Source organism: Gymnoscopelus braueri, assembly GCF_963280865.1.
Source record: "Gymnoscopelus braueri genome assembly, chromosome: 15".
NCBI classification, from domain to species: domain Eukaryota; kingdom Metazoa; phylum Chordata; class Actinopteri; order Myctophiformes; family Myctophidae; genus Gymnoscopelus; species Gymnoscopelus braueri.
This window is the reverse complement of record NC_137620.1, coordinates 29757714-29893210: the sequence shown is the minus strand read 5'-3', so window position 1 is coordinate 29893210 and position 135497 is coordinate 29757714. Positions and strand designations below refer to the sequence as shown.

General features: G+C 41.8%; 7 protein-coding genes across 15 annotated transcripts; 4 read left to right on the top strand and 3 right to left on the bottom strand.

Annotated features, from left to right (window-relative positions):
* Window positions 1–36830: 36830 nt before the first annotated feature.
* trmt44 (tRNA methyltransferase 44 homolog) lies at window positions 36831–54332 on the bottom strand. Its single transcript, XM_080451259.1, has 11 exons — window positions 53553–54332; window positions 53236–53353; window positions 51618–51837; window positions 51439–51507; window positions 50179–50286; window positions 49221–49292; window positions 47115–47221; window positions 46438–46621; window positions 43553–43901; window positions 38011–38127; window positions 36831–37621 (listed from the first exon to the last, which is right to left on the bottom strand). Exons 1-11 carry the CDS (start codon window positions 54118–54120, stop codon window positions 37380–37382), a joined length of 2154 nt encoding a protein of 717 aa, XP_080307385.1. The 5' UTR covers window positions 54121–54332; the 3' UTR covers window positions 36831–37379.
* A 16337-nt stretch (window positions 54333–70669) lies between these two features.
* tnk1 (tyrosine kinase, non-receptor, 1) lies at window positions 70670–84514 on the top strand. Of its 2 annotated transcripts, XR_013934640.1 has the most exons (15): window positions 70670–70917; window positions 74344–74532; window positions 75122–75192; window positions 75277–75471; window positions 75919–76071; window positions 77750–78027; window positions 78532–78658; window positions 79288–79434; window positions 80325–80419; window positions 81214–81453; window positions 81730–81797; window positions 82218–82735; window positions 82823–82918; window positions 83090–83851; window positions 83888–84514. XR_013934640.1 is itself a non-coding variant. In XM_080451978.1 (14 exons), exons 2-14 carry the CDS (start codon window positions 74370–74372, stop codon window positions 83246–83248), a joined length of 2310 nt encoding a protein of 769 aa, XP_080308104.1. In that variant the 5' UTR covers window positions 70670–70917; window positions 74344–74369; the 3' UTR covers window positions 83249–84514. The 2 variants fall into 2 exon arrangements, 1 of the variants encoding a protein (XP_080308104.1); XM_080451978.1 differs by having other exon boundaries at window positions 83090–84514.
* A 3697-nt stretch (window positions 84515–88211) lies between these two features.
* Window positions 88212–101529, bottom strand: LOC308101878 (phospholipid scramblase 1-like). Of its 7 annotated transcripts, none has more exons than XM_080451397.1 (9): window positions 101348–101418; window positions 100553–100676; window positions 96528–96733; window positions 96381–96464; window positions 95733–95775; window positions 94019–94239; window positions 90589–90750; window positions 90210–90371; window positions 88212–89991 (listed from the first exon to the last, which is right to left on the bottom strand). In XM_080451397.1, the coding sequence occupies exons 2-9, from the start codon at window positions 100563–100565 to the stop codon at window positions 89932–89934; spliced, it is 951 nt and encodes a 316-aa protein (XP_080307523.1). In that variant the 5' UTR covers window positions 100566–100676; window positions 101348–101418; the 3' UTR covers window positions 88212–89931. The 7 variants fall into 7 exon arrangements, with proteins under 7 accessions (XP_080307523.1, XP_080307524.1, XP_080307526.1 ...); XM_080451398.1 differs by having other exon boundaries at window positions 96381–96594; window positions 96706–96733; XM_080451400.1 differs by having other exon boundaries at window positions 96528–96577.
* Window positions 101530–106736: 5207 nt separating this feature from the next.
* LOC308101876 (uncharacterized protein) lies at window positions 106737–109480 on the top strand. Of its 2 annotated transcripts, none has more exons than XM_080451392.1 (5): window positions 106737–106892; window positions 106996–107094; window positions 107752–107960; window positions 108208–108271; window positions 109207–109480. In XM_080451392.1, exons 2-5 carry the CDS (start codon window positions 106996–106998, stop codon window positions 109243–109245), a joined length of 411 nt encoding a protein of 136 aa, XP_080307518.1. In that variant the 5' UTR covers window positions 106737–106892; the 3' UTR covers window positions 109246–109480. The 2 variants fall into 2 exon arrangements, with proteins under 2 accessions (XP_080307518.1, XP_080307517.1); XM_080451391.1 differs by having other exon boundaries at window positions 106738–106892; window positions 107752–107984.
* A 17-nt stretch (window positions 109481–109497) lies between these two features.
* Window positions 109498–114761, bottom strand: phf23b (PHD finger protein 23b). Its single transcript, XM_080451389.1, has 5 exons — window positions 114163–114761; window positions 112502–112533; window positions 112286–112378; window positions 111542–112172; window positions 109498–111381 (listed from the first exon to the last, which is right to left on the bottom strand). Exons 1-5 carry the CDS (start codon window positions 114188–114190, stop codon window positions 111188–111190), a joined length of 978 nt encoding a protein of 325 aa, XP_080307515.1. The 5' UTR covers window positions 114191–114761; the 3' UTR covers window positions 109498–111187.
* A 190-nt stretch (window positions 114762–114951) lies between these two features.
* On the top strand, window positions 114952–118115 carry elp5 (elongator acetyltransferase complex subunit 5). Its single transcript, XM_080451390.1, has 8 exons — window positions 114952–115254; window positions 115355–115415; window positions 115497–115577; window positions 115676–115887; window positions 116169–116344; window positions 116457–116552; window positions 116647–116747; window positions 116967–118115. Exons 1-8 carry the CDS (start codon window positions 115200–115202, stop codon window positions 117073–117075), a joined length of 891 nt encoding a protein of 296 aa, XP_080307516.1. The 5' UTR covers window positions 114952–115199; the 3' UTR covers window positions 117076–118115.
* Window positions 118116–118959: 844 nt separating this feature from the next.
* ctdnep1a (CTD nuclear envelope phosphatase 1a) lies at window positions 118960–134420 on the top strand. The gene is made up of 8 exons (XM_080451482.1): window positions 118960–119692; window positions 122623–122689; window positions 130117–130235; window positions 130524–130595; window positions 130811–130927; window positions 131453–131564; window positions 131817–131901; window positions 133086–134420. Exons 1-8 carry the CDS (start codon window positions 119588–119590, stop codon window positions 133144–133146), a joined length of 738 nt encoding a protein of 245 aa, XP_080307608.1. The 5' UTR covers window positions 118960–119587; the 3' UTR covers window positions 133147–134420.
* The last annotated feature ends 1077 nt before the right edge of the window (window positions 134421–135497 follow it).

Genomic DNA, 135497 nt, shown 5'->3' with positions numbered 1-135497 from the left:
AAGGAATTGAGATCCAAGTTACCCGAATATTAATAATATACTGTAGGCTATATAGCTTTCCAGATTAGAAATTAATCCATCATGGTTACCCGAATGTTAATAATACTATAGCTTTCCAGATTAGAGAAATTAATCCATCATGGTTACCCAAATATTAATGATATACTGTATAGCTTTCCAGATTAGAGAAATGAACTCCAGATGTCCAGGTCCTGCAGCCTCTTCTCCAAGTTCCTCAGGCGCTGTCCATGGTGCTGAAATGGCAAGGTGCGCGCATCGCACGCCCCGTGCGTGTGCGCCGCGTCCATTTCGCTTCTCAAATGTTATAGAGCAACAGGCAACAGCATTCTATTATAAAGTTAAAACTGGCCGTGTGAGGCACACGTTGGCTGGTGTGGTGCGTATATCTTCTCTCATCGGCTGCCACTGGCATTTAGACACAGTGACACACTGGTAAAACGCTCGAAGACGTCAACGCGTGCGCTGCTGGCTGGGTTGGTATTAGCTGAGCTCCAATCGGAACCTCTCCCTCCACTGTATAGCTCCGAGATGAGGTTCCACAGCGTCGTGTGCCGGAAGAGTGCGAAACAGACGAACGGTTGTTGATGCTTAGGCCTGTTTCCGCACATTGTATTCAAAAAGTAAAGGTCGTCCCCCCTGCTCTCAGATGTTTTACATTTTAGCGGTAAAGAAAATGTTAGTGACGGGTTGAAACAAGCGTTTAAATCGCTTATTTAGTCAGCCTGTGGCCAGTCAACCCCCGTCCGCATGCGCAGTACTGCACCCGTAAGGTTGCGTTGGGGAAACATGGCACAGACTGTCTAAAAAAGCGATTTAAACGCTTGTTTCAACCCGTCGGTTAGATTTTATTTTTATTTATTTTATAGATTTTATTGACCGCTAAAATGTAAAACATCTGAGAGCAGGGGGATACTCTAACTTTTTGGATGCGATATGCGGAAAAATGTAAGAATCAACAATATTGGCCACCGTTTGCCAGTGTCGCACTCTGCCGGCACCCGAGGCAGCGGAACTTCATCTTGGAGCTGTATAGCGGAGGGAGAGGTTCCAAATGGTTGGTATGGGGGGAAAGCGCAAAGACTGGTGAAGGTGAAGCCTCAAAGAGTATCACATGCATTATTAAAATGCATATCGGTGCTGTTGGGCAGAAAGCTTGCCTATCTCCTTATATATTTTTTAAATGTTTTTCATTAAATTGACAACTTCATCATACAAGAGTGTCGCACAAAGTGAAATTCAGTGAGCTTGATCAACTATTTTGGACATACGAAGTTTTCACCATACTAAAATGAGTGTTCATATGCCAGGTGAGGGGGTGGAACGAAGCCACGGTCAGAGACATGCGAGTAACTTGTCCCAAAACATAGAGGTAACCTTCTTTCAATTTCCATTTTTCTCCCGATTGATTGCTTTCTTTTTCACTTAGATTAGCTAAATGCAGTAATGTAAAGTAACTAAGTACATTTACTCAAGTAGGCTACTGTACTTAAATACAATTTTGAGGTATTTTTTTTACTTTACTGGAGTATTTAAAAATGTCAGTAGGCTACTTTTACTTCTACTCCACTACACCTCAATGGCAAGTATATTATACTTTTACTCCACTACAATTATTTGAAAACTTTAGTTACTAGTTACTTTGTAGATTTTGATTATTATTACAAAACATACATTAACCACATTAAGCTTAAGCCCTATACATTTTGGCCATTTGAAAATAGCCAATCTACACACTCACACCTACAGGCTTTTACTTTAGTAGCCTACTTTAAGTATATTTTGATACCAATACTTTTGTACTTTTATTTTACTCAAGTACAATTTTAATTCCGGACTTTTACTTGTAACAGAGTATTTCTACATTGCAGTATTTTACTTCAGTAAAAAATGTGAGTACTTTTTCCACCACTGGCTAAATGTCATAAACCCTATGTGACAATAGAAATTGATCTCCATGGACAAAATATACATGCAATGTCATCATCTCTCATCGATCACACCTGCGCAAATCAATGTAGGCTGGCGGTCTGAGCAGTGAAATCCAGGCATGTTGTGGATAATTGCTCGTCAGGTGCACACACTGGGGACACGTGGGCAAATAGATCCTTTTCCTGAAATGAATTATTCATTGACCCAGGGCAACTGTGTAGCCTATTCTTATAAGCCAGCATAATATTAGATACAACTCCACACTTGCAAATTGAAAATTTGAGCCATTAAAAGGCTAGTCTAAAATTAAATGAATTGCCTATATGACTGTTTTTATTTATTGGGAAGTATCAGTGGTGTAAAGTAACCAGTATACATTTACTCAAGTACTGTATTTAAGTCCAATTTTTAGGTATTTTTTTTACTTTACTGGAGTATTTCCAATTTCAGTACTTTTACTTCTTACTCCACTATCTCAAAGGCAAATGTTGTACTTTTACTCCACTACAATTATTTGAAAACCTTAGTTACAAGTTACTTTGTAGATTTTGATTATTATTACAAAACACACATTAACCACTTCAGCCCTATATACATTTCATCCATTTGAAAATAGCCGAGCTATAAGCTCACTGATGATTCACAATGCGATGCATTGTGAGCTTGTAATGTAGCCATCTGCTATTTTCCAAAAATATATAAATGTTTTTACATTTGAAAACTTTTCTACTTTTGGTACTTTAAGTACATTTTGATAACAATACTTTTGTACTTTTACTCAAGTAAATTTTGAATTCCGAACTTTTACTCTAGGTCCTTACACACCGGGGCGATTTTTTTCATGCGAATAATACGGTTTTTTTTAAAACCTTATAAAGTCAATGCAAGCTTCCACACCAGTTTCGCGGAGCGAAAAAAGCGTCTTTTAATTATTCGGAACGAGTCCGAATTTTCCGGCGAATATGCGAATATACGCAAAATTCGGACTCGTTCCGACCTGCAGGGAAAGTGAAATGCTATATCCTCAGTAAAGGCGGTTACACACCGGCGAATATGCGAATATACGCAAAATTCGGACTCGTTCCGAATAATTAAAAGACGCTTTTTTCGCTCCGCGAAACTGGTGTGGAAGCTTGCATTGACTTTATAAGGTTTAAAAAAAAACGTATTATTCGCATGAAAAAAATCGCCCCGGTGTGTAAGGACCTTAAAGCCGTTTTTCCGTTTTTGTGGTTAACAAGGCAGCACGGCTTGAATGCAATTGCACCCTGCCGAAATAAGATAGCCGGCCATTTGCAAAAAGCAGTGGCGCGGGAAGGGGGGGGGCTATGGGGGCTGCAGCCCCCCTGGTGATGGGAAGAAAATTCTTCTTTTTTTTTTTTATTCTTTTTTTTTAAATAATATATATGTATTTTGGGAAGATCGCATGGCTAATTTGGATCATAGCGGTCTGTTACAGTCATGGATGAACTTCAACCTGGTGTTTGCACTGTCTTTCTGCCTTTTTGTGTGGGGAAAAACACAGAAAAAAACCCAAAAAACGCAAAAAAAATGCTATATATATATATATGTATATATATATATATATATATTACATTACATTACATTACAGTCATTTAGCAGACGCTTTTATCCAAAGCGACTTACACTAAGTGTATTCAACATAGGTAGGGAACGAAAACTACTAATCACCAGAAGTCTTTAGTGCATTTTCTGCAAAAACAAGCAACCAAGAGTATACCTAGCGCTAAGGTAAAAGTGCAATATATCAGCTACCTATTTCCTTAAACAGATGAGACAAAATAGCTAAATCAAATGAGCATGAGCTAAAACAAATAAGTGTATCGACTAAACAAGATCCAATAGACAATCCAATAATCCAATAAACAATACAGCAATAGAAAACAAGCGTTCATACAACTAGTTAACAACAAGTAGGTCAGGCAGAGAGGAAGGGTAGTGTTTCCTGAAGAGGTGGGTTTTCAGCCTGCGGCGAAATATGGGCAGTGACTCTGCTGTCCTAACATCAGTGGGAAGTTCATTCCACCACTGTGGGGCCAGAACAGAAAAGAGTTGTGACCGTGTGGATCGGCCAGAAGGACCCTTGAGTGACGAGGCAATCAGTCGCCCCGAGGTGGCAGACCGAAGTGGTCGGGCAGGGGTGTAGGCATCGACCATAGCCCGGAGGTAGGAAGGAGCTGTTCCTTTCACTGCCCTATAGGCTAGCACCAGGGTTTTGAACTGGATGCGAGCCGCTACGGGGAGCCAGTGTAGAGAGCGGAGAAGGATGGTTGTGTGGGAGAACTTGGGGCGGTTGAACACCAGACGAGCCGCAGCTTATATATATATATATATATATATATATATATATATATTAAATACATTCATTGAAGCCTAATCTGACAGGCCATAAAATTATAGATTACTTAAATATTTAAATTAAATAATTACAATCAATGGAAAGCTTTCCTGTAAAATTCTGAAAATGTTGCTTGTGCCCTTTGTGCTCCAAGCCCTCCAAATGTGGGTTTACAATGGATACCATACTGTTGAGTCATTAATAAGCCAGTGACTGTAGAATAGACAGTGATTCAATGGGGTCAACCTGGAGGGCTTAATTGTCCCTTAGTTAATTATGCACATTGTTTTGGGACAAAGCTTGAATTTCAAGCATTTGCCCAAAACAATGTGCATAATTATATCCAGACCACAGGCCCTGCCATCATGAAATTCTCCAGTAGGCATCTTAAATAAATACATTATTAAATACATAAATAGATTTCCTACCTACCTACCTACCTACCTACCTACCTACCTACCTACCTACCTACCTACCTACCTACCTATCTATCTACCTACCTACCTACCTACCCTACCTACCTACCTACCTACCTACCTACCTACCTACCTACCTACCTACCTACCTACCTAGTATACCTACCTATCTATCTATCTATCTATCTATCTATCTATCTATCTATCTATCTATCTATCTATCTATCTATCTATCTATCTATCTATCTATCTATCTACCTACCTACCTCCCAATACCTACCTACCTATTTATCGATCTATCTATCTACCTACCTACCTACCTACCTACCTTTCTATCTAAATGTATCCATAATCCATCCATCCATCCATCCATCCATCCATCCATCCATCCATCCATCCATCCATCCATCCATCCATCCATCCATCCATGATCCATCCACCGACAAATAGATAGATAGATATACCGACCTATTTATTTATTTATTTATTTATTCATTCATTTATTTACTTATTTATTTAAGATTCCTATACATGATTTCAGGGGCACCTGCTGTGGGGCATACTGTATGTGTGGTGATCTTCCAGACATCATATCCGAAATATCGCGCAAAATGCATGATTAAGTGAAGTCACAATCATTTTCACTTTTTAAAGACCATTAACCAAACAGTGCCGGTTCACTGACGCTGTGTGCGGCTGAGTCAAAGAGTCAGGGAGACAAAGACAAAGCATGCAGGGTGATGTTACCTCCATACAAATGGCTGGGAGCCGGCTGTACAGCTGGGCTCTTGGGGGAGAAATGCAATGCTATTTATAGGCCTGATGGGGTGTCACTTCCAATATAACTCTACTGCCGATGGATACCTAACCCACTGGTTCCCAAACAATATGGGTCGGGACCCATTTTGGTGGGTTGAGAGCAAATATAATGTTTTTCTTTCTTTTCTTAATTTATTATTTCAAAAGATTATTATTATTATTATTATTATTTCAAAACATTAAAACAAAATGTCTTATTTTTTTAAAGAATTTCAGAAATTATTATTATTATTATTTATCCCATAAATTACAAATTCATTTTTGAAGAAATTGTGAAAATAGCAGATCTACAGGCTCGTAGATTAAATATTTTCACATTATCCTTTTATTTTTTAAATAGGGCGGTTAATTCATAATGCATTTTTGGGGAGACACCAAATGTATCATTTGAGTCTTGAGCTAAAAAGGTTTGGGAACCACTGACTTTAATAAACCCTGTGGGGTCCGGTAGGGGATATGTCTGAGTCATAGTCATACGATTGGTTTTCAAAGTAGAGTTTCTTTTTGAGTTGTTTGAAAAACACTTCAATCCCTACTAGGCCTACTCATGGGTTTTTGAGCAATCTGCACAAAACTTTCCACACACAATCTATCAACCACCCTATCCTATATTAAAATTGACTATGGGTGGGCCGGCCGGCCAGGCAAGTCGGCTGGCCGGCGGACCACCCTGTCACCATGACTCAGACATAACCATATAGAGTTCACTGACTCAGACATAACCATATAGAGTTCACTGACTCTACACCCAAATATGGCATGTGTCATGCTGACTATGACAGCATGACATCAGACCCAAACAAACCGTGAACAAACCAAGAAAAAGTATGGCAGAAATACGTCAGGGCGTAACTTCTGTTGTATGTTACTCTCACAGAAGCCATTGTCGCGGTTGTCATCATGCTCGGGGAATGTAAACAGATCTGCACAGACAGATGGCATCAACGCAACATCCTGCGATACTTCCTGTACGCTAATTTCAGTAGCAGTTCTTCCCAAGAGTAAGATATAAGAGGATGCAAAGATATAGGCCTTGTGTGTCAGGTCAGGGGCAGGGCAGCATGTCCATAAACCTCTGGACATCTGTGTCTCCAGATAAAGATGGGTTTCCGGCTAGTTACAGCAGACTTGGACAATGCTCATGGCATTGAATTGGTCCGGTGCTGCCAAGAGTTCTTCTGCTTATCAGAAGTCACTGGCACAGAGTCAGTGTAAGCATATTGGATGATGGGTTGCATCGTAGCTGGAGATACGTCTGTGATGCTGTAGACATGCTTCTCTGAGCTGCTCCAGACGCTCATGAAGAGAGTTCCATCTGGTTGTGATAAATTAACTGATGTTAATTGCATTATCATGCATTAATGTGCATGCACCCAATCACTCTCTGACTCACTCACACACCCACCCCCACACACACACACACACACACACACACACACACACACACACACACACACACACACACACACACACACACACACACACACACACACACACACACACACACACACACACACACACACACACACACACACACACTCTCTCTCTCTCTCTCACACACACACACACACACACACACACACACACACACACACACACACACACACACACACACACACACACACACACACACACACACACACACACACACACACACACACACACACACACACACACACACACACACACACACACACACACACACACACACACACACACACACACACACACACACACACTTGTTATCAGCTTTTTACAGTGTTTGCAAAGAGCTCTACATGAGCTTAATAGCATGCAGGCAAGTAAAATATCACTGCCAAGTAAAAGAAAAAAGCTAAATAATAAAAATAGTTAAATGAAAGGAGACCACGGTTTTTAAATGGTGTTGATGGTTTTCTTGGCAGAGATGGACACAGTACATCTCTGCCAAGAAACATCTCACCTGTAGTTAGGGATGGAACAATATCAACATTTCATGTCATGATTATTGCGGCCAAAATAATTGCAAATAACGATGTTATTGCGATAATCAAAATATGCTTTAAACTCTTAAAATGCTGCTTTTGTTAACCACTTGCACCCAAGAATCCATATTCTAAGGCAGTGGTACTCAACCTTTTCAGACCACGACCCCCCAAAATAATTTGAACTGGGGACCGCCCAAAATAATAGTATTTGAGCTGGGGACCACCCAAAATCATCATATTTGAACTGGGGACCCAACACCCTGACAAGCACTTGGAATCGTATAGTTGAGGCATTACATTTAGTTTGTCTCGGTTCCACAGATAAATATAATGAAAATGGCCGATCTACAAGCTCACAACGACTCGCAACTCAAGGCGTTGTGAGCTTGTAGATGATTCTTGTTCTTGTGATTGATTCTTGTGATTGATGTTCTTGTGGGCATGAACCACATAAACCATAGCACCCCTATTCTTAATGAATAGCAGATCTGCAAGCTCACAGCGTGTCGTGTATGTAGACCAGCTATTTTGGGTGAAGAGATTTTGGTGTATAATACTTCTTTGTTTGACAAATAGTTAAAATTGCCGATCGCAATGCAATTGGCTGTTTTTGCATTGTTTTAATTTAAAACAATGTTGGAAAATGTTTTAATGATTTTTGACACATTTTCCCCAAATTAATGTGGTTAACATAGAATTAAATTAAATTGTGATATTATCAAATAAATGTAAATATCAAACATATCAGATAGTCTACAATTCCCAAAAGGAAGCAAATACTCAAGCAAATGTGCTTTTGACTCTCCAGCACTGGCAATGGGTCTGCCTGCAATGATGAAATCATTAGATAGGATAGGATAGATAGAGTTCTGCTGCCAGTTCTCAGGTTCATAACCACACATTTCCAGACATTCTTATGATCACAGATATACCATTCCCATACTGCATACTGTAGCGTACACATACCGTCCACCACGCTTCACAGTCTGTTTTCCCTCCTGCTGTCTGGGAAGAGGTACAAGAGCTTCTGTGCCATACATACACACAAATAATTATGCCCATGCCCTCCCACCTAGCCTCTAACCCCCCCCCCCCCCCCCCATCACCAGTTCTCATGTAACAGCTGTCATCAACATCAAACGGAAACATTCTCTCTAAATGCCCTGTAATGCACTATGCTGCTACAGTACAATGACTGTTCTTTTCATTTTCTGTTTTTAGAGGTACCGGAATATTTAACAATATGTATTTTTGTATCTTTTCTCGATGCACTACTACAGGCTGAGAGGAACAACATTTCATTTTCTATGTACAGTATGCAAGTGCACAAGAAGATGATAATAAACTAAATCTTGAAATCTTCCCATTTGTCATTGCACAATATTAGCCAACCTCAGCACTGCCTCAGCCAGAGTCCCATGGTACAGATGCAGGGGATAATGAGGGCAATGATTAATGCCATGGTGAAAATGTGTTCATTATGTTAAGTTAACAAATAAGCATTACTATCAAGGAGAGACTGCCCTGCACAAAATAGTAATCCCACTGGGATTCCCTGACAGTGTGGGAAGAGAGTTGGCTCAGATGCTGCAATGGTGACACACTAAACATAGCAGATCTACAAGCTCACAGCGTGTCGCAGTGCAGGACGTTGTGAGCTCAGATTGTCTATTTTCGGCGTAGAACACCGGCGCTTAACTAAGTATTTAAATGAGCTGTCACTTTAGCTATTAGCCTATACGCAGACACTGTGTGAACAGGAAGGTTGTGCTTTTATCCGCTTTGTGTTTTGGTTTGTTTGCACCCAGATAAACTCCTCGATGTCTCCACACCTGTGAATTCTACCAAACCATCCACTGTGCTACCGTGTTTGGCAGCCCATTGATTGTTGCCATAGCTCCATAAGACAAAATGAAATAATCTCGTGTGTGTTTAAGGACCACCCATCTGACCACTGTGGGCCACGTGCATTTTTAGAGGAATTGTCTTATATAGGGTTTTGCCAATTATTTGGGGGACCCACTTGGTCCCCTGGCCCACAGGTTGGGAATCGCTACTATAAGCAGTGAGGTCGCTTGTGGTGTCAGTTCACATGTTTTAGCTTGCACTGATTGGCCAGTTTACACTAGGGGTGGTACATCAGCTGACCAATCAGCACAAGCGTATCACCCCCCCTGTGATAAATATGTATCACATACCGTGGGGCATACTTTCTTTTCTTTTTTTTTGCCCATCCCTGGTACCACAGTGACAGATGGCTAGCCTGCTGCCTCGTGTCACTTCTCATGCACACATGTTGATTTCCATTGGTTTGGAGTTTGGGTGGCAGGGTGACAGCTGATGACAATAAAGTATGCATAAAGTATAAATACGGTAAAGTAAACTTTCACAAGTCCACAAAAACTGCAGTATAGAAAACAAGACTGGCCTTAATGCATGTCTGTGTCTGGATATTTATTTCTTGACTTTGCTAGACCTGTGAACAGAAGCTGGTTGGAACACAAAGCAACACAGAGTACCTTTCATGAGTCGTACACAGCTGCCACAGGTGAAGCGTAAGAGTCTAGTTGTGATGAGTCATGTTCCCATAGCAACGACCCAGTCTGAGAAGTTATCACCCCATCTCTCTGGCACCACACGGATTTGATTTATGTCGAGGTTGTTATTGCTATCTGAGAAGATAAGGTTTGCTTAGTTATCTAATGCTTTTTAAACCCCCATGTCACAAAGTCTCCTTTAAAATCGAGAGATAATCAAATATTGTTTCTATTTTGGGCATTTTCTCAATGCTTTATTAGGTCAGTATAGAGAGACAGGCAGCCAAAGGCAAAGAGAGAGGAGAGACATGCAAGACAAGATTGGGGTCTGACTCGAACCCGGCACCTCGTGCTCACCAGGAGAATATGGCCCGTGCACCAACTGGCCTGTGGTATCTAAGCAACCAGAGAAAATTCTGAGGCACTGAGTACTGTGTGACTAAAGTTATTTTTGTGGGTGATATAATCGCATGACAAAGTATTATGCTTGAACCCCTTATGTGCAGTTGTGCACCTTGTGTTGAATCTTCTCCGTGCCTGACTCTACTGACAACTACTGTAGGAGGCTTGTACTGTACACTATGTCCCCCATATACTTGAATGTTCTGGTGCTGCAGATATAACCGCAGCCTTATTGAACCTAGGTGCACTGAATGGCTTGGTCCACTGCAGGTGTCCAGAGCTTTGTCAGACCTTTTGCTTTGTTCACAATGATCCTGCTTTTATGTGCATGGAGACCAAAAGGAGTGGACAGGATAGGAAGACAGCAGGGGTGAGGATGAGGTATTAATAATCCCTTTGTAGTTTGCTGAAGCAGCATGGACTGCTTCAATCTGCCATGGACAGAGCAGGCACATTTAAAATACCCCTTTCTTGTTTTATTAATGACTGAGTTTACCCTGCCTATTAATCAATGTCTTCGTCGATAATCCCTTCACATATTCACAGATTATTTGATATCAAGCACCTGCAGCGCATTTCAAAGAACCCCGAATGCCATTGCATAGTACAAGCACCAGGTCATAACCTTACTGAATGCATCTCTAAGCCTGATTTCGTCGTACGACACTTCGCTCAACGAAAACAGCCAAATCGTCATATTACAGAGTATAACTGAGAATTTATTATTTACTATTCTGTGCCTATCGGTATGCAACTCGAAACGCTTCGCACCGCTTCGTGCGGCCACTTGCTCAGCTAGCACCTGGCTCGAGGGCGTCTCTCAGGGATCAAGCTGGCTGCTGCCTGCCTTGATTGAGGTGAAACACATCAGTGATTTGAAGAAACGCACTTACAACGGCAGGATGGGTGATTGGATTGCCATTCCTTTGCTTTAGAGTGCAGGGCCACAGAAACATATTTGCCATTCCAAAAGGTCAACAGTCACAGACCTTGAGCCCTTTAGGCGTGTGGACTGCAGATAACGGATGTAGAAAACAGACTTTCTTGTCTGTGATTCCTTTTTGACCACGGGTCAATATGGGAGTAGTGCAGTAATAGACTGTAACCTGAGACTGTTGGGACTGGGACAGGAGGGGGGGTAGATTGACAGTGAACGGCTAGGCACAATCAGCAGGCACGCTGCATTCATTATCATTAGAGGACAGGAGTGCTTTAAAGCTGGCCAAGGCACCAACGACAACAAGCAGAGAGGAGTGCCCAGCGGGCACATGATCACACAACTAACAGCTTGTACAGTGTAGGGCCACTATGAAAAGAGGCTCATAAAACGCAACCCGGTGGATGGCTGATGAAGGTTAAGTATTAGCATTGTTATTTCTATTACATTTACTCAGGTGACAGTGGCATTACTTGTTTGTTTGTTTGTTTGTTTGTTTGTTTGTTTGTTAATTACAAAAACAATGTCGACATGAGTAGACATACAGGTTTATGAAAAAAAAAAAAATAATAGAAAAGTGCGCTCCTCTTGCGCAGATCTCTGCCAGGCCAGGTTGGCTATCCAGGGACAGCAAATGTGGAAGTCAATCATAGACAATCAGAATGGAATATGGTAAGTCTGACTGACACATCTTCATCACATGACTCCAGGGATAATGTGTACCAATTTGTGTGAGTTTTAGGAGTAGCGCAAAAAGCGTGTTTAGAAGAAAATGCTAAATAGCAGAATATCTAGCCTGGCATATGTATTGTACACCATGTACCATGATGTGGCCAATTTGAAGAATTGGGGGCAGAGTTTCTTCCTTGGCCTACTGGGAGTGTGCGTGCAAAGTTTCACGCCGATCGGTCCAGAGGTGCTGGAGATTAGTTATTAACAGGCGGACAAACAGACAGACGGATGGACAGGGGTGATATCATAATCTCCAGTCTGGCGGAGATTTACAAAAAACAGTAAGGTGAAAATAAAAGAATAAAACTACATAAGTAGCCTACACCTAGAATCGAATATTTGTAATGATTTGCGTCATTAGACTGAGTAATTTTACAAAGTGATGTAAAACGTAATGTACAGTACAGTAACAAGCTCCTATCCAATAATGACCCCATCTTTATCATCTACCATACCGTAATCACCCAGTTTAACGACCCTCTGCAATTATCCTGTGCCATTATACCATTACAGTATGACACAGATGGATGTCATAGAATGTTTATGACTTAATGGATGAACGCTTGTTGTTTACTGCTGCTGCCGATAGGAAACCTTGTGTGTAAAAAAAAAATAGACTTTCTATGTAGAACCGTGTGCAGTGTTTACATTTTAGAATTATAGTTTTTAAGGGTCGTCATGACTCTTGGCTGTACTGTATGTATAAATCCGATTGTAAAAAAAATAGATTTATACATGGTTTATACATTACACAGTATAAAACCCACGCAACCTTGCGTGGGTATGGGCAGTGAATGATGTTGAAAGTGAGAATGAACATTTAATTAATTTTTTCACAGCTGAGATGAGCATTAATGTATTAATGTAAGTGTGTTGTGTTTTTTATACTGATTTTTTTAAAGAAAATATAGAGTTGCTGGAACATTAGGTTACATTTAGTTTTCACTTTCTCCACTGACTTGTGAATTACATTATGAGCCCTATAATTTCACCAGCTGTATAACACCCCCTCACCACCGCCTGTCTCTACACACAATACAGAACACACCCTCTCTCTCTCTCTCTCTCTCTCTCTCTCTCTCTCTCTCTCTCTCTCTCTCTCTCTCTCTCTCTCTCTCTCTCTCTCTCTCTCTCTCTCTCTCTCTCTCACACACACACACACACACACACACACTCACTCAACCTCTCGTTCTCTATCTCTCTCTCTTTCTCTCTCTAACACGCACGCACGCACGCACGCACGCACGCACGCTCACACACACACACACACCTATTGCAGGATCCCTTGGGATATCCTTGTGTAAATATAGAGCTTTTGTGAGCTTTTGCAATTGACGCACTCCTCTGTCTCTGTGTCAGCACCCTAACATGCGCATATTTTGTATTTATTTTTTAACATCTGTTTATTGTAGTTTTTTATTTTTATTATGCACTATTTTTCAGTGCATAATAACAGGATTTTAACAAATAAAAGAAATACCACATTACAAAATATAAATGAATTTAGAAAACAAACAGAAAACAAGAAACAAACCAAAGCATACATAACAAACCGACATAATACATGACACAACCAAAAGACATACAGGAAACATTAGGCTGATGACGGCACACACACAGAGGGCAAAACGGACAGCATCGCGTTCTAGCACAGTACAAAGGCATACAACAGGTATGAACCCAAGGGGCAGCACAACACTATGCTTGCTCACTTTATCTTATCAAGCAGCCCAAGAATAGGAGCCCAGATCTTCTGGAATAGGGGCTCCCTGTCAGTCAAGGTGAACCTTATCCTCTCTAGATGCAACACACCTCCCAGCTCCCTTAGCCACATGTTGATTCAAGGCATATTTATAACTGTGCAAAATATCCACTGCAACACTCTTATCACTCTGTAAATGTTTATTAGCTAATGCCAAATGATACATTTAAATATACATATTTTTAGGGTCAGTAGATATAGTCCTATGGTTGTATAATATATATTGCAACCATAACGTTTGGTTGTCCCAAAATCTCAAGGCACACCTGGACTTGCCTCAACACACAGTTTGGGAACCGCTGTGGTAGAGTGTTACAGTAATGCAATATAACACTGCAGTGGTTGGAGGAGGACTCCCTACTCTTCCATTGAGAAATGTAGACTATGGTGTCAGATAGGACCCCTACAGTATACTGGTTGACAAGTAAACCCTGCCTGAAGCTCATAAGCCAAATAGCTCCCCCGGGCCAAGCAGGGATTCCCTCTTGCATGTAGATATCTTGGGTGTTACAGCTGCAATCTGCTATAGGCCTACCTCTCTATGTCAGGATAAAACTCACTGGCTGCAGCTATAACTCATGCTGTAAACTCATATACGTTTAACTTTTTATTTTTATTATTCTGTTTCACACTATGTTTCCGCTGGCGACAGTCTTGGCCGGAATTATGTTTCTGGGTTGTCTGTCCCGTATACATATACATACTACGTACATCCCAACTTCATGAACGCGATATCTCAGGAACACCTTCATGGAATGTCATGATGACATTTGGCACAAATGTCCACTTTACTCCAGGATGAACTGATTAGATGTAGTTGGTCAACAGTCAGTGTCACTAGTCTGTAACTTCATGTCTGTCCCAACTTTGTGAACACAGGTATCTTCAGAACACCTTTAGGGAATGTCATGATATTTGGCACAAACATCCACTTGGACTCAAGGGGTAGGAAAGAGGTAATATTTTTGTGACAGTATTGCACATAATTGTGAAATTTGGCCTCTTTGTTGCACCCATCCTAACTATTAGGAGCAGCGGGCACTATAAATGCAGGATGAACTGATTAGAAGTAGGCCGTCAAAGGTCAAGGTCACTGTGGCCTCATGTCTGTCCCAACCTTGTGAACGCAATATTTAAGGAACGCCTTGCAGCAATTTCATGACATTTGGTAATTGGTACAAATGTCCACTTGGACTAAACTAAGGATGAATAGGTTAGAAATACATGGTCTAAGGTCAAGGCCAATGTGATCTCACAAACACATTCATTCAATTCCTTCAAAGTCTTCATTCACTACATACAGTACAGTATTCTACATGAGGATAGACACAGATGTAAAAGGCAACTAGTTGGCGGAGGGATACAACAGCGATGCAGTATTTCAAATTATCTTCTGTCTGCTGTTTTTATGCACATGCTGTAGGCATCTATATCTGATTAGTGCAGCCGCGCACACACACAGTAGGCATGCTACGGGTCTTCTCGGATCCACTCGGGTATTATACATAATGATGGACAGACCCGAGTCCCGAGCTAATGGCGATTCCGACCCGGTACTGAGTGATTATGATAAAACACGGATCCGACCTGTGCGGGTCTCGGGTTCTGTCGGGTATTTTCGGCATCGGGGGGCCTGTGAAGAGCACTACTACAGATGCAAAAAAAGTTTTTGGGGATCGGGGTAAAAAAAAAACTTGCCGCAAGCTGGTATAATATGACTGTGTCATTTCTTGTTTTTTATTGACTTGACTTGACACCCTAAAACGAAATCTACCACAATGGCTGTGGAACATTGTGAAACCTGTTCATTTAACCCTCAAGCGGTCAAACACTGGTTTGATTTTTCACACAGAGTAAAATTTACACTGAGGATTTGACTGTGTATTTAAACCACCCTTCCAACTATCCATCACAGAGGCTTTCCCAGCTAGGCCACTCTGAGTGTTGGGGCTGGTGCTTGCATAAGTAGCTGAGCCACACTACCACAGTTACATAATGGAACAGGGGCATGAGTCACAAAGGCCCAGATCTCCTGGCCAGGGAGCAGCCACTGTACGTACGCCACAATGCTGGGTCAAGACAGCCACCTTCTGCTATAGCTGATTCCAACTGTTGTCAGATATCCAGAAGCCCTCAAAGAGAGACTGCCAAAGCCTATAAGTCACATACAGTTTGTTTCACTGTAATAGCAGGCTAGACAATGGAAGAATGGAAATAGGAGAAGTTGGGATGCTTTCCACTGACCTGTGTTGACTTATTGGGTCTTACCTGTCTGTGCCAATTGGGGTGGGAGGTGGTGACTATGGCGAATGAACTGTCCACTCACCTTTTTCAAAACAGAATGTTTTCAATGTTTGGCCTTGGTCGTGTCAATAGGGGAACTGAGACAGTACTGTGTACATACATCTCGCACAGGCATTAAAAGTTCCCTTGAACAATGCAAATACATCAAATTCTTTTACCATTGAGCTGGCCAATTCCCAGTGGGGAAAAGTAACTAAGTACATTTACTCAAGTACTGTACTTATCAAAAATGTCAAGGTACTTTTACTTTACTTGAATATTTCTATTTCTTGATACTTTATACTGTATGTCTATTCCACTACATCTCAGAAGCAAATATTGTACTTTCTACTCCACTACATTTATTTGATAGCTTTAGTTAGTTACTTTGCAGGTTATATTATTCATAATTAATTTACTAATCAACAATCTTCAAAATGTTTCACAATTGCAGATCTAGCAAGCCTACAATGCTCACAAAATATGATGATTTTGCATGTGGTTCCCTATAATACTCCCACAGGCTGTGCCTGATAATATTTTTAGTCAGCTTGAAACTGTTAGATGTAGATGCAGATTTATGAATATATGATTGGGTAATCTGTCACTAGAGCCTGTTGGAAGTATTCGGCAGAAGCATATCTGTAAAAGCATGGAGAATCTTTCCCTCTGGTGTGTAGGTGTATTGATGTCATTGGAGAGCGAGTCGGGTGAAGTGTGCAATGGAAGGGTCTGCTACTACCGTCATTAAACCTGTAGCCAAAAAAAACATGAAATCAACACAATAACAGGAATGGAACACTGAAAGTAGAGCACAGAATAACTCCTGACATAAAATCTGTTCAAAAAAGCAGTGACCTATCATCCTATCATCAAAAGTGCACTGGTAGAAGCCACAGAATAATAACTTGCTGGCCAATTTATAAATCTTCCAGCTAACCTGGAAGCAAACAGAAGCTAGCATGTGAAGATAGAGGCACCTTAGTCTTCTAATGATGAAGTATTGTGATACTCTTTCTGTCACTATAAAAGGTGTGCTCTGATTGCATTACTAGAACGTATTAGTGATTATGACTGTAATTATACAGTGTTATAAGCAGATTACAAAGCATTTGCACATGACCTTATAACTCCTTATACAATTATGTATAATGCATTAGGATTATTGTTATAAAGCACATCAATAAATTAAGCAGATTATAATGCATTACAAGTATGTTTATAAGGCATTATAGACATGGGCCTCACAAGAAGTGTTACCATAACCTTTCTCTAATCATACTGTACTTTCGTCTCGTACTTCTTTATATAAATTACTTACAGTGTTAAACCAAACATCTCTAGGCCTAGCTTTAGACCTTCTGAGAAAGCACATCACCCCCCATTTGGACCCTCTTATGGAAGTGGAGGCAGGTAGGGTATCATCATTTATTCAGATACACTGAGTCAAGATGATTAAGCATTTTAGTGTCCACCTACCGCCTAGGTATCCATGTGCCAGCAACACAGCACTGCTCCACAACGTGTAGACTGTCAAGGCAGGAGTGATTCCGCCACACGGGCGGATGTCATTATTTTTTCAACATCATCCATGCAGTATTAACCAGTGTTACGTAACCCTAATCAGAGAAGTAAAGTAAGGCTTAAAGAAACCACCCCGCACCATCACGTCAGTCCTTGTTAATCTTTAATTAAGCACAAGGTGCCACGTTGATTCATTCATTCGCAGTGGGTGCTATTTTCAGCCGACATCGCCCACTCTCACCAGGGAGACAGAGGAACTCTGTCTTAACAAGCAAACAAGAGGCTTCCAAAACATCCCTGGCAAAATACGATTAAATTGAATGCAGGCACATCAAAGCATTGATTGTGGACATGCTGATTGGTTTTAATAGACAATCGTTTGCTGTATGTGTGGCCTTTTTTGTGCCCAGTATGTCATCAGAGGTTTGGAGGTGGGCGGTATTCCGTTAAGCCTATGTGGCTAATATAAGACAGTTGTTTATTTACCACCTGCTATTCTTGTTAGTTTTTGGTGCTTTACTTTGTTTAGATATTGTATTGTATTGTTTACTACATGTAGGGTTTATGTGCCTAGTGCATCAAGCACCCAAACAATATTTTACCATATGAAATCCTGTGTGTTAAATTAACACCATAATTTTACAGCGTACTCTTCATCTGCATGTTCAACTATATAACATGTCTATGTCCATCTCACAGAAGAATGATGGTGACAAAATGTGTTATAGTTCAATTCCATTTCATTCCATTTGTATGAACAAAAAAGAGAGTTAAGAGCCAGTGGGAACATTTGTAATAAGGTAATGCTTGCATTTGTACTTGAAGGCTGCCGATGGTGTAATGGTTCTGAGAGATAAGGGGATTGTAGATCCCCGATGATGCTGTAGTGAATAGTGATCTTGGGCTGGAGCTGTTTTTGAAGCAATCAGTGGTGGAACATGTTGAAGTACGAATTGTTACATAGAGATGATTTGAGATTCTTTTTCATCTACATCATTTTGTAGATGTGTTCAGGATTCAAAGACAGGTGAAGGGGGATATTTTCTTAACCATTTCAGCCTTATACTGTAGCCTACATACTTCTTTGTACAACAAATTGTGAAAATAGCCGACCTACAAGCTCATGTAATACATTGCATGAACTTGTAGATCTGCTATTTACATTATTTTTTAATTAAATTATTTATTTATTGCAAATTTGCTCAAAATACAGACTCCAGGATTAATATGGTTAACATACCATATAATTAAATTGTTGTGTAGTTTTTAGATAATTTAAAACTTTATTTTGTCCAATCTGTATGGTAGAGTATATAGCCTATGTTAATACAAAATCATTTATTCAATTGGGGTGGTTGTATTTGGTCTCCCTGCTCTTCTATTGAGACATTTAGTTCCTGTGTCTATTGGACACGACCTTTGACACGTTCCTGTTTCTGGTTTCCTCAAGGTCAAAATTAAATTTCTCTCCACAGCAAGCCGTTGAAATAAATGTCTGCACTTGCACAGAAGACCAGAAACAAATCCATAACCCACATTACATTAAACATCTCTATGAACTACACAGGTATATTAAGTAAATATCACCTTCTCACACTACAGTTATATAAACAATAACCATATCCTTAGCAGCTTTCAATGTACATCTCAACCCCCACACAAATGGTCCAGCCCAATCACACTGGAAACAGAACAGGTAAATGTTAAATATCCAATCAAACTTAACATTCTATATGTTGCACCTAATCTCTATTGCACTGAAACACTTTGTATTGCACTTACCCTTAAATATATTGCACTTAGGTATTGCACTTGTCCATCATGATTCGACCACCAAACATTTCTTTCCACAGGTGGAACTTGTTGGCTGAGTGGCCATCTCAGCTAAACAGGAAACAACTCCAATGTTCTGTAAAGTGCATTCAATAAACTAAACTAAAATCATGACTGTGCAAATGATGTGTGTGTGAGATGGGTGTTCAAATAATAGTAATGATGATGAGTTATTGTGTGTGCATAGCTGCCTCTACAGTATGTGTGGGTGTGTATTGCAGGAAGACAGGCCACAGGTTTTTTGTGTCATTTGTTCATTGACCTGGTTGCCTGGAGGAAGTATAGCTGTCTTACTGGTCTGGCCCTTGAAGAAGAGGAACTGCTTCCCAGACGGTAGCAGCTGAAACAGTCCATGGCTGGGGTGGCTAGGGTCTTTGATAATCCTACGAGCTTTACTGACACAAATTGAAAACAGATTGAAAGATTCAAGCAGCGATGCAACAGATTAGCATACTATCAGTGGTGCCTCTGTAGAAGACCTGTAGGACCGTGGTGGGCTACATAACTAAGCTGTCTTTAGCGTGCAGGTTTTGGTGCACTTTACATGGATTGATGATTAACCTGGTTCAGAGGCTTTCTTGCACATAGCCAATCACAGTAGTCAGCTAATGAATATGAATAACTAATACCTGAAAGCAGCGCGTGAGTTATTACAGTACTTAAGAAATGTGTAGAAAGTGACATCAGAGAAAATGGAACAAAATAGAAGGATATATTTTTAAGTATAAAACTAAACTATAAAACTTTAAAAATAAATGTGTGAATAAGATATTATTTTGTCCAATCTGTGGTAGAGTATGTTAATACAATAGAACTTGTATAACACTACAATTGGAGTGGTTGTATTTTGTCTCCCTACCATGTTTTGACAAATCTTTCACAGTCAAAATCCAATTTCTCCCCTGAGCAAGCAGGCAGGCTAAAGCTATTAGCTCATTTGCAAGAGATCCGGGTTCAAATCTGTGCTATAACAAGAAAGTTACATAGTGCAGCTTTAAAGGTAGGGTAAGTGATATTTTTGGGTTAAAACAAAAAGTATTTTGTTAAAAGGTTAAAGCACTATATTCTGATAGTAATCATTCCTATAGAGTGTTTGTTCCGTAACCAGAGTCTCCCCGTCTCTCCAGCTCTTTAATAAACAGAAAATACATTTTCCAGTAGGTGTCAAAATCTCAGCCAATCAGGATAAAGTACCCATTTTAAGCTTCATTTTTATAGTGTTCCATTTCCAATTTTGCCTGCTTATTTCTTAGTGTCATCACTTCCAATTTCACTTGTTTAATCTATATCCTGATTGAGTTCTCTATCCCGATTGGATAAAATCTGAAATGAAACTGAAACTGAAACGAAAATGCATTTTCTGTTTTATAAAGAGCTGGAGAGACAAGGAGACTCCTTTTGCTGAACAAGCACATATAGCAATGAGTACTATCAGAATATAGAGCTATTTAACACTTATTTTAACCAAAGAAAATCACTTACCCTACCTTTAAGTACAGTACATGATATGCTTCCAAAGAATATCTTGCTCCAACATGAGCTGGCCTTAAAGCAACTAACTACATGTTTCTCTATTATGTTAGTTTGTTATGATTTAACTGAAAAGTGTTCTGGGGACATTAATCCTGTTTTTCCATTCCTTCTGTTTTGGAAATGCTGCAATTTGAACGATTTGTAGCATCAGGGTTTTTTTGTTTGTTAAATAGATAATTACTAAAGCAATATTTTGTGATGCCAGTTTTGTATTGGTTAAATAGATGGCTTGCTGCTTTGCCTGCAGACTGTCCTATAGGCTAAAGAGTGTCTCATTTAGATTTGGCACGTCTGACCATTTAACATGACACTGTTTACCAGATGCTCTGGTTTTATAGTTACACACACATGCAGCACAAAGCCTTTATGCGTATAAAATCTATATCAAATCTGTGCTTCAGTCAACCGCTTTTATTAAACAAACAGCACAGCGGTAAGCGCCTTTGGCTTGACACTGTTGTTTGCCCTCCCTGAAGGGATGTATGTTTCTGTTTAACTTTTCCATATTGGCTGCCAGGGGCACCTACCTTCAAGCAAACACACATGGTCCCTGTGGCTACAGCCACTCACAGACTGTATTTAGAGACGCTTTGTGTGATGAAAGGATACTGTAAATACAGATATGTTTCTTCTTGTTGCATATACCAGCTTATGAAAAGGATTGTGTCTTTCATTCGTGTACGGCAGTGGTTCTCAACCTTTTCAGGCTGTGACCCCCCAAAAGAATCATATTTGAACTGGGGACCCCCCACCATGATAAGCACATGGAATTGTAGGAGTTGAGGCATTGAGACATTTAAATTTTTGTCTCTTTCTTATATTATTTGACAATTTGGCCAATGTTTGACCAGTTTGTATAGAATAGTTTGTTGATTACCTTTGATGCAGCAATTGATTTTTTTTTTTTTTACTTTTTTTTTTGGGGGGGGGGGGTATTAAAAATGTCTTAAAAGTAAATTGTCACTTTGCTGTCATCTGGGACCGACCAAAATCGGTAGTAAAATATAGTACAGAAACTGGACCGTTTTTACACCAATCACTCAATGACACATCTAGTAGCCTATAATTCCACAAAAGAACTCTGGGTGATGCAGTGTTGGTATCTTATGGGTAATCAGACATACTGAGTGCAATGCTCAAGGTGTGATGGTGTGATGGGCTTTGATTTTTGTGTCGGCTGCTGTGTCAGTGTCACCTTGACCCATATCCCATGGAAACGACACCCCTCAGTCTGCCTCCATGGTAACTCCATTTTCAACCCACATCAAAAGTGTCTTGACGAATGACGAAGAGCCAAATTCTTTTGTTGGTCAGACACATTTTCAGACACCATTAAGTACTCCGCATTGCAAAATCCTCTGTGATAATTACTGTAAAACCTTTAATGTAAAAAATGGACCCACAGGTCCATTTGCAGTCTCCGGAGACTCTGTAGTCATTAATGTACTTATGGTACCAGGTTTTGGAGAGCATTAATGCTCATACTGGTGCATTGAAAGGTTAAGGTTTTTGTAGATTTTAAATCTTATTCCATAAAAACCTATGAGCCAACAGAATGCCTCAAAATATGCTGAAATTAGGTTACAAGGTATAGTAACCTTATATAGTCTAATATACTTACAATATAATAAATGTAGCACAAGAAAGCTCATTGAAACAGATGAAAACATAGATGATTGTGCCTGCTTACAAACAACTGCTTACATATTATGTGTATAAGATTTATTGTTGGCCTACAAGGAATACTACAGATGAAAATGCATCCAACTAATACTTTATACATGCAAGGATGGTGCTGGCCTCATCTAGCCTCCCCCATAATAAGCATACACATAATTAATAAAGATCAAGCTCATTACAGGATTGTTTTTTGGTCGCACTGGTATTTGGCTGGACATTGTGCCACATCATCAAACGATGTATGATTCCAGCTGGGGACCTGTGTTGCATGTTTCCCCTCTCAGCCCTAATTCATCATAACTCATGTTTAATGCCAATTTACATGTAAACTTCATTCACGTTTCATTTAAATAAGTTATATATCTAACAAATGTAGCCATGAGCATTTTTTATACTTCATTGATTAATCATGTTGCATGTCAAAATCATTCTTGTGCATGTTGTATACTGCTGTCAGAGCTTGTTTTATGAGCATCGTTTCTCAGTTTAAGAATGAGAGACGATTTCCTGTCCCCATATTTTGTTATTTTGTGGCCAGATTCCATTCCATTGCTTACCTTTGGATGGAGCACTGGGGAGTAAGAACAGTGTGTGTACAGTACATCTTCAAGCATGAACAATGTTTACCGCTTGCAGCAATCCCATCTCTCACCTGGTTGATGGAGTTGTTTCTATTTCCAGCTTTGCTCTCTATAGGGTGTACTGTACAGACCCCATGCCCTGTCATTATGTTCCCTGACAACACATGTTTCACATGAGATTGAACATTACTCATTGAGGACATACAGTAGCTGTCTCCAATATTTCACCACAGCAAAGACTGTTATTTTAATACTGTACACTAAAAATGAACACTCACGATTTTACTGTGATGGTTGCTGTAATATAATGAGTAGGCCCACCTGGGTTTTTCATAAAGAATAAAAATGGAGAAGAAAAATTTTACAAGCGTAACGTTATAACCCCATGGTTCCAGGTGCCATGGAAACTAAGGTGTTTTAGTAAGATACTTGAGCCCTGCCTGGATCTATCTACATGCACTCTTTTGTATCTTGGCCAACAGTCCTGTAAATCTTGTTAAGCCAGATTTACACTTTGTTGTACAACGGTGTTTGGTGGCGAAAAGAGACGATCTACAAGCTCACGTTGTGAGCTTGTAGATCTATTATTTTGGGCACACGACACCATCCTACCATGGAGCATACATTTTGTATTACCCTTGTGCCTTATCTCTGTCTCCATTTATGTCTCCGTCTGTCTCACTTTGTCTGCTTTCCATTACTGCGCATCTATTAAAAAACCCTGGTCAAGAGAACAATGTGATTGCAACGAGGGATGATGGTATCAACCTGCAAAGAGAGGAATAGAAAAGGAATTAGCCTGGTAATATTCCTGAGATTTGCCTAAAGCCCTGTCCCCAAGGGCATTTACAACAAAACATAGCCATTTTCCAATTACAATTCCTGTACAGTATATCTCTTGAATTCCTTTTGTTGGCTAAATATTACGGCCCATTTGGTAGGATTACAGTGATTAACATTATTAATTTTCAGAACTATTTGAAGTTGAGGGTTAATGAAAACCAATTCTATTCATTGATCTTTCTGTGTACTCTTCCACCATGAAAAAGCAATCCTACAATACAATAGAGGTTTGCAGCAGGTGGACAGCATTTTGTTTCCATTAAAGCTGTCCTCATCTAAAGAAATTCTTAGTTGACTAATAGTCGATTAATACATTAGTTCATTTAATCAACAAATCTGTAAAATTGTGGTTACATACAATCTTACAGAGACCAGCCTTTTCAGGTTGGTGAGGTTTAACAATGGGTAATGTCTATTGAAAGCTACAAATTGGAAGGGTTATAATGTTATATATGTTTCCATATATTTGTTAAAAGAAGCTATAGACTACCCTTTCAGAAGTCATGTGAATGTATAATGTAGGGGAAAAGCATGATATTGAAGGTTGACCGGGGAGATAATGTTCACCGTTGCTTTGTTGTAAGGACCTGGGGATATAATTAAACAGTACTCAATCTTGTTAATGAGTGTTAAAGCTAATAAGTGTGGTTTCAGATAGTGAAGGTTCACTATAGCAGACGTCACCATAGCAAATACTGCCATCTCCATGTTTATATGATCTCCTGAAGGCAGTGACAGATATAACCTTTGATGCTTTCCATGTCAGAGGCTTTTTGACACATAACGTGAAGTCGAATTGATGAAGAAAGCCGCTGAAACACACACGCTTGACCTGAGTTCAACATTCTTGTGTAACGAGTACAGTTTTCTGTGTTGTGCATATCGGTTGCCCTGGTCACAACGTGTTTGTTTGACTTCGCTAGGGAGGAGATTGTTGGATGATGTGACGGTTTGGGTTTGAGAACATTATGAAACTTTTCAACATAGCCTTTGTGTTCACGTTGTAGGCCTGTAATCTTCTCTAGGGTAATGCATCTATTGTGTTGCCGCACAATTTGGCGTTTTTATATTTCTTGGACACAGCTGCTCGTTCTCGGAGATATCAACAGTGATGGTCACACTGTTGGAAGTGTTACTGGGAGAGAATCAACCCTACATTAAGCACTTAAAAACCCATTAGACTTTGTTGACCAGGGTCCCCGATGGGTCTGTCAACACGTTCTACACAAAATCTCATTGGCGAATTTAGCAGATCTACAAGCTCAACTTCTACATCATCATCTGCTATTATTACCCAATAGCCAAAGCTGCATCATGAATTGTTTGAATTCATATTTATATATGAATTCAGCCAGGCCTGGTTGAGCTTCATAATATCAGATAAGATGAAAATAAGGAGGTGATGCATTGCAAACACAGTAAAATATCACTGTAACCAACAGGGAAACAAGCATTGATTATAGCATTCATTACATATTTTTTATTACAGTGCTGCTCATTGCTAGTAGAGTTTTTCCCTCACTTTCTTAGCAACATGAACCATACACACTTGGCAGCTCTACAGACACAGAATGACGTCAAATGCTGAACTGCTACCAGCATGAATTTCAAATTAGACCGTGTTTAAGGGTGAAATGTCAAAAAGTAACACTGCCAACCAGCCCACCCGTCCACCCACACTAACTCACTCGCCTACTCCCGCTGCTTCATTCTGGAGGTAGACGTCCCTTTGGCGTCCCTTTGACGTCCCTTTGACGTCCCTTTGACGTACTGTGGACGTGAATCAGACAGAGGAGGGGAGTTGAGCAGGGCAGGGGCAGAGGGCGGTCCACACACAATCAGTGGTGGACAAAGTAGTCAACCAGTACTTGAGTCAAAGTATAGATCACTCCTGCTCACATATTACTCAACTACAAGCGAAAGTTGCTTTGTCAAATTTGTTGTACAGGAGTAGCCTACTTGCTTTAGAAAAGTACTGACTCAGCCATAACCATATAAGGAGTTCCCAACGCAGCTACTGCAAAATATGGAGTGTGTTGCCAAAAGGGGGTATATGCCCATATATGGGCATATACCGATGACATCAGCGATCTCCATATATGGGTATAAAAGGGACAAAGGACTTCAAACTCAACGCTCGCAGCGGCAAGGACTCGAGGGAGTGCGGTGCCCGCCGTCGAGTAGGTCGGATATCCAGTTGTCCAGAACCGCCGATCCAACCAATATGCCCCTATATGGACATGCCAATATATGGGCATATGCTGATGACATCAGGGATCTCCATGAGCATAAAAGGGACAAAGACTGAAAGATTCAGAGATCTCCATATGGGTGTAAAAATGACACAGTGTAGACAGACAGATACGGATATTTCCATATATGGGCACAAAAGGGACACAGACAGACAGGTACAACCAAACGGCCTTTTTCTTCCATCGATTAGTCACCCCAAAGAGACTTGAATTCATGGAATTTTTTTTGTTTTTTGTAAGCCAATAATTTGATGACCAGCAGCAGTTCCGGTAGGAGACACAAAGAGTCTCCTTTGTGTCTCCTACCAGAACCACTGCCTACCGGTCAGCTGGTCATCAAATAATTGGCTTAGGAATGCGAAAAAAAACAATAAATATCCATGAATTCAAGTCTCTTTGGGGTGACTAATCGATGGAAGAAAAAAGCATTGAGTGAACTATACCTTTAAGTGGTTAATTCATAATGTACTTTTTCCCTTCCTAGAAATGTAGTGGAGTCGATACAATATTTGTGCATGAAATGTAATGGAGTGGAGTGAAATAAGTGCCCCAAAAATACAAATACTCAAGTAAAGTACAGCACTCAAGTCAATGTACTTGTGTCCACCACAGACAATGTTGGTCCACACACACAATGTACTGTAGCCACGTGCAGAGGGGTGACCGGAGGCATGCAGGGGATTAACCCGGTATGACAGCCACCCTGTCTACCCTTATCTCCATGTGTCACCCAGGTCTGTGGAGGGGCGAGGTGGAGGAGAGGCTGGGGACAGTGAGGAGACCGGGGAGGTGGAGGGAAGTGTCAGCTATTAACACCACGCGTGTGAAAAGTGACGCGATCTCAAGGGGAGGCCAGGTTTGTGCTATCAGCCTCAGCCGTCCTCTCCTCTAATACGGCCTATTGATCAGGTGCCTGGTTGAAAATAGCACTCGAGCACTGGCAGCAGCCGGAGCATCAACAGACACGATCAGAGAGGATGGTGAACATGTATTTTTCAGCACAGTTAAATCCTCAGTGTTCATTTAATTCTGACAAATGTAACTAAATGGGCCTGTTGTGGTTACATGGTTGTGAGCTAGTCCTTAGAGGATTTTAGTGTAGTCTATGTTTTTATGTTCTTAGTCCCTATGCTGCCTTATTCTAACCACATGAACCCTCATCTGGTTATGTCATAATAGGTGAACATTTGGCGAGAATAGGAGAACATCCTGTGAAAATTGTCGATCTACAAGCTGTGAGCTTGTAGGGACTATTTTCTGAAAAGAGATTTGATGTAGAGGTAAAAAAAAAAAGGAGGGGGGGAACAAGTGTATACCCCCGGGGGACCCCAGTCAACAAAGTATAATAGGGTTGTTAATGGCTTGTCCAATGACCACAGTGATGATTCTTTTCAGCATTCCCCAGTCTGACAAAGGCTGTAGGGAACCCCTTTACGGAAGCAGGGACAGCAAGATGGTCAACCACAAAGGAACGATCTCAAAGAATTAGATTGCACCCTGGAGATCCCAGCAACCACATCGACCCGCAGGGAGATACCATCAGGAGGCAGTGAAGCAAATGGAAGGTTGTAAGAGACCCCACACACACACACAAACACACACACCTGTCTCTCCTACGCCATTCTGAATGCATGTTCAGGTTCAGCACGCTCCTCTGCTTTCTAATTACCCAGTGACTTAATCACCACATCGATAATTTACATCGTTCAGTCAGTGGGAAGCTGCTCTGCTGTGAGGTGACAGAGTCATGTGTGCGTCACTTTAACATTTACAAGACCAGTGTTGGATAAATCACCAACACAGACAGCATCTCTCTCTGGCGATAATGTGAAACATCACAATCCTATAACATGGGAAGGGGCAAGGCAAGGCAAAATAATGTGTCTGTATAGTACAGAACATTTCAACATTTCAAAGGCAATTCAAAGTGCTTTGCACAGAACGTTAAGCATTAAGACATTAAGACACAAAGACACAGAGCACCAATACAGTGCAAAAGAGATACATAAAAAAGGACATTTGAATGCTATTAAAAAGAATAAAACAGAAAACACAAAGATAAGTGAATAAAATTACAGTGCAGAAATGAAAAACTTCTGTAAGAGTAAACAGCAAACAGTTCTTTAAAAGAACTGAGAGTCGTGGCAGACGTGCAGTTTTATGGGAGTTTGTTCCAGATACTGTATGTGGTCCGTGCATGAAAACTGAACGCTGCTTCTCCACATTTGGGTTCAGAAAGCAGACAGCGCTTGGGTGGCACAGGGGTAAAGTACCTGCCCACCACCACGTAGTCCAGGGGTTCGAATCCACCGTGTAATGCACCCGGCTTGGTCGAGCGTCTATGCGAACACAATTGGCCGATGTTCTGGGGAGGGAAGCCGGGCAGGGAGGATGATATTTGTCACTGCACATACTCCCACAGGCTGGGTTGGCACCGGTCAGCATGGAACGTTGAGCGGGAGGAGTAGGATGGAGGAGGCGCTACATGTCATCCCGGTTGAGGCACCTCACTGGCAGGTGAGCCCAGTAGGATACAACAGAACAGCAGTGGGAGGAATGAATTGCCATAACAGCTCAATGTGGCAGTTGTAATGCAGGACTGAGTCCATGACTACATCAAGAGTTCTTGGGTTGTGCTTTTTAACATTGAAGCTGAACACTGACTTTTAAACATTCTTCCTTGACTCCAATTAGTTCAGTTTTGTCTTTGTTTAATTGGAGACAATTCTGGCTTATCTGGCGTTAAGTAATGTTTGAAAACAATTTGAAGACATACCCCTCGTGTCCACAAAGTAGAAATACAATCTTTATTTTTTCTTCTGATTATTTGCTTTTTGGGGTGTCTATCTTATGTGAGGTAACATAATTATTCATGCCTGACACCTCACTCCCACACACAAGTACAACTCATAAATTCACTGCTGCGCCACATCCAAAGGCAGGGTGGTGAAAACATTCCTCACCAATAACAAGGCTGTTACTCCGTCAGTGGGGAGTTTACCAGTGAGGTCTAATGACCTCAGTCTGACCACATAGTTTGGCCCTATATTCTTCCACAGTCACAGTCGCCCACGGCACCAGGAGTGGCCCCAGGCCCTTTCCAGCTGAATGGTTTCAAACCAGCCTCCTCCTACCCCTCACACACACACACAAACCTTGTCAAATATGTGAGGTCAAAGGCATATAGGCTAAAATGGTTTAAGGTCCTTGAAGGATATAAAATAAGGAGTCAAGTGTCTACCTTCATTTTGGAAAAGAATTCACAACCACCGCAGGGCGCGTGCACGCACGCACACGCACACGCACACACACACACACACACACACACACACACACACACACACACACACACAGTTTTTGTCTTACATATTCAGCCATCCTATCCATATATATATATATAGATATGTATATACACATACATATATATATATATACATATATATACAAATAAAATCACAGTGACAGCTGCCAAGTACAGTAGGTTTGACATGGCTTGTTTCTGTATTTTACTGGGAGGAGAAGTACTTCTGTATGTTCAAAGTGAGTCATAAAAACCCAACATTACACACCGGCTCCCATGGTGTCACAATGAATAACACATGAGAGAACCATGGAGAGTTGATGGCTTCGATGTGAAATGCAGCCACTTCTCTGTGACCCAGATTTCAGGGATGACTTTCTGTCATTCTCTGTGTTTGTGTGTATTTGTGTGTGCATGTGCGTCTCTCTCTCTCTGTGTGTGTGTGTGTGTGTGTGTGTGTGTGTGTGTGTGTGTGTGTGTGTGTGTGTGTGTGTGTGTGTGTGTGTGTGTGTGTGTGTGTGTGTGTGTGTGTGTGTGTGTGTGTGTGTGTGTGTTTTCTATTCTCTCCTCAGATGGGTTGGGGTGGCATTCCTTCAGTACTGGACAGCTTGAGCATGTCCAAACAGATACACATTTTGGTAACAACAATGGCCTAAAAGAAGGTTGCTGTTGTGCAAGCAAGTTGAAGTTGAAGTGGGCAAGATAAGGAGTTTCTTATTTTACCAGACCAGGTAACAAAGCAGACTCTTATGAACAACAAGTAACAGGAAGGGGTGGCAAATACAGACGCAGTGGAACAGTGCTACCACAGTAGTTATTCTAAGCAAGGAACATAATAATAATCAGAGGTTTTGGGTCTTGTTGAAGGGCACTGACGGTAGCTGTTGATGGATGGTAGCGTATTACTCATTAACCTCCCCTCCCCATTGACTGTGAAACCTGTGAATTCATAATTCTTCACGAACCCCACTTCCAAGTGTGAAGTAGGCTAATTACCGTCCAGGCCCAGCTTCACAACAATGTTTACAAGTGTTCACTGTACAATCCACTGAGTGCTCCAGCACTCGATCAACGGTGAAATGCTTTAATTTGACTTCCCTTACGAGCACTTATTTAAACCAGCTCTCATTTTGTTTGGTTTGGCATTCTTTTAGAGGAGGCGAGGCAGGGAACACTTATGATTCCACCCCAGGGGTGGACAGGGGATGGCCGTGTATGGGAGACAATCAATCTTTCTTTGCTCCCGGTCTCTGAGGTCTTTAGGGCAGCGATGCGAGGCGTACATAAAAAGAGTTGTTATGACGGCTTATTGGATGGGGGTATGGAAGGTGAGCAGGAAGGGCTGAGGTCAAGGGTTCAGCTTGTGTGTGTGTGTGGCAAGGGAGTTTTTTTCTCCGCAGCAAAAAAATCTAGGGCAGGAGGTCGATTGGATGTTGGGATCTCCGCAGACGTGGAGCCACATGGGAACATAGTAATCAATGGATTTCTTCCTGGAATCATAACGACACTGCAGGAAGAGGGGGGGAGGTGACATGGCTCAGCTCATTAAAACCTACTGTAATAGGTGTGTATGCTCTATGTAAACCCACTGAAGACTACATGTGTTGACAGGGCCATATTCACTTCAAAGTGCCCTTTGCTGTAACATACTGTATGTATTTCTATCACAAATACGCTAAAACTAATTTCACTGCATGTGCTTAGTTATTCTAAAAGGCATTTAGCCACTACTAGTCAATTATCCTTTGTCCATTATGGCTACTTGGAAAACAGAAGGTTTCCGTGGTGTTGGCTTCCTGTCATTGAGTTGACCCTGTGGTCAGATTGAGTAAATAGTACACAAGTCTTCATCAATATTCAGTGATGGAGCCCATTGAGCTTGTGGGGATATGGGAACATCCTGTGTGCTAATGTCGAACTAACTAACCTCATGTCCCTTTCTACCATGATATTGATTTTTTTAACCCTCTTAACAGACAGGAAAAACAAAGAAGGGAACAAATGTAATGCACAATACACACAGTGACTGCCAGGCACAGTGATCAATGCTGTTGACAGTGATCAACTGATTATAGGTTTGTAAAACATTTTTTCTTACCGAGTGTCGATGTCTCCTGAATAATAATGCCATGCTAGTTATCTAACTGGATGATTAGTTATTACATTAGAAAATAAACTTTATATACTTTAATATTTTGGATTGATCAAATATATTTTTTATTTTGGCCATCTTCCCAAAGAAGAAAGAATGGATGAAGCATAAATAGCACAACAGATGGGTTTTGAGTGCAGTTTGTCCATCACATCAAAGAAAGAAGTCCATCCTCCTCAATTTGTAGCTTATATTTTATTCAATCATTCAATGTCATAATGTGCTCAGCCACAGTACCGACCAACGTTGGTCAAAGTAGCTACTGTAGGTACTTTCACCAAGTAGCTATAAGTAGTGTAGCTAAGTGTAGCTACTTATTTATGAAAGAGAGCTGTTAGTGTAGCTAAGTTACTTTTTATGAAGAGAAATAGCTAAGCTTAGCTTTGAGTACAAAGGACCCCAATGGAAACGAGCCATAGGCTTTCTTGGATTTAAAATCCTCTTAGACCTTGTATTGAACTGTACTTTCCTGTCCTTTTTTTTTGCCAAACTGCTAATAAAGAATTTAATCAATCAAAGCTACATTATTAGAGTAGCTTGCCCAACACGGCTTGTTTGATATAAAGCACTATTATAACCATAGTAAGAGCCAGAGCCATATTGAATGCAAACATGCACTGACCCCTCCAACCCTAACCCTAACCCCCGATGACAGAGTACCGTATATTTATCCTTATTAGCAATGCAGTGCATTATGCATTTTAAACCATTTTCCATTAAAAAAATTATACATTCAGGTATTTATGTTGTTGTTGTTGAATGTTATAGGGCACATATTGTGCAATGTTGTCCTGCACTTTAAAGCTGAGCTTTTAATTTCATTGTCATTATGCCTATTAATTCCTCCCCACACACATTTGTGTGTTCCAACTGACTCATCGGCCAGTGGGGAGCCCCCACCAGGAGGACGTGGAGCCTCCGTCCTACTCCTCCCGCCCAACACTCCCTGCTGACAGGTGCCGTCCCAGCCCGTAGGAGTATGTGCAGTGACAAATATCAGCGGAGCTTCCCTCCCTCGAACACGGGCCAATTGAGTTCGTATAGTCACTCGACAAAGCCGGATGCACCGCGGTGGATTTGAACCCCAAGCCTCCCTGGTTGGTGGGCAGGCACTTTACCGCTGCGCTGTGCCACCCAAACGCCCCATGACAATGACAATAAATTCTGATTCTGTAAAGAAAACAGTTATTGCTACGGTGGCAACAATGTTGCAACCTTGGCCACAGTTGGGCTCAACAAGCGTTCAGTGCATTGCATCTGTAACGTAACAGACAGATAACTATAAAGATGGCTCAGATTGTCCCCCCCCCCCCCAGGACAAGCCACCTATCATCATTCCACTGTGGGCCTTGGGTGGGCCCTGCTGTCTGTGACTGACATTTGAGCCACAGGGTCACTACTACTGTTGGTACTGTAGATAAAGACAGCCGAGGGAAACGGTGCACTGAGTACCACACCCACCCCTCCCTTCAGTTCAGTCCAACAAATAATTCATGCCACTAACATTAACTTCTTTCACTCTCTCCATACAGGTCCCTGCCCTATCTAAAAACCTCAGAGTGCATGTCAGTGGTGAATAGGTAACACTTTCTCTGAATATGCCTCAGATACTTATGCTTTAATAGTCTGCTTATAACACTGTATAGTTGTGCACAATAATCATAACACAGTGTAAAGCATTCTATTATGACTTATAAAGTCAAGTATCATAATACGCATAATTGCAGGTCACTCACACTTACTTTGAAGCCCATGTCTTCTGCTTATAACACTGCATAATAATTGTATCATTACTCATCATGCTTTATAACAATAATCATAGCACATTATTTTATTCTATCATTACTTATAAGGTCAAGTATTATAATACTTCACAATTGCTGGACACTCATGGACTTTTTTCTCATAGTGGAATACATTTTAATTGAATAATGCATTATAATCACTGTTAGAATGCATTATAGTGTGATTACAAGTGAGTATAAGTGGTCATTGGGTGCTTTAAGTAAAGTAATGACGTTTCTGTGTAGGCAGAAACTCTTTGTGTTCTTGCGTAGATTTAATGCTATACTTTTGTTCGACTTAAAGAGTTTGGTGTGGCCTTAGTTATTAAATAACTTGAAATGTAACTAAATTAATGATGCTATCTCACTTTTCTTTGCACCTTGTAGTAACAAAAACAAAAACTGAACACATAGACCGCCGAAGTCTGACGTCATTTACACATCCTTTGTTTGTCTACCTGGTTCGCAGTTTTCCACCCCCGTTCTGAATCCCATAGACGTATTTAATATCGCGTCAAATAAGAACTGTGTTCCAAAAATAAACAAATGACCCCGGCGGGTTGACTCTTATGGATATGAAGCATCAACTGACGGTGAGAAAACGCTAATGTTACTTCCGCCGAATTAGTTACATTTTCGCCAGAAACAGACTGTATCAAATATAAGTGACTGACTATCATAAACGATAAAGAACCTCCTCCCTGACAATAACGCCGACACGCGGTGTTTATTTTTGGACCACAATTCTTATATGAGACGATTCTAAGATGACCCAATGTTATTCTCCATAGAGAAATTACTTCCGCAAACCTGGGGATGAACGAGTCACGTCAGGACTTCGGTGCTCTATTATACCAATTATCAGATCTCTGCACTAGCTTCCAGCGAATCCAGAGTGTACCCTACTGTATGTCCATCACAAGTAGGCTACAACTAATTTCATTTATTCTAAATGCCATTTAGCCAAGGTAAATGTTCTGCAAAGGATAATTGACGGCAAGCCGGTCATTGTTGAGAAATAAACCCAGACAGGGTGATTAAATCCCTACGCCGTCAATTATCCCGCTTATTACATGGCTACTTAATAAATTAATTAATACATTGACCCAAAAGTAACAACAAAACAAAGTATTTCCTTTCTTACGGTAATAAAAGTATTCCATTAATTTATGCCAGGTGTGGCCGTCCGTCCAGTGCAACACGGTCGCCTCGGAAAACAACAGGAAGTGTTGATCAAATAGAACCAATTTTCTGTCTTTTTTTTTGTTAATGGGGGTGGGAGGGGTAACATACACTGTTTTTGTATGCTTTTGTCTTATTGACCTGTACAGTATGTGAAGAAACCTTGAACAAATAGAATCAATTTTTGATTACTGCATTATTGTCTATTTCTCCCTTCAAATGTTTTCAAAAACATTCTTGAGAGCAATGTTTAGCTGTAAATGACATTGTGCGTTTGTTTACATGGCTGCCATGTTGGATAAGGCATAAAATCAAGCAGTGCAGCCAGGTGCTCTGAGCCTTTGATTAGACAGAGGTCTGTTATTGAGCTCAGCGGTCATTCAATTCAGTGATTGACCAATCACAATCAACCGATCCGAGAATCTTGCGTATGTCCAAGACGGTCAAGGTAATTGTCCATTATGGTTACCCAGGAAATGGAGTGCTTTCTGTGATGCTGGATTCTGTAAACTAACCTCATGTCCCTTTACCATGTTATAGAATAGCTGTTTTAACCCACTCAACAGACAGGAAAAACAAAGCTGTGAACAAATGCCATGCACACAAGTGCCTGTCAGGCGCAGGGATCACTGCTGTTAACAGTGATCTACTGATTACTGGTGTCAATCTTTAAAATAAATCCTCACAGAGTGGGTATGTTTATGTCAACTGAATAATCATGCCATGATAGTTTTCTATAGCTGGGTGGTTAGTTATTACAAGTTATTACAATTACATTGAATGGATAAAGTATTTAATTTCCAACGTATTTGATATAAAGTACTATAGCCACATACAGTAGTAGTGCAAACAGTTATTGCTGACTACAGTGGCAACAATGTTGCACACCTTGGCCACAGTTGGGTTCAAACAGCGTTCAGTGCATTGCATCTGTGACATAACTGACAGATACCAAGACAGACAGAAGGCACTGATTGTCCTATCTGGCCCCCCTGGAGAAGCCACCTCTCATCACTCCGCTGTGAGCCTTGAGTGCTATCTGTGACTGACATTTGAGCCACAGGGTTACTCACAGCTACTCTTGGGAGAAAAACACAGCAGAAAGAAAACGGTGCACTTTGTACCACCCCCACCCGTAACAATAATTAATGCCACTAACATTTAGCCTGCTCTTCTCATTCTCTCCATACTCTTTACTTCCCGTCCCATCTATAAACCTCAAAGCGATTGGCAGCGCATGGGGAATTACTGTACGACTAACCATGCAGGTGTGAAATGCAGAACACAGACATTTTGACCTTTTGCTCCATTGGACACAACCAGTGGTAGACAGCATGCTCCACTGCTCCTGAGTGACACTGTACTGTGTGTGTACTGTACTGTAAGGGTAGCACTGAAACAGAGGACAAGTGCAGCAAAAAAATAAGTAACTCTTAAAGTTAAATATTTTTGACAGTTTAACATTTCATATTACACAACTTATAATATAAAATATAAAAAAATGTATTAGTTAATAAATACGTTGAGAAATAAGACCAAATCAATAACTTTTTGTTGCAGCTGATAAGAGTTATAACGCTGAGCACATTACTGGAATCCAGATAGTCCCATGTGTTGTATTTGGTTTAACCACACATACGTACAGTAGTAGTGTATATGTCACAGTACGATTGAAAAACCAGTCAGATTTAAAAAGGTGCACTCAGTTTCACCGACAGAGGGGCGCCGCCTGAAGGTGACCTGAGCCACGAGAGGCACCGCCGAGCGAGCTTAGCGAGTGCCAAGTATTGCGAGTCATTTGCCACAGAATCGTAAATCATCCAAGAGTCTATACATGGTCCACTCCTTTTTTCCCTCTGCACCAAAGCTCTTCGCCGAAAAAGCTACGCATCGCATCGCAACGTGTTGTGAACTTGTATTGATTGTCTATTGTCAGCGAATGTTCACCTATTATGACATGTCCAGAATATGGATGCTAGGGTTCATGTGGTCAATAGGTGGGTTCCTATACTGAATGACAGAGGTTTGTGCCTGGCAAACCTGGAAAAAGGTTCAACAGAAGGATAAATGCTTCTATACACTACAAGACTCCTGATACAAGTTTATTGCTCATAGTGTGAGAAGTCAAAACATAATTGCACTTTGTCCTTTATTATTGCTATACCTCTTATATATTTTACTTGATTATTTTTGTATGCGGCATTATGCCTTCTGAAAAGCCCATTGAATTGCCATTGTTTAAGAAAAAAAAGAAAAAAAAGAAACTTTCTTTGCTTACTCGAATAATTCACATTAACCTCCAGCAGTAATTGAATTTATCTTACAGGTCAAAGATTTAATCTTGAATGTTTCTGTTATAAAAGGCAACACACATAATTCTCCCCAATAATAATCAAGATGTTATTCCATTACTGCAGACTGAAAAACATAGTCCACAGTATGCAGCATTATTTAACCATGAAACTTTAGCTCAGAGGTACACATTGTCCCTGGCTTTCAATAATAAGGGAAATATACTCTAAAGTCCAAAGAAATGCATAAATGAATAAATCAAAGCACTGAGCTTTTCATCTTTTTCAGTGGTTTGGTGGAGGGTCGTAGGTCATCTGGTCCATGGGCGAAGGCACACTCTTGAGCCTGCAGGGGGCATCCCTGAGGGTGGTGGCTGTAGAACCAGCAGTATCGAGTTTTCAGAGCACCGGGATCTGAAGGCTTCCGCTTGGCATCTGCCCTGGCATTCCTTTTCTTTAATGGCGACCTCCAGTCTCGTATATAGACCGTCCCTCCTTCCACTACAAGAAGTACAACACGATAACTGAGGCGGGGAAGCTAGATCTTCCAAGAAACACTCAGGATAAACATTAATAAAATAAAAAGGATAAACATTAATGTAACATTAATCATTAATGTAACATTAATCATTAATGTTACATTAATGTTTATCCCGTTTCTTTTATTAATGTTTATATTATTTTGAACTGGCAAAGGGAAGGAAGAAGTCTATTAAAATCAAAGCTATCAAGCTGACATTGGACTCATTCCATACAAGTGAATTACATTACAGTGCATTAGAGATGGCAAGCAACAATCTCAAAATAGTTTTTAGTGGTCTTCTTGGAAAACAGAAACAAAATATAAATAACTAAACAGTCTATTTGGTGGTGGACTCTGTTGCACCTACCTCTGAAGACCTGGTGGTTGTTCTTCAGGAGGGTCTGGAGACCTCCACATTCCTTCTTCAAGACCTGCAGGGTGTCCTGCTGGAGGAGCTCAGCCACCTCTCTCACAGAGAGACTGCCTGACAAAGTGGAAGAAAAGAGATGAGATGTTCAGTGGAAAGTAGCCAATGGATGGGGGGGAGCTGAGATAAGATACGATAACATGAACCTACACTATACAGCAGTGTAGGTTCAGAAAAATGAAACACAGGAGAGGTACAGGTAATGGTCAAGAACCAAACCAAGACACATAAGAACGATAATGAAGACAACATAAAATAATGTGCTTAAATTCTCTCTGTCATCTATCTAAGGGTCAATCAATAAATATAAATGTACAGTGAATACATGAATTTATATACATCTGTCATACATCTATCGCCAATGAATACATGAATGAACAAGCTGCTTTTCCGGCATTGCCAGGGGATATTGTGCTGACAACACGTCACAAAGCAACGTATGGATCAGCGTGTTCAGGTTTCGATACTCAGCATTGGCCGGGTTATTGCTTGGGTGAAATAGGATCTGAGTCCAGAGGGAAGCACGCACAATCAAATCCCTACAAAAATGTACAGGTGCTGAACTAACATACGTACATTAGAAGAGGAAGGGAAGTCCGCACGCTGTATAATAGCTCCAAGTATAAACTTGTATTTGATTAAGTACAACGTTTCGACCGTAGCAGTTCTTCATTAGGTCTGAAATAGGATCTCTCACGGTCTCCATCTCTCTCCTTCTCTTCCCCCTACCGCTGATCGAGCTCTGGTCTGACATCACAAACAACGACACCCGTAGCCTAGCCTAACATGTCCAGTCCATATATGGGCATATTTGTGACAAATTGTGAACTTGTAGTTCAGCTGTTTTCAAAAATAATTTGACAATGGTTGACAAATATTCTCTCATCCCTGGCACAAAAATCTTTTCAAATGGGGGTCTGCGGTCAAAGGCATAAATTTGGGGGTCCTTGACGGGAAAATGTTTTAGAACCACTGCCATAGCCCATTCATCTGGAGGGTTTAGGAGGGCATGAGGTCAGTAACAATCCAGGTGAGAAAAGGAAACATATTTAGTACGAGTCAGTTCAATGCCAGTCAGTGTGCTCCATTAGACTCGCTGTCATAACAACAGGAGAATTTCGCCCCTCGCGCTCCAATCGGCCATTTGAGCGTATGAGTCATTGTTGTCACTACTGTAAGTGCTGCCTCCCACCGGCACAGTAATTTTAGATACCAAGGAGAGCGAGGAAGAGAAAAGACACATACTGCGATGTGTATTGCACCTCACTACAGTAAACACACACAGCTTAACGCCTCTACATTTCCAGAATTAACCTGTTAGTGCACCGTTTCCCAAACAGTGGGTCGGGACCCATTTTTGGGTCAGGAACCAATTTTTATGGGTAAATACCCGCTCTATTATTGTATTTATTTATTTATTCTCAAAAGATTAAAATAAATCAAAATTTCTTTTTTTTTTTCTTAAAAAAAATCTAAGATTTTTCAAAGAATTACAGCAATTAAAAACAAAAACAAAAAATAATCCAATAGGTGAAAATAGCAGATCTACAAGCTCGGCTATTTTCACTATTTTGAAACACAGTAGGGTGGTAAATTCATTACGTATTTTTGTCAGTTTGGGTCCCGGGGAGAAAGCAAATTTCTCTTTTGGGTCTGAAGTTAAAAGGTTTGGGAACCACTGCGTTAGAGACCCTTTTAAGCAGAGGAATATGGTACAGTTTCATCCATACAGTAGCAGCCAGCCTCCCCCCCCCCCCCCCCCCGTTTGCTTCAGGTGGGGTTTTGTATTTCTGGCACGCCCTTTTTTCTCCCAGAAGGGAATTCGATCTCTGTTGACCTTTGGTTTGTATAAATGACAAACTCCCCTTCCTTATCGGACATGTTGAGAGAGCAGAGCATCATTTCTGGCTTTTTAAGCGTCATAAACAAAGCTTTCACAGGGCAGATATGACAAATAACTTAAATAATACAAAGTAATCACTTTATACTTTCAAAATACATTTAAAAAATTGAAATAGACGATCTACAAGCTCACAAGAGCTTGTAGATCGTCTATTTCCGCTATCTTTTGAAAATGTATGAACCTTTTTCAACATGGAAATTGATTATGATGATTATGAAAATTATTCAAAAATAAGTGTGATTATCTCAGAAAATTGCGATCAGGCGATTATGTAATAATTGTGACAGGCTTAACCATATGGTTTCTGATGCTTCTATGTGCAGTTTCATAACATGCAGGTCATATAGACCTGCATGGCTGCATCTGATTATTAAACACATCACAGTGCAATTCTCCCAACTAGTGTTGAGCCACTAATGACTACTGACATGGGAAAAGTGGATATTGCTAATTTGTCAAAGATGTTTAGGTCTATTGTATGTAACATACTTTTCATACAGCAAACGGTGATTGCACTATAGTAGTCCCTGTTTAAATACTGTTGTCCCACACCAGATATTTTTTACATAGAGATTTGTTTAACATTCATTTCAATATTCGATCATGCTACTTAGGGTACGTATAATAACATTTATAGAATAAGCTCATTTGTAATGTTTGTAGATTGGCCTTTATTTATTGGCCTGGAGATTGTTTACATTTGTAACGCTTGCTATAGTTGGAGTATATTTGCTCTTTAAAGTGTAAATCAGATGTGAATGTGCCCAAACCTTCTAAATGTGCCTTTGAAACATGCAATACATTCTTGTGCACACTGTACATAAGAAAAACCTAGCAAAATAAAAACTTCCTGCGTTACGGCAGGTAGAGCAGTTCCATAGTGTGAATCGGGGCAGACGGGTCAGACGTAAAGCCCAGACGCCAGGGAACTCAGGGCCTTAATATAATATCAATAGACCGTTTAGAGCTGCCCTTTACTGGCTGCAATGTTAATGGGGATTAATGGCAGAAGGGCAGTATTGACAACGTAGGCTCTGCCTTGAACTAAGACCAGGCACAGACCATTATAAATGGCTTGGCTTGGCTTTGCATACAGTTGAGGTACTATACAGTAGGTGTTCCCCCTCTGCACAGCAACGTGAACACAGCCAGAGACTGATTGCCTGTTGGGAAGCCTCGAGTTTCCTGCTCACGCCTTTTCAAATTCATGCAGAGTGGAGATGACTAAGTAGCTCTAAAAAATGCAGAGCTCAAAATTTAGCACACACCACCACCCATCACCCACGCTCTTAACTCTAATAAAGCTATTATAAGTGAACAGCTATGACAACTTGTATAACTTGTCATAACTATTAACAAAACTGCTACAAACAGTGGGGCACACCACTGTCTATAAAGCCTGATTTATACTTGGTTGCGCGCTGGTGTCATGCACCGAAAATGGCATATCTACGAGCTCACAATGCGTTGCAGCGTGACACGTTGTGACCTTTTAGATCTGCTATTTTCTGTGAGCGACACGACGCGCAGCAAGAATAACTCTAGCTTACGGTAGAGTCCAGTTCGTCCTGAATCTGCCCTTTGGTTCCTATACAGCGACACATAGTGTAAATGGCTGGAATACCTCAATACAAATGCATACTCATGCATAAATCATGGACGATGTGCATTATTCATCTCTATCCTAGATTACAGCCCCCCCCCCCCCCCCATCTCTCTTCATTCCTTTGCCCTCCCTCCCTTCATATTCTCTTCGTCTCTAATTTCAGCCCCTGACAACCTGACAGAGAATTTTCTGTTTTAACCCATTAAGACCGGGAAAGCATCTGTCATTTTAGATTTTAACCACGTTAACCATTATCTTATACTTTGGCTATTCAAAAATGGCAGATATACAAGCTCATAGCTATGAGCTAGTAGATCTGCTATTTTTTTTTAATCATGAACATTTTGTGCAAATCTTTGAATATATCTTATTTTAAAGCGAACATTTATAACTCAAATCTTTGCTTCTGGGGGTCCCTGGAACTAAATATTTTGAGAAGGGGGTCCGCAGCCAAATACCTATAATTTTGAGGGTTTTTGACATGGAAAGGTTTGAGAACCACTGATATTATGGCAACATAAGTGTTTCAGAAAACTGTTAGGATTTAGAAGACATTTGTAGAATCGGCCTCAGGTCTTAATAGGTTAATCACAGTAGATCTCATCTCCTTATCTCATCCACCATCATTAGGGTGCGTGAGACTGCGTGCGTGTGCGTGTGTGTGTGTGTGTGTGTGTGTGTGTGTGTGTGTGTGTGTGTGTGTGTGTGTGTGTGTGACAGAGTGCTACATTGGCGCTGAAAAAGCATGAGGTGTGGGTGGAATATAAGAGTGAGTGTGTGTGTGTGTGTGTGTGTGTGTGTGTGTGTGCTTGTGATTTCGGAGCGAGCAGAGCGGGAGGTGACTTCCGCAGCGTGCATTACCGACAGCCGACAGGGTTCAAGGCGGGGTCACCCTGTGCCACGAGGGTCCGGCCCACGAACGCTACGAGATAAAGAGCTGAAGGCAGGGAAAGAGGCAGTAGAGGCAGGTAAAGGACAGAGTTGGAGATTGAAGACGCCACTGACACTGTTACGCATACATGATGTATCCTGCAAAGTGCTCTATAAAAGGTAGCGACGAGAAAAGCAGAAAGTGACTCATCTCTCTTGTTCAGAGAGAGTTTTACCTGATACGGTTTCATCAACAACCGCCGTTGAGTTTGATATGACTCACGTACCTTCTCTTTATGAGAACAGGAACCGCAGCAGTACCTCGGATCGTCAAAAAACAGGACTAAACGCACTCGTAGTTTCAATTCAATCTGAACCCATGTGTAGGCCTGTCACAATTATTACATAATCGCCTAATCAATTATTTGAGATAATCGCAATATTCTTTTTGCATAATCGTCATAATCATTTCCATGTTAAAAATATTCATATATTTTCAAACACTTTCAAAAATAGTGGAAATAGCAGATCTATACGTTTTGAGCTTCTAGATCGGCTACTAAGAAAATTTACATAAGTACTGTACTGAAAGTAACATTTTGAGGTACTTTTACTTTACTGGAGTATTTCCAAATTTGTATGCTTTTACTTCTACACCACTACATCTCAGAGTCAAATATTGTACTTTTACACCAGTACAAATATTAGAAAACTTTAGTTAGTAGTTACTTTGTAGATTTTGATTATTATTACAAAACATATGTTATGTCATTTACCACTTCAGCCCTAATTAAACTTTGGCTATACGAAAATAGCCGATCTACAAGCTCAGCGCTCCGCGATGCGACGCGTTGTGAGCTTGTAGATCTGCTATTTTCAAAAAAAGATGTATACATTTGAAACCTGTGAATTGGGACATTCTGCATAATGAGTATATTTTGATGCCAAAACTTTTGTACTTTTACTCAAATAAATGTTGAATTCCGGACTTTTACTTGTAACAGAGTATTTCTACATTGCGGTATTGATACTTTTACTTAAGTAAGAAATGTGAGTATCTTTTCCACCACTGGTCAATTGAGACAACTGGGGGTTCTTCCTACCTCCTTGGTTCCACACGTTCAGAGTGTCCTCCTCTCCATCCGTGGTCAGTCCCAGTAAGGCGTTAGCGACCTGGAGGACTACGCCGTCTATAAAATCCCGGGGGAGGGACGCGCAGTTCCTAACGATCTCGACTCGATCTCTGGGCTGGAAGCCAGCTCCCCAGTTGTTCGCGGAGGTCCCGTCGGTGACAGTGTCGTCATGGCGACTGCCTCCATCGCCCTCGACATTTGACCCTTGACCCGTGATCCCGGAGAAGGTCTGGCGGCTCTGTATGTAACGAGCTCGCCGGTCCTCTGCCGTTGCTTCTTTGGATAGCTCGTAGTTCCTTGACTTCCCCACCAGGCACACCTACAGAAGTTTAAAAAAACGAGTGATGTGTGATGGAATAAAAAAGGTAGACAAATGTCTTCCTGTAAGGGCTAAAAAAGTAATACTATAAATGTTAACGGGTAAATTCTAAATAAATAGCAAAGCAGCCATCTTAATACCATTCACGTCTGGGTGGACATAGTATATAGTTTCAATCAATATATCAACGTTTCAAATGTTTTGGGCATAGCATCGAGATTATTATTAAATGATCATATAACATATTATAAATTATTTTAAGCCTGGATCCAAGTCATCCAGGCTCCTGGTGAATCATGACCATAAAACATTTGATTCTGTGTCAAAATCAAATATTAAATTTATTTAATTTAATTACATGAAATATTATATTTAATAAATACTATTTTTTTGCAGTTTTAAATTTGTTTGACATGGTCATGATTCACCAGGAGCCAGGATAATTTATACAAATATTTTGGGAAATCTCTATGGGAAAAATGAATGGGTTTTCGATCTGTGGCACCACAAAATGGCCGCCACTGCTATGCCCTATTAGCCCCATGTTCAGGTGAGATTGCTGTCCAGGTGATGTCATGCACAAGGAAGTTCACCGTATGTCTGCATGATGATACATGACATTACAGGTGCATGATAATTCAGGCACACTCTTAAAACATTACAGGTGCATGTTAATTCAAGCACACTCTTAAATACATTACAGGTGCATGTTAATTCAAGCACACTCTTAAATACATTACAGGTGCATGTTAATTCAAGCACACTCCTAAATACATTACAGGTGCATGTTAATTCTAGCACACTCCTAAATAGGCTGCAGGAAAAGAAGATCCTTTCTATCAGAGAAACAGGCAGCTTCCACACAGTTAAAAATGTAGGTTACGCAGAGCATAGCACAAGCAATATGAATATATTAAACATACATAAGTTTTCCCTGGATTTTTCTTTTTCTTAAATTACATAACATTGCATGTAGTGTGTAGCATCCTGGGATGTTTGTTGGCTGAGGAGGGACGCAGCATGCCTTGGGTGCATCTGTTCTATTGTTGGGTTATTGTGATGTTACTTTGACACATGGGGAATGCAACCATTTATTTAATGCATGTTAATTTGAAAACAACCAGTGAACAATAGGGGTAGTTGCAGAGATCCTCTTCCTTCTGTGTTCAGGAGTTGAGTTGTTTGGAGACTTTGTATGAGGTTGCAAATAAAATAGATTCCATGCCAGAAGTTGCCATGCTTGATTGAACAAAATGTATTTTAAAATATAATTATATGATATACTATATTTAATAAATACGCTTTCTTTTGCGGTTTTCAATTAAAATAATTGACACAGAATCAAATGTTTTATGGTCATGATTCACCAGGAACCTGGATGGCTTGGTTACAGGCTTACATTTATTTATATAAATATTTTCGGAAATCTCTATGGGAAAAATGGATGCCGCCACGGCTACGCCCTATACTATAGAAGCCACGGATTTAAAATCCTTCATTCCAACAGCTTTGATGAAATACACATTTAAAGTGACTGTCACACATTAAGACAAATAACACAATATTCTGTCCAGTATGTGTTTATGTGTCTTGTACCAGTTAATGACCACAAGCCATAAAGCAGACCGCCCTTCTGGAACAATAAAAACGTACAGTAGTACTTAGGCCAGTCACAATCCTAAACTAAATGAGGTCCAGGCGGACAGATGGGAACTGAGGCGGGGATATCTCCACAGCTGTGCTTCATTTCATAGTAGACAGAGTAAACCCAGTATTAATTTGACTCAGAGCGTAAATAATTTACCCAAAATTTAGCTCAATTTTAGTATGAATTATATATTATATCAGCTTACTCAACTTATTTTCCTGATAAACCTGCCTGCCTACTCACTGCTCAACTTGCTTGAAAATGTGAAAAAGTATTGATTTACTCATGTGACCCCTGAAGGAGGAATTGATTTAACCCATTTAGACCTGAGGCCGATTCTAAAAACACCTTCTAAATCCTGAAAATGTTCTGAAAAACTTCAAATATGTATTAAAAAATTACAAAACACGTATGTTGCTATATACAGTACATAGCAACAGGAACCCCAAAAGGGGGTGACAAAATGGGTACCAGTAGCCAGCACCTAGACTTAATAAATTGGTATTTTTATGTGCAAAAGTATTTTGTGGATTATTTTGCAACATCCTTAGGTGTATCTGCCTTGTTCAATTAAAGTTATGTTGATTTAAATGTTGATCTGTCCAGTGCAACTAAAAATGTTCATTGGTCGCACCACTGCACATTACATTACTATGTGTGTGGATGTGAGGGTGCACCTAAAGTATATGCTGGTGCACATATGAAAAGGTTAGACGCACCTGTGCAATCACCTAAAAAGTTAGTCTGGAGCCCTGATATATAAAATGGCAACTACAATTAAATGACATAAGATCCACACTCCAATGAAAAAAAACATGTCAGAGTATGAAGTGAGAGCAAAATGGCCACTAATGAGAATATATTCAAATGGCATTTTTGTAAGCGTACCCGTTTGGTAGATGGTATTCTGAGGCAGTCTTCCTCGGTGTTGAAGCCACTAGCTTGGCTAACCTCAGTGATGAAGTCTATGTACTCCTTATACTGGGACTTCTTACACTGACGTCTCTGGTACTTCCCATAGAAGTCAAAGAAGCAGCAGGGCAGGACAAAGTATCGGCAAGTGGAAGATGACCTGCCAAATGAAAGCAAAGTATGAAGACAAAACAATCTTTGGCATGCACTCTCTGAGAATGAACAATTGTTATATTTCCAGAAGTATGAACCAGATTTTTTATTTTTATCATCCGTTAGTGCTTGTTAAGTCTCAGAACTGTTAAGTTTCAACAAACAGGAAATGAAGACCATTTAGTTGGGAGAATCCACCACAAGAGTACTTCTCTCTATTAAGAGGAGACAAAAACAATCTTCAGACTAAGGCTTAACATCCCCACCAGGTGGCGGGCATTTGAAATGCACAAACCTAACATTGAAGCCATGACAGGCAGGCAGGCACAGACACACACACACACGCACGCGCACGCGCACGCGCACACGCTCGCGCACGCGCACACCCGCACACACACATTTCATCCTCCTCAACCCGAACAGCAATAATGTTAGTCCAAATTGAAGAGATCAGCTGGTACTTGAGAGCCTGAGTGAGATTGTGTCTGCTGATGACTTGCCTGGCTGCTATGATAGGGATCCACGGCGTGAGCTCATCAGAGTGGTTCCCAATCAGCCAGTCTGCAGCAGGGAATAGGAACCCATCGCCAGGAGTGATTGCCTTTTCCTGAAATAGCCAAGATTCCAAAAACACAAGAGCTCCTTAGATCGAGGAGAAACACACGTGGTATAATTTGACAATGAATCACTTGGTCAGAAGAAATTGATTGTGACCTGCTGACGCTACACCAGTATGGAATGCTCTGCAATCTCCATCAAACCTTTAATACATCATTATATAGACACTAGGTGGGAGGATGGTCATTCCTTTTAAATGTTTGCAGGAACATCGTCAGAGATAACCTTTAATGATATAAAGAAGGGCTGGGCGATATGGAAAAATTGTATTAACCCATTTCCTTAATATCCATATTGTGACGATAATATCAAACTTTAAAAATAAAAAACATCAGCTCTACAAGCTGCGTTGTGAGCTCGAAGATAGGCTTAAAACCAGGAAAAGACAACGCAGGCCATATTAAAATATTACAATGTCCAAAATCCCAGACGATATCTAGTCTCATATCATATCGATACATAATATGTTGCCCAGCGATAATAAAAAGCACAAATATCTGAAGTGTAGCATAAATAAATTGATATAAAACAATGTCTCGTGAATTCACTCCATCGGTAGCCCCATCCTCAGCCTTACAAAGAATAGGTTTTAGGTTAAAAAGTCCAAATGAAGCTTAAGGACTGGAAGTACAGGGAGTCCCTGGAGGAGCTAGCAGACTGGGCTGCCCCGTTTGCCCAGACTAAAACACAGTCAATAATGGATGACCGGGAGTGGGAACAGTAACAGTCAGCAGCTTGTTGTCAAATGAAAGATTGAAGTCGGAAGGCAGAGGGGAAAGTACAGCATGTCTTACTCTTAACCCATTAAGACCGGGAACGCATCTGTGTCATTTCGATTTGAGCTATTTCCATTATTTTTATACTTTGGCTATTCAAAAATAGCAGATCTACAAGCTCATAGCGTGGCACAAGCTTGCAGATCTGCAATAAAAAAAAAATAAAAAAATAAAAAAACATTAGTGCAAATCTTTGAATACATATATTTTTTTGAAACAAAATTTTTAACTCAAATCTTTGCGTCTGAGGGGTCCCTGGAACAACATATTTTGATGGAGGTCGGCGGCCGAAAACATATAATCTTTGGGGGGGGGGGGGGGGGGTCGACAAGAAAAACTTTGAGCACCACTGATATAGCAACAACAGTTTTTCAGAAAAAATAAGACATTTGTTGAGACATTATACAGTTACAAATGTTCGCTTTAAAATATATATATTCAAAGATTTGCATTTTAACGATTTTTCAAATAGCCAACGAAAAAACAAATGACACTGATGATGCTTTCCCGGTTTGAATGGGTTATGGAGGTTTCCCTATACACAGTACGTTAATTTAACTCCGAGAGGGTCCAGCCTGCTGATGGAAAAGTGATCAATAATGAAGCCTTCCGTTCTGACTGTAAATCAAAGTGCACATCCATGTTGCTCATCATATATAAAGAAAGATGTCAATTACAGTTGAACAATATGTTCTAAAATTATACGCTACCGTATGTAGCTGCTGTCACATACACTGTCACTTCTAGTATAAGTAAGTTACAGAAGCTCAGTCAGTGTATTCAAGATGAAAATCTGGACTAAATAAAAAATAAACCAGTAGTGTCATAGAGAAGTTAACTTATGTAACTTTCCTCTTCTACCCAGGATTTGAACACGGTTTCCTGTGCAAGTGCTGGCATTTTTTACCATTGAGCTAATAGAGCCTGCCTGCTTGCTCAGGGGATAAATTGAATCTTGACCATCAGGTCAAAATTTGTGTCAGATCCTGTGTCTAGGTGAGACATGACCTTTGACCCAATCTAACAGTCTCAATAGAAGAGTAGGGAGACAAAATACAACCACCCAAGTTATATTGTATTAACATACTCTATCATACAGATTGGATTAAATTACATTAAATGCATTCACCCAAAAAAATATATAATAGCGCTCATTAAATGCCCGAATTAGGCCATCATCTCCCACCACCTGTCCTACTGAACTTCTCTCACCTCTAGGATGGTTTGAGGGCCATACATGTCCCAGATCTTCCTCTTCCGTACGTCGATGCCCTTTCCAGGGTGCTGCAACACAAGATGCCATGGCGGTCAGCCCATAATCGCCTCATTCAACCGGTTCAAGGTTAGCCTCATCCACACTCCAATTATTGTTGCCACCAGTTAGTATCGGGCTACTTAAATTACCTCTTCTTGAGGGGTCAGTTTTCCACATGGCCTAGGCCTGCTTTATATGGTTATAAAGATGGCCTGTTTAACAGAGAAAATCTACCCAAAGCAATTCAAATTGCAGTAACTGAATAATATGAATATATACATAGTGATATATTAATAATAATACAATTATAATAACAATTTTTATAGCACTTTTCATACATGGAATGGAGCTCAAAGTTATATTACATTTCATAACACAACAAAAAGAATACAATAATTCAGAAATCATTCAACTGCAACTATAAACACCTGTCACTTTATCTCTTGTGTACATATTACATAATATACATATTGTGATGCATTGTGAGATTGTCACCTATTAACCCATTCAATCCGGGAACGCATCTGTGTAATTTTTTATTTGAGCTATAACCATTATTTTATACTTTGGCTATTCAAAAATAGCTGATATACAAGCTCATAGATCTGCTTTATTATTTTTTTATCGTGAAAACTTTAGCAAATCTTTGAATATATATATTTTTACATTAACATTTGGAACTCAAATTTTTGCTTCTGGGGGGGGGTCCCTGGAACTAGATATTTTGAGATGGGGGTCGGCGGCCAAATACATTTTTTGGTGGTCCTTGACATGAAAAAAGTCTGAGCACCACTGATATTAAAGCAACATACGGTTTTCAGAAACCTGTTAGGATTTAGAAGACATTTGTAGATGCGTTCCCGGATTGAATGACTTAAGACATTCCCAGAATAGCAACATCAGAGTTCAACGTACCCCTTCATTACACAGTATGTGAACCAGGAGGCCATTTCCACAGCCCAGGTCCACGAATGACTGTTTGTCAGTCAGGTCCTTCTCTGCTCGCTCCTCGGCCCACAAGACCTGGAAAGACAGAGCCAGAGAATAAGCTTTACATTGTGATACCATTTATTTTGTTGTGAGCTTCAGCTTGTAGATCGGCTATTTTGTTTAGCGTAGGGCATAAAACATAAAAGGTCACTAGTATAGAGCCCTGATGGACTCCGGTCAGCCAAGTGTAGGGTTTAAGTGGTTAACTTATTTACCTGTTTTGCAGAACTTCTTTCTATCAGTATATGTGGACCTTTACCCCAATGGTAAGGTAATGTAAAGCACACACATGTTCGAGTTATAACAGCGTCGTAAGCCTTCTTTCTAAAGCTAATTCATATAATTCATAAAGCATAGCTGCTGTTAAAAATGGTCTTTGGTCACAGTGTGAGTGCAAGTAATATAATACCCATACAGTACTACAAATGCAAAGGGCGGACAATACATTGGTGACATAGCATAGCAGACTAAATAAGCAGAAACATTGTCAAATACACAATTGTTCATTTTGGCTGTGGCTGAAGGTTTTTGTTTGGCTGATTTGTGAAATGGGCTCCTTAATTAGAGGCTAGATGGAATAAGTTGATCACTGATTGGACATGTTGTGTTTTCAGGCTACCGTTCAGCTGAGTGACAAAACAAAAGCTGGAGTTGTTCTACCACAGAGGTCAGTCTCCAAATTGGGTCCAACTTGCTAGTGGCACTCTCCAGGAAAGAGCTGGCAATCAGTAATTTTACCCAGGAGGTAAAGATTTCAGCCAATCAGGAAAGAGTACCCATTTATCAGCTTCAGTTTGATAGTGTTCCAGATCCAATTTTGTCTGCTCATTTATTAGTGCCATAATTTCCAATTTCACTTGTTTAATCTGTATTCTGTGCAAGTTCCCTCTCCTGATTGGACAAAATAGGTATTCCGACCTGAAATTTGATTTTCTGTTTACTAAAGAGCAGGAGAGATGGGGAGACTCCTGTTACTGAACAAACACTCAATAGCAATATAGAGCTATTTAACACCTATTTAACACTTACTTCAACAAAGAAATATCACTTACCCGACCTTTAAGGTGACAGTTGCAAAATGTTATGTATAAACCAATGCAATAATCTTTGCAAAAATGCCTAAAATATTTGAATAAAACTATATTGTTTGGGACTTTAACACATGAAATTATGGCCTAAACCCACCAAGAGATATGTAGCAATAGCAACATCTTCATAGACAAACTTCTCCGGATCCGTCACTTCAGGCCAAACCTAGGACAGAAAAATAGAATGTCAGCATTCAGCAATTATGATGACAGCTAAGACATTTTGATAAAACATCAAAAGAATAGCGACAGAGCTTTTGCACAAAAATCCATTACCTTCACCATGTTCTTGTACTGGTCTTTAAGCTGCTGGTACATGAAACTGTACTTCTCCACAGGCAGGAGAGACAGGGTGCTCTTGAACTCGCTGGTTTTACTCTCAGTGGCCCAGCGCCCCAATTTAGGCAGGAGGTCTCTGGACAGCCAGGGCAGCTTAGGGTAAGCCACGCCATCAGAAAACCACTCGTTTGGCCTCAAGACATGAAGCTCCAAGAACCTGCAGACCGGAGGGCGAAGCCGCGAAGGGATACGTTTTTATGCTCTACAGTTTGACATTTTAACCACACAAACCCTCGATCTATACTTATTCTTTTTGACATGAGTTGGCTCTGTAGCCTGTACTTGGTCCACTCTTTTCCCCCAAATAAATTGCTGATCTACATGTTAGGGTTCAAGTGGTTAAACAGAAAGCATGCTTGAAACCAATACAGAAAGAGGGCAAAAGAAAAATGGTCAATGCACATATACGTATGGTGCAAAGGGTTATTTATTTTTCTCTTCAGTCAGAAATATCTAAATATGAGCACATATTTATGTCAGCGCAAACTCATGAGTCTCAACTGTGTTTTAACTCATACAAGAACAGAAAGTGTGTGGAAGTGTGCTTGTCTGATGATCATATGATATTGAGTTTTCATTTTGATACCAGCTTAACCATCATAAGACAAATAGTAGGGTCATTTTTGGCACTTCTGTGACCGTGGAGAGCAAAGGTCCGTTTCTCAATGGATTTGTCATCTAGGAGGGTTATTAAACAAATTTAGCCGGGGTGTATTTTTAAAAGGGGCGGGGAAACTTTGTGAGAGACCAAAATGCAAAATGGCTGCCGTGGAAATGAACTTTTTAATGGTTTGTGTGGAAGTGTGCTTGTCTGATGATCATATGATATTGAGTTTTCATTTTGATACCAGCTTAACCATCATAAGACAAATAGTAGGGTCATTTTTGGCACTTCTGTGACCGTGGAGAGCAAAGGTCCGTTTCTCAATGGATTTGTCATCTAGGAGGGTTATTAAACAAATTTAGCCGGGGTGTATTTTTAAAAGGGGCGGGGAAACTTTGTGAGAGACCAAAACGCAAAATGGCTGCCGTGGAAATGAACTTTTTAATGGTTTGACCTACAATGATACATGGTTTCAGAGCTTATTTTGGTCAAGGAATACATATTTGATGTTTATTTAATGATTTGACCTATTGTTGACCTTCAAATGCAAGATGGCTGCCAATTATGAGCTCCAAAAGGGATTATTTTCAAAATCGTCATAGAGCCTTCATATCAGGCTCTAATGAAAGCTCTGCTCATGATGAGTTGAATAATATTCAGTATCTTACAATTAAATTAAAGTGAATCATCAATTATTCAGTCACACTGACTTGCAAGCTATGATCGTATTAAAGCAGCAACACCCTTTCCAGGCCAATATATTATAACAATAATAACTGAGCCCCAACTGCTCTCCTGTTTAGGGCGGGCACTGTTCAATAGATATCCACTGCTCCTAATAGATAGAATGACTTAAATGCAGAGGAGAAATTCCATCATGTATGTGCAAATGTAATGTACTTGCCCAAAACCCCAATAACAACTACTAATACAATTGGATTTTTAAGTTACCATTCCTGACAGGCCTGGTGGAGGAGGCGGATCTGATAAACGTTGTTCTTTTTTTGAGACACCTGCCCTTCTGGATCTTCTTCAAAGGGAACAAAAGTCACCCGTTGTCTGTCAAAGTCTAGAAAAGGAGATGGGGACAAATTGGACAATTATAGGCTATGTCTTCCTCACAGCATTTAAAATGCTGAATAAAGGCAGCAATACTGAGATGCACTGTGACAAACATTATTGACTTTCCTTCAACATTTGTCAATGGCCTCATTGTAGAGAAAAAAAGAAGTTACATCCAAAGCTTACATGCTTTGTAAAACACCTACCTTTGAGCACCATTTCTTTCTGCCGATTTGGTCCATAGCAGTTCACTTTAGGAATGAATGTTCTTACACTAAAGGACCAGACGCTTTCCTTTGCAGCTGAAGAAGGTCCACCACCTGTCAAGAAAGACAGGAGCTCATCCCTGTGTGAGGAGTCCACTAGCAGATCATCCCTGTGTGAGGAGTCCACTAACAGATCACCTCTGTGTGAGGAGTCCACTAGCAGATCATCTCTGTGTGAGGAGTCCACTAGCAGATCACCTCTGTGTGAGGAGTCCACTAGCAGATCATCTCTGTGTGAAGAGTCCACTAGCAGATCATCTCTGTGTGAGGAGTCCACTAGCAGATCACCTCTGTGTGAGGAGTCCACTAGCAGATCATCTCTGTGTGAGGAGTCCAGCAGACATCTCACTGCTTCAGTGTCCACATCCTTAACCCCCGTCACTTTGGCTCCACAAAGGCGTTTGTTCACGACATGAGGTTTGTTTATCCACACGTCAACGGCTGACCAAAACCCATCGGGCAAACTCTTGCATTCTCCAGGAAGTTTTATATCAAAGAGTTTGGGCATAATTGTATGATATCACTCACAACGCTGACATGCCATGTGTGTGTAAGGGTACAGAATTAACTTGGGTAACTGAAGTAAAATGGTTCAACGTGAATCCAAAAAGCGTTGAGATGAGAGTATAGGCAAGGTCCATAGGAATAATGTACTAAATTAAATCATATGCCGGTAGAAATAATCCTTTTGCTTCCAGTTGAAAAATAGTAGCGATAGTAGTCAAATCATGAGTCAAATCCAATGTCGCTCGGTGATGACGTTTAGACAGATAAAAAGCATGCGATACCAGAAGTAAACGGTAGAGTGTGCTGTTGTTCTTTTTCTTGCTTTAATCAAGGGACTGTAGTAGTGAGTGCAATGCAAGAGATTTGTTTATACATTGTTATGTAGAGTTATACAGTGGTGGTAAAAGTACTCACTTAAGTCAAATATATAATACTACAATGTAGAAATACTCTAAGTAAAAGTCCAGAATAAAAAATGTACTTGAGTAAAAAGTACACAAATATTGGTATCAAAATGTGCTTACAAAAGTAGAAATTAGCCTACTCATTATGCAGAATGTCCCATTTCACACGTTTTCAAATATAAAACTTTTGAAAATAGCAGATCTACAAGCTCTTGTGAGCTTGTATATCGGTATATCGGCTGAGATGTAGTGGAGTAGAAGTAAAAGTATAGACAATTGGAAATACTCCAGTATGTACTGGCAGTACTCCAGGGTGCAAAACATAGTCTTGGCCATGCCTTTCGGCCTGGCGGAGACAACAATAATATACAGTAATATGCAAAAACATCATATATATACGAGTAGTAATAAAAAAGAAAGATGTGTAAACAGTTGGGGGGTGTGGGGGGTGGTCATTTCCCGTGATAAGCTTAGACTTTTCACTTTTTTACAGGGGCCAGTTGCAATTTTCAGTCACCTGTTGATGCTCTTATAGAGCGGTTTTGAAGGAGGGCAAGGAGTCACACTTTTTTATGACTGTTGGTAGGGCATTCCACATTCTGGCGGCATAGCAGTAGAACAAATTTGACTCCATTTTTGTGCCGAAACTGGGTTCAGTGAGATCAGTGGGGCTCCTTCTGGTGCTGTGCCTGTGTGTGTCTTTTACGCTATTGAAGTAGTCTGACAGGTACATGGGTATCCCTGTTTTCTCACATATCTTGAAGACCAGGCCCATTGCATGTTGCTTTACTCTGTCCTCCACCCTGAGCCATCCCACCCCAGCATAATGAGCCGGGGTTAGGTGAGTTCTGGGTGTAAGGCCTAGTAGTAACCTAACCAGTTTGTTTTGAGAGGTCTGCAGTTTTGTTTTTAATGCCTTTGAGGTGCTAAAGCATAGTCGAAATGACATTGGATGAGTGCTCCTGCTAGTGTCCTCAGTGTGTTCCTACTGACCACCGAGGAGATCCTACTAAGGCATTGTAACAAAGAGTATAGTTCTTTCCAGCACATTAAGCTAACTTATTCAAAAGGCCAATATTGCATTTTCTTTCTAAATCACATTACATCCCGTTACCTCCAGGACTATCAGTTAAGAAAGCGCTTCCCACACTGTAAGCTGACACTCATAAATGGAATAAAGGAATCTGAACTTCAGATAAGATTCAAGGCAGCAGGATGGGGGTAGACACACACACACACACACACACACACACACACACACACACACACACACACACACACACACACACACACACACACACACACACACACACACACACACACACACACACACACACACAAAACACCACGTCAAAAGGTGGACCACCCGTGAATTATTGTATATTATGTTTTTTATTTGTTCAGTATACATCCCCCAGCACATACACAGAAAAAAAATAGGATAATAGTGACAGTAATAATAATAAACAAAATCAACGCAATATAACATAAATGACAAAGCAAAAAACAAACAGACAAACAAAGCACTGCCATACATTGTATACATCTTTCATCTTATACACTTATATTCATTTGACTTTTATGTTTTCACCAATCCTTGTAGATGGTATATGAAGGGAGTCCATATTTTCGAGAATGTCTTGTCCATATTGGATCTGTGACATCGGATTCTCTCCATCTGTTCTGTATGATTACAGTCATCGCATTAAGCCATTTCTTATAGCAAGGAGGAGAGGGTGACTTCCAGTCCAGTAGAATGACTTTTTTGGCTGCAACCATTCCAAGCATCAAGCATTTTGTTCTTCATCCGTATATCTTATGGTAATCTCCGAACATCCAAATAAAGCAATTTGAGGGTCAATAATGATACCTGTGAATTATTGTCTCCGCCAGGCCGAAAGGCATGGCGAGAGTATGTTTTACCCCTTGTCCGTCCGTCCGTGTGTGTCCGTGTGTCCGTGTGTCTGTGTGTGTGTCCGTCTGTGAACAGCTAATCTCCGGCACCATTGGCTTGATCGCAGCGAAACTGTGCACACACACTCCCTGGATGCCAATTCAGAACCTCTGCCCCAAATGTTTCACATGGGCCTGTTATAGCGCCACCAGGAGGCCGATTTGTGCAAAACCCTTTTTTTTTTTCTACCCCTACAGATTTTATCCAAACCGCTACACAGTATCTCTATAGTCATGTGATCAACACGGATCTGTCTGATTTCCCATTCCATCCTGATTGGCTAAGGTTGGCTTCCAAAGTTTGCAGGATTGGTCCATTTTGAACAAAATGCCTCAAACCAAATTTCACATGCACATTCCCACTAGGCGAGGAAGAAATGCCACTTGAGCATTTTCAAATCAGCCACATGGTGGCGCTATAAAAGGCATAAAAGAAAAAACATCTGCCCTGCATTTTTCCCATCAGCCTTTTATAGCGCCACCAGGAGGCCGACTTATGTAAAACACATATTTTGAGATTAAGCTTTCATATTTTATCCAAATTTCACGCAAATCGGTATACATGATCTCTATAGTCATGTGATCAAGATGGATCTGTTTGATTTTTCATATTCCATCCTGATTGGCTAACATTGACATCTAAAGTTTGCAGGAGTGGCCCGTTTTGAACAAAATGCCGCAAATCATGAACGCAGCGTCCGATTGCGGTGGAACTTTGCACGCACATTTGCACTACGTTGAAGAACAAACGCTACCCTTTTAACATTGCCCTATTATAGCGCCACCAGGAGGCCGACTTTTCTTTTTTATATTACTCCTACACATCTTGTCCAAACATCATGCAAATCAGTACACATTATCTCTATAGTCAAGTGATCAAGATGGTTCCGTCCGATTTCTTATATTCCATCCTGATTGGCAAATTCTGAGCATTGCTGGCCAACAATAACCTACTTGACCTGGCGGAGACCTGTGCTCCGAGGAGCACTTTTTCTAGATACTGGTTTTATTGTTTATTTCAGTGGTTCTCAAAGTCCCCAGCAAAATGTGTTAATATAGCATCAAAATCAGTTTACCCACTTTAACCTTATATAGATCAGCAATCTGAAAATAGCCTACAGACTCACAACGTGTTGCATCTCCTACATTGTTTTACATCTGTATGAATTGTAGTTCGGCTATATTTTCAAAACATCTTGAGCAAATTTTGAATATTCTTTGAACATTTTAACAACACAAATCTTGTGTGGGGGTCCGCATAGACATACAAAACCTGTGTATGAAATGTGTTACATGTATACAAATGACTTCTTAATCATTAATAACAATAAAACATATCTAAATGGTGGTACAGTACCATCCTGTTCTATACGGCACCACACACTCACAAATTCACAATCTTCTGTTCCCAGGACCAGAATGGCATTGCCATTTGTCAATGTTTATGTAATCTGCATTTATCCACTCACTGCACAGGTGAATTGTGCAGTTTTACCAGAGCCCTGTTAGTCAGCATGACCTGCTTCCACCTCCCACGACGAGGACGTAGGGTTGGATTTTGAGAGGCATGTACAGTGCCTTGCAAAATAATCGATGAATTGGGGGGTTTTATTCTCTTTTCAGTTCTTTTCATACAGTATGTTTGCAAGGCACTGCACATATATGTGTATGTACAGTATATATTTTACTTATTTTATTATATATAAATGTTTTTTAATTTACTGAGCAATATACAGTATATTTTCTTATTTCTTTTTTGTTTCATTTATTACTTCTTTCTTTTTATTATTGTCATTATTATCTCACCCTAGTCATTCCCAATTCTGCCGTGATCTGTGGTCCCTGCAGCTGAAAACCCCCGCTTGTTGGTCTGTAGAGTGTGCAGAGAATCCTCTGATTCATATCTCCTGCCCAGTGGCCAGGCTGGTTTCCAGCACTGGTTGTTTTGATTGAACACAGATCCATTAACGCCTCCGCAGATGTTTAGCAGGCCCACATGTGGCCCTCTATCGGAAATGGTTTGCAATAGTCCATGACACTATGCCCTGATAAAAAAAAGAGACAGGATCTAATAACGGCATTGCTTCCCTGTAGATCTCTGATGTCATGTTAATGTCAAACTTGCCAAACTATGGAGGGACAGCGGGGCAGGCGAACAGATGGACACACTCTTCTAGGCGACTATAGGCACCACTCAGGCACAAAAAAAAAATCTAACCATGTGGATCCCAAGATCCACATGGGAATGGCTTAGCTACAATGTGGACCCCAAGATTCATGTGGTGAGCCTGTGACGGTCATAATTTATGACGTTTCTATCACTTATTACTCAAAATCTGAGAAAGGTTTCAACCCCTTTCCGAGCCCCATTGACTCCCATTATGAAATTAAGGTGGATAACTTAATACCTCCAATGTTATTCCACATGTTTTATACTCTTTTTTTCATTACATTTTAACTTAATTATTGGAAGTGTTCACAAGAAGTATGGTGCAGATCTGTCCAGCGGTTTGCAAAATTATCTACAGCCAAACACACACACACACACACACACACACACACACAGATAAACCGTCTTATAGACAGCTAGCCTCCTGCAGAGCCTTGCCTTGAAAAAAACAATATCACTATTGGTTAGACAAGAGACAACAAATCTTGGCACCTTTGTATACCCGCCATGTACTGTATATCCTCCATCACCAGAGTGGGATGGGGGGACATTTCCCTTTCCTTTCTATGGAATTTTCCTGGCCAAAATGTTCAAAGAACTTCTTGAGTTTGAGGACTGACTGAACTTTTGGCACGACGATAGCAGGCTCCAGCTCTTCCTCAGCCTCGGCCAAGGGTTTATCACTGGCAGCCACTGCAGACTCATCCTTTGGGACCCCTGGCTCTGAATAGAAGGTAGCAGTGAACGGGGTGGTGAAAGGGGTGGGGTCTGCATTCAGCTGCACGGCTGTAGGCTTCGTCGCATTCTCAGGCTCTGAATAGTGTGTTGGTCTGTAGACGATAGCAGTGGCGGGGATGATGACAGTGATGGGGATGATGACAGTGATGGGGTCTGTCTGCAGCTGCACAGCTGCAGTCATCACGGCCTTCTCAAACATCGCTGAGGATTCAGGCCTGGCAGCTGCAGAAGACTTGTCCTCAACCACTGGCTCTAAACAGGGTGTACCTTCATAGAAGACAGCAACGATGGGAGTAGTGACAGGGGTGGGATATGCTCTCAGCAGCGTGGCTGCAGGCTTTGCTGCTTTCTCCGACTCCACTAAGGGTCTAGGACTGGCAGCCACCACAGACTTGTCCTCGACTTCTTTGTAGAAGGCAGCAACGGTGGAGGTGGTGGGGTCTGCTTTCAGCTGCATGGCTGCAGGGTTTGCCACTTCCTCTGCCACTGCCGTCTGTTCTGGACTGGCGGCCGCTGCGGACTCATCCTCAATCGTTGGGACCCCTGACTCTGAACAGGGTGTCTCTTTGTAGATGCCAGTAGGAATGAGGGTAGTGACAGGGGTGCGGTCTGCCTTCAACTCCACAGCTGCAGTCTTCGGTGCCATTGCTGAATCCACCAAAGGTTCCGGATTGGCAGTCGCTACAGACTCTTCCTTGACTGCTGGGACTCCTGGCTCTGAACAGGGTGCTGGTTCGTAGACAGCAGTGGAAGGGGTGGTGACATTCATGGGGTCTGATTTCAGCTGCATGGCTTCAGGTTTTGCCACTTCTTTGGTCGAGGGTCCAGGACTTGCAGCTGCCGCAGACTCTTCCTCGACTGGTGGGACCCCTGGCTCTGAACAGCGTGACTCTTCATCGAAGGCAGCAGTAATGGGGGCGGTGACAATGGTGGAGTCTACTTTCAGCAGAGTTGCAGGTTTTACCTCGTCCTCTGTATCTGCCGAAGGTTCAGGACTGGCAGCCGCTGCACACCTGTCCTCGATTGCATCGTAGAAGGCAGCAGGGGTGGGGGTGATGATGACAGGGGTGGGGTCTGCTTTCAGCTGCACAACTCCAGGCATCGCATCTTCTTCGGCCTCTGCTGAGGGTTCAGATCTGGCAGCTGCCGCACACTCGTCCTCAACCGCTGGGACCCCTTGCTCTGAACATGGTGCCTCTTCATAGAAGGCAGCAGCGATGGGGGTGGTGATAGGAGTGGAGTTAGCTTGCAGCTCCACAGCTGCAGGCTTCTCTGGCGTCTCTGAATCCACCAAGGGTTCAGGATTGGCAGCCACCGTAGACTCTTCCCCAGCCGCTGGGTCTCCTGGCTCTGAATAGGAGGTCTGTCCGTAGGCGGCAGCAGCTGTGGGGGTGGTGACATTGATGAGGTCTGATTTCAGCTGCATTGCTGCAGGCTTTGTGAACTCCTCTGACTCCACTGAGTGTTCAGGACTGGCAGCTAGTGAACACTTGTCCTCGATTGCTTTTTCGAAGGCGGCTGCAGTGGGGGTGATAACAGGAGTGAGGTCTGCTTTCAGCTGCACGGCTGCAGGCTTTGCATCTTCTTCGGCCACTGCCGAGGGTTCAAGACTGGCAACTGCCGCACACTCATCCTCAACCACCGAGACCCCTGGCTCTGAACATGGTGTCTCTTTGCAGAAGGCACCGGCAATGGGGATGGTGACAGGGGCGGAGTCTGCTTTCAGCTCCACAGCTGCAGGCTTCACTGGCTTCTCCGACTCCACCAAGGGTTCAGGACTGGCAGCCACCACAGACTCTTCCCCAGCCGCTGGGTCTCCTGGCTCTGAATAGGGGGTCGGTCCATAGACGGAAGCAGCTGTGGGGGTGGTGACGTCAATGAGGTCAGATTTCAGCTGCATGGCTGCAGGCTTTGTGGCCTTCTCTGACTCCGCTGAGGGTTCAGGACAGGCAGCCACCAAATCCTCTTCCTCGACCACTGGGACCTGTGGCTCTGCACAAGGTGTCAGTTTGTAAAAGGCAGCTGCAATGGAGGCGGTGACCGTGGTGGGGTCTGCTTTCAGCAGCACAATTGCAGCCTTCGCCTCTTCCTCTGAGGGTTCAGAACTGGCAGCCGCTGCAGACTGGTCCTTGATTGCTTCATAGAAGGCGGCAGCGGTGGGGGTAATAACAGGGGTGGGGTCAGCTTTCAGTTGCACGGCTGCAAGCTTTGCATCTTCTTCGGCCAGTACCAAGGGTTCAGGACTAGCAGCTGACGCACACTCATCCTCGACCCCTGGATCTGAACAAGGTGTCTCTTTGCAGAAGGCAGCATTGATGGGGGTGGTGACAGGAGTGCAGCTTTTCAGCTGCACGGATTCGAGCTTCGCTATATTCTTCTCATCCTCAACCGCCGGGACTCCTGGTATCTCTTCGTAGAAGGCAACCACAATGGGCATGGTGACAGGGACGGAGTCTGCTTTTAGCTCCACAGCTGCAGGCTTCACTGGCGTCTCTAACTCCACCAACGGCTCAGGACAGGAAGCTGCCGAAGACCCTTCCCCTGTTGCTGGGTCTCCTGGCTCTGAATAAGGTGTTGTTCTGTAGACGGCCGCAGCTGTGGGTGCGGTGACATTGATTTGGTCAGATTTCAGCTGCATGGCTGCAGGCACTGTGGCCCTCTCGGACTCCGCTAAGGGTTCAGGACTGGCAGCCAGTGAAGACTCTTCCTCGACCACTGGGACCCATGGCTCTGAACAAGGTGTCACTTCATAAAAGGCAGCTGCTGTGGGGGCGGTGACAGTGGTGGGGTCTGCTTTCAGCAGCACAGTTGCAACCTTCGCCTCTTCCTCTACATCTGCCGAGGGTTCAGGATTGGCAGCCACTGCAGACTTGTCCTTGATTGCTTCATAGGAGGCAGCAGCGGTGGGGGTGATAACAGGTGTGGGGTCTTCTTTCAGCTGCACGGCTGCAGACTTTGGATCTTCTACGGCCACTGCCGAGGGTTCAGGAGTGGCAGCTGCCGCACACTCGTCCTCGACTCCTTGCTCTGAACAGGGTGTCTCTTTGCAGAAGGCAGCAGCAATGGGGGTGGTGACAGGAGTGGGGTCTGCTTCCAGCTTCACTGCTTTTTTTGACTCCACCAAGGGTTCAGGAGTGGCAGCCACTGTACACTCGTCCTTGTCCACTGGGACCACTGACTCTGAACAGGGTGTCTCTTCATAGATGGCTGCATCGGTAGGGGCGGTGACAGTGATGGGGTCTACTTGAAGCTGCACGGCTGCAGTCATCACAACCTTCTCAGACTCCGCGGAGGGTTCAAGACCTGCAGCTGCTGCAGACTCATCCTCAACAGCTGGGACCTCTGGCTCTGAACAGGGTGTCATCTCTTCGAAGAAGGCAGCAGCAATGGGGGTGATGACAGGGGTGGGGTCTGCTTTCAGCTCCACAGCTACAGGCTCCACTGGCTTCTCTGAATCCACCAAGGGTTCAGGACAGGCAGCCACTGCAGACTCTTCCCCAGCTGCTGGGTCTCCTGGCTCTGAACAGGGTGTCGTTCCATAGACGGCAGCAGCTATGGGGGCGGTGACATTGATGAGGTCTGATTTCAGTTGCACGGCTGCAGGCTTTGTGGCCTTCGAAGACTCTGCTGAGGGTTCAGGACTGGCGGCCAGCAAAGACTCTTCCTCGACCACTGGGACCCGTGGCTCTGAACAAAGTATACGTTTGTAAAAGGCAGCTGCAGTGGGGGCGGTGACAGTGGTGGGGTCTGCTTTCAGCAGCACAGTTGCAGCCTTCGCCTCTTCCTCTGCATCTGCTGAGGGTTCAGGACTGGCAGCCGCTGCAGATTTGTCCATGATTGCTTCATAGGAGGCAGCAGTGGTGGGGGTGATAACAGGGGTGGGGTCTTCTTTCAGCTGCACGGCTGCAGGCTTTGCATCTTCTTCAGCCACTGCTGAGGGTTCAGGACTGGCAGCTGCCACACATTCGTCCTCGACCCCTGGCTCTGAACAGGGTGTCTCTTTGCGGAAGGCAGCAGCAATGGGGATGGTGACAGGGACGAGGTCTGCTTTTATTTGCACGGCTTCAAGCTTCGCTGCTTTCTTGGACTCCACCAACGGTTCAGGAGTGGCAGCCACTGCACACTCGTCCTCGTCCACTAGGACCACTGGCTCTGAATAGGGTGTCTCTTCGTAGATGGCTGCATCGGTGGGGGCGGTGACAGTGATGGGGTCTACTTTAAGCTGCACGGCTGTGGTCATCACAGCCTTCTCAGACTCCCCGGAGGGTCCAGGACTGGCAGCTGCTGCAGACTCATCCTCAACCGCTGGGACCCCTGGATCTGAACAGGGTGTCACCTCTTCGTAGAAGGCAGCAGCAATGGGGGTGGTGACAGGGGTGGGGTCGGCTTTCGGCTCCACAGCTGCAGGCTTCACTGAATCCACCAAGGGTTCAAGACAGGCAGCCACTGCAGACTCTTCCCCAGCTGCTGGGTCTCCTGGCTCTGAATAGGGTGTCGTTCCGTAGACGGCAGCAGCTATGGGGGCGGTGACATTGATGAGGTCTGATTTCAGCTGCACGGCTGCAGGCTTTGTGGCCTTCGAAGACTCTGCTGAGGGTTCAGGACTGGAGGCCAGCAAAGACTCTTCCTCGAGCACTGGGACCCGTGGCTCTGAACAAAGTACCAGTTCGTAAAAGGCAGCTGCAGTGGGAGCGGTGACAGTGGTGTGGTCTGCTTTCAGCATCACAGTTGCAGCCTTCGCCTCTTCCTCTGCATCTGCTAAGAGTTCAGGACTGGCAGGCGGTGCAGATTTGTCCATGATTGCTTCATTGGAGGCAGCAGCGGTGGGGGTGATAACAGGGGTGGGGTCTTCTTTCAGCTGCACGGCTGCAGGCTTTGCATCTTCTTCAGCCACTGCTGAGGGTTCAGGACTGGCAGCTGCCACACACTCGTCCTCGCCCCCTGGCTCTGAACAGGGTGTCTCTTTGCAAAAGGCAGCAGCAATGGGGATAGTGACAGGGGCGAGGTCTGCTTTCAGCTGTACGGCTTCAAGCTTCGCTGCTTTCTTGTACTCCACCAACAGTTCAGGAGTGGCAGCCACTGCACACTCTTCCTCGTCCACTGGGACCACTGGCTCTGAACAGGGTGTCTCTTCGTAGATGGCTGCATCGGTGGGGGCGGTGACAGTGATGGGGTCTATTTGAAGCTGCACGGCTGCGGTCATCACAGCCTTCTCAGACTCCCCGGAGGGATCAGGACTGGCAGCTGCTGCAGACTCATCCTCAACCGCTGGGACCCCTGGCTCTGAACGGGGTGTCATTTCTTCGTAGAAGGCAGCAGCAATGGGGGTGGTGACAGGGGTGGGGTCTGCTTTCAGCTCCACAGCTGCAGGCTTCACTGGCTTCTCAGAATCCAGCAAGGGTTCAGGACAGGCAGCCACTGCAGACTCTTCCCCAGCCGCTGGGTCTCCTGGCTCTGAACAGGGTGTCGTTCCGTAGACGGCAGCAGCTGTGGGGGCGGTGACATTGATGAGGTCAGATTTCAGCTGCATGGCTGCAGGCTTTGTGGCCTTCTCGGACTCCGCTAAGGGTTCAGGACTGGCAGCCGGCGAAGACTCTTCCTCGACCACTGGGACCCGTGGCTCTGAACAAGGTGTCAGTTCGTAAAAGGCAGCTGCACTAGGTGTCACCTGGTGACAGCTGCACCAGGTGACAGGGGCAGGGTCTGCTTTCATCTGCACGGCTTCAAACTTCGCTGCTTTCTTGGACTCCAAGGGCTCAGGAGTGGCAGCCACTGCACACTCGTCCTCGTCCACTGGGACCACTGGCTCTGTATACAGTGTCTCTTTGTAGAGGGTATCTACTTTAAGCTGCACGGCTGCGGGCTTCACAGCCTTCTTAGACTCTGTAGAGGGTTCAGGACTGGTAGCTGCTGCAGACTCATCCTCAATCGCTGGGATCCCTGGCTCTGAACAAGGTGTCATGTCTTCATAGAAGGCAGCAGCAACGGGGATGGTGACAGGGGTGGGGTCTGCTTTCAGTTCCACAGCTGCAGGCTTCTCTGGCGTCTCTGAATCCACCAAGGGTTCAGAACTGGCAGCCACAGCAGACTCTTCCCCAGCCGCTGGGTCTCCTGGCTCTGAATAGGATGCCGGTCCGTAGACGGCAGCAGCTGTGGGAGCAGTGACATTGATGAGGTCGGATTTAGGCTGCACAGCTGCAGGCTTTGTGGTAGTCGCTGCAGACTCCTCCTCCTGGCCTGCACCCTGTCCAGAGCCAAAGCTAGGTTTCTGTGCATGGGTTGGTGCCCCTCGTGGAACTCCCATTATTCTATCTCTGGGATCCTCCTGTTCAAACATCTTCTTGAGATTAAGGACTGACAGTAATTTTGTCTTCACAACAGCAGGCTTCGCCTGTTCCTTGGCCTCCACCGAGGGTTCAGGGCTGGCAGCCACTGCAGATTTGACCGCTGGGACCCCTAGCTCTGAACATGGTATTGGTTTGTAGAAAGCAGTGGTGGTGGTGGTGGTGGTGACAGGCGTGGGGTCTTCTTTCAGCTGCATGACTGCAGGCTTCACCGCCTTCTGGACCTCAGCTGAGGGTTCAGGGCTGGCAGTCGCTGCAGACTCCTCCTCCTGGCCTGCACCCTGTCTTAAGCCAAAGCTAGGTTTCTGTGCTTGGGTTGGCGGGCCCCAGGGAACTACCATTATTCTCTCTCTTGGATCCGCCTGTTCAAAGATTTTCTTGAGCTTAAGAACTGACGGTAATTTTGGCTTACTGATAGCAGGCACTGCCTCTTCGTTGGACTCCACTGAGGGTTCAGGACTGGCAGGCGCTCTAGATTCTGTTTGAACCTCTGGCTCTGAACGGGGTGTCTGTTCATAGAATGTAGTGGTGGGGGCAGGGACAGTAGTGGGGTTTGTTTTCAGTTGCAGGGCTGCAGGCTTCATGAAATCCACTGAGGGTTTAGGACTTTCAGCCACCGTAGACTTGACCTCGACAGCAGGGACCCCTGTCTCTGAACAGGGTGTCAGTGCGTAGAAGCCAGCAGCGGTGCAGGCAGGGAGAGAGGTGGGGTCTGCTTTCAGTTGCACAGTTTCAGGCTTTCCCACAGGTTCAGGGCTGTCAGCCAACGCTGACTTCCCCTCCTCCTGGCCCGCATCCTGTTTGGAGCCAAAGGTAAAGCTATGTTTCTGTGCATGGATTGGTGGACCCCGTGGAACTCCCATTATTCTCTCTCTGCGACCTTCCTGTTCAATGATCTTCTTGAGCTTGAGTATTTTCTCCTCCCTCTTCACAACTTCCTCCCTCACCGTAAGCTTCATTGCCATCTCCCTTAACGCCATATCCCACTCATCTAAATTGTCTTCCCATGCCTTCAGTCTCTCCTCCTCCTCTTCCAGCGTTCTCTTCTCCACCTCCACAAGCTTCATTATCATCTCCATCAACGCCTTCTCCCGCTCGTCTAAATTGTCTACCAAATGTTTCAGTCTCTGCTCTTCCAGCATTTCCTCCTCCTGCGCCTTATTCTCCAACTCCTGTGCCTCTTTGACTGTTTTGTGCTCAGTAGGCATGATCTAATTCCTGTACATTCACATAACTCTATTGATTAGTCTATCTTATTCGACTGCTTCCGTTGTTTGAACGCCATGCAATGAGGTCTGGGGCCTATATACAGATCATTCATGACGTATGACGTACCATGACGTCAACAGCTTAGGTTGTTGTGTATACTATTATGCACAAGAACGTTGTGTATACTGTATAATAATACAATTTGACAATAAATATTTTACATATCGACCCCATGGTGGTGTTATAATAGCCCACTTTTTCCACCATTTTTAATACTCCTTCAACATACTTTAACCAAAACTCACTGGAATTGCTACACATGATCTCTCATGTGATAAAAACTTATCACACAGACGGTTTTCATATACAATATATGAATGAACGGCGAACGCAACATCCATTCAACCACACATTGGAATGCATGAGGGGCCAGTATAGAACCCTCAACACACGTGAACGCAAGCACGCGCGCGCGCGCGTGCACACACACACCGAAACACACACACACACACACACACACACACACACACACACACACACACACACACACACACACACACACACACACACACACACACACACACACACACACACACACAGGGTTAGGGCATGACAGTGATGCTGTCTGGAACTATAGGCAAACACAGAACACTGATTAACGGAAACGAGTCGTGCAGATTTGACTGACATCGGAGCTATAGAGGAGCTAAACATCATGTTTGATGCCACACCACACTACCTTGCTGGTTGCACTCGAAGGATGTAATGGGTCCTTTAGGCCTATCCCTTCCTGCATCAAATTGTACTTAAAGTACCAAATGTAAAAGTACTCATTATGCACTCAGCGCGCAGCAGAGAGGCACGTTGTGAGCTTGTAGATTGGCTATTTTCAAATTGCCAAAATATAAATAGGTCTGAAGTGGTTTTGGAGTAATAATCTAAATGTACAAAGCAACTAGAGTTTTCAAATAATTATAGTGGACTAAAAGTACAATATTTGCCTCTGAGATGTAGTGGAGTAAGTACAATTATTGAAAATTGGAATTACTCCAGTGAAGTAAAACATTAAAATTGCACTACTTGAGTACTTTCCACCACTGCCATTTTCCCTATGCCTTTTTACTCGTGCACAACCCCCTGTCTTCACATTCCCACAGACAAAGAAGGAGAGAGGTAGGGTATGCCTCCTGGTGGAGATTTGCAGTCTACTAAGGGCCCCTTTATTTCATTTTTGTAATTTTTCTTTGGTTTGGTTCTTGATTCTGTACCTATCCTGTATGTTGCATCAGATTGTCCCTCCAGGGATCAATATAGCTGTGGGCCATAGCCTGAAGGAGAGCTCCTTCAGGCTATGGACCAGAGCTACACTTTGAATGAACATTCCCTTTCCCTCTGTTGAGAAATCCAGAGAGAGGAGTTTCTCAATTTGCCTACTGTACCAGGAAGTGCAAGGTGCAAGGAGGCGGGCTCCACTGTACTGCTGCATTTACATTCAAATGGCAGCCCACGTCACGTGAGAGGCAAAAATCCTGCCGGACTAGTTTGACAGCAGCAGGCCTGGCTGGAGGAGAGTGGGAGAGTCACTCGAGTTTCTTTGGCTCATGCTTAGCCCCTGGCAAGTTTCGTCTAACAACTTAAGTCAAGCATGTGTACAGTAGCTGTAGAGTAGGCCTACACTGTCACTGTACGCAAGAGGGACGATCATACCCTGTTGATACAGCCTTAAAGTACTGTAGGCCTAGCCTATTTTAACATGACCGTCGCTGCTTGTATGCAATTTCATAATTCTACTTCATAAAAACAATGAATGCAGTAGCAGTTGATGGGTGACTCTGAGGCAGGGGTCATCACCATGCCGGCTTGTGGTGCACATTTCTGTCCAATTCTTTTTTTTACAATAATATTATCAGAAACACACAAAGAGCTAGCCCTAATATACTGTATAATGCAGTGGTCGAGGGACCTTCGGGGTTCCTTGAAGGTGATCCAAATGGACCAATACAGGTCTGTAACTCTGAGAGTGCACAAATGGAACCAAATACGGGTCCATTTGGTTACATTTGTACACTCTCAGAGTTATGGGAGTCCTTGAACAGTCTAAAAAGTCTGTCTGTCAGTCTACTAGTGGACTCCTAATAAGTCATATTGTCATAGTGAATCAGTCAGTGTCATGCATATTCTGAAGAAAACCTGGAGACTGACATTCAGTAATTGCGTTACGATCAAAACAATTATAATCCTATGTAAAAACCATGTACATATGTCCATGTAGGCCTACGGACATATTGATTGATGTACTTTATTTAGTAAGACATGAGAAACAGTACATAGAAGTACAATTCACAATACAAGGTCTACTAAATTGGATAACTCGTAAAGCACTGAGCTTGTTTAAAATGAGTTCCCACGCACACAAATCATGATGACATAGGCTATAAGAGACAGACAGATATACACTACTATACAGAAAGTCATACAATCAGCTTACAGGCTACTGGTATGAGACATAAGAAATACAAAAGAAAAAGAGAAGAGGTTGGGGGGGGGGGGTTGATGACCACTTAAGTACTGTACTTAAGTAAAATGTTGAGGTATTTGTACTTGAGTATTTGCAATTTACAATACTTTTACTTCTACTCCACTACATCTCAGAGGCAAATATTGTACTTTTACTCCACTATATATACTTGTAAACTTTAGTTACTTTTCAGATATAAACTATGATATAATGAAACATACATTAACCACTTTAGCCCTATTTTATACCTAGGCTATTTGAAAATAGCCGATCTACAAGCTCACAACGCGTCGCATATTTAGTAAGACATGAGAAACAGTACATAGAAGTACAATTCACAATACAAGGTCTACTAAATTGGATAACTCGTAAAGCACTGAGCTTGTTTAAAATGAGTTCCCACGCACACAAATCATGATGACATAGGCTATAAGAGACAGACAGATATACACTACTATACAGAAAGTCATACAATCAGCTTACAGGCTACTGGTATGAGACATAAGAAATACAAAAGAAAAAGAGAAGAGGTTGGGGGGGGGGGGGTTGATGACCACTTAAGTACTGTACTTAAGTAAAATGTTGAGGTATTTGTACTTGAGTATTTGCAATTTACAATACTTTTACTTCTACTCCACTACATCTCAGAGGCAAATATTGTACTTTTACTCCACTATATATACTTGTAAACTTTAGTTACTTTTCAGATATAAACTATGATATAATGAAACATACATTAACCACTTTAGCCCTATTTTATACCTAGGCTATTTGAAAATAGCCGATCTACAAGCTCACAACGCGTCGCATATTGTAGATCTGCTATTTTCAAATATTTTTGTACTTTTACTTTTGATACTTTTGGTACATTTTGATGCCAATACTTTTGTACTTTTACTCAAGTACATTTTTTATTCTGGACTTTTACTTGTAACAGAGTATTTTTATATTGCAGTATTGGTACTTTTACTTAAGTAAAGAATTTGAGTACTTTTTCCACCACTGTCAATCTTCATTTATACAGTCTATGCTGTCAATAGGCCTATTTAGCAACAAGCATTCAAGCAAGCCTGTCTGTTGTTTGGATAAGTTACAGTTGTACCTGAACTGGGGGGTAGGTCAGGTGGGACTCAGGAAGGGGCGGAGACGGGAAGCAGGGGGTGGAGCTGAGCAGCTGAAACACACAGGTAGATCTCAGAAAGGATTACTTTTGTTGTGACTCACCAAAAGAAAAGGGCAATCGTTTAACAAGATTGCCGAAAACTATAACCATTAGTCCCTATACGCAAAATGAGGATTTCAAGACGCTAAACTCTGAAGCGTGTTGTGATTTGGGGGAGAGAAAAAAAAGCCTATTTCGCTGGTGATCTGATGGCAATATGGATTATGTCCTGTTGTTGTCCTGATGTTTAAGGAACTGCCTGTCAATCTCCACAACACTGGTTATTTCTGTTAACGGAAGGTAATGTTATCCCGTCCTTATCTATTGTGACTGGACTTTGGTTGAGACACACACAGCTATACTACGTTACTTTTTCAAGTTCAACTTATCGTGTGTGATCGAAATTACGCCTGGCTTTTAGTTTATTTTCGTCTGCGGTTGCGGCTCAATCTTTCACAGTTGCATGGCATGCAGTGGTGTCAAGTAACTAAGTACATTTACTCAAGTACTGTACTTAATTACAATTTTGAGGTATTTTTTACTTTACTGGAGTATATCCAATGTTCAGTACTTTTACTTCTACTCCACTACAAGTATACTCCACTACAAGTATTTGAAAAATGTACAGTTGTTACTTTGTAGATTTTGATTATTATTACAAAACATACATTAACCACTTCAAAATAGCAGATCTACTATTTTATCTAGATCTGGTATTTTAAAAAGATTATTTTGACATTTTACACATTTGGAAACTTGTGAAATGGAACATTCTGCATAATGAGTATTTTCTACTTTTGGTACTTAAAGTACATTTTGATACCAATACTTTTGTACTTTACTCAAGTACATTTTTAGTTCCGGACTTTCACTTGTAACGGAGTACTTCTACATTGCAGTATTGATACTTTTACTTAAGTTTAAAAACATACTTTTTCACCACTGCTTGTTAATGGTTTACTGGTGAAATAATTCCTTGCAGTATTGTTTGAGAGGCACACCCTTGACAAAGATTAGACTGACACAGTTACATGATTCTGTTGTTAATCCATTGAGTGGTGAAATATGTCATTGGTTCTTATTTTACTTGAGTAAAAATATCAATACCACAATGTAGAAATACTTCGTTACCAGTAAAAGTCTGGTATTCAGAATTTACTTAGTAAAAGTACAAAAGTATTGTCATCCAAATATACTTTATGTACCAAAAGTAAAAGTAGTCATTATGCAGAATGTCCCATTTCAAGTTCTCAAAATGTATACAAATCTTTTGAAAATAGCAGATCTACAAGCTCGTTGTGAGCTTGTAGATAGGCTATTTTCAAATAGCCGAAATATATATAGAGCTTAAGTGGTTAATGTATATTTAGTAATACAAATCTAAAAAGTAACTAAAGGTTTCAAATAATTGTAGTGGAGTAAAAGTACAATATTTTCCTCAGAGATGTAGTGGAGTAGTAGTAAAAAGTATTGAAAATTGGAAATACTCCACTAACGTAAAAAATAAACCCTCAAAATTGTACTTAAGTACAGTACTACTACTACGTAAATGTACTCAGTTGTACTCAGTTACTTTACACCGCTGGTTACATTTCGATTTGATATTGGGTTCACTGCCCATAGGAAGCAACTATGGCCTCCTGTAAATGTAAACAAAGATTCCTAAACCATTATCAAATGCCTAGCCTATGGCACTGTTTGCCTACAATTGATGTTGATCAATTTGAAGGCTTTTCTAATGATATCATGCCTGATCAGAGCATACTGTAGTTAGTAAATGTAATGCATGCTTTGTATGTGATTAACCATAGATACTAGATTCAACATAGAAGTCCACACACATTGCAGTTGACTGAGGATTATTCAGTAGCTGTGTTGGTTAAACATTGACTTGGAGAGAGAGAGGATTCTCTCAGTGCAGGCATGACAAAACTGACCTCATTGTTTGCTGCATAGTGGCCTTTTTAGAAATAATCTGCCATGAATTATATTTGGGTGTGTTTGGGAGTTGTCGCAGTAAAAGTATTTAAACAAAATACATCTTATGCATGCCCAGGCTAGTCCCCTTCCATTCATTTTTAGTTATTAAGAGTGTCAGGCAATTTGCCTGTCCTCGTGTCCTGTGTGAATGTTTCATAGCATGCCATTCACCTCACAGGAAGGCATTCAATGCAGGCACACTGTAATTCTTATAACCCAGTATATAAAGTCAGTCATTTGTTAAAAAGTGCCAGGGGTTTCCAGGGTAGTTGACACAGGAATGCTAAGGCCTCCACTGAGTCATGCCCTCCACTGTAAACCAACTGATAACACGCAGGGAGGCTACTTTATTGCAGTTCCCAAGAATATTTCCCTGCTTTCAAGCAAGGATTTATGGCTATTGATACATTTTACTCTTACATTTTTTTAACGTTCATAATCAATGGAAATTAATACTACAAGCTTTTGCTCTTACTGCTGCACTCTGGGCTTATAGGATAACCTCAGTAGATGTGAGTATTGTGTTGGTGTGATTACTTTAAATTAAAATATTGAAGTAACTAGAGGGCTGTTGTGCAAGTGAACGTGACCATGCCAGAGAGTAATTCCTGATGTTTCCTAAAGCAATTTCCACACAGTGCGTCTTCAGTATCGTTGCAATTGAGCATCTAGTCGTTTTTTTGTAGAGATACTGTTACATAATTACCGTGCGAAAAAGATCAGGTTGGACTGGTAGAGCACCCCTGTACTGTTGACACGGTAGCATTTCCATGTCTGCGTTTGTGACACTGCTTCATAGGATTCCCTGGAAAAGCATATAGACTGAAGTAAGATCATCTTTGCACAGCTTCAAAACAGGAGCTTCTGTCATTGGACTTTGAGGAAAAACTTCAAACTCTTCCTTTTCCTTGCCCAACCGCCTTCCCCGACAGCCATCTGTTCCTCTCTCTTCCTTTGTTTCCTTAATGCTTTGTTTTTCCTATCATCTTTCACCCCTTTCCACTATTGCATCCCATCTAATGTAGGCTATGTACTGTAACTACACAGTAACATCTGTGAAGTGATCATTTAATTCTGAGAGTGTTGGTGTACAATTCTTATAAAAACAAGGGAAACAGGAAATAGTATTTTTTTTCACCATATTTCAATTTTTAGTCAGTGTGAATGGTGCTATTCTTAGGACCTTGATACAATAAACTTGAATCGGCACATAAAGTAAGTTAATTGCCTGTTTGAATTTCACAGCACGCCCTTCTTCCAGCAGGATACAAACTCATTATACATCATTATCACAACACAACAAGGGCCATTCTCTGCTTCCACATGACACAACAAGGACTGTGTAAATATAGTTAGTTACACTATCAAACATGACTGCTGCTTTTGTAGCAGGACTGATACTGTGCTTACCCAATGTGCAATACTCAGTATACACTTCTCAATTTTACTTTTATACACAAATCCTCATTTTAATATATTTATATACTGTACTGGATAGGCTATATATATAGTGTGCTTTATATTGTAATTTTATATCTTTACTAGTGCTGATATTAGCGACTTTTGCTCTTACTGCTCAGCTGAGCTATTTTCTCATAGCTGTAAACAAATTGTAAATACTTAAACTGGACTCGGACACACTTGCAGAGTTAAATGAACATGCTGAGGATTTTGCTGTGTGAAACATAACAAATCAGCCCGTACACAGATAAACCCTTATGGTCAGCTTTGCCCTTTTGAAACCAGAGTGGCAGTGCCTGGCACGGACGGTCATGGTGATGGACCAGGACACTCAGTGGCTCTACAAGCTCCTGGCTGAAGTCCAGTTGGAGAGGTTCTACCTGCGCGTCAGGGATGGCCTCAACATCACCCGCATTGAACACTTCGACTACGTCAAAGAAGCTGACCTGGAGCACATCGGCATCAGCAAACCTGGTTAGTCAACCACACGCTTTTCATCAATGCTGTAATTGCTATGAGGTTTACAGTAGGTTCACAAAGCTATGGATTCAGTCTAGTTTCAGGAATAAAGTGTCCCTTTAAGTATGCATAAAATGAAAAAAAATGAAAATTGTACAAGGTCATTTGGCTTGGAAGGGTAATAAAAGCAATGCGTTATGTGCTTATAGGCTCTGTTTTTTATAATTTAGAATGGTTAGTATTTGCCATCCCGGTGATGTCATCTGGATTTCCCCTGAGGCATGCAGGGTCAAATACAGCTCAGTGAATATAGTTAGGTATACTCTTGGTTGCTTTTTTTTGCAGAAAATGCACTAAAGACTTCTGGTGATTAGTAGTTTTCGTTCCCTACCTATGTTGAATACACTTATTGTAAGTCGCTTTGGATAAAAGCGTCTGCTAAATGACTGTAATGTAATGTAATGTTAGTAAATTGTTAATAACGATGAATAATTTAAGATAAAAAGCTCAGATGATTTATTTTTCATTGTCTGGTTTCTATTAAACCAGACTCAAACGTCACATTCAATATATAACCCGCATCTCTTCTGTCCATGCCACCCAGCACAAAGAAGATTATGGGATGCCCTGAAACGCTATAAGATAAACATGCGGCCACGGTCCTGGATGGCCAAGGTACAATATACTTTTCACACATGTTCTAAATGTTCCATCTTCATTCCATTAGAACAAAGTTATTTCATTCATTCGTGTGCACAGGTGGTTGGTGTTCGAGGTGGTCCAGAGGGGGGTGACCAGTGGACCGGCGTGGCTCCAGGACAGTGCCAGGAGACTGGAGCCCCAGCTTTACCGTCTCTCATCCAAGACAGTGAGCTGATCCTTGGAGAGAAGCTGGGCTCTGGTTCCTTTGGAGTGGTTAAGAGGGGAGAGTGGCACACCCCTACAGGGAGAGTGGTAAGGGACTTCATCCTACATATTTGATGATGATGGTCAGGTTAGGGCTGCAACTATCGATTCTGGGCTGCAGGCAATACTCTGCTACAGTACATTCACCCCTACATTCTTTCCACTCCACTATATCAGTAGTTCTCAAAGTGGGGTCTGGGGACCCCCAGGGGTCCTTGAGGGGGTTCCAGGGGGTCTGCAGCGAAATCAGGAACAATTTAAACACTTGAGACCTACAGTATTTAACCGATCTACAAGCTCACATTTCAAAGCTGCTATTTTCTAAAAATGTACATATCTTGACCAATCTTCTGTTATGGAGGTCCCCGGCACAAAATATTTTCAGACGAGGGTCCGCAGCCAAAAACATATGACATATGACTTTGGGAGTCCTTGACATGAAAATGGTTGACGACCACTCCTCTAGTAACTCCCTATTCCTCTTTCTCTTTTCAGTTGCACGTAGCGGTAAAGTCACTGAGGACCAGTTTATCAAAACACACAGAGACACTGACAGACTTCCTCCAAGAAGTGACCACGATGCAGTCACTGGATCACCCCAACATCATCCGCCTCCACGGCGTCGTGCTCACACAGCCACTCAAGATGGTAATGTTTTTACAGAGTAGTTCTACATGTAGCATCATGAGGCCAGATCCTTTTTTACAGTGTGCCTTTGAAAGGGGTACCCGTCTAAGGCCCTGTTCAGAATGGCAGCCCAAATCAGATTTGTGGCCTATCCAGATTGGAATCAGATCGGTGAACAGGGCCTTCAGACTGGCAACCCAAATCCAGCCCAAATCTGATTTATAGCCTATCCAGATTGGAGTCGTATTGCTTTTATGCAGTCTGAACAGCAAAAAAACACATGGAAACTGATTTATGATTTTTTTTCACATTCCTTAGCCTTGTTCAGACTGCATGAAACCAATTCTGACTCTAATCTGGATGGGAAAAGAGATTTGGGCTGCCAGTCTGAACAAGGCCTATGAGTCTGTCTGTCTATTCTCACAAACCACTTGACCGATCAGCGCCAAATGTCTTGTGCACACTGTCACTAGGCGATCGTAGAATCCCACTTATTCTTGTTCAGATGTTCTATACATTTTGAAATATTTAACTTTTTACTTTCAATCACTTATAATGGAAGTCAGATTGGCTCGGATTCTCAAAATGTGGGCACGGAAGACGTCATTGGTTAGAATCTGTCAGAGCCCAGAAGTTCTCTTAGTTCTTGTGAAGCATTTTTATACTTTATACTACTCACTAATTGGTGAAGTATTTATAAAGGTTTTCCATTTCTATTTCCATTTGGGTAAAGGATACGTCACCACTCTAGTCGACATGCCCACAATCAGCCAGCCTGTGCAGTGCAGCTTTGACACTGAACAGCGTATTGTGATTTGTGCTGCTTTTTTCTCAAAATGACACACATAGTAACTTAATATCGATAGCTAAAGACTGGACAGGCAGGCCATGCCATTATTAGACTCCATGTCTTGTTTTTCTTTGGCTCAGTAATTGACTTCCATTTTCCCCATCACCAATTCCATTATTCACTCTATTGAATCATAGCAGGAGATTGTGGACATTGAGTTACATTAGGAGAAGTGATTTGTGTAGTTTAGTGGGAGGGGACTTTTACTTCATAATGGAAGCAATAACGAGCCAATATGTTATGGTCTATGGATATTTATCAAATAGCAGCAGTTTGGAGTGGCATTCATAACATGGGGCAGCAGTGGCTCAGCAGGTAGGGTGGGTCTGGGAGCCAGAATGAGCCCCAGTTCTTCCTGGCTGCATGTCAAAGTGTCAAGACACTGAATCCTTAGGCTCTCAAAACAGAGGTGTTGGCTCCCACTACGTCTGTAGTACTATACGAAAACAAAATTAAGCGGATGTCACGTCATTTCCTCACTTCCACACCTGTTTCGTCGTGTAAATAAATACATTTTTGTGAACACTCGTGATTTGTCTAATACCCTTCCGGTCTGAGGAGCAGATGACAGTTTTCTGTTCTCATTTTTTTACTGGGACAAATTACAGACCCTTTGTAGCATTCAAAGATTGTGGAAAAGATAGTCTGGCTTGAGTGGCCTGAATCCCTAACTGCTCCCAATTAGCACCAGGTCGGTGCCTTGCATGGTTTCCTGTGCTGTTGGTGTGTGTGAATGTGTTTGAATGTGAAATACATTGTAAAGTACTTTGAATGGCCATAAAGCCTAGAAAGGTGCAGAGACTATATAAATGCAGTCCATTTACCATAAAATGTCTTTCCTTCCCCTAGGTAACAGAGTTGGCCATGTTGGGCTCACTGTACGACACCCTGCGCTCTCGACACTATGAGTACCCGCTGGTTCGCCTCTGGCTCTTTGCCACGCAGATTGCCGCAGGCATGGCTTACCTCGAGGGGCGGAGATTCATCCACAGGGACCTGGCTGCCAGAAACGTCCTGCTGGCGTCCAAAGACTTGGTCAAGATTGGTGACTTTGGCCTGATGAGGGGCCTGACCCTGGATACGGACCACTACGTTATGAGTGCACACAGACGGATCCCATTCGCATGGTGAGAGTTGTAGAGAAGAGGATAGCACTGTATAAATCTACCTGGAACAATTATGGTCAAGATTTAGATTTGTCCTGGTAATTACAGTTTGCATAGTAAGCCATGTGGCCCATAGGGCAGGAGCCTATCTCCTGTTTCTGTAGCGTGAGGCGGCTTCATGTACAAGTACATCCCCTGGACATGACGCTACTATGTCGTAGGGACTTACCCCCAATCCAACCCTTGATACCTAGTGCCAAGCAAGGAGTCATTGGGTCCCATTTTATAGTCTTTGGTATGACCCGGCCGGGGAATCTAACCCCGACCTCCCAATCTCAGGGTGGACACTCTAATCAGGTCACTGAGCTGGTACAGTTTGCATATGAGGAGGCCTCATGTACTGTAGTTGAACTCAGTCCATCTCAAATGACTTTGACCGGGTTAGCCTCGAAACAGTTCTCCAATAGGGTCCATGTGGTTAATCTTCGTCTGTCCCATTGTCTCATCCATCTCCTCCTCATCTAGGTGTGCCCCAGAGAGCTTACGTGTGGGATCCTTCTCCCACCTCTCTGACGTGTGGATGTTTGGTGTCACCCTGTGGGAGATGTTTACCTACTGCGAAGAGCCCTGGCTTGGCCTGTCTGGCAGACAGGTGTGTATCTGCAGCAACACAATAATGACACACCAAAGAGCTAAATGTTTACAATGGCCATTTCTATTCAGAGCAATGCTGTGCATTGTGTCAAACACAGAGCAGGAATTCATTATTCCATGGGGAGCCTCAACATTGTGTTTGTTCCGTACTTAATTTTATTCTATTCTTATTTATTAAAGAATGTCTATTGTTGAATGTAGTTTTTTCTTAAAAAGCTTTTTACCTTTTACTGGCTAGCCTTCTGTTAACCTTTTTATAGTGGTATATTTCTTTCTACCCCTTTTATGCTTTTCTTTTATGTATTGTCTTTTACCATAGCATAGGCACATATTTGTGAAGAGCTTCGAGATTTGTCACAGAAGATGAGAAGCGCTATTACATAGCAGTAAACCTCATCAGGTCTCCCAGCAAAGTAGATGGCTGTGAACACAGATACCTATCTATACTTGACACTCCAGTTCTTTTGTTGTTAGTAGTGGTGCTGTCTCTGTTTGTACTGGTGTCTACCGATCTGTGTCATTTTATTTTGAATTGAAGTCTTCACCTACCACTTCGTGGTTATAGCATGTTCTGTTTTCACAATGTTATTGTCTCTTGGCTCAATCCTCTCCTCTTTGCTTAACCAGATCCTGTGGCGTGTGGAGCGAGAGGGCGAACGGCTAGAAAGGCCTCCAGACTGCCCTCAGGAACTGTACACTGTGATGAGGAAGTGCTGGGCCTGCAACCCCGTAGACAGACCCACCCTCAGTCAACTCACTTCACTGGTAGCAGAGGTCAGTCAACATGGAGGGACAACGCTGGCACCTGTACTTATCAGCAAAGACAATAGGATGAACCCTCACTGGATCTAAACTGTTTTGGGGGGATTGCAAACATTCTTTTGTCTGTAAGACTTTGGTAACATAGAATCTGAAGTGACTTGTGCATTAGTACTAGTTAGTGATAATGTTCATGCATCCATTATAAGTATTGGGGAAGTTACTTTTAATATAGTACATATTGGATTACTGTAATTTTAAATTAGAAATGTATGTTACAATATTACAATACATTCTGTGCCAACTAGTCTGTTATACTATATAGTTAAGTTACTGTTGTGTTACTTTCACAAAACAGCCTTGAATTATATGCAACAGGACTAGGCATAATATTAAAAGGAAGAAGGGAGGCTAAATGGAATAGCAAACTGGCACAATAATGTTATTGGTATTTAACTGATATTTTAGCAGCCTACAATGTCAGTTAAATACCCTTTCAAAATGTCATGATGACACACAAACTCAGAAGCTGCAGCGCCCTCTATCTTTTTGGGGTCCATATTTTGTCCATAATAAGTCTAAACAGTGAGTGGTGCTAAACTGCTTCCTCATTAGTGACCATGAATTTGTTGGAATCTTAAAAATGTAACATTTTCTAAAAGTAATGCATTAATGTACAGTAATAATATTAACCTATTTGTAAAATTATTGCATTATGACTTTGTTACTACTGCTATTACTAACAAAAGTAATGTTATCACCTAACATTATATACGTAAGTAATGCATTAATTACTTACGTATATAATGCCCTCCACACACTGTCCATTATACTATATATAGCTGTACGTAACTATACAAATTATTTGTATTCACTAAATCTGTATATTCACACTATCTCCTCAGGCTCAGCCAATGGAGGTGCAAACAACGAGAGACTTTGCAGAACCCAGGAAACTTACACTGCAGGCCAATGACCTGGTGACCATCATAGACCATGGGTGAGAGAGAGAGACACAGAAATAAGAGAGAGAGAATAATAGAAAGAAAAACCTATGGAAACAACGGTCTATTATTTAGCTCAGTAACAGGCCTTAAAATGTTCCATTCTCAAAGTTGGATTCCAGCCCTCATTTGACTCATAGTTCTGGGTGACGTGATGCACGTGGAGCTGACGGATAACAATGGTATTGCACAACGGGTATTTCCAACTTGCATCGTTCATGACTTGCATGGCGCGCCGGTCTAATCTACTTCTTGTAGTGTATTGTAGAGCCACGAGACAGTATACATTTAGATTGTACCCATATTTTAGCAAACTGGGGCATTTATTTTCATATGGAATATGCCAGATAGCAAGCTGGTGGCACTCAAGTACATGGGATTAATGTTAAAGACTTGAGGTGATGACGGTGCTTGTTTTGATAGCGAGGTAGTTGGCTAGGGCTGGTAGTTTACCAGAATTCTCAAACTAAAGACCTGATAGCTATTTTGTCTGATAATGTAATTAGTACCGTAGGTCCACTGAGTCCACAGCGTTGTGAGCTTGTAGAACTGTTATTTTCGCCGAATGGTCACCCCCAGAATAGGGACGCTAGGGTTCATGGGGTTAAGCAATAATACACAATAGGGAGTCTCTGAGATATAGACACTGATGTGATGCGACCGTAGGCATGAGGCCACATGCTGTAGATCAGAGCACCAAAAATACAAATATCGAACAAACAATATCAGCGCACAGTAAGAAAACTGGGTATTTGTATTCATTTGACGCTTGATTTATTTATCTGTGCAGGCTGGAGCTGAGCGAGTGGAGGGGACAGAACCAGAGGACTCTGGCGGTGGGCTGGTTTCCTGCCAGCCTTGCTGCACCATATAGTATCTCTGCCCCCAGCAATACTGCCCCCAACCCCACTCCAGCTCCTCTCTCTGTCTCATCCCACATCTCTGCCCCCCTGAAGGGCAGTCTGCACCACGCCGGACATGGAGACATACGGCCTGAGCGCAACTGGGGCACGCCGGAGCGTATCGAAACGTCAGTGAGACTTATATCAGATCAGTTAGCTGCAGGTGTTTTGACAAATTCAAAGTATGAATAAACCCAGTACTCATAACCTAAAGAAAGCTTTCTGGTTGAAGACATACAGCTGGTATTATGTAAAGCTTTGACAATTTTGGAACTCACACTTACGGCCCTCTCAATATAATTTATTCAGGCCATTACTTCAACTATAATCCAGGCATTGAACTTTTGATCTTCTGTCAAGTCAGTATACTTCCTGTGTGTTTACTATTATGACCTCATTCACAGTAGTGGAAACTGGAGGACTCCCCTGGCCAGCAGGGAAAAGGAGGGCTCCAATCTCCAGAAAATGGCAGGTAAGAGCTGCAATATACTGTAGACTATGCGCAGATGTACTGTTGAACAAGATGCATTTGATGCTATTCAAATACCAACAAGGGTCTGCTTGTTGTATCTATTCTACATGTTGTTACTGTAGGCTATGCAGATGTACTGTTGAACAAGATGCATTTGATACTATTCAAACACCAATAAGGGCTGCTTGTTGTATCTGTTCTACATGTTTTCCTTTTGTCACTTAACTACTGCTTTTAAAGTAAGCAACATACTGGTGGTCTGACTTGTTTAGCACATTGGTTATGACTCAAGTTATACTTCACATTAGTGCTGGCCATTTTCCATAGCATTCCGTGGTTTGTACCGAATGTCAACCTACTATGGATGCCAGAATGCTAGGGTTCATGTGGTTAAGTGAGTCTCTCTCTGTTATTATACAGCTATGACTCGCAGCCTAGAATCCGTGCTGGGCGGGTCCCGGAATAACGATCCAGCAGGTGGCGGCGTCAGAGTAGAAGAGCTGCAGGGTAGACCCACCCCTAACGTGATGGTGGCCCGCAGCATGGTAGTGCAACAGGACACCCGTAGGTTCAGCGAGGCCAGCATCGCGGCCCCTCCGCGGCCTCCACCCCCTGCCTTCAAGCGCCCCAGGCCTCTAGTTATGGTCCGAGATCGCAGGCCCACGGTGCATCCGGTCCTCCAGGGCTCGTCGTGGCCTCCTCCTCCTCCACAGACGGTCCCCCAGTCGCAACCACCACAGCCCCAGGTCCAACCTCAGCCGGGCAACGGTGGCAGCAATCTGGCTAAGATGGCTCACATGGCCCGATCGACCCCACAGCTGGACGATCAACCAGACAACAAAGACGGAAGGGATCGAGAGAGGGAGAGAGTCCGAGAAAGGGAGAAAGAAAGGTATTCGCCTCAAGTGCAGCAAACGAAGGACGCTCTCATCTCGAAGGTATGGAATTATTCATTTTGTCCTATACTTTAAATACAAGTACTTACTTTCAGGGTGAATGACCCAGCTTCTCTGCTACCTCGGCAGGTTATGGAGGCGGTGCATGGGGTGACCATTGAGGAAGCCCATGGTGCTCTTCGCCGCAATGACTGGAACCCAATGAGAGCCGAACAACAGCTAAAGGTTCGACCATCAGTTGACTAATTAAAAAAGATAACATTACGTGCTCACCTGTTTGTTTTTCAGTTGGGTTTGGTAACACGCTTAATGGACAAAAGATTTGGCATTTGCTTCAAGAGTTTTGGCCTTGTCAATTGACGTTTTTATGTCCTGCTCTTTGTCTCTCTCTCTCAGCTGGCACAGCTGTACTCTCTGAGCTTGTGTTCCAGAGAAGACTGCGTGCGAATCCTCTCCAAGTACCAATGGAACCTCCAGTCCGCCAGCCGCTACCTCTTCCGAATGTCACGGGACGACAGGCCTGGACCAGTCATCAGCTCTGAAAAACGAGTTTAAAACGAGGACCAAGTACAAAAGCGGCTTCAGAGCAAAGGAGATGACTGATGTAGAAAGAAGAAAAACTTAAATGACATCTATTATCCTACATATAATTAAGGAAACCTCTGTGGACAGGAAACCTCTGTGGACAGAAAACCTGCCTGTCCTGCCCGGTTCTCCTCAATGGCTAGAGCAATTGATCTGAATTTGCACACGGCCATTGTCTATTATCATATGCACCAAATAACGACGCCCGTTTTTAACTTTCCCAAAATGTAAGCTGTTTATTAGCGTTTTTATGTCAACACCGGAGATTCGGAGTTTGGGCTATGGGAGGTTACAGCCCTGCAAGCTATGGGATGACTGCTGCCCAACACTACCGTACTGCGCATGTGCTCAATTTACTGCTGCTGGCCATGGACTGGGCAGGGACTACACTCGATGCGCTCTGTTCACTTAAGTACACCACAACAACGCATGGACAGGACGACATTATTTTCACAACTACTACAAAAACACATCCCAATGTTCTAATCCAGGTTGTGGGAGCGACGGGCCCAGCCGTGTGTGTGTGTGTGTGTGTGTGTGTGCGTTTGTGTCTGTGTGTGTCTGTGTGTGTGTGTGTGTGTGTGTGTGTGTGTGTGTGTGTAAATCCAGGTTGTGGGAGCGACGTGTCCGCCCGTGTGTGTGTTCGCGACGGGTCGCACACGCACGCCCCTGAGCGGGTGTTTGTGTGTGTTCTCTGTGGGTCCGTGATGGGACGCGCGCTTGCGTGTGTGTTGGAACTGCTGCAGGTACCAAGTACAAAGTCACTTTCCATCCCTGATATACTGTCTGTGCACAGCGCATAACCCAAACTCTGCACATACTTTGGGTGCTCATATGCCCGGACGGGTATGGACTAGTTATCTCGCTGTGTGTCTATCCCTTTTTGCCCATATGGAGATCCCAGAACTCTTCCAAGTTGGTGTATCATATACATGACTGACATAATAGACTGGCCTCAAAGTAAAGTACTTTGATAAGGGGTACTGACGTCTCAGTACATGGTATCCGCTGCCGCTAACGGGTACTACACTAGTTTATATATAGGAGTAATTTTTTTCGACAGCTGTTTTTATATTTATATTGAAGTGTTAGCTACTGCTTCTGTTTGGTTTTTATAAATAGTTTATCAAATGATGAATTTGTATATATTGTAGTAATTGTATGATAATATAATAATTAGATATTGTTGTACTGATTATTGTCTTCAATAAATTGTTGATGAGTTGAACTCTCAAAGCATTTCCTTTCCTTTGCAGGCACACAGTTCAATAAATTGTCGATGAGTTGAACTCTCAAAGCATTTCCTTTCCTTTGCAGGCACATAGTTCATGACACAAGTCAATTACAGCAGTGGTTCTCAAAAATGTTCATGTCAAGGACCCCCAAATTGACATATATTAGCCTGCGGACCCCCATTTGAAAACGTATGCCAAGGACCCCCATAAGAGACTTTTATGGAAGTACTGCTGTAATTCTGAAACCTTTTAATTTCAAGGACCCCCAGTTTGATATGCATTAGGCCACGTACCCTTATTAATACCATTTTGATCTCTGGGACCCCAATCTATACTATAGTAGTATCACTATCATCAGTGTTAATTGAACTCTGAGAGCGTACCAATGGAACCAAATGGACCTTAACAGGTCCATTTGGTTCCATTTGTACGCTCTCATAGTTACAGACACACAAGGGTCCATTTGTTCCTATTCTTAACTATCAATCATTTGGCTGGGGACCCCCTGGAACTCCCTGGGGGTCCCCAGACCCCCACTTTGACAACCACCCTGAATTACAGCTCATGTTTTAATTCTAGCTAGCAGAAAATAAAGTAAGACTGCATTTATACTGCATATCGCTTTCCTAATTGCACTTTACAATGTAGCCTGTAGCCAATGTAAAAGAAAAATGTATCATACAAATGTAATCAGTTATGTTATAATTACACAACACTGTTGCATGTGATGTACTTACATGAGAGACATTGTTGCCCATCCCTGGTCTTATGCTGCGTTCACACGGACAGATACAAAAATACACCTCATATTTGTCGCTGTGTCACTTTGTATCTGTGTTGCTCAACACGGTCGTTGATGTCATCGAGCGTGCGTCCGTCGTTGGAGCTACAGTTGTAGTTTTGTATCTGGAAGTTGAACCCAGCTCAACCTGAATTTGTGGCTTTGTAGCAGCTACAAACGTTGGTTGCTTTGTATCTTCATGTCGCTGCCTTCCATTGAAAATGAATGGTAGACTGTATCTTTGTATCTGCCCATGTGAACGCAGCATAAAGCAGGGGGTCTCACAGACCCTCAGACACTCATTAGGCCATGGACCCCCATTTAAATTTATTTTGCACCTGGGACCCTGATTTTGTTTTGAATTAAATTCTCTAAATGTCATAGCTATTTGTACGAGAGACATTAATAGTGGTGATTATGAAACGTTATAACATAGTTGGATGGCGTTTTTCTGTTAAAATAACCTTAAAACGGGTGGCCGGATTGTCATCAAAGTATGAGGGAATGATAAGATGAAATACATTCTTGGGTTGAAAATGTCAAAGGTCACAATCAAGGTCAAAATCACAATCTATATCTCAGGAATGATTCATGCATTACATTCCTTGTGCAAAAGTAGATTAAGTGATGTCATCCTTTGCCATTCATGATGTCACTGCCATCAAATGACATGGATGGGTGGATTTTCACTAAACTTGGTGGGAATGACAAAAACACTTCCCCAAAGAGATAATTAACTTTTAGGTTGAAAAGATCAAGGTCAACATCAAGAACAGATATGTGGATTTACGTAAGATTTGTTGGAATGATCAGTAGGATTCTTTTGGGTCAAAGAACAAGGTAATCAAGGGTAAAATGATCTCATATCTAAGGTGGTAATACCTTGACAGTTGCATATGGGTTGGCAGAGGTTTGCACTCTACTACTAAGTGCAATCTTTTCTATTATGATGTCCTGTGAACTGAATTATAGTGAATGTATACTGATTTAGCTCGGGATGCCCCTCAAGGACCCCTGAGGGTTTCTGGACGCCACTTTGAAACCCATTGTAAAAGTTGTGTGAATCGCAATTTTACTGTAGCTAACTATCTATGCAGTCAAGCACAGGGTAAAATGAAAACATTGAATCATTGAATCAGTCTTAGTAATGTGATGATGAAGCTGCAGCATGTCCCACAGGGACATGCTGTAAGTCCATGAGTATCTAAATACATTCTCAAATCTAGAGAGGTGGAGATATGCCATGGAAAGGAGAAGAATGAAGGTTGGGCGCAGCAACACAATGCATGGTGTGAATGAGAGGAACCCAAGTGGAACAGTTAGGTTACAGGGAGTAGAGGTAAAGAAGGTGGAGGATTTTAAGTACTTAGGGTCAACGTTCCAGAGCAATGGAGAGTGTGGAAACGAGGTGAAGAAATGTGCAAGTGTCAGGTGTGATAGGAGAGTATCAGCATGCAAGAACGAAAGGAAAGGTGTACAAGACAGTGGTGAGACCAGTTATGTTGTATGGTTTAGAGACAGTCGCACTGAGGAAAAGACAGGAAGCAGAGCTGGAGGTAGCAGAGACTAAAATGTTGAGGTTCTCTCTGGGAGTGATGAGGATGGATAGTATCAGCCAGGAATGAATACATCAGAGGGACCGTGCATGTTGTATGGTTTGGAGATAAAGCCAGAGAGGCCAGACTGAGATGGTTTGTACATGTACAGAGGAGGAATATTGAATATATCTGTAGAAGGATGCTGAGAGGAAGACTTAAAGAGGACATTTATGGATGTAGTGAAAGAGGACATGAATTTAGTTGGTGTGAGAGAAGAGGAGGGAGAGGATAGGGTGAGATGGAGACGGATGATTCGCTGTGGCGACCGCTGAAGGGAACAGCCGAAAGGGAAGATGTTTTGGTGTGAATCAGCAATTTTCTCACAACTACAATTATATATTTTTACTTTTAAAAGTAAAAATATTTATATATATATTACAAAGTAGTGCAACTTTTACACATCGTCTACTATTTTACTTGATGCACTATCCTTCAACAAATAAATAAACTGACCATTTGGTTTGACTGCTGTGGGTGCTTAGTATGTCTGCATATTAGTAACTTGTTTATATTTTTTTGTATGCATAAACATGTTTTACAGTAAAAAATATTTTGACATTTTGTTCAGTCACATAAAAAGCATTTGGATAACTCATATCGGTACGTTTTGGGGCACTCCATTTTAGTCTACACTTGGAGATGTGAAATATATTATCCAAAATAGACAAACGGTTTTGTGTGAGAAGTTTGTGTGAATATAAACATCCACAGAACAGAATATGACCTGAAAGACTAGGCATTTAAATCCCATGTAGCGTAAAACAAGAGTACATCATGGAAACAAGTGTTGATGAGGGAAAGTGTTGAAGGAAAGTGTTTCAGTCCGTTTAAGAAACAAGGTTAAAGGTCTTCAGCGCTCTGGGATTTCACAATGATTCCACTGTATGAATCATAGTCAGTGGTACAGTATGAACTGAATGAACATGCCTCTTCAACAACTTGCATTTCCTACATGCTCCCCAAGAGGGCGTGGTTTAATCATTATTTGTGTTGTTTTTTTTTCTTTCTATGTGTGCGACATTTGGTTCCATTCTAACTAGATCTAATCACCTTCACTGCAGACACAACTGCCGGGAAGGGCTTACTTTAGGTTTTAGGGTGAGGTAAAGACAAGCGCTGATGACCTTTACTGGAATGGGACTCTGTACTTGAGGGTGGAGAATTAGAGTGGATATCCCTCTAAGGCTAGGATCAACTTTTCCAATTGCAAACAGATGTCCCTCATGTAGCAGGGCTTTCTAAGGCCTGATCCGTCCCTTCCCTCAACAGGCATGGTCTGTCATACATGTTAGGCGTTTCAACAATTTCTTTTGAAGTAGAACCTTTATTCATTTATGTAAAAATGTAATTTGGAATTACAAGACAACAGTGTCTTAGAAACACAATACAAAACACATTTTAAGGAAACATGACTTACTGTCTCATGCCAACCACAGGTGTAGCACCTTACATCGCAAAGGTGTGTTTTGATTCAGCATCTAACACAAGTACAAATAATTTGGCTACTTCCCATTTCTTAGATAGTGGTCACGCCATACACAGGCTAAATATTTAAAAATAATCACACAAATGCAGATAGAAGACAGCACAAAGTTATGATTCTCTGACAGCAGATCAACAGATAAGCAATAGTACAAAAATCTAGAGCCTTGACAGAGCAGAGAGTGCAGGGTCTGAAACCACTTACAGAATCCCAGCTTCACAGGACACACCCATTCAACCTCACATGACACATTCATGGTCAAGTTGAAACCAGGCAGACTATTCAAGTGCAATGGGTGACGTATGCATAGATTACTAGTATTCCCTCCTCCACCATTTCTCTGTCAGAGCAGCAACCTATCAGATCTAAATTCAAATGAAAAGCTCTCGCTACGGTCTCTTTCCACTGGCCCTAATGCAACAGGAATGAGAGAACGAAAGGCTTACCCCAATGGGGGTTTCCATTTAGCAAGAGGTCACATTAAGGACTAGAAACCTCAACTTCCCCTCTTTTGTTTTCAAATTCAACATTACTGCTGCTTACTTTTCTCTCATGCTCTTGACCTTAGTCCTACCTTAGTCTTCTTTCCTCTCTATCTTATTGCATTGGCACTGGTTCAATATGGTGGTGTTTACACCCCGCCCAGGAGGTGGGATGGGATTCTGTTGCTAGGTCGGTTTCCACCCAGAAGACCAACCGTGAAAGGCCACACAATATAAAAACAAACTAGACTGTACAGACATACTGTACATAGCGTAGGCAACGAAAGGGATAGTAGGTCATATAGGCCACACACACTATACTGTAGTGTATAATAATAACAGTACAGTACTTTTAGGCAAGGATGGAAATAAAAGGAGGTAGAGAAAGAGCACTGACAACATTTTCAACATACATAAATTCTGTTTCCTTTCCTGAACATATTTCTTCTACTCCCTTAACTCTTATATATCTACTATCATATTGCACTCAATATCTTTTAGGTACTTTCCTATAACCGACAAAGAACATCACCAGACAGAATAAAAGGAATGAGACTAATGCAGATAGTTGAGAGACATTTGGCAAAAAATATGAAATGTTGCTATCAAGTAGTAGAATAATAGAATAATATCAAAACAATGTGGTTATCTTTTCTGTAATCTGCGGCAAGGATATATGATCTATGAGCTATACTGGTATTGCTCAATGACGGGAAAAAAAATAAAAACATGGATCATCCACTCAGAAACAATCCAAAGATGAGTGAAACTGACGCCCGTCCTCTAAGATGGGGTTTATCTCCAAGGACTATGGGATGGGCATTTTGGCTGCATCCGACAGACTGTCTTTAGAACGATGTGTATCATCTGAGGAAGACGTAGAGAGTATCTCACAGGACAATGGGATGGGCAGTTTGGCAACATCCAACAGACGCTAGAATAAGGAAGCGATCCTGGCAGAAGGACGGATCATTGGACGGAACGGAGACACAGAGTGCATGAAGGGAGTAAGGTAGCAGGATGGGAGAATAACGCTTGCCGTCGTGCTCCCTGTTTTCTCCTTTCTTTTGCTCATTACGAAAAGACGGTGCTGCGCTGGTTTGCTTCCCCAACCTTTTCAAAAAACATGAAGTCCTGCAGGGTGAAAATGAGAAAGAAATAGAAGAACAGGCATCAGAAAATGTTCTGCATTTTACTCCACAGATTAGTTCTAGGATAAACAGGCCCAAACGGGGTACCCCATGGGTCTCTACTTGGTCCCCTCCTTTTTCACGCCAAATGTTCGCCTATTATGACATGGCCAGATTAGGGACGTTAAGGTTCATGTGGTTAAAAACAACACACAGACTTACAATGAGGAAGCAGGCTCCCATGAGCACGGCCTTCATTTTGACGTCCATGTCCAGAGGGAACTGGATGCCAAAGTTGTCAGTGTCTGTGAAGACCTCTTTCAGAAGGCCGCTCCACTGCTTGCTAATGCGACCAATGGGCTTGCCACCATCTTTCCCCTTTAACTGCAGAGGAAGCAGAAATACACACTTTTTCCACAACAAAGTTGTCACCCACTATCGTAGCACTGCAGTGTTATGCAAGACAATAGCTCTTTTTGTTAGGGTCCAGAGAGAACAATATTAGCTTCGTTTTATGTCATCTATTCAGACTGAGCAAGTTTGCAAAAGACAGTAAATCATACAAAAAGGAGCTCATACCAACCAACACCATAGTCCTCACCTCAAAATTGACATCCCCACAGCAGTTGCAGGCGAAGCAAGGTCCTTCTAGCTTCATCAGGGTTTTCTTGTTGGCATCCTGGATGGAGAAGTGCGGCACACAGGGGTGCCAGTCCTGTTTTACATAGCCTATGGTGGTGCCCGGTGGTGCTTGCACCTCCATCTACAATCCACACACACACACACACACACACACACACACACACACACACACACACACACACACACAGAGACATGCATGCTGAGATCAAACAAGAGCACATAATACAAAGGGTGCATAATACGTCTGTCAACTATGGTAACAATGACCTTGACCGTTGACCTTCGGCGCAATACTCGCTCAAGCCATCTTGTTATTGAACCCCTGTATGAAGTTTCATCCAAATCAAACCCAAATGAAGACGGCACATAACATAAACAAACAGTACATTTGGGTGCCGCAGGGGTGAAGTTCCGTTGTCTTGGCCGGAGTTCCAACGAACACAACTGGCCATGTTTGCAGGTGGGAAGCAGGTAAGGGAGGGAGTAGTACTGGAAGGGATAATATAATGTGGGAGTAGACTACACGTATACGGATGTTTTTCTAAACAGCTATTTTTGTCCCTCGCGAAGAAAATCGCTGTCCACACAACAAGCATATCCAGAATGATGGCATTGCCATCATTCTGAGACAGAGTCTCCCAGCTACAGTGAAGGGGGAGATCAGCTATTCTATTCCAAAACCGTTGCATCTGGTGGACATTAAACAGTGGACACGGTGAACCAAGTAATATTCAAGGTTCAAGGTTGTGTTTTATTGTTACATCTTGTGTACAGGTACATAAGAGTAAAACTTCTTTTTGTTCAGCTTCCTTCAGACAATGCAGCTGAGCAGCATAGGCAATAATAATAATAATAGTAAAGAATGAATATTTAAAAAAAGAGAGTGTGCAGCAGTCGCCTTTGCTCACCAGTGACGTTATAAACTTGTAATTAGTCCTAACCAAACGTACACAACTCATATTGTTAGTTTCCAGGCGCAAGCAATAATGGGCATGCATGGATTGAGCTGTGACATCATCGTTTCTCCAAATCTCTGTTTTACATGTCTCCATGGTTCCACTGAAACAGATATTTTTGAAAATCTTAATAGTTTTTATCCATTTACAAAAATCTGTTTTTGTGCATTTTGCAAAATAAATATCCAAAATATCCATGCTAGTGTGGACAGGGTTGGAGTGTTTTTCTAGACAGATTACGCCCTCCCGGTGAAGCTCTTCACTGTCAGGTGAAAAGAAGCAGTTAATAGTTACATGTGTATCGGAAGATACACCCTCCCTAAGACCATCAGTAGGGGTCAGCAGTAGGGGTGGGACGATATGGGTATCTCACGATACGATATCTGTGGCGATATTAGGCCCTCGATAACAATAATATCACGATATTCGATATATTGCGATATCACGATATATTGCATGAAATTTCACCAACGATATATATATCGCGATATCGATATATCGTCCCACCCCTAGTCAGCAGTGACTACACATGGGGGGATTGTCCTAATGACTAAATTGGGAGGGGAAAAAAATAAGTACACGTAAAATTCTATATGCCCATTGTAGCCATGTGTATAAAAGCAAACATAGAGAGACATCCCAGAACACTAAAACTACTCTCCGTCCCTGACAAGGTGACTATAGTATAAATAGACATGAATTTACACACCGTGTCACATGGAGCAGCTTGGATGAGTGACAAGTGAACCAAAGTCTGTTTACTGGTGTCCTAGGAACTGCTGCCATCACATAGGTAACATGCTTCACATGACTCCCGTTGTAAGCTGGTAAATAACCATGAAATTCATTCAAGTCAGGGGAGAAGCTTGGGAATGTCCTGTGTTGTGGTCTGCCAACGGTGTAATTTAATAGAGACAACCAGACAGAGAAAGGACCGGTCTGGCCAGTCCAGGTGACAGGTTGGACTGACAAAGAGCCATTCATAATCTAAACAAAACCCTGCCTGACGAGGTCACTACTGTAAACGAGACTCGGTGAGCAAGTATAGTACTCCAACATACTGTAACAGTAACACAAAGAAAGGTCTGATTGTATCTGTAAAGTCATGAAATTATCAAGCACTTTAACCCTAGCATCTCTATTTTGGTCAAAAATGTGTTAAAATGCTCAAACTCTTTCCAGAAATAGCCGATCTACAAGCTCACAAAGCGACACGTTGTTCCAGATAACAAATAATACTTTAGTCATCAGGGTTAGAAACTGTTAACAGGGTCATTATATTGCGGGTCCGACTCTGAACTATTGCGACGTTATCTTTGAACCTCACCTCAGCACCACAACAATCAAGTCAAATATTTGGACTCTGATATCTAGGAAGTGTTTGTCTAGGCATAACAGTAATGAATAGTCAGGGCAGGGTTGGCGCTGAATAAACAATTGAATAATACATTATTACTCTAGGCATGTTCAATTGATCTCTCACTCACTTTGTTACCTTTCACTCTCTCACCCCCTACACACACATATGGGTGGAACAATTAAATGATCAAAAGATAGTTAATCAAACATATCAAGTAACTGGACAAGGACCCAAGGGTGTGTTGTTCCATGTAGGAATTTGGTCGGACCAGCGGCTGGCCAGAAACAAAAATTCAGGGATCTCTTGTGTGCCCATACAGTATTTGGAGATCTCCTTATCTCCTTATCTGTCAGTCTGTCTGTCTGTCTGTCTGTGCCCCTTTTATGGCCATATATGGAGATCCCTGATGTCAACATGAAGCCATCATAGTACTGACGTCATAGACTGGCCTCCAGAAGGAGCGAGTGCATTCTCCGGCAGCGGCAACAGCCGCGGAACTTCCGTGGAACTGCCGGCGGTGGAGCGGCAGCTGCCGGCGGAGCAGCGGAACTGCCGCGGAAACTGCCGGTGGAGGAGAACTTATTTTTTCCGCCGATAAAGTATAGTTTTGGACCATGACGGAGGCGCGCCGAATCAGCAGACCTTGAGGCCAAGGAGTCGCGCCCGAGCGCCTCCAGGCGCGAGTGCCCGCGACGACCGGCCGATGGTCTGCTATTCGACTAAGCGCCGTCCGAGTTATGTACCGATAGGCACAGAATCGTAAATAATATTGGTGGGGACTGCGTTACACAAACGCAGCACACTCCCAAAGCAGGCGCCGCCGGCAGCTCCGCGGAGCTGCCTCGGCAGCAGCCGCTGCCGGAAAATGCACTCGCTGTCCCTCCTGGCCTCTGCATACAATGATAATTCTGAACTAAGTAATCTGACAACGGATATTGCATAACTGGAAGGGCATGCATTCCCCACAAGCATCGTGCCCAACGAGAATAGTTTTCAACGGGCATCAACCTAGTTATTGCCTTATTTGACCTTTTATGGCCCAAATTAATCACAGCCTACACCCCGATACACACCTCTTGCTGGCAGCAGGGGCACCAGCAGGAGACGCAGCGGAAGGGTCTTATGAGGCGGATGACCTCTCTGTCCATGTTATCCTTGATCTTCATGTCAAAGCTCCGCAGCGATCCGCAGCAGTTCCTGGTGCAGCAGTCGTTCTTCTCCTTGGCCTTGTAGATCTTCTGGCCCAAGCTGTTCTTGATCTCATACTGATTGTTCGTCTCAAAGCCGATGAACGCTGAAGAGGAGGGAGACAAGAAGGCATTCTCTATGATGAACTGACCACTGCTTTTACGGTGTTTTTTGTATAGCCTGATCAATGCCAGATTTTTGGGTCAAGACTCAAGACCGGATCTGTTATTTTTTTACGTTTTTGAAACTTCTGTAATGACATGCAATGTTGGTGTGGGCAAGGCTTGAACCTTTAGAGGCGTGTCTTTAGCAGGGCTTTCCAAACCGAACAAAGTTCTTAGAAGACAACATTATGAGAGCAGTCAATGAGAGCCAGGTGGACCAACTTATGAACAAACACAATTTCTATAACGACTGCGACCTTTGTTAAATACTCGGTCCAGGAAAATAAAAGAAGACATATCACACATTGTTTTCTGCTGTGTTGCTTTTCGAAGTGTAATCTAAAGAGCACGCAAAGTAAGTTTCTGTAAGTAAGTAGCACGAGACTTTCCATCATTGACAGCGCAATCTGGCAACCCATCTGCAAATGTTTGCGGAGCTCTGAATCTGTCTTGAGAGATTATTGCCGAGCCAGAAACAATACATGCCACCGTTTAGATGCCTCAATAAAATTATAGTGTGCACATCGAAAAACAAGTGATTACAAAACAACCTCTGATATGCCTTCTTTCATATTCCTGAACCGATTAACTGACAAAGGTCCCAATCGTTCAGAAATAGTGTTTGTTCACAAGTTTGTTCACCGAACTTCCGGATCCAGTTTTGCCTCCCATGTGTGTCAATGGTGCCTGACTGGCCCGTGGAACGTCCCTACCTTCTTCTATCATAGCCTTGATAATGATGTTCCCCATTGATAAGTCGCACCTGCTCTGATAATATGGGGGTGGCACACAGTGGGGGTGACATACAATGGGGAACATCATTATAAGGAAGTCAACCGGTGTGCAGGCTCAAATGACCTGAGGAAGATCCACACGGATCGAAACGTTGTCAATTTTGTAATAAAGAAGTATCTTTTACCGTCTTTGGTGTGCGGGCGCTACCTCTTTGAAATAAAACAACATAAAACACGAGCACATTGAGTGTCTGACCAATTAAATACGATGTTCAGTTAGCGGAGGTGTTCGGCTAATTAGAAAATCTTTGAGGTGGAAGAACTACTGAATAGAACCTCAGAAACTCACTGCCGACGTTCTTATGACATAATTTTGTTCTTATTGACCGAAGCAGAAGAAGGTTTCTGTTAGGTTGGATAATGCTGCAGCCATGAAGCTATGAAGTGGGAGTGGGAGGAAAAAAGGAGACAGCGGAAGGAAATGAAATTGTAGGACGTGGGAACAGAGAAGTGGGAATGGTGGAGAAACCAAAAGGAAGGAAATGTATAAATAACTTAGGATGTCTGGTGGCAGAGGTCACTTTATCACTCTGATGCATTAACAAGAGGGTTAAAGGTGGGTGCAGTGACCACAGCTGATATGGAGGAGAGCTGTAAGAGACGCAAGAGAAAGCCCTAGAGGATGGGCTAACAAGCTTTACCTTCTAGAAGCTCCACTTTTTGGTGGATCAGTATCTGGTCGATCTAAAACACAAGAGAAAGCTGTTAACACATTAACCGCCAAGAACGTAGTCCTACGGTCCGTTAAATCCAACTGTTAAGCGCCGAGACCGTAGCCCTACGGTCCACGGTCTTTTCGCGCTAATAATGTCCGGGTTCACTTTCGGATTTTTTTTTATCCACTTCCGTTTCCGGTTTGATGACCGGAAACGGAATTATTTGGGATCCGGTTTTGACGATCACGTCCGCTCCCATTCTACAGACGAAACTGAAACTCAATTCTCTTCCTGTAGTTTTTTCTCCTCGCATTTCACTGTTTAACGTAATCCGCTCTAACTACAACATGGATGCCCCGTTTGACACGTGATTTTCACTGGGAGATACGTTGAGATGTCGCGGATGTAAACAGGCCGTGTACGGCTCAATCTTAAGGATTTTAACAAGATCTATGGCGACATGAAAAAAACAAAAAAACAACAAAAACACCTTGGCACTGGTGAGTACATTATGAGATTAACCTCTGGCGGTCGATGTGTTAACGTGAGTCAGGTGGCAAGAGAGACAAAACTGGTAAACAAACTAACCACAGATATGAAATCTAGAAACAAGACCCTGTACTTCCAGCCTACCTGTGTGAGGTACTCCAGCCCTGGCGGTACGCCAACAGCGACTGCTGGTGCGGACGGTGAAGAGGCCGGGGCAGGGGAGATGCCACCTGGGTGCCCCCCGTATTCGGGCTGCCCTCCGTATTCGTGCTGCCCTCCATATTCGTGCCCTGGGACAGGGCCTGGGCCTACGGGGCCTGGCTGATACATTACAGGTTGGCCTGGTTGCGGCTGATAGCCCACATTGAAGCCTACCGGAGGAGCTGTTTGGTTGGGGTCGCCATACCCGCCCTGAGGAACCGGATAAGGGGCCATGGAGTAGCCTCCAGCCTGGGGCATATTCGGGTAGGGAGCCTGGTTAGGAGAGCCTGGGTAGACTGAAGTAAAGACAAGAAATGACATCAAAACATTGTCCACATACCCGCTGAGGATGAACATCAACAACCCTCAGTGAGATCATCTTTCATTAGAGTAAAGTTGACTATATTCATAAAACTATTTCATGCACACTGCTCAACACAATGAATGCAAAGCCATTTTTAAGACAACCATGGTTTGACATTACAACACCACACCATCCCAAAAAATGTATCAAATAGTGTCACGCTAGTTGGTTGATGGACATTGTGTCATAACTTGACAACTGTTCCTTATACAGATATTACATAACTATTACAGGGTCCCCACACATTTTTAGCAATGAATTTCCAAAACTTTTCCAGAATATTTAGCCCAATTTCCAGGCCTATATAACAATCATTCAGCGCAATAATGTGTCTCTTACTCCTATGTAGAATGCCCAAAGATAGGCAGTGTAGCAAAAATAAAGCATAGAATATAGAATAGTACAATTTCATTAAAAATGTCGTGCAAAATCAGGGCATAGCTCACTGGAAGACTCATTATGGCATCCGAATGACTTATTTTATTTAAATAATATATGCCATCACACAGCCCGTTCGGCGAAAAACTACTTATGTTACATATTTTGTGTAATGTTATACATGTTTATGAAAATGTTTTGTATTAACAAAATCAATAGCCAAAAACAATGCATAGCCAAATATTTTTCCAGGACCCTTGATAAATTCCAGGACCCTTGATAAATTCCAGGACCTTTGATCAATTCCCAAACTTTTCCAGTACTGGATTATTTTTTTTTCAATTTCAAAATATTTCCAGGAATTTCATGACCGTGGGGACCCTGCTATTATTATGCGAAAATATTATATGCTGTATATGGATATTGTGCAAGCAATACACTTTTCAAAAAGAAACATTTTGTAAAAAACTTTTACGATTATTTTGTTGGTCCTCAGTTTTCAAGATGCTGTTTGAGGGTTAAGGTTAGGTTGTGGGTGTGTGTGTGTGTGTGTGTGTGTGTGTGTGTGTGTGTGTGTGTGTGTGTGTGTGTGTGTGTGTGTGTGTGTGTGTGTGTGTGTGTGTGTGTGTGTGTGTGTGTGTGTGCGTATTCATGTCTGGACTGGCTAGCGAACATTACAGTGCAGAATATCCCTGACTACAGTGAGGTACAATAGAAAGGTAACATAAAAGTTATACAATCAACAACATACACAACAGTGCACATGGCTATCAATTCCAAATGTTAGAACAGCAAGAAAACAACACGTTAAATCTAATATATAACTCATAAATTATAAACTGAGGTGAGAAAACAAACAACAGTTCTACAGGGGGAAAATATTCTACTTCCTAGATATTCTTATCTGTTCAGAACATGCCACAGTAGTGAGTAATGGGCCGGTTTGATAATTTACATGAGCTTTAGCTTGCAACATACTGGTTACATATTCTTATTTGCAGCAAAAGCTTGGCTGAGCAGTAACAGGAACAAGAAGATAAATATAAATACACCACAATCTTATCGCAAGCAATTTGACAGCAAAGAAAATTCAAGTCATGTTGTCAATGACTTGGTCATTTCAGATGCTAACTTGACAGCATTAGCTCGAGGTTTGACTTGTTCTGTGTTCCTTTCTTTTACAGTAGCCTATATTCTCTCTTTCCAACTCTTCCTGTAACTGCAAATGTTGAGCTTGCACAAAAAATAATTTCACCCACTACTTTACTCCCCGTAATCATGTGATGTAACAATAAAGTTGAGTTTGATTCTGATTCAACACTTCAGTGAACCTAAAACTAGGCTACTGGTTCCCATGCTATTGTATCTGGACTACCGGTATGTATGTGTATCTTCACTCTCCACAGACCAAATATGTGTTTGTCACATGTGGATAGGACAGAACAACAATGGTCTCTAACATCTGCTAACCTACTTTGGAGGTCATTTGACCATTTAGTAATGACAGAATGCAGCCAATAAAATCTCACTGGCGTTTCCACGTCAAGACTATGAGCACTCTCAGGTGGTAAGCCTAGCCTACAGTTTGGAAGTTCAATGAACAGAATGGAAACTTTTCTAAATGCAGCCAAAATGTTCAAATGAGGACTATGTGGGTGTCTCTCAAGTAATAATAACAACAAAATAATATTTGATCATTTTATCAAAAAAGGACTGAGGTAGCTTGTCTGATCCCCAATGGAAGTTTATTCCACAATTGCGGAGCTCTTAACCCAAGACCTGGAACGCATCTGTGTAGATTTCTTTGGCTATTAAAAAATAGCAGATATACAAGCTCATAGCGTGGCACCGAGTGCCGCGCTATGAACTTGTAGATCTGCTATTTTTGAAAAATCTTGAAAAAAAAATATTTAGATTTTTTTCCAAAAACTGTTAGGATTTAAAAAAAAATAAAGAATCGCCTCGGGTCTTAATGGGTTAAGGCAAATGCCCTATGTCATAAGCCTTGTCCTAGGGACAAAAGCAACAGCTTGTCTGCAGATCTGAGATTATAAGTAGGGATGTAACGGGTGAGAATGTCAGAAACATAAGAAGGGGCAAGGGCAAAGCCGTTCAGTGATTTAAAAGCAAACAACACAATTTTAAAATCAGTTTTGAGTACCACAGGTAACCTAATCAGTGCAATGTGTCGAGAATAGGGGAAACGTGTTCATATTTTCTAGTTCCTGTAAGAACCCTTGCTGCTGTATTTTGTACAAGATAAAGACAGTTGACAAATTTATTGGGCAAGTCTGGCAAATGGTGATCTAGGTTTATTGGTGACAAAATCATGGTGGAGAGTTTTTTGTGCATCGCTGAATGAAAGAAATGATCTGATCTAGGCAACACTCCTGATTTGTCCGATAGCTGACTTGGTGATATTGCTCAGGTCCCAGATTTCTGGCCTTGTGGGTGCACGAGGTGTGCTGCATTTGCTCAAAGTTCAACCCATGTTAAACGACACAAGCGGTCATGTTTCTGCCACTACCAAATACTGTGTGAGTAACATTCCATGAACCTTCTCCACCCTCAGCATTCCTAACTCCTAAAAAAATTAACTAGCACTCACGCATGGTCAGGCAGGGGAATGTCAAAAACAAATTTTGAGGGAAATAACAGATTATTGCCCACTCAAAATAGAAGAGCATTATGGACAAGATGATACATTGAGAAGGTTCATCTAAGTTTACGGTCAAAGGTTTACTGGAATTCCTTTCATATTTCATTACTTTGGGAAGGGGAGGGGGGTCCTCCAACGGCTTCAAGGCGGGACTAGGCAGGGAACAGTACAGGTCATTCAGGTATTCATTCACTATATAATGACTATCATTTGTGAGTGACTTTATAAATGAAAATGGAAAGTGGAAACTTTCGGTGAAAGAGATTATCACAGAACCTGTAATTAGGTAATATAATCTGTCAATTATGTGAATTATGAATTCTGTGAGTATAACATTAAGCTCATCATCGCAGAGATTAATATCCTCATTCTTCAGCATTTACTTGGCTGAATTGTGGATGTGCATGTGATTTCATAATGTTTTGTTTTTTTATTGCATATAATCTGGTTAAATACTTTTAACTGAAACCTATTTGCTATGTGATATATTAAACCCGCCCATTTTTCTCATAAACTGTCAGATTTAAATAGTCTAGAAGGGGTATTGCTGTTAAAACACATCCATCAACAAGTTTTAACCCTTCAAGAAGATAGGATATTCTGTATACAGTATGTAGCCAGTAGATTAATAGAGGAAATTGGTGCCTTTAATAAGAGTTCTATCTATCATTTATTACATCTAGTAGCTGTACCATGTATTTAGTAGTTGCTTACCAGGGGCAGACATGGTGAAGTTAGGTGGAACTTTTCAGCAAAACAAATGGACAAGAGCCTGAGGTCACACTTCCTCCCTTGTTCCCTCCAATGGTCCAACTCCCCACCAGCTCTCTATGGAAACCTAGAGGAATGAGAGGAGGAGCCTTGTGAAAAGCAGAGAAGCAACAAATAAGAGGAATAATAAAACAGCAAAAGAACCAGTCATTTACAGCAGTAACACACCCGTTGGCGTTGCAATAAGATACTCAAGAATAAACTGCACTTTGGTCCCTGTAAAACCATAAACGTTCACACATTTATCAACCAACTAATCTATTCAAGTCAAATAAGTCCATAAGTCCGGTTTGTCTTGTTATAGACCTGTAGCTTAAGTATGACACAACTACCTTACACACTGTAAGAGTGAGTGTGAGCACATACTATGCTGACACCCACTCTTACAGTATGTGTGTGTATGCTTAAATGTTCATGTTTGATGTGGAACGTGGGTGTGGTGTGGTGGGAAGCCTTTCACTGGTATTATTCCACTTGCACTTATAATTTTTAATCCACTTTCCTGCACATGCAAACTACAATCAAGAGTCAGACAATAATGACATAAAATATAAAAGTTTAGAAAAACAGCATTCTGGAAGTTTAGACACGCATGCAGCCTTAAATAACATAACAAGTAAAATAACCGTATCAAAATAACTACATTTCAACGGATTCAGAAGGAATATTGTTTTCACACACATTTCCTGCCCATGGTTAATGTGTAGAAAGGAGACACATGACGGATTAAAAGCTTACCCCTGACGTGGTTTGTCTCAATTTGTTGCTAAGTTGATCAGAAAGAAAACAAACCTTTTGAATTCGTCAATGTCGATCGAAATGCACATTCATGTAAAACGTTGTTTTTGCCTGCAGCGGTTCTTGTGTCATTCGATCCTCCCAGCTAAGATTTTACCATTTGTTTTGTTTTTTTTCTCAAGATATCTCCACCCCCATGTCCCCCACCCACAACCAACCATCATCACATGACGTCAATATAGCTTCCGCATTAATGAATGTCACCAACAAGAAACCTTTAATTAACGTTAATTGAGAACTTTACAAAAAACAAAAACAAAACTATGGAAATCCCAGTCCCTTTGCCCCGAGGCAGTTAGTGAGTTCTCTCTAACACCCTGTCGGGCGCGCTGCTATTCTCATAGACCGAAAATTCCACTACCGTGGGAGGTCTCCAACTTTACTAAAAATAAACACAACTATTTCGCTACTCACCGAAACAAAGGCAGTTTTGTGTTGTTGAAAGTCTATTCTCCAGGGTGGGAAGTCTCTCAGCACCCCACCTTCTCTGTATAATAAACTTTTTGGGCAGAAAATATAAAATAAAATATGTCCGCTAGATGGAAATATTTACTCCACTGCGCCCTCTACAGATCTGGTCGATATAAATAACCATTGACCAGATCTGTAGCCGTTTTTCCATTTACCTTTCGTTTTCCTTTCTAAACTAAACGTTGTAGGAACCCCGCAGCGTAAAGAAATATTAAGAAAACTAAAGATGTTCCTATTCAGTAGTAGTGCACACTGCGAGGCACTGAAGAGTGACACCAGCACAGCAGTGTGAATTCAGCGTACAGTTTATTGTCGTGATTTCAACCCTTCTGTCACTACCAGAGCATGGTTCTTCTGGGTGTGACCAAATGTAACCGCTAGAGGGCGACGGTTACTAAATAATGACCACCAATTATATTCTGTGTCCTGTGTGAATCCGAATCAAATAGAAAGAAACCAAACTCCAGTTCAAAGTAACCACTCTTCAAGAGGATTTCACCAAGGCCTGCAACTGCAAGGCAGTCCTTTAAGCTCAGAAGATGCATATTTCCCAGGCTGAGATCATTATATGCCATTCATGCACCGCACAACAGCATATACAATATGAACAAAATAAACAGATGAAAGATTCACAAGGCCTTCTTCAGCTAAAAAAAAAAACCTAAGGCCTATGCTGCTAGAACATAAGCTAAACAAATAGAAGCCTTCAGTTTGTGGACAGACTGGAAGAGCAAAATGCTTGTTGAGCAGGCATAATGGCCAGGGGGATTATGCTGGCCTTTCCTCTGTTTGTTCTGAACATAGTCCTGGAAAAGTAGCCTACGTGATTTGAAAGCAGGTGTAGAGGTTCTATTGCTTCTAGGTCTGAGCACTGCTGAGTTTAGTCCCCTGAATGGGTAAGGATGCTTACACAACCCCCTTACATGGACATTTATACACACTTATGGACACATAAAATTGACATTTGTATGCACTATTGTGGACTGAAAATGAAGCAACGTGCTCCTAAGTACTTTAGTGTTTGATTATTTATGTTTTAGCTTAGTTTAGTCCTGTTTGTCTTATTTTATTGCTCAATATCCGTGGGGCTGACCTATATACATTTCACAGCATTTTAGAAAATACTACTTTTTTTTTAATTGTATGTAACGAATAAAGGTTGATTGATTGATTGATTGATTGATTGATTGATTGATTGAAGGATGGCTCCTATGGTGCACTGTGTGGTTATAGTAGGCGGCGCATTGCGTGTCACTCCCTGTTTCTCTCTTCCTGTTTCCTGTCATTCTACACTGTAGGCTACTATCCAATAAAGGTAGAAAAGCCCCAAAAAAATCATAAAAAATGATGGCTGGAGTAGGAGCAACATCTAAACACCTCTACTGGATCTACTCTCTGTAGACACTTTTAGGATGTTTAGGGCTGCACAGTTAACCACTTTATTGGAGTTCCGTCGGGGTCTATAGTTGGTCTATACTACCATTTCCCCCTCTACAGAACACCAAATATCTTATTGTACAACCTTACAGCATTGTGAGCTTTTAGATCTACTCGTTTCTGCGAATGTTTGCCCCAGAATAGGGACACTATGGGTCATCTTCTTAAAATAATGACCTTTCAGAAAACAGAAAAAACTGAACCGAAACAAACTATATGATATTTCTTAATAATTTCACCCAAAAAGTTGATAACAATATATGACTATTGACATAGCCTATAAAACACTGACAGTTATGCAACATAAGAGGATTAACTGACTTACAAGACAATGTGACTTAGGCCAAAAGACATTGGCCCAAGGCCAAGTCACATTGTCTTTGACTTAGGCAAAATAAAATGGCCTAGGTCACATTCTTGACATTGGACATTATAGCCTACTACTGGGGAAGGAACAGCATGATCTTTTCAATAAAGATTTAGGCAATTTTACCAGAGGTGGCTAGTGTCATGAAGAGCTGATTTAGGCAGAAATATCATTATCATAAGGTCTCTGGAGAAAAGAATGATAACTAATGAAATCCATGAACCATGCTATGATTTATAGCCAACATTGACACGGTTATTCAGTTAAGTTCAGTAATTTTAGACTTTAGAGAAAGTGAGGGGGGGAGCTAAATCTAAAGCCATTAATGGGGAAATGGTCTATGTTTATGACTGAAACTGTAGGGTAGGCTATTGTATATAGACAATGATTGATACAAAAAAGAATGTATATATATATATATATCAATATAATATCAAGCAAAATCAGGGGGTGGCGGCTTGCGACCATGACAGGATGTGTAGAGCAGTCAACACTGTTCCCTTTTGAGGAGGAAGTCTGTTATCCAGAGCAGTGGTTCTCAACCTTTTCAGGCCGTGACCCCCCAAAATAATCATATTTGAACTGGGGACCCCTCCCACCCTGATGATAAGCACTTGGAATGTAGGAGCATTACATTTTCAGTTCCACAGATAAATATTGTGAAAATGGCCGATCTACAAGCTCTACAAGCTCTACTATTTTCTCTCTTTCTTTTCTCTCTTTCTTATATTATTTATAATATAAGAATATATCTATACATATCTAGATATATACAATTTGGCCAATGTTTGATCAGTTTTTATTGTATAGTTTGTTGATTATTTTTGATGCAGTAATGGTCTTTTTCTTTTTGAGGTATTAAAAAAGTCTTAAAAGTCCTTAAATTGTCACTTCACTGTCATCTGGGGACCCCCCCAAAATCACGTGAGGAATCAGGTTGAGAACCACTGAGGAGAGAACCACCTGGAGCTCTTGCACCTGGAGCTCTTTTATCGTAATAATATTTGTCTGGTTCATTTTTAGGGTGCTTTTCCTTAATCTTATATATCCAAGTGGGACAGTAATTGTGGAGGGCACAGTGTCAGACCCTGCTGGGTCTATATTTGGTACCTTGTGCAATGTAGGATACTTATAGTGCCGAGAGCTGGGGCGGGGAATGGGGGAGGTCATTCTGTGCACACACACTTGCACACCCACTCTGAATTGGTAGCCCGTATACAGTACGTGTGTGTGAGGCGGTGATAACCCCTGGGTCTACCCCTCACGCATGCACACACACACACACACGCGTGCGCACACACGTGTGTACACATATACACACACGTGTGCCCGCGTGCGCGTACACATACACACACACACACACACACACACACACACACACACACACACACACACACACACACACACACACACACACACACACACACACACACACACACACACGTTCCTAATGAGCAGGCCTCTCATAATGAAGGTAATCAGTGATATTTATCTGGTCTCTCCCCATGCTGACATACTGCAAGGCGGAGTCTTTCAGAGCCCAGGAAGAACACACCAGTCTTGCCTTGGTTTATTTAGACATGACTGATCTATCAGCACCAACTCTATGCTTGGTGAGTCCAGCTGATCCCAAAATAGAAATAATTAGGACAGGGCGGGAAAAGAGGAAAAGTGAAAACGTGTCTGAATGCACATACACTCCAAGAGGACCCCCAGCCCTATCTCCCCTCTCCATCAATCCCTTTGTTTTGTGCTGAGTGCATCAGGGAGGGAGGGCTTGTGTGTGATTTCAACTAGACGGCGATCCGCTGGTGAAATTGGGCGAAGCGAGAGATCAGGTTGTCCAGATTGCCACACACACAGCATCAATCATCATGATTCTATTGTTTGTCTGTCTGTCTGTTTTTTCTTTAATGGGACAGTCTTTTAAGCTCAAAAAGCACAAAATATTCCTATTTTGTGTGACATGTCATAGTCCTGATGAGAAAGGTTAGCTGAGTTCGAGAGTGTTGAAAAATGATTGATACAGTACATCATAATCATTTGAACATGAATCATTTTCAACAAAAATGGCATTTATCAACTGAGGGAAATACTGGTGTAATAGCAGCAACAGCAGTGAGACACAAAAGCACAAGAGATGTAAAATAGTAATCTGCTGGCCGCATCTGCATTGGATCTCTGAATGAGTGAACATAATATACAATCTATCAATAAATATACATTTACAGTGAATATATGAATTAATGTATGTATCGCCATATGGCTATCACCAGTGAATATATGAAAATATATGTACAGTCTATCACTATATGTATAGGCCTATGGGTGGATATCTGAACAGTGAATATGAGGTTGAATCTATCTATCGATCGATCGATGTGTGTGTGTGTGTGTGTGTGTGTGTGTGTGTGTGTGTGTGTGTGTGTGTGTGTGTGTGTGTGTGTGTGTGTGTGTGTGTGTGTGTGTGTGTGTGTGTGTGTGTGTGTGTGTGTGTGTGTGTGTGTGTGTGTGTGTGTGTGTGTGTGTGTGTGTGTGTAGTGCATTCTCTTCTAAAACAAGCAACCAAGAGTATACCTAGCGCTAAAGTAAAAGTGCAATATATCAGCTACATACTTTCATAAACAGATGAGACAAAGTAGGAAAATCAAATGAGCAAGAGCTAAAACAAATAAGTGTAACGAATAAACAAGATCCAAAAAAATGCAATCACTTCAATAAAAATGTGTGTAAGTATGAGAGTGGACATTTAGAGTTCCATGACAAATGCTGAAAATAATCAGAATGAGATCAAACCAGTTCAAACCAGATGACAAACCCTGACACAACAGCATAACTACAACATCCAATGATGTCCTTATCATGCTCCAATCTGTCCTCATATCTACCGGTGGTGGGTGGGTGTGCACGTGCGTGCACGTAGTGTGTTGTGATGGGATGTTGACAGAAAAAAAGCCATTGGCGCTGCTTGAGAAGCTTTTTGATGGAACCATTAATGCAGGGCCATCATAATTGGCATGTCTGAAGTCATAGTCTCCAGTATACACACCCTTAGCCTAAACAGTCCTTTTGTCACATATATAAACCCACCCCATACCCTTGGCTACAAATACCCACCACACTGGCCATACTTGACAAAGAACTGGAGCCAATATCATCAAGGAATTGCCGACTCAACACTGACTAACTCCAGTAGCTAGTGAATTTAAGGTGAGTGCTTGGCAAAATCTGCTCTTTGAATAATTTCAACTTAGTTTAGTTTAGCATTTATTTATGACTCTTAACCACCTTTTTATCTGTCTGTCTGCACCAGATGTTTTGTTCCAGATGTGTGCTACCTTTCCTGGCTTTTTACCTGTTGCTGGAGGAGATGTCTGCCTTTGTCTTGCCCAACAGACTCAGATCCAAAAGGGTATGATTTTTATACACAAATTACATCTGTACACTTTAAGACTTCTATTATCTTTACTAAGATAACAATCAGTGGTGTAGTGGGAAAAAAAAACTTTACCCGCTTTTTATTTTCAAAATGAAGTTGAATCTCCTTTTGTAGGGATATTTTAAATCTTCATTACAGTACACATCAAAGTAAGCATGCAAGCAGTGTCAAACTGATGTAAGTTATATGGCAATATAAATGAATGCTTTGCTGAAGATAATTACTACAGCCTATTGGTAGTCATTTTCCAAATGAGGATCGTTTACTTATGTTCATCTGTGCCTAACCTTATGCACCTTTATGTTTAACCTCATGTACATAGTGTACAGCTGGTATAGATATCTTTTGATTTGCCTATCCCTGACATGTTTCTATTTACTGTTTGATGTTTTTTCTCCTTGCTCTCCCTGAACCCCCCCCCCCCCCCCTTCTTTTCCTTTTTCTGTTTGTGAAAACAACATAAACAATAATTTCATCCAATTCTTTACAACTGCAAACCTGTGATGTGACAATAAAGTTGATTCTGATGTCTCACAGCTTTATTACCGGGTTGATTCTCCCCGTAATTTATTCAAATGAATAATGTCTTCCTACCATTTGATAATTGTTGTGCCTTACTTCTGGTCTTAGGATGCGACCTGGCTGGACCAAGAGTTCTTTCCCAGTCTGCCTGATCGCACTGAGCCGGGAGATCTCTCACTGGGGGACGCAATGGACACAGGCCGCAATCTGGGGGGTCACCATTCCCAGTCTGCCATCCAGTTCCTCACCCCACTGGAGAACCTGTCTGTGCACCACAACAGCCAGCACCGTCACCACCGTAAAAACACTGAGAAGAGGTGTGGACAGGATGAGCGCAACAAGTAAAATATGAACACATTATTAATGTGGCATTACATTGATGAGAGGAAAACAAAGTTACTTACTCAAACCAGTGTTTCCAAGCACTACAGTATGTGAACTAGAAAGATAGACAGACAGAGTTGATATGTAGATGGAAAATTGCATAATTTGGTGTAGTCCATCATACGACAAATTCAATGCTTCTTACAGCAGTAATAGTTTTCCCCTTCCCTTGCTCTCTAGGAAAAAGATGGCTCCTCTAGATCCCATTGACAGCTCTCTTATGACTAGCCACCGGGGCAGAAAGGTAAGAAAGATCATTGTGAAAACACTTGAGTCACTTAACCTATTGTTTTACACAATACACATGTATCCTTCATGCTGTTGTCGCGTGTTTACTTTTCAAATACATTTTACTTATTTTAACATACAACCCGGTTTCTGTGAGATCAGTGTCTAGCATGGTTAAATATAACTTTTTCCCCCCTCATTTGAACAAGCTAGCGACAGATGTAGGTAACAAATTAAACCCTAGACCAGGGGTAGGCAACCTTAGGCACGGGTGCCAACATTGGCACAGGGGAGCGTGATCACTGGCACAAGTTTTTAAAATATAAAAAGAAATGCAGTCAATTAAACTAAGTCCCGTCACATCTGTATACAAATGACATCCCGCACATAATTCTACATTCATTCAAACTCTGAACTCTGACTGGGGAGGGAGTGGTGAGGTTATTGCTCCTGCTATGTTTATGGGAAATCAATGGAAGTTGTTGGAAATATTTTATAATTAAATATGTTGATATGGCACACCGACTATCAAGAAAATAGAAACATGGCACTTCATGTCAAAAAGGTTGCCCTGCCCTAGACATAGTAAACTGGACCTGAGTTGGCTCTTTACTTGGACCGCTTTTTCCATCTACAGAAATCTCTTCACCAAAAATAGCCGATCTACAGACTCCCAAAGCATCGCAACGCATTGCGAGCTTGTAGATCTGTATTTTTGAGAATGTTCCAGCCAGAATTTGGAAGCTGGGGTTCAAGTAAATGTGTCATGTGGGTCATTCCTTCAAAAGGAAGCCAAGCCAGACATGCAACACGACAATACAATACACCATTTCTAACACCTTTTGGTGTATTAGTTTGATCATTTTTTAAATTCTGTAATATACTGCAATATTGCATGATCCTACAACTCATCTTAAGACTCATCTGTGATTCATGTATAATTTGTTACAGGATGAACCTGATGACCACTTGGAAGAATTCCATAATTAAGGGCATCACTATACAGATTTCCTTTGATTATGCAACTGTTTTCTTAACTCCAATCTGAATTCTGCATGAGTTAATTTGTTAAGATTGTTTATGTATGAACTTCCAAAATGATATACATGTTGAATGTCTCCCTCTAGTGGCTACAATATGACAAACACTCAATGTGTGCTTATATCTGATGTTAAAAAATAACATTTACTTGTCTGTATTTAAATAAAATCGAAAATACAACACACATGTTCCCCAAAAACACTTTTATTTTTCAAGCTACAGTTAAAGAAAACAATATTAGAATGCAGAAAATATAGTATTTGCTTGGCTATTCTCTCTCTTCACTTTCACATATGTACAGTTGTCAAAGAATAGGGTATATACATAGAACTGAAGGAGTGATGGAGAGAGTGCATATGCTATTGGGGACTAAACATAACTCTCCCTCCAGCAAAGGAAAAAGCATGCCACGACTCACGTGGTGTCAACTTATTTTTCTGTACACTACAGTCAACTTCGTTCTCGAACGTGAGACAACCATTTTTGTTATGTCCATTCTTCTGATTTGGGAGAATCTTCTCCCACTTCTCAGAAAGCTAAGAATAAAAAAAAAAAAAGGAAAATAGAAAAACGAAAATATTTTACAACCATTCATGCACCAGTCTCCTCTAAGCCACTTCTACATGGTAAAGCATTGGCCCAGCTTTCATTTTATAACAAAACTATCACATCTCGCTCCCAAATCAGATGCCTTTCAATAATGAAAAACAAAACAGAAAATACACATGAAAAAGAGAAAAAAAAAAAAAAGGTGCCAATGTTCCAATTAAAGGTCGATGATGAATGGCAACCAATAACTGATAAAACCAGACAGGGAGAAACATTAAGCGCTGAGATACAAATGCACATAAGTTACATGCTAGCTTAAATACAGCTTACATCAGTTGTAGCCAATAGGCTTTGTGCAAAACTAGTCCCATGTTTTCATAAGGTAGCATACCCATTTCTTGTTCCGGTTCTCATAGCTTTGTTGATTGGCCTGGCAGCACAATTGGACAGAAAACACATTTGACTCCATGTGTTTCTGGTTCAAAATTAAGCTTTGGGAAAATGAACTGGAACATTAAACGGTTAAGTCACCTTACGGAAACCCAGTACTACAGCTGCACAGTGCCCATTATATCCCATAACATCCAAATGTGCAGAGGGCCAAGTAATTTAGGTTCACAATTAAAAAGTGCACTATTGTCATAGTGTGCAATTTCAAATTTAGATCCAGTTTGTGTGCAGTTTTAAAGCAGATTTGATCTGTAACTTTTTCTGTAATTCTTTTTTTAAACAAGAGCTTTTGGGGGATCCCAAAACAAATGAAAAACAAAATGAGCTGTTGATCTAGTACTAATAGATACATCACAACAAAAACAAAAGGAGTGACTTTTTCCTTCTCTGCAGATATACATTTTGTGTGTGGTCGCATTCCAGCGATTACATGTACAAACTAAATGTGCCTGTCCCTTGATAAAATTTTTAATATCAATTTTCTTTGGAGCAATTTAAGAATAAAGGTAGCGATCAATATCATGACTTAATAATTATCCATAACTTCACATACACCTTCTGCTGCGAACATCTGAAAACCAATGGGGTGCAAGTTTTTATATGTATGATAAGAGTTCTCTTTTAGCCAATTAACAGTTAAAGGGTTACAAATTAAATGATTCTCCACCACCCGTTTTGTGTCCAGTTCTCAAAGGCAAAAATGTGTCAAAAACAACTGATGGATAAATAAGAATGGTTGTGATTGTCAAAAGAAAACTTACAACTGGCAATACAGTTGCCGTCCGGGTGAGAGTTTAGGCTGTTTTGGCTGTAGGCATTGCCCAAAACAACAGGTGTGGGGGGACAGAAAAACAGGGGAGTGGGGCTTGTCATCCTCCCAATCCCCTTATCTTTAGGGGTCTTTCTTATGTCCTGACCGCCGTACGTCCCTACACTTGTGACAGTAAAATATGTCAGGAACGTTGGACTTCTTAATCTTGGCGCACGACAAGTGCACCCATATGCTGCACTGATTGCACTCGATCATGGGCCGACCTGCAAATGGTTTTCCACAGTAACAGGTGATCAAGTCCCATGAATCGTCACCTGTGTTGGGAGAGGGAAAAAATTATGGATAACAGTTACAGGCTGTTTTGGGCCCATGTCCTCAATGGGTACATATAACACTAGTAAAGAATATAAGGATGATCAAGAGTGTAGATTTGAATGATAGACATACTCTTAAAGCACTGTTTAAGTCGCATACCTGACTCCACCATGATGTCTTCATCTGCGATCCAGGTCTCACCCTCACTCGAGCTCATCTCCGCTTCCCTGGTGGACTCCTCTGCCTGCAACTTCCCCAGCCCCTGTGCACTGTGGGCGGAGACGTCATGCCCCGTCAGCTCCTCCCTGATAGGTCGTACCTCAGTATGTTGGTGGCCTGTCTCTGAGTCTGTCTCGCTTTGAGTAGCTGAGCTCTTGAGCTTCTTGGGTGCTTTTGGCTTTTTGGGGTTTTTGCTACGTTTGATGCGGGCACGCTTCTCGCCCTCGCTGCTCCCGCTATCTCCCACTGCCATGGCCGAGCCCACTGACAACCTTTTGAGTTTTTTGTCCTTCTTGCGCTCTGTCTTAGGGCCAGCTTGGCTGTCGTACAGCGAGTCTTTAAGGCGCATCTTCTCTAGCAGCTGGCTGTCTGAGTGCATACGGCGAATGTTCTTGCCCTTGTTGGCACGGGCCTTGCGGACAAAAGTGTGGATGGTGTGGATGTCCGAGCCTCCATCGCCCCACGTAGCTCCCATGGTGGTGCCACCACCGCCGCCTCCTCCACCACCACCGTCCGCCGACAGTCCTGAACTGTGTGCAGAGCTGGATGACGTTGGAGACCATGAGCTCTCCTACAGAAATGACAATAAAGATTCTTAGTATCCTCCCACAACTTGAGCATGGGGGCAAATGCAAAAGTTCAAATATGCATAGCACTTCACCAAACAGTCTCACAAATAAGTACCTCTTTTGGGCTGGGGATGTAACCAGCATATGCCAGAACAAAGTTGCAGAACTTGTTGAAGTCTTCAACAGTCCTCTTTCTCCTCTCTGGAGGCTACAAAAGCAAATACCGGCTTATTAAAATGAGTACACAGACATGCACATGAAGCTAATGGCTAAACCAATAAAATAATAATAAAATAATTCTTAAAATGAAAAAAAAGGTAAATGTACGTACCAGAGGTTCTGTTTTGCACGTCAATAATGAATCTGCAACAGAGAGAAGACAATTTGCCATGTAAGTCACAAATTAATGTATAGTTTTGTATTTGCAGACAGTAGTGTACAGGCGACGTCGTGCATGCTTGCAACGGGATACGGTGAAAGCCAACGTAGACTAATAGCAGCATTAGCATTAGCCTGCTTATTAACACATTTCAACTAATCCTGGTGCCATGAGGAGAGGTTGTTACTATGTCACCGTCTTAGGGGTCCGGTTCAGTTAGTACGAAAGACAGATCGGATCGATCGACCCATTGTGTCACAGGTGTTTGGAGAAGTGGATTTTCTTAACCAATCCAGCCAGCGAGGTTTACATTAGGGTCGCTAACGATAGCTTATGTCCAGTGGGGATTGGGCCTCACACACACACACACACACACCACCTGTTCAATCATCCAACATAACCACTCATACATAATATCGCATCGTATATTATGCATTATATCAGTGGTTCTCAAAGTGTGGTCCAGCCAGGGACCCTCAGTGTTCCTTGAGGGGGTTCCAAATGGACCCTTACAGAGTCTGTAACTCTGAGAGTGTACAAATGGAAACAAATGGACCCACAAGGGTCCATTTTTACACTCTCAGAGTCATGGGGGTCCTTGAAATTTAAAAGTTTGAGAACCACTGTATTATGTAATGCTACATCGATTCCAGTTGGCATAATAGCCCTTGATGTGTACTTAGCTTGTTAGCAGTTTATGACAAGCAGGCAAGAGGCTAAACCGTTATGTCGACTTACTGACTGAGAGAACGGCAGCAACAAGTTTGGATGAATTTGAACTTCTATCGCTCAAGCTGTGTTGTTGCTGCGTGCAGTATAGTAGTGGAAGTGATAGTGTGTGAAATGATGTTCAGTCCCCTTATCAACTGATCCACTCGGTTAGCATGTTAGCTAAGCTTCCTGGTGGGGTGTATGTATCATTAGCATCATTAGCCAGTGTGGTCAGAAAGAAGCGGCGTTGCAGCCGGATGGAAATCAGTCTTGATGTCAGTGTTTCCACGGTAAACAAACCAGCCATCAAAACACCGGTTCAGAGAGTCACTGGGCGGCGGTGCTTCAACTTAAATGTTAAATTAAGTTGAGGCACCGCCGTCCAGTGAAATCACTCGGCTATTCGTCATTGTAGTTATCATGGCGCGTTAGCTGTCGCGCTTGCTAAATAAAGAGCAGACCTACTAGCCCACCAGCGCGTTGCGAGGCGACGGGTTGATGGCTTGCAGATCTGTTCTTTTTACTTGCTAACCCTGTCCGTCGTTGCGTCGCAGGGTGGGTTACAACCGTCGTTAACGGTGAACCCTACCGCCTGTCACCCTGTCGCGTTATAATCGATATCCGTGACACTTTAACAGTATTTAACGTCACAACATCACGCAGATATATATGTTAACTGTCGTGAATAAGACACGAGCTTTCAACTTTCATGTCCCGCTTCTTCAAAGAAGGGGAAAAGTCATGATGCACGCGAGCTAGCATCGATGCTAACGCAGGGCTTTAGCTTTTAATACCCTGTGTGCAACAACCGGACAGACATGATGACAGCGGGCGGTCCGGTCAACAAAGTCTGAACCCCCCCCTCGGCCACCAGAACCAGTGGGTTACAATAACAACGTTACCTTGATGCTCGGACATTATTTCGAGCATCGTCCCCTCCTCGGAGCCCAGGAGGCCTCGGTGCGTCGGGTCGGTGGCAGCCAGCGGAGCGGCGGTGCTAGCCGCCGAGTAGTAGCCGCGGAGCGGTGCTTCCTCCCCGGCGTGGCCGCTGGTCCTTCACCGCGGGGACGAAAACACTCCTCGGGAGGACGCGGCTCGGACGGACAGAAATGATCCAACTTCACCGAAAAGCACAAATCCTCGACAGCCGAACCCGGCGGGAGGTTAGTGGTTCAGTCCCCCCGTGGATCCTCGATGCAGAAGAAGGGGGCTAATCTGAAAAACGCTGGTCGCCAGGCTGCTAGTTTTTCTCCGTCACCGTCTATTCGTTATTACATAAATAATCTTCGCGATGAAACCAGCTTTTTTTCGCGGGGAGCTGGAGGCGAACTCCTGCTAGAAGACCGCGATCACAACTTTCCCAGAGGTCCGTAAGAGAAACATCTCTACCGTCGACGGTTTGCAGCCGAAGTTTCTGTCTTTTTCGCCATCATATTACGGCAAACAAACGAGTGGAGTAGTTGGACTAAAAATACAATTCCGTACGCTCTTCTTGTCTTGCGCGGCGCGCGCACTGATTGCTGAAGTCTCTCGTGGTTGCCAGCGCGCTGGTTGTATGGTGTCGTGCATGCCGGGTATTGTAGTTTACCACATGAGTGCGTATGGCGGTGTACGAGTGTACTGCAGGCGTTTCCGAACCACATTTCCCGCATGCCATCGCTGCGAAAGAGATCCATGGGATATGAAGTTATTATTCGTGTGCAGGCGTAACTATCATGCTCTGAGGGAGCAATGTTATAGATTTTAAAGACAGGAATGTTGTAGATTTTTTAAATGTACCTTCTTAAGACCTTATCTAATTGATAAACTTGAAAGTTTCGGCGTTCTATTTGTTACCCATAGACTATTCTAGGTTGTCGGTCCTTTATCCAAGGATTTATCGATACAACAACAGAAACATGCTAGCTAGCTAGCTGAAGTTACTTGGACCAGTCTGACCATGTTGCTTGACATGGTGCAAGGAATTGAAGCAGGAGGGTTTATACTAATTCAGGGTAAAATGCTGTTGATGCCTAACAATGTCGCATTATCTGGCTATAACTTAAGAAGCACTGTAATTAAACTTGGTAATGTAAACTTAACTTTAATTCGCAGATTCTGTAAACTACTCTGGTCGACGCCTTCTCAAGAGCTTCATAAAAGCAGCTTTAGACAGGTAGGCAGGGGTAAGGGTTATACTTGATTGATTTGATCACTCATACAAAAAATAGACTATTATTTTGTAATTACTCTTTAGGGCGGAAGTTGTCCATGTCTTGGGCTTTGATGTTAGTGAAGAAGAGCTTAATGATGGATTGAAAGGATCTTCCATTCAAAGGTAACTATGGCCAACAATCTCTTTTAAATGTAGACTATTTGTGGTATAGCTATATCATGATTCCTAACCACTTATTGTTTCTATCACTTTGATTATAGGCTACACTTTCACAATGCATACTTAGACCCACTTGGATGGACTGAACATCCACCTTTCACAGTTCAACAGTTCTCTGCGGAGGAGATTGCCAATCTTGTCAAGCAAACACCAGAGTCAAAGCCAGTGACCCTGGTAATTGACTCTATTTCATGGGTTTTGAGACATCTCAGTCCCTTTGCCATCTGTAAATGTCTTCAGCAACTAAAGAAAGGTAAGTTCTATGCCTGTATTTTATTGCTGCTGTTGTTATTATTAAGATTGTTGGTGTCATATAGTGCATTAACTTTGTTTACTGGATGCTCCAAGCCCTACTCCAAGAAAGCTATCAGACTTAAATGTACACTTACTACATACTTTAGGTCCTTGTGGGGCAAAACAATCAAGGAAAATGAAAAACTGTCTGTAATGTTAAGTTTGTACTCCCCGCTATGTGGTTTCGGGGCTCTTTGCACTGATGGCTTTCTCCATTGATTTGTCGTCTGTTTTCATTAGGGGGAGCTGTGAGAACAGTTATTGGCCTGCTGCACTCAGACCTTCATCAGCATGGCATCGTAGGAAGTGTGGGCCACTTGGCCACTGCAGTCATCACCTTGACTCCTAGGCTCAGAGGACACGAAGCGACCGCAAAAACAACAAGACGCTTAAAGTCAGGGAAGGTTATGCAACATGTAAGATGCCTTTCTTGGGATTATTTTTTGTTATTATTTTTTTTACCACCTACACCGATTTCATAATATTCATAATACATTATTTTGACTGTAGTTTGTTGTCTGTCCATAGGAAGATATCTTCACTATCAAAGATGATCTTACAGTCACAGTACAGAGCAAGCCCAGTCAACCTGGAACCATACAGGCTGATCCTGGTGAACCTGAGGTCCACTGCTTTTTAATACCACACTCGGTTAATCAGAATAAAATTTCAGGGCTAGACATTGAGGGACTTAGCAGTTTGTGTCTCGTTTCCACAGGCGGACCCAGCAGCCAACTTGACCTTCAACCTCCGCTTATCCAACACAGAGCGAGAAGCCAAGGAAAAACTGTCTCTTCCCTTTGTCTTCAGTAGAGAAAAGTGAGTCAGGTTGCCTTTCTTTTTGGGAGCTGTAATCCCGTGTACAGATATCAATTTCCTTTAATCTTCACATTGTACTTTTATCCTGCACCTGGCCTAAAAACTGGTTGGATGTGCATACAGCTACTTTAATGTGTGTCAGGCAGCCTTTCCCTCACAAATGAATGTTACATTTTTGAGGAATTATTCACCTAACTACCCTATCATGTTGTTCAACAGGAAATCAGTTCTCCTTAAATCAGGCCCCGGTTCAGGGCGGATTCTGTATGAGCCTGATGCCAATGACGACTATGACCAGGAGGATCCTGATGATGATCTTGACGTCTAGGCCTAGGGCATAGAAACCCACTGGAGTTAACCTGTTTCATGCCAACCTTGCCATCCAAGGCTAGCTGCAAGCAACTTGGATGCTAAAATACTATCTGGCATCTAGAGTTGCAATACCAAGTTTACCAACCCTTGACAGCCCATTCATTGAAACCGAAAAGTCCTATCTGATTGAATTGAAGTTATTAAACAACGTTAAACTCACCAACATTGCAGCTGTACGGAAAGCCAGGGTTGTCCTCTATGTATCTGTCAAGTTTTTTTTATTTTGTTATGACCTACTTTCTGTCAATAAATTCCCTGCAGGTCATTATTTTTGTTCGAGTTTGGAAGCGCTCGTTGGAAATCACTCGACAGTCCTGCGTTACGTACCACCGTTTCGAAATTGCACATAATGCAGGGGCAGCAGGAAGTTGCATTATTGAACTCTGTCAACTTGCCCCCCCCCCCACCTTAATAGATTTGATTAGATTAAAGGATGCTATTTTGGTTTGGGTTCATTCTGTTTCATTCTTGAGTTCATCACTATCCCTTGAGTAATTTATGCATACAAATGTATCCCCCCCAACTACATACTGCAATTGTGTAATTTATGTACACATACTGTTGAATACATATACGGACCACTATATCTGTATTACGCCCCATCTCATCATTCAGTTGTGGTAAGGTTTTTGACACTGTCCAGTCAATAAAATACAATTGCAGTGTTTAAGATCAAAGGACAGTTTTCTATTCCATTAATATGTATTATAGAAATTGTGAATACAGCACCACCCCACCCCAAATTATTGTCATAGCTAATTATTGCACTGGGATATGATCAGCCTAATGCAGCACAACATCTAGTTTATTGAACCATAACATTATGTTCGGATGTTTATTTGATTGCCACTTTATTTTCACTCCTAACTGTATTGTTTGATCTTTTTAATATAATTATATATACTGTATATAGGCCTACTAGAAGAGATGGTATGTGAGGCGTGTGAGTGAGCATTCTATGCATTTTAGGCTGTAAAAAGTGTTTATAAAGTTCAGTTAAAATACACATGTGTTTTGAGTCATTGCCATTTGCAAGTCAAGATGTTCATGAATATAATAAAGACATTTATGGCCCACATCTGGAACCAACGTGAGAACCACACACCAGTAGCATTTTGCCAAAGTGAGTGTTTTGTTAATGTTTGATTGATTGATGTAGTTTATTTAGAAAGACATGAGAATAGTACATGACAGTACATAACAGTACATGGAAGTACAAATGACAACGTGTGCGACGTGGACAATCCATCTGTAAGGTAAACATTTTTTTACCTAAATCCTACGCAAATCCTCAATCTCATTTTAATAATCTGAAATATTTCTCCCTCCATTGCTCGTCCACGTCTGTTTATTTTCCTTCCACGTGGACGTGCTGCGCGCTCCGTTCGGATAGTAGGGTTGCCATGTCCGCTTATTATAAGCGACTTTGGGCTATAAGTTGCTTGTAAATATTGGCGGGTTGCGTTTTTTTTGGCTTGTTTCTGAAGTGTAGTTGCTTATTTGGGCTTGTTTCCTACATGTTGTTTAAACCAGTGGTTCTCAAACATTTTCATGTCAAGGACCACCAATTTATTATGTATTTGTCCGCAGACAATTTGTCCCCCCCTCTTCTGAAAAGATCTCCCTCATACAAGATTTGTGTGGATTTAAAAAAATATTCCACAATTTTCACTTCCCCCCGCCAAGATTTCTCTTTGAAAACAGCAGATCTACAAGCTCACGATGACACGATCGGCTATTTTCAAATCGCTTCTCATGGGCTTGTTTTCGTAGACCCAGTTGCTTGTTTCCCTCGCAAAATCTGGCAACAACGTGGAGTACCTCGCGGAAGTGACGGCAAGGCGGCGATGGCGGCTCGCAGTTTCATTCTGGATTTGCAGTGAACTACAAACCGCTCTTATATGCCGACCGGCGCCACTCCGGGAACTTTGGGGACGTTTTTCTCTCTTCGGACGGCGCGACGACTCAACACGCGTTCGCACGGCACTTTGACGAGGCGCCGAGCCACAAGTTTTCGGCTATTTTTCTCGCCAAGGTTCAAGGTGGTCACCCTACCGAGCTAGCATTAGCGTTAGCTTGCTCGAGCTAACTAGCTAGTCGCTCCACACACACACAGACACTGAGCTAGCCTGTCAACGAGCCTACGTGGGTAACGACCACCCAGTAAGTGCAGCAGAGTTGTCGACCACGTTTTTTTTTAAAAAACATTTTTTTCTACTATAATCGCAATGGTGTTCCATTCTCGCCAATGAGAGTTTGTGCCACAAGTGTGCAGAGCGAGGTACTCACACACGTTTGCTTGGCCTCCTCTTCATCATCTGAACTGATCATAGAAAGAAGTTTGAATATCAACACAAGCAAGCAAGTTTGCTTGTATTTTGTCTGAAGAACTTCTGTTTCGCACACGTTGTGTCATCTAACGATCGAAGACTAGTATTGTCCTGTGGGGGTCTTCCGTGCTCGTCAACATGCTGAAGACCCGACAGTGTTTACTTGGGATCCGCACTTTCCTCGGTGTAACGTCCAGAATCTGGGGCTTCATCTTGTACATCCTCAGGAAGCACCTACGAACGGTGAGCACCGTTTATTAACGTCTGTCTGAGCAGTTCGTCTTGTCATGTGAATGAATTAATACAGTCCAATACACAGTGGTTCTCAAAGTGAGGTCCAGGGATCCTCTGGGTTTCATTAGGGGGCTCCACATGGACCCTTACAGGTCTGTAACTCTTGAGAGTGAACAACACATGGAACCAAATGCCATTTGTACACTCTCAGAATTATGGGTGTTCTTGAAATTCAAGAGAACCACTGGTCTAATAGGTCCTGATGATGCTGCCATAACTTATGTATTTAAATATTCTTACTATAGACCCACTTAGTGCTTTTTTGCTATGTGTTTCTCACCTTAGGAGTGATAATACACTTGCTGGCATAAAATATGCTGCTCATTATATTACTACTTGGATTGTCTTGTGTGCACAACAACATAAATGTATGAAAGAATACATATGATTGTCACTATCTTGAAGGAAGTAGCTTATTTTTCTATCATTTTGGCTTATTGTGAATGAATGGTCCATACAATTATACTGCAGAGCAATGAGCATCTCGTATTCATTCACACATCTTAATGTATGGTGTGAGTTTCCAGACTGCGGTCACCTTCAGTGGTTTACTATTGCCTCTATAATAAACCTGGCATTTAAGGTGGCAGAGGCCCACCACTTTTAGTTACACACAGGTGTTTCACACCCACTGAAGTCGTTGTTATAGATGTTCTGCATATGCAGTGAAATATGAGTGGACTTCGACTCTTAACTTTTTATCAAGGGGCATCAGTGTCAGGAAGAGTGCTCTCTGCTCTGGCCTGTATGTTGTAATAGTCTCACTGTTAGGATTTTGTCTGCAGTTTATTGTGCAGCACTTACACTCACGTGTTGTCAACAGGCCCTCAGAGTGAGTATTCCAGTCCAGGTTGTGGGTAAAGTGAAAGGGATTATAACAGAACAGAGACCGCACTGTTCTTTCATACAAAATCTCTCTCTCTCTCTCTATAACACATGCACATACATTGTTAAGCACTGTTTACACTATGTAATGTACTAGCACAATGTCATCACCTGAGAGCTCATTCATTGAGGAATGCAATGTAATTTATACTAATATAGTTTTAACTGTTAACTAGTCTGGACAATGACCAGAATCATCATTACCTGTGAAGAAGTACAAGGTTCATGTGTCAAAACATGTCAAAAAATGTTCTTTGACATTTATTTTGTAATGTGAATAAAGGAGTGTGCTCAAATAAATAATGGGGAAATGCATTTCCTAAGGCCTTGCCAACATTTCCAGCATTGACGTTACCCAAAAATCAAAGCGCAAAAAGTTTGTTGGAACATGACCACTAAGAGAGACACCTACTAGACTTGGGCAGTATCTATTTTCTTCATTCCTTCATAATAACTAAGGTATACGGTATATTATGGTATTTGCGTAAAAGTGAAGAGGAAAAAAAGCTCAGCTGCAATTATGTCTGTCCAACATGCATTAGCCTTCTTAGTATTGCAGGGTTTAAAAACACTTAATGGCCCATAGAATAATGAATTGATAGGAATAAGCACCCTTCTTCCATAGATTTAGCATATCTTGCTGGAGGACCCAATGTCTTGTTGCCATGGCGGATACTGACACATCGGCTGAACGTACGGAGATGATGTGCAGGTGTTGGCAGTCCGGCAGACTAATAATAAACTGCTTTTGTAGTTGGAAGAAGTTATCTCAAGTCATGATAAAGAATGTGTAGCAAAATGTTTTTGATGGTATTGAAAATCATACCTTCAAGATTTCTTAATAACTATAGTAACTACAATTAATACCTTGATACCGCCCAAGCAAGCCTGCAACCTACATTCCGCAATCTTATGCACACAGCTTTAAAATGAGATGTATGTCTGTATGTCCTATAATCGATAAAATTCAACATGACAACATGACAGCGTAGTGGTGCAGCATATGATCGTCAACATGATAAAATAATGAAGTTGGCACCACTTCAAGAAAGTATAGAGATAGCTGACTGTGTGTCAGGTTCCCCCATAGCGCTCAGCAGCTGTTGCCACCAGTAGGCTTTCCCTGAGCTTGCTCTGCCAAGTAGCTCTGTGAGGGGACAGAGACGGAGGCCGCCTTCAGGGTTTTGGTACCAAGCTGCCCAAGCTTAGTCAAAGTCACCCTGCAAGAACCCTCCAACCCCCTGGCTTCATTGACACCCACGGACAGCTGGGGGGGGGCAAGGGATAAAAATAACCTTACAGAGAAAAGTACAGAGCCCCAGGGCTGGAGCAGCACAGGCCTGGCGCAGGTCCACTCTGTTGTCAACTTGTCACCCCCACTAGAGGAGGGTAGAGAAGTTGGGAGTGAATGGACGTTGGCTCTTGGCTGGCAATAACTGGATGCATTTGATGGCTTTGTCCATTTCTGTTCTTCTCATATGTGCTGCTGACACATACAAATGTGTGGGTGTACTTAGGTTGTGTTTTAAAAAAGATCCCATATATTTGGGTTAGGGATTTCATAAGGCTCTTGGAAGATGATCAAAATGTATTATGATATTGGCATTGCACTCAGCATGTCGTGTGTATCTATGTAGGCTTTTTTTATATACTGTATATGTTATAGAGCAGAGGGTTTTAGGTTATTATGAAGGAAATTCCCCAAATACAAATTAAATTGGAACTCTGTCTACTCTCTCTATCAGAATTTAAGGTGTCCATAGTCTTCTTTTACAACTTGTCTCAGGTCTGTCACATTTACCTTACATTATGTACACTTTATTGTGCGCACGCGCACACACACACACACACACACACACACACACACACACACACACTGTAACTTGTGTACTGTATACTCTTGTGTTGTTTATTGAGGATATAAAATGGCCTTGTTTACTTCAGCACTTTTAACTTATGGTTCCTTACTTCCTTTCCCCTTGGTGCATTTGCAGGTAATCCAGTACCAGACGGTGCGATATGACACTTTGCCTCTGTCACCTATCTCCAGAAACAGACTCAGTAAGTACACTTAAAATGTTTTTATATACTTTAACATTTAGTTCTATGGTATTCTTGTCTGGTTATATAGTGTGTAGTAGAAAGAAGGTGGGTCATGATGAGTCTGCCTTGAAGACACTATTGAGGAAGGTCCAGACGGACCGAAACGTTTGTCATTAAAAAAAGTGAGTTGCCACAGCAAGATACAGTGTGCGGGACTTCTTGTTTGATTCAGAGTCTGCCTTGAAGCCATGACTTTGCAGGTGTACAACATGCACTGTAGCCTGGCGTGCCATGAGTCGTTATTTGACACTGTATAGACTTAAGTGAAAGAGAGAGGAAGAACCATCACACGATTGAGAAAATGTCCAAGTTGAAGGCGTCAAACCAGGAAAAGACATGCTCATCAGCAGACAAGAAAAGTTATCCCCAGAAGAATTTTCACTGCACACAGACACACCTCCCCACCCTAAACCATCATTGTGTGCCCTTTCTCACCCTTGAGCCATCGCCACAGTCGTTTTGTCTAGACACAGTAACAGTGAAATGAATAATGTTCACTTATGTCCTTTTGCCAATAACCCAGACGGGCTGTCCACTGAAATATTAGTATCAGGTGTGTCTCTGAAGAATAGAACCAATCTCTGTTAGCCTGGAGGGTGAATTTCACTTGCACTTTCACAAGACATGGCTCTGCATTCACAACAAACAGTGCATACCTATATCGTGTTCATTCATATACTTGAAAAGATGTTAATTCTTGTATGTTGTACACATGTAATACAGTGTATCTGACAGATGGATCAGATGCCAACATCATTTTCACATTATGGCCGAAATCCTCTCATATTCATCCCTGTACACTTAAACACCTATTTTATCGTTTGATTTAGTATATTACTTTAAATAATATTAGATTATTTTTAAGTTCAGCCCCAGAATGTACCCCCATGGCATCACTCTCTTCAGTTCCTCCTGTCTAAAGCAATCTTGTCTAAGGAGGTCTAATGCACCAGATACCTTTCACAGGAGCTTGTGTTTTTGTAGTACAAAATGTCATATCTTCACTAGCTATTAGCGAACATATGCCATGTATGCTTTGTGAACTACCTCAAGCTATTGCAAATCTCTGATTGGTAGTTTGGTGACATTGTATGCATATTCTTAATCTTTGGTAAAGAAATTACATGACATGTATGAGTTTGAAGTGTTTAATGCATTTCTTTTTTCATGAATAGACAAAGACAGACACTCAACTGTAAATTCACTCAGATTCAGACCTTAATGTATTCATGTTGATGAAGTACATTTGCTACATGAAACTGTCCTCAGTTCCACCTGAGGGGAAGGTGAAAACAAAGAATATAACGCTTTTCTAGTTGGAGGTGATATTTATGATTTTAGTTTTAAATTGCCACCATTGCATATTAACGTAAAATTAGATCTAGTTACACTGCACATTAATGTCCAAGATATAAAGAGGCAATAGTCATCTTGTCTTAAGATTCTGTCCCTATTATCGGTACATAACTCGAACGGTGCTGAGTCGGCTCTAGTGGACTTCGCAACATTTGGCGCTCCTCCGTTGTTGTAACTGTTTTTTGCCTAACTACTTCCTAACTTAATATTAGGGGCTGTAGTCTGTACTCACTATGTGGGCCGAGTGGTCCGCTTCGCTGGGTTGACAAAAACTATGCCTAAACCTAACCATAATCCTAATAAAATAATTTGCGTCACATATTTGATTAGATAAATAAACAATGGCGGGGGGGGGGGGATTCGATCCCAGGGCGCTGGCATTGTAAGTCTAAGTCCTTACTTTGCACGCCATGGAACTATGTGGTATTGCAAGTAGGGGTGTTCGATATTGTGATAACTATCGTCGAGACGATAGAATGTCCCCACGATATGCGTTTTCAGAGATATCGTATCTATCGTCATAAAGTGAGTCACTCAGTCATAGTGTGCACTCACATTCTATGATTTGCAGTTCTATACCTTAATTTATACTTCTGTAGTACGACGGTTTCGTTCGCCAAAAATAGCAGATCTACAAGCTAACAACGCGTCTCGACCGCACGTCCGGATTGCATTGATTGCTTGAAGATCTGTTGTGTTCATCACACAGGCTCCCAAAGTCCCCGCCCCCTTTCTTGTTGGCAGCGAGTTTATCGTCGCTCTTGTTGTCAGTCTGCACAACAGCAGTAATGGACGGAGAGTCAGGCTCACCGACACGGTGCAAACTAAAGTTAATTGCAAAGTTTGCAATGTTCGAACGTCACTCGATATAACTTTTAACCAAACGCGGGTGAAACAGCGAAGGTGTCCCCGCTGCCCGCATAAAGAGTGCACGCACGCACATGGATTGACGGACCTCGCGTATCGATTACAAACAACAATTCGTACCTCGCTTACAAAAGCTTATCAACACCATGAATTAACATTAGCTGGATGCATATGCATATCAATGATCTATTGTGTGACCTGCTAGTCTACTGTTACTAGGTAGGTAGGTGTAATAGGCTACTGTCAGCAGTGGTGGAAAAAGTACTTAAGTAAAAGTATCAGTACTGCAATGCAGAAATGCTCACAACGGGTCGCAAAGCGACGCCTTGTGAGCTTGTAAATCGGCTATTTTCAAATAGCCGAAGTATATAGGGATAAACACTGTCCCAAAAAAAAAACAGAAGTCTCGCTAGACGAGATTGAAATCTCGAAATTTCAATCTCGTCCAGCGATTTTTTTTTGGTTGCATAGTGTTCTGTCACTATGAACGTCAGATCTCACCAAAAATAAATTTAGAAAAAGCTATTAAAATATGTGATCTAACCTAAGGCCTATCCGCGCACCTTTTAAGCTGTGGCGGCTCAGGGGTGGAGTTTTTCTACTGTACCATTCATCCTAAGATATCATAACGTCATAGAAAATGTAAGAAAACTTTAGTCCAAAATTCTCCTTTAATGCGTGTTTTGTAATAATACAAATCTACAAAGTAACTAAATTGTAGTGGAGTAAAAGAACAATATTTGCCTCTGAGATGTAGTGGAGTAGAAGTAAAAGTACTGAACATTTAAGATAATCCAGTAAAGTGAAATTTCCTCAAATTTGTACTTAAGTACATGTACTTAGTTACATTCCACCACTGACTGTCAGATGTTCTGTCTGAAGCAGTCTGTTACACTATACCAACTCACCATCAAGCAGGCAGCCTACACTGAATGTCACATGATGCACCAGCTGGATAAAAAGGAATAGATTATCTATCAGCAGCATAAAAACTAATATTATATCTATCTATCTATCAGCAGCATAAAAAACTTATATTATATCTATCTATCAGCAGCATAAAAACTAATAGTATATCTATATATCTATATATCTATCTATCGGCAGCATAAAAACGAATATTATATCCATCTATCTATCTATCTGTATGTAGCCTGTCTGTCTGTGAACACATTAATTAATAAGATATGATGATTCATTATATTATATAATATAATGATTATACGTGCCCCATGATCATATCTTATAAAAATGTTATAATCATATAATATAATTAATCATCATATGTTATTAATAATCATAAAATAATAATACTCCTAAAAACGAACATAAAAAAAATATGGTGATATATATCGTCTATCGTGATATTTCTTGAAAAATATCGTGATAGTATTTTTTTCAATATCGTACACCCCTAATTGCAAGGTTTTGGGAGTAATTTAAAGCGGTCCGCTCATGTGAGAGGCAGTTTCGAGTGCGTCACAGAAGGGGGCTGTGCAAAGTTACTATGATCTGGGAGGAAAAAAACAAGAAGGAAAGAAGGCTTGAATTAGCTGAAATTTAAGCTAAAGCTAAACACACAGCTAAACGTGAAAGAATGATTATGACATTGCCTGGCTGCCTACAAGCCTACATGCAGGGCACACGGAGCAGCGTCCATCTAGGAGTATCGTTTCATTTGCCGCTGTGTGTGTGTGTGTGTGTGTGTGTGTGTGTGTGTGTGGGGGGGGGAGAGAGAGGGGGAGAGAAAGCGCTCTGTTCAAGTGTTTATAGACAGATATCTCGTGTTGTTTTATAGCGAATTAAAGACTGTTGCAATCCCCACTCAAACGCACTTGCCCGTAGGGGCAACCTGAAAGCAAACTCCACCTGCCATTTTATTTACCTGCCGCTAGCAGTCAGGCAACCTTAGTGTCAACCTCTGATTTCTAACTGTTTTCTATTTGTATTAAGACAAGAACAATGTGTTCTATTTCAGCATTATAATGCTGAGCATTAGTGAGGACCAATTATATTAATATAAGGTTGAAAATGGGCGAAGTGCTCCTTTAACCACTTGATGTGTGTAAGCACCTACCACCCTCCACCTTTATTAGTGCCAAGGGACTCAACCATCTGAAATTTGACATTCTTTTGTCCAAAAGTAAAATTGGACACAGTCTACCCTATGTTACCAAAGTCCACTGGTTGAGCAGAGGGAGCAGCGTGTGGAAATTGGCCTATTCATTCAAAAGAAGCCAGTTTTCAGAGTTGGATGACCCAGACTGGCTTCATATGCTTGTGTTTCGGTGGATATGTGAGCACTTAAATGGGCTTACTGCTAACATGCGAGGCTTCAACAAAGTTGTTAAGGATTATTACTACGACAGCATTTGTGCCTTGGGTTTGACTTGGGTTTGGACTCATTCTATCAATACCTGGGACAGATGTAGGCTACCCAAGGTGATAGACTTTGCCTCACACCAGGACAACACATCTCTGTGAGCAGGCTTTCTCCATAATGAACAACATTAATGCATCAAAATTGCCCTAGCAGCTTACACACAGACATCTGACAAATTACATTATTAATATCACAACTGACCAGAAACTGGTCCCTGATATTGACAGGCTGGTTTAAAGCCAAGAGATGCCAGTAGGGTGGGCAGTCTGATAGCTGAGTGGTTAGGGCATGTAGTACCACATGGGCTCAAATGCTTGATGGCAAGTCCACAGTTCGATTCCCTGCCAGCCAGACCATTTGCTGCATCTCAGTTCTCTACTCTGTCTACTCTGTCTCTTTGTCTCCTGTCTCTCTCCACTGTAGCTATCAAATAAAGGCAAAAAAGGGGTCTCAAATCAGCAAGTTAAGAAATTCTGACTATTCTGTCATTTCCATTATTCTGACTTTTCCATTATTGTAAATGTGATCACATCAATAAACATTAGAGGCCAAATCCGTTCATTGTGAGTTGGATTGCTGGAAGCTGCTGTTAACCAGTGGCCTGTCTAATAAAAAAAAAAGAAACGCGAAGTGTTGATCAAATCGAATATATTTTCAGGTACTGAATTGTTTATTTCTCGCTTCAAATGTTTTCAAAAACATTCTCGAGAGCAATGTTTAGCTGTAAAAAACATTTTGCGTTCGTTTACATGGCTGCAGTGCCATGTTGGATACGGCACAAAATCAAGCAACGCAGCCAGGTGCTCTGACACTTTGATTAGACAGTCTCTGTTATTGAGCTCAGCGGTCATTATCCAGAAATAACACACCGCTAAATTCAGTGATTGACCGATCAGAATCAAGCATTCAACCAAGCCGTGTAATAATAAATTATAAATGGTTTATTAATGGAAAAGGTGGGGCTCTCAAAATAAGTCTTAATCTCTTTTTAAATAAAATGTATCTGTCATCACAATTTTCAGCTTTCTTGTAAGTTAATACCATCATACCCTGCTAGGCATTGTTCTTCATTAAGTGAAACACTTATTCTGACTTTTCCATTATTGTAAATGTGATCACATCAATAAACATTAGAGACCAAATCCGTTCATTGTGAGTTGGATTGCTGGAAGCTGCTGTTAACCAGTGGCCTGTCTGTCTAATTTAAAAAAAAGAAACGCGAAGTGTTGATCAAATCGAATATATTTTCAGGTACTGAATTGTTTATTTCTCGCTTCAAATTTTTTCAAAAACATTCTTGAGCGCAATGTTTAGCTGTAAAAAACATTGTGCGTTCGTTTACATGGCTGCAGTGCCATGTTAGATACGGCACAAAATCGAGCACCAGGTGCTCTGACACTTTGATTAGACAGTCTCTGTTATTGAGCTCAGCGGTCATTATCCAGAAATAACACACCGCTAAATTCAGTGATTGACCGATCAGAATCAAGCATTCAACCAAGCCGTGTAATAATAAATTATAAATGGTTTATTAATGGAAAAGGTGGGGCTCTCAAAACCCTCTTTGTCAAAATAAGTCTTAATCTCTTTTTAAATAAAATGTATCTGTCATCACAATTTTCATCTTTCTTGTAAGTTAATACCATCATACCCTGCTAGGCATTGTTCTTCATAATGAATGAAATTCATTAAGTGAAACACTTTGTAGTTATAGCAGTGATTGAGACAAAAGGAAACAAGTTGAAAAAGCAATGGAAGCTGCCGGTGTATGTGCACATGCATTCGCGCAAACGCAACTGATATGGCCTGCATGAAGTTGCATTGTGCCCAATCCGGCCTGTGACCTAAAATGAGTTTGACACCCCTGCATTAGACGAACTATTGTGTTTCTTTCTACCAATGGATCTCACATGAACTCTATAACTTTGCCCCTTCTAAACTCATTTTAAGCATCATAACAGTGACCCCAGCTGGAGATCCAGGCTCACTCTGCAGTCCATTGCATCTTGTCATTGTGATTCATGTCATAAATGTGCGGGACCGCATTGGTAGATTGTATCTACGCAAATTGATATTTTTTTTCATCTTCGCGATGAGTCTGTTTTTTGGTGTGATATGTAGCTGACATATTAGTCATGCCCAAGTCATAATCTTGCACCTATTCTTGGACGAGTGATGGTTTTGCCAAGTATATAAACAGAATGTGTCCCCTGAACTTAATCCATCCTAAGGAGCATAGCAGCCACCTGATTCCCAGGCCACCACTTCCTGCCACCCCAATCAATTGGCTGTTGGTGGAAAGACAGCATCTTTCAAAATTACAGCATAGTATGGCTGTCATGATCATGTGATGTTTAATGTCATAAAAATAATTGCGATTCATTGTTTTAATTGTGATTTTGGAACATATAAATCAAATTTTGATTTCTGTTATCCTTTTAGGCTGTAAACAGTAATTGCACAGGACCGATATGGCAAATATCTTAAATATATAAAGACATGACTGACAATGACTATAGCCAAAATAGGCCATATACTGCTTTATACTTCCAAAATAGTGAAGCTGTTGTATCTTGTATCTACAGCTCACAACCGGTCATATCAGGGACATGTTGTGTGGTTGTAAATCTGCTATCTTTGTTTTTATTTATGAACATTTGTGATTTATTTTCCTATTGGCTCAAATAATAAGCATCAGGTGAATATGTAATCATTGTTACAAGCCTACAGCATGGTATAATTAATTTTAATGATGTGTGTGTACTGTGTTCCCCTCCAGATGCAGTGAAAAGGAAGATCCTGGTTCTGGATCTGGATGAAACACTGATCCACTCTCACCATGACGGGGTCGTCAGACCCACAGTGAGACCCGGAACACCGCCAGACTTCATCCTCAAGGTACACGCTGGTTAGCAGGAAAAAGTATACACAAATAATTGGATGTGGCTTTTTGTTCTCTACACCCAGGAGAACGACACAAAGACAGCAAAAAACTAATATGAATCTGAAAGTTCTCTCTCTGTATTTGAATCGAGATGAACTTACAAAGTAGAACATTTGGCTTGGGTTACCCATGTAAAAGACAAACATTCCCCATGCACAAAACATAAAAATAAGTTGGTGGTAAATAAAATCATACACAAACATCATTATCTTAAGAGTGTCCTTTTGTTTCCTCCCCTGCAGGTTGTCATTGATAAGCACCCAGTTAGATTCTTCGTCCACAAAAGGCCGCATGTTGACTTCTTTTTAGAAGTGGTAAGTTTGATTGAAACACTGTGCTCAAGGCCCACGCCATTTAACAAATATCATTCATTTAATTCTGGCTCATGGCTTGTATTATTTATCATAAGACGGCAGAAATGCCACTGAAATAATTCCTCTAGACTAAATGGTCTCTTATGTCTTGACTTTGACCTATGCACATCAATGCTACTCTTAAATTACTTTTGTATGGGTATGTGTGTGTACAGGTAAGCCAGTGGTATGAGCTGGTAGTGTTTACGGCCAGTATGGAGATCTACGGCTCAGCAGTGGCAGACAAGCTGGACAACAACAGGAACATCCTGAGACGCAGATATTACAGACAGGTACTACACCAGTTTGTAACTGGTGGATATAATACTGTATATGTCGAGCTAGGCGTTTGAGACATTAACCTCATGCAATCTGCAACTGTTAAGAAATTATGATTTATAGTGTGACATCTCATTGCAAAGAAAAGACATGTGTCTATGCTGCTGAAAGAAAAAATATATAATTTTGTTCAAATGTTCAAATATTACTAGGCAGACATGCATGTCTTTTATCTTCCGTTTCTACACTGTGTTCAAACTCGGAGATGATAAAACTGCTGAAAAGCCATGCTGAAAGGTGATCCGAAATCAATAATGGAATTCATAAAGAAATCAGACCAATAAGCAGAAATCAATCCGAAATCAATAATGGAATTCATAAAGAAATCAGACCAATAAGCAGAATCGCTAATGGCATTGGTATCATTAAACTCGTATCAATTCCGATTCCTAGTATGAATGCTTTTTGTGTTGAGTCCTCAAAATAGTCATAATTTGTGGGAATTTAACACCTCCTTTGCCTCATTTCTGTTTTTGCAGCATTGTACATTGGATCTAGGTAGTTATATTAAAGACCTGTCCGTAGTACATGATGACCTCGCCAGTATTGTTATCCTGGACAATTCACCTGGAGCTTATCGCAGCCATCCAGGTAGGACTGTGTGTTCACTTTAGGGTGATTTATACTTAGTTGTGCACTGGTGTCACACACCCAAAATAGCTGATCTACTGTACAAGCTCACAACACGTTACAGCACATGTGAGACATGGAATCCTAACACTCCACATCACACTTCCTAACACTCTTGTCCTTCTTGATGGCATAGCCTATTGTCACATCCATGTCATTTCCTCTGACCTAGTTCTATTTTTTTCTGACCTCTGGTGTGTTTGTGCTCTCCAGATAATGCAATACCCATCAAATCCTGGTTCAGCGACCCTAGTGACACGGCACTTCTTAACTTGCTGCCTATGCTAGATGCACTAAGGTAAGAAGCATCATGACATTGGTAAAGTGATGATCGTATCCCACCTAGAATGAACAGCCTTTTACATCTTTGTTTGTGCAGCATCGTTGGTCCTACAATACATTTAAAGTAGAAAAGTGCACTCCTTGAAGCGCACGTCTCCGGCAGGCCGGTTTGTCTGCCCAGGGCCCGCAAACGTTGGAAGTCAGTCATAGCCAATTGGAAATGAATATGGAAAATCTGACGGATACATCTTGATCACATGACTAATGTGTACAGATTTGAGTGAGTTTTGGACAGAAGTTGAAGGAGTAGTAGCAAAAAGTGTTTTGAAGAAAACTCAAAATATTGGAAAATGTAGTCTGGCACAAACTCAATTCTACGGGGAGTAGAGTCATGATCCAAGGAATCCAGGGAAACCCCACATTTTTATTGTATGACGGACCTATGATTCAAGAGTTACTGGCCAAAATGTGACATGGACTATTCTAGCGCCACCATGAGGCTGATTTGAAGTTTCACGCTGATGAGTCCAATGGTGTCGGAGATAAGCCGTTCACAGATGGACAGACGACAGGAGAGAAAACATAGTCTCTGGTCTTTGGCCGTCTGGCATAGCAGACAAAAATGTTTTAAGTAATGTAATGATTTTTTTTTGCCATGGATAGTAGCTGTCTATAATAGTTTATACTCTTCAAGTTGTAATTATGGGTTTAGACCAGAGGTGGGCAACTTCGATGATGGAGAGGGCCACTATATTTCCACACTCACTCCAGAGGGCCAAATTGCATATACTGTCAGATCTACAAGCTCATTTTTGCTATTTTTTTTTATTGGAATTCAGAAAAGTTTTTTTTTACATTTAATTTCAAATGCATTTAGTTATACTTATGTTAACTTTATGAACTTAAATTCAAATACATTGGACATAAAAAAGACAATAGAATTTTAATACTAGTCAATAAGCTACCGGTACTCTAATATAGACTGAAGTAATTAAAGCGGGTCATGATCGCATGTTTGTAATTGTAACAGCTGAAATCAATAATATATCAGTATTCCGATATTAACCTGCGGCCGCATTAAGTGAAGGTGGGGGCCGCCAGTTGCCCCCGGGCCGCCAGTTGCCCATGTATGTTTTAGACTATAGCAGTTGATTTGTCGCCAACAACAACCATCTCTGTACCTTACTGTCTCCCTCTTAGGTTCACTGCTGATGTCCGTTCCGTCCTCAGTCGAAACCTCCACCAGCACCGGCTTTGGTGATTGGCTGAATTGGGAGGGGCGTGGCTTGGTGACTTGCCACTCCCACTCTGCCGGCTTCCGTCCTGCCCTCCATTCCCACACTGCTGAGCCACTGGCCCTCTAGCAGCCTCTGTCAGAACAGTCAGATGGCTACTGAGGAGCAGAGGGTTGGGGTGACTGCCTAACGGGATGAACAGTATGGGATCACCAGAGCCCACAAACTACTGGGGAGGGGGAGCCAGCTGTTTTTTCTTTTTTTTGTTTTCCTTTGTTTCTTTTTCTCTTTGATTCTTTATTTGTAAATTTTTCCCCAAAAAACTAAATGGAGCCTCTCTGCCTTACAGCTCCTGATACTGACTGTGTGCGCGTATGGAGGTGCATTTGTGTACATGAGTCAGAGTATGCTTGCTGCGTTGTTAGTCTTTTTAAACTTTTTTGATGATTGTGGAGGGGGGGGGGGGGGGCAGGATCAGCAAGGCAACAGACAATTATGGTATTATTTGCTCTTAACTCCTTGTCATCTCGGACATTGCACTTCAGCAGATGACAACCCCTCATTTTACTGTTCTTAAACGTCACAGAGCCAGCTGGGCAGTGGAAAATATTATAAAGCCGACCCCTTTTTAGATGAATCCACACCCACAACGTCAATTTGTTGGGTCTCGAGTGAATTCCTGAGGTACGTTTTTTTTTCTTCACAAGAATGGATAAATGTATGTGATGTGATGAATTTTGCTTGCTGTATACCATCCACAGACATCTTTCTGGAATAAATACCTGAGCAGCCTGAAACTTTTTTCTCCATTTTTCATTTTTTAACCACAGTCACTCTTTCCCCTAAGCTCCTTGTGTGGGACTCTAGTGTAGACTGGACTGAATAGGTTGTGTGTGAGAGGGGGTGGGGTTCATGAAGACTATGTCAAATTGTTTGTCAGTTACCATAATATACAATATTATTGCATCAATATTATTGCATTTGGGCCATGACGAAATCTTGCTTTCCCCTCTCACTGCTCAATACCATCCTAATTTCAAATAATAGGACTTGCACTTAATTTCTCTCCTGTCCATCTTTGTTGCAGTTGGTTTTGTATTTGATTCAGATTTGCAGCCTGCCCCTTTAAAGTTGTTTTTTACCTGCCTCCCCCTAACTACATTGGTTCAACTGTCTGACCCCGTCTTTCAATGCCTTCTGAACAATGTCAGTCTTGTTAAGGCTCACAATGGCTTCTTATTGGCTCTGTCTCCAGGTCTGTGTTACTAATAAAACACTTGTCAGTATCGACCAATTCTTACCTGGCTTATTTTTTTTATGTGCCTCATAAGTGCCATTATTGTTGGGCCTGTGATTTAAGGCTGATGAAATGCAACACATTTCATTGGTTTGAAAACTGTTAAACTGCTGTTGATTATGTTAGTTTTAAATCAAATTTGTCTGCTGGCTGCCATCATGTGGTAGGAAAGTCAATTACACTGTACTATATTCGTTAATGTACCTTTGTCCATGTATGTACCTGCTCCTTCCAGGTGTATTTGAGAAGACTGCTTTACTGTGCATTGAGATGATCAGTTTTGTTCTAACCCCACTCTGTCATGATTTTTCATTACTCCCTATTTAATTAAGCAGTCAAGTTGTATTCATATAATACATGTCATTCAGTCTGCATGCTTAATATAAAACTGAAGTCTGGTTTCAGTAAAACAAAAAAAAAGAGACCAAAATATAAATCAAGACAAGTATTTATTATAGTTAAAAAATGTACGTATTGAACTCTCATCCACTGTGAACCTGCTCCAGTTTGGGACCATAAAAAAATCTTAACCCTTCTCCCCAATTTAGTTATGCCAATTGATTCCTCCCCAATGTCCCCACACACATTTCTGTGTGATGTCACTGCTGTTGTATCCTACTGGTTCACCTGCCAGTGAGGAGCCCACACAGGGGGGACATAGAGCCCTCCTCCCGCTCAACACTCCCGCTGACAGGTGCCACCCCGGCCCATAGAGCGTCGCAGTTCCCGCCCACTTCCTGTTTTTTTTGGTGCCGGAAGAAAAAACTCAATGCATTTTTCCATTGACATTTCCAAAAATATTTATATCTATTAATTTAAGCCTCGAATCAAGCCATCATGAGAGGACATGAATCATGACCATAAACGTTTGATTCTGTGATTTTTTTTTTGTTGAAAACGGCAAAACAAAGGGTATTTATTAAATATAGTATATCATATAATTAAATATAAAATTTTAAAAAATCACAGAAAAAAACGTTTTATGGTCATGATTCATGTCCTCTCATGATGGCTTGATTCGAGGCTTAAATTAATAGATATAAATATTTTTGGAAACGTCAATGGAAAAATGCATTGAGT

Coding starts and splice junctions, on each gene's coding strand:
- trmt44 (XM_080451259.1), bottom strand. CDS start 54,120: ATGCCCAAACTCTTTGATATAAAACTTCCTGGAGAATGCAAGAGTTTG. Junction 50,287..51,438: donor CTATTGCTACATATCTCTTG/GTGGGTTTAGGC, acceptor CTGTCTTTCCAG/GTCTTGTGGGCCGAGGAGCG. Junction 47,222..49,220: donor GCCCTCAAACCATCCTAGAG/GTGAGAGAAGTT, acceptor TGGCTATTTCAG/GAAAAGGCAATCACTCCTGG.
- tnk1 (XM_080451978.1), top strand. CDS start 74,370: ATGGTGATGGACCAGGACACTCAGTGGCTCTACAAGCTCCTGGCTGAA. Junction 81,454..81,729: donor ACGCCGGAGCGTATCGAAAC/GTCAGTGAGACT, acceptor CCTCATTCACAG/TAGTGGAAACTGGAGGACTC. Junction 82,736..82,822: donor AGGACGCTCTCATCTCGAAG/GTATGGAATTAT, acceptor CTACCTCGGCAG/GTTATGGAGGCGGTGCATGG.
- LOC308101878 (XM_080451395.1), bottom strand. Junction 95,776..96,380: donor GGCTGGAGTACCTCACACAG/GTAGGCTGGAAG, acceptor CTTGTGTTTTAG/ATCGACCAGATACTGATCCA. Junction 89,992..90,209: donor TGGGAGCCTGCTTCCTCATT/GTAAGTCTGTGT, acceptor TTCACCCTGCAG/GACTTCATGTTTTTTGAAAA.
- LOC308101876 (XM_080451391.1), top strand. CDS start 106,996: ATGTTTTGTTCCAGATGTGTGCTACCTTTCCTGGCTTTTTACCTGTTG. Junction 107,985..108,207: donor GGACAGGATGAGCGCAACAA/GTAAAATATGAA, acceptor CTTGCTCTCTAG/GAAAAAGATGGCTCCTCTAG. Junction 108,272..109,206: donor CTAGCCACCGGGGCAGAAAG/GTAAGAAAGATC, acceptor AATTTGTTACAG/GATGAACCTGATGACCACTT.
- phf23b (XM_080451389.1), bottom strand. CDS start 114,190: ATGCTCGAAATAATGTCCGAGCATCAAG. Junction 112,534..114,162: donor AATAATGTCCGAGCATCAAG/GTAACGTTGTTA, acceptor TCTCTGTTGCAG/ATTCATTATTGACGTGCAAA. Junction 112,173..112,285: donor ACATCCCCAGCCCAAAAGAG/GTACTTATTTGT, acceptor TCATTTCTGTAG/GAGAGCTCATGGTCTCCAAC.
- elp5 (XM_080451390.1), top strand. CDS start 115,200: ATGTTGCTTGACATGGTGCAAGGAATTGAAGCAGGAGGGTTTATACTA. Junction 115,255..115,354: donor AGGGTTTATACTAATTCAGG/GTAAAATGCTGT, acceptor TTTAATTCGCAG/ATTCTGTAAACTACTCTGGT. Junction 116,748..116,966: donor TTTGTCTTCAGTAGAGAAAA/GTGAGTCAGGTT, acceptor GTTGTTCAACAG/GAAATCAGTTCTCCTTAAAT.
- ctdnep1a (XM_080451482.1), top strand. CDS start 119,588: ATGCTGAAGACCCGACAGTGTTTACTTGGGATCCGCACTTTCCTCGGT. Junction 130,596..130,810: donor TTGACTTCTTTTTAGAAGTG/GTAAGTTTGATT, acceptor GTGTGTGTACAG/GTAAGCCAGTGGTATGAGCT. Junction 131,902..133,085: donor CCTATGCTAGATGCACTAAG/GTAAGAAGCATC, acceptor TCTCCCTCTTAG/GTTCACTGCTGATGTCCGTT.